This window comes from Schistocerca nitens, chromosome 2 (genome assembly GCF_023898315.1).
Source record: "Schistocerca nitens isolate TAMUIC-IGC-003100 chromosome 2, iqSchNite1.1, whole genome shotgun sequence".
Lineage (NCBI taxonomy): Eukaryota > Metazoa > Arthropoda > Insecta > Orthoptera > Acrididae > Schistocerca > Schistocerca nitens.
Genome location: NC_064615.1, coordinates 1037456071 through 1037600249, shown reverse-complemented (window position 1 = coordinate 1037600249; position 144179 = coordinate 1037456071).

Below are 144179 nucleotides of genomic sequence, written 5' to 3'. Positions count from 1 at the left end.
CAGAAAGTGTTTTCGCAAAGTTTCTCTGAAGTAACGGAACCTCTAGCCCAGCCGCTACTTCACACCCCAGCGGGCGTGTCTCTTGACAATGTCGGCGTCTGAAAAGCATTCACTCGACTGCCTCACACACGTCGGCTTAACTCTCTCCAGTTCCACAGAGCCCGCCTGTCACCGGCCCACCCGGGTGACGAGAGACGCTGTGTGGGAAGTACGCGTGTTAAGGAAAAGCAACCCTCCACCGCATGCAACTAGAGAGGAGAATCGTAAGATAGAAATATGAGAGGGGGCTCATGCCACCTCTCAAGTTTTCGATCAAATAATTCATAAAAAGTGGTACAAATGGAATTTTTAAAAATTTTTGGAATAAATGTTTACATAATACAGATAGCTGGAGCAGAGAAACTGATGTTTATAATTACATCAGTAGTATCTGGTAATAAGACAGAAAAGATACTGTTCCGTGATCGGAAAAATATTAAGTGGATAAATTAACTTAAATTTCGTATTTTTTTCTTAAATTCGCAAGTGTGCTAATGTCAACTATATTTCAACACACTAGGCGGGAGCTTTACTTCAAAGGATCTGCTAATCTCCAGTACTTCTCGATTGTTAGTTTAAGGGCCGTACTGTTTACAAAAGTTAAGATACAACGAAAGTACTTGATTTCCCCAACACTCACGATATAGAGACCTAATACACATTTTTTCCAAAGAAATTCATGACTGCGAGTTGACATGATCTGTTCGATTTGAGGTGAAATCAACCCCTTGCAACATTTGAAAATGGGGCAAAATCGAAACTCCCCTCATAACATTACACGATTCCTGTACGTTACTGTTAAATTTGTTTTTATATGGCCCACGGAACTTATTTTCATTGAATGCAGTTCTCTTCTTATTTCTACTCGTACATTCTACGACATTTATCGAGCTCCTTTAACGTAATGATTAATATGTTGTCCGGTACGATGCATAGTTCCTTTATTTATACATTTCCTACTTTCAACGATACTGTCAAACTGAAAATGTGTGTTAATGAAAAACCTCGTTAAGTAACAAACAAGGTATTACCACCGATTATCAATACGTATGTACATCATTGAAATACGTATATACGTCAGAGCATTAAACATTTCTACAGTGTCTTCCGTAGTAATCCGCTGCATTATAAATCCATATAACTGACATCGACTGCCAGCGGAATTTTTGAAATATATTCTGTGTTTTGACATTACGAAATATGTCGAAGAAAACGATCTATTGATGGATATGAAACACAGACTCAGAAACTATGGTTCTTGTCAGACAAAAACGGCTCTTTACTCACACGAAGCAATGAGTGCTATCGACAGGAGATATCAAGTTGACTCCTTAATTTTAAATTTTCAGAAGGCTTTTGCCGTTGTTCTTCACAAACGGCTTCTAATAAAATTGCGTGGGTATAGAGTATCGCCGGTAGGACTGGATATCTGATATTCTGTCAAAAGGGTCAAAGTTCATATTAACTGACCGGAAGTCACTAACGGAACCGAAGGATTAGTGGACAATACGGGCAGCCATTTTAGTTTGTTTGCAGACGATGCTGCCGTTTACCGTGTACTAAAGTCTTTATCAGATCAAAACGAATTAGAAAATTGTTTAGACAGAATATCTGTAAAAAGTAAGAATTCATGCTAATGGATAGGTTTTCACGGTCTTCCATCGTCTCATTTTCCGGATGATATGTACTTGTTTGTACTCTGTGGTGATAAATGTTATGGGCCGGCCGGAGTGGCCGTGCGGTTCTGGGCGCTACAGTCTGGAGCCGAGCGACCGCTACGGTCGCAGGTTCGAATCCTGCCTCGGGCATGGATGTTTGTGATGTCCTTAGGTTAGTTAGGTTTAATTAGTTCTAAGTTCTAGGCGACTGATGACCTCAGAAGTTAAGTCGCATAGTGCTCAGAACCATTTGAACCATTTTTAAATCTCATGGGACATCGATATTGACCCACACAAATGGTGGTAGAATCGTATACACAAGATATAAAAGGGCAGACAATTGGTGGAGCTGTCATTTCTACTCAGGTGATTCATGTGAAAAGGTTTCCGAAGTGACTATTGCCACACGACGGCCCGAACTGAAAATACCGAAATTTCTGGAATGGTATAATTTTGTGACTCTTGACAGCACCCTACTGCCGAATGCTATTGCTTTCCTAACCATCCTGCCACCCTCTTCATATTTCTGATAGACCTTCCCACCAAGCCACGTCCTTGCCAAGTTTATGATTATTCTGAAATCATGCGACAGATTTGGCGTGTCCTTTCGTGTCAACGATCACAGTCGTGGGGTCGCTAACGTTTTTCACAAACTTTTTTAAAAAATTAATTACACCAAGAAAGCTCGTCAGTTGTTTTGTTTGTGGAAGGGGGTTTAGCAATTGCTTGAGTCTTGTTTGGATCAGGTTCTATTCCTTACACTAAGATGTTGTGTCCCAAAAACTTTAATCGCAGCTACCTAAAATATGACTTGTCTCAATTGGCAGTAACGCCATGACGTTTCAGAATGGTAAAGTTCGTCCTCAGTACCTCATTGCGCTCTCCTCATGAGTTTTCAGCTATCAATATACCATCCCCATAGCCGCTGATACGTCGTACGTTGCTTCAAGATATCATCCAGTATGCTATCCAGACAACGAATAAAAGCAGCTGATGATGTATTTCATCCAAACAGTAGATGTCTGAACTGGTAACATCTACCGAAAGCAAGAAATGCCACATGCAGGATGTCCAAAAATAGCGTCGAATAGTTTGAGAGATGATAGTGCTCCTCGAAACGAGGAAAATAAGTCCAGTAAACATGGGCTCGCAAATGAAAACTTTCTGAGACAAGTTCAATAAAAATGGTTGCGGAAATGCATACTTCCTGCGTTGAAGAAGTGTTTACAGGAGGTGTTCAACGTGGTGTCCATTCACGACAATGCACCCTCTTCCCTCCAGCGTAAGGAATAACGCACACTTTGAAGTAAACCCGGTTCTTGTTATACCTACTGTCACGCATTGAAGACGCGAACTGTAGTCTCCGCACATCGCTGACTGGCGTGGCGTAGGCCAATTCCTTCAAGCGTCCCAATACCCAAAATTCTATGGGATTGAGGTCAGGGAAACGAGCAGTCCAAGATGTGGGGACATCCCTCCAGCCCAGCGGTGCTGAAATGTCTATGTCAGATGCTCACGCACGTGTCGACGAAAGCGTTCTGGTGCGACATCATGCATGAACCACATTTGTATTCGTTACTGCAATGGCACAGCCTCCAGCAATGTAAGCAATAAATTAATGTGAAAGTCCAGATTACGTGCCCCAGTTAACCTTGTGGCTTCCCATATGGCCCTAATGATTTAGCGCCAATTTCCGAACCCATGTTTACAGGACTTATTTTCTTCGTTTCGATGAGCGCTATCATCTCTCAAAGTATTCGACGCTTTTTTTGTACCTCCTGCACATGGCAGTTCTTGCTTTCGGTAGATATTACCAGTTAAAACGTCTACCGCTTGGATTAAATTCATCACCAGCTGCTTTTATTCGTTGTCTGGGTAGTATCATTTTCCTCTTTCCTTTGCTACTCCCACTTTAACATAGTTACAGAATCTACAACATCGGCAGGCCGGAGTAGCCGAGCGGCTCTAGGCGCTACAGTCTGGAACCGTGCGACCGCTACGGTCGCAGGTTCGAATCCTGCCTCGGGCATGGATGTGTGTGATCTCCTTAGGTTAGTTAGGTTTATGTAGTTCTAAGTTCTAGGGGACTGATGACCTCAGAAGTTAAGTCCCAAAGTGCTCAGAGCCATTTTTCTACAACATCGTCCTGGTCTGCTCCGAGTTGCTCTGCAGGTGTTCTAATGACCGAACCCGCTTCTGACATTTGTCATTGTTAATTCTGATTTGCTCCGTGACCTCTGTCGCGAACATCTTGTGCCCTAATCCTCGTGAATTCAGCTTGCTGCACTCTTTCATTAGGTGGTTGCTACGTTGCTATAAATTGGGGACGATTGTTAGTTGGAAATCGTTTCCTGTGCCTCTGTTTAGTGGCAACGTCTAAAACCGCCCCCCCCCCTCTCATGTCTGCTGACCTGTTCCTGTTGTTTCTTCTGTCATTCTCCCACCACAGCGGTTCACGAAAATTATTAGATTGTTCTTTGCTTCCTTCCTTCTTTCCTTCGCCTGAGTCTTATTGTAAACAAATTCCCGTAATGTTTTCCGGTGCTTCTATATCAACGTCAGAACAGCTGGGCAGTATTTGCTGACACCTGCTTTGTAATGTCATACAGCAAAATCGTATGAATTCGCCCGCACTATATGGCGTGTCCAAGTACAGGTTCTTGCGTAAAAGATTGTCAGAGAACTTCACCAGATTCCTTTGTTCTGACGATTCTGTCTTCTTGTATTACAGTTTCGTGCTTGATCCACTCTTGAGTTCAGTTCAACTAATATGTCGCATCTTTAAGCTCCTGATATGAGCTAAATGTTTGTGTGATCTTACTCATTCAGACTCCCGGATCTCGTACTAAATGTCCACACAAGAAATCGAGTTTGTGTTGCAATGGCCATGATGGTGGTAATGACAAATTAAATTCAGGTGCCCCATCCTAGGATGTATAGATTTGCCATGGTTCATACATGTTTGGAATTTCCAAATGTAAAGGAAGTGCTTAAAATCGAATGCTTCTTCCTCCCAAACATGAGTCCCGTCAGCTGGTTGTGTTTCTCTGCGTATCTGCAAAGCGACACAGGTCACTCCATCATTCAAGAAAGGTAGTCGGATGTATTCACTAAACTACAGGCCCGTATCATTAACGTCCATGTTGCTGTTGTGGTCTTCAGTCCAGAGACTGGTTTGATGCAGCTGTCCATGCTACTCTATGCTGTGCAAGCTTTTTTCATCTCCGAGTACCTACTGCAACCTATATGCGGCAGAATCTGCTTAGTGTATTCATCCCTTGGTTTCGCTCTACGATTTGTACTCTCCACGCTTCCCTCCAATACTAAATTGGTGATCCCTCGAGGCCTTAGAACGTGTCCTAGGAACAGATCCCTTCTTCTAATCAAGTTGAGCCACAAATTCCTTTTCTCCCCAGTGCTATTCAGGACCTCTTCATTAGTTACGTGATCTACCCATCTAATCTTCAGCATTCTTCTGCAGCACCACATTTTGAAAGCTTCTATTCTGTTCTTGTCTAAATTACTTATCGTCAGTGTTTCACTTCCATGCATGGCTACACTCCATACAAATACTTTCAGAAATGACTTCCTAACACCTAAATCTATACTCAATGTTAACAGATTTCTCTTTTTCAGAAAAGCTTTCATTGCCAATCTATTTTTACATCTTCTCTACATATGTAGCAGGATTTTGGAACATATATTCTGTTCGAACATATGAGTTACCTCGAAGAGAACGGTCTAGTGACACACAGTCAACACGGATTTAGAAAATATCGTTCTTGTGAAAGACAACTACATCTTTACTCACACGAAGTGCTGAATGCTATTGACAAGGAATTACAATTCACTCCGTATTTCTAGATTTACAGAAGGCTTTTGACACTATACCACACAAGCACCTTGTAGTGAAACTGTGTGCTTATGGAATATCGTCTCAGCCATATCACTTGATTCATGGTTTCCCGTCAGAGATGTCACGGTTCATAGTAACTGACGTAAGAGTCATCGAGTAAAAGAAAAGTGATTTCTGGCGTTCCCCAAGGTAGTGTTATAGGCCCTCTGCTGTTCCTTAGGGATAAACGATCATCATAATAAAATAAGGGAAATCAGAGCTAGCACGGAACGATATAGGTGTTGTTGTTTTTTTTTTTTTTTTTTTTTTTTTTTTTTTACACGCGCTATGAGGTTGGAATAATAGAGAACTATTGTGAAGGTGAACCCTGTGCCAGGCACTTAAGTGTGATTGGTTGAGTAACCATGTAGAGGTAGACGTAGGTGTAGATGTAGATGTATCCGGCTACAGGCCCCCCGGTATGTTCTTGACTCACTGCTTCTATCTTCCCTTACGACAAACTCGTACATGTCCGCTGCATGTGTCCTCATGAGTGGAGTGCAACTACTTCGTGGTTGTCATCCATCTCCAAAGACGCACGATCAGCTCACAAAACCTATTCCCGTTACATATTCTTCTTTCTCGTGGTGTATTTGACTGGACCAATGATTGAGTTTCCTCGTTTTCCCTGGTTGAAGCTACATTTGAATTTCCAGGATGCGCGGGTCCCTTCTGTATTTCCCGCGATTATAACAACACTGCGTCTTCATCTACTTTCGTGTCACTATCAGCATCGATATTGTCCAGTCTTTTTCCTATTCTATCATGCGTGTTTCTTGTTCTTTCTGCCTCCTGCTTACTTTGTACAGTTTCTTTTCCAAGGCTGGAAGTTGCTGTTGCGTACTTATTGGTTCAAATGGCTCTGAGCACTATGGGACTTAACTTCTAAGGTCATCAGTCCCCTAGAACATAGAACTAATTAAACCTAACTAACCTAAGGACATCACACACATCCATACCCGAGGCAGGATTCGAACCTGCGACCTGAGTTGTCGCGCGGTTCCGGACTGTAGTGCCTAGAACCGCTCGGTCACAACGGCCGGCACTTATTCCTACCTGTGCCTTCTCTATGTCTTCTGACAGTTCTTAAGCTGACTGCGCTGCCCTTTTGTCTTCTGTAGTCCTGCCTTTGCTTCTGTCGCTAATCTTTATAGATCTTTCAAATTTTCTCTCAATATATTGCATTTTTTTCTTTATCTCTTTTGTAGTTGCCTTAATTTCACGTAACATTTTATGTTTTTGTGCCTCAGTCTTCTGTTCCATTTTTTGCAAAAATTGCTTCAAAGCAAGTTCTGAGTTACTTTGCTGCTCTCTTCTACTAGGAGTTCGCGTTCCTGAACTCAAATGAGAATTTGACTGCAGTGGTGAAACTGACCTGCTGCTCCCTTCTAACCAGCAATTATTTTTAACCACATCCTGTGACGTGAAGCAACCGTGGTATCCTCTCTCCGATCTCCCTGTCATATCCGATCGCACCCTCTCACTCTCTGTTTGTTCAGTTTGAAGCATGGATGGACTCTCAACTGCCCATTCTGTGGGAAACATTGCCTGCTGTTGCCCCATAGCCGGTAATTACCTATCTCGATCTCGCTGCCGGCCATTGTGGCCGAGCGGTTCTAGGCGCTTCAGTCTGGAACCGCGCTGTTGCAACAGACATTCCTCGGGCATGGATGTGTGTAATGTCCTTAGGTTAGTTTGGTTTAAGTAGTTCTCAATCTAGGGACTGATGACCTCAGATGTTAAGTCTCATAGTGCTGAGATCCATTTGAACCTTTTTTTTTCGATCTCGCTCCATGTTCCAAATTTCCGTTACCTTAAATAACTCCGTAGCAGCTCTACCCTGACTCTGACTCACATATTCAAAACAATAGTCATACAGTTACATAAAATATTGTTAAATTCTTCCAAAATTATTTACACGCAGTACCAGCGCTGATAGATCGATAGGATGTCGAGCAAATTCCACACATACTAGAGAAAGCTGAAATATCACAAACATAATGAGACATCGGACTTAGGGATCGGCAGGGTTCGGTGTGGACGGGGCGTTACTCAGTTACTGTTGGTTACTTAATTTTTTTTTAATCACGTACACTTTATTTGCAACCAACTGCAAAAGAGGTTGACAATAAGGAACAATTATCAAATTTGAGTGTTAAGACACAATGTCTAATAAAAATATCTTAAGTAAGTTGCTCTCACGGCTGAAGGCCTTGTTGTAATAACTCAAAAAACAATTTAACGGCTGAAGGCCTGGATAATAAATTCGTAATAACAGTTAACTTTTCCAAGAGACACTAAAATATTTTTTTAAACAAACACAATCATCACAATCTCATAAAACTAAGAGAAAAGTGGCCTCAGACAGTGTTCCAACGATCGGCCTGGGAAAAGTCGCTCAACTTCGTAACCGACGAGACAGGCAGTCAAGAGTTGTATTCACTTAACCGGATGGCAACTCAAACATGTGACAGTTTAAACGCAGGCCAACACACCTGCAAAATCTACCTAACATCTGGTAACCAACACTACGATGGAATAACCCAGGCAAGGCAGAACCGGCGGACAGCACTGCGTCTTCAGAATCCTGTGTGTAGAACATCCAGAGCAGAAGGAACCACTACAACCAAGGTATCCCAAAAGAACAAAATATCCAAACTACAATCAAGGACGCTGTCGAACTACACGCCTTACAGGACAGCAGCGTCTTTTTGAGGAAAGGTACACTGCCGCTAAAATGCGCTAACCTCCAGGGCAGGTAACTGGGGCGTTAGTGACCACCAGGTAGAAAAATACCGTTGGTTGAACTTCGTGAATAAACACAAGGCATTCAAAGATTAATAATAAGAAATGGAGGGCGGCTAATTAATTTCGCCAACTCCAAACACTCTACTTGTTGCAATTCGTCTCAGTGACCCTGCGAGCAGCAAAGCATGAACAAACGGCGTGATCTCAAAATAGTGGAGGTTTCACTACTGGGTTAATGTTCATTCAACTCAAACCACCTAAGTCGGTTGGACAATGAGTTTGTGGCCCTAGCAAGTGCAGCCCCTCTATGCGGCAGTGCCTGCATGCCGCCAGTAGTCCCGGCATGTCCTTGCGCTGCCTGACCTCCCTGCTGCTCCGTCCCAACCGAACTACCCTGCACACTCCGACCCGGAAAACGCTTCACGCCCTCCCAAAGATAGTATGAGGGTACTAGATATCGATAACCGCTGCTGCTGCCACTCGCAGACAGACAAAGCTAGCAAACGTAGTGGCGCCTCTATCCCTACTACACGATGCCAACCTACCAACGGCACCAATGCGAGCCGCAAAATGGCTCTCATGAATTGTTTAATTCACACCAGCAGAAGTTCTATGACTAATGTGGATTTATGGCTTTAGAAATGAGATTATAAACCAATCTAATTTTAGTTGCCTAAAATTTAGTTCTCTCTTTGATCTATGTGCATTACGTTTGGCAAAATATTTGTAAATATTCCTGAAATTTTAAAAGATAAGTTTTTATTCCTGACTACATCACAAACACTCCCGTCACTGTCATGATCCTGGCACGAGTATGTGAAGATTTTACTACTTCACTGCCTACACCTTTAGATAATTAACCTGTATCGGTATGTAGATGCCCAATCGAGGCTGTAAGTTCTAATTTGTTATGCAATGATTTTTATTAACGCTAAATTATGCCTCTACAGATTTCAAAAGTGTAGTGGAATGGCAACAGTGCAATTTCACTTTGTGACCAGATGAGATACATATATATACACTCCTGGAAATGGAAAAAAGAACACATTAACACCGGTGTGTCAGACCCACCATACTTGCTCCGGACACTGCGAGAGGGCTGTACAAGCAATGATCACACGCACGGCACAGCGGACACACCAGGAACCGCGGTGTTGGCCGTCGAATGGCGCTAGCTGCGCAGCATTTGTGCACCGCCGCCGTCAGTGTCAGCCAGTTTGCCGTGGCATACGGAGCTCCATCGCAGTCTTTAACACTGGTAGCATGCCGCGACAGCGTGGACGTGAACCGTATGTGCAGTTGACGGACTTTGAGCGAGGGCGTATAGCGGGCATGCGGGAGGCCGGGTGGACGTACCGCCGAATTGCTCAACACGTGGGGCGTGAGGTCTCCACAGTACATCGATGTTGTCGCCAGTGGTCGGCGGAAGGTGCACGTGCCCGTCGACCTGGGACCGGACCGCAGCGACGCACGGATGCACGCCAAGACCGTAGGATCCTACACAGTGCCGTAGGGGACCGCACCGCCACTTCCCGGCAAATTAGGGACACTGTTGCTCCTGGGGTATCGGCGAGGACCATTCGCAACCGTCTCCATGAAGCTGGGCTACGGTCCCGCACACCGTTAGGCCGTCTTCCGCTCACGCCCCAACATCGTGCAGCCCGCCTCCAGTGGTGTCGCGACAGGCGTGAATGGAGGGACGAATGGAGACGTGTCGTCTTCAGCGATGAGAGTCGCTTCTGCCTTGGTGCCAATGATGGTCGTATGCGTGTTTGGCGCCGTGCAGGTGAGCGCCACAATCAGGACTGCATACGACCGAGGCACACAGGGCCAACACCCGGCATCATGGTGTGGGGAGCGATCTCCTACACTGGCCGTACACCACTGGTGATCGTCGAGGGGACACTGAATAGTGCACGGTACATCCAAACCGTCATCGAACCCATCGTTCTACCATTCCTAGACCGGCAAGGGAACTTGCTGTTCCAATAGGACAATGCACGTCCGCATGTATCCCGTGCCACCCAACGTGCTCTAGAAGGTGTAAGTCAACTACTCTGGCCAGCAAGATCTCCGGATCTGTCCCCCATTGAGCGTGTTTGGGACTGGATGAAGCGTCGTCTCACGCGGTCTGCACGTCCAGCACGAACGCTGGTCCAACTGAGGCACCAGGTGGAAATGGCATGGCAAGCCGTTCCACAGGACTACATCCAGCATCTCTACGATCGTCTCCATGGGAGAATAGCAGCCTGCATTGCTGCGAAAGGTGGATATACACTGTACTAGTGCCGACATTGTGCATGCTCTGTTGCCTGTGTCTATGTGCCTGTGGTTCTGTCAGTGTGATCATGTGATGTATCTGACCCCAGGAATGTGTCAATAAAGTTTCCCCTTCCTGGGACAATGAATTCACGGTGTTCTTATTTCAATTTCCAGGAGTGTATAATGAAAGTCAAAGTTACCATAAGTTCCATTTTTTATTACAAATCCTCACATAAAATGAGTGAAGTGGTTGCACTGAAACAACAACGTTTGACCAGGCAACGCTGGTCAACTGCTGTTTGTGTATGAGAAATCGGTTGGAAACTTTACTCATGTCAGCACGTTGCAGGTGTCGCCACCGGCGCCAACCTTGTGTGAATGCTAAGAAAAGCTAATCACTTGCATATTACAGCATCTTCTTCCTGTCGGTTAAATTTCGCGTCTGTAGCACGTCATCTTCGTGGTGTAGCAATTTTAATGGCCAATAGTGTACTTGCAGCGCTTCCGCATGTTTAACACACCTCGCCCAGTCATGCTGGATAACTTCGTATGGAGCAGTGGTCGCCAAACTGTTTTGCTCAACAGGCCAGGGCGACACCTCGGGCCGCAGAGAAAGGATGGGGAGGAGGGCTGTATAAACTTGTCTCTCTGAGCGAAAATCAATTTTCACGAGACTATGGTTACTGATGGAAGCTTACCACTTATACAGTTTGAATCTACATATTATTAGATATCACACCAAACAAATTAAAGTGAAAAAACTAATATATTTTAATTACATACATTTTTCTGAAGACTTCCTCAGACCCATTTTCCCTAAGCTGGTACCGTGACGAGTGCCCTCACAACAGAATTTCATGTTTATATTTCTGATTTCTGATTTCTGGATCCACACGTAATTTGGTGCTCTCCGATACACACGATCGAACAGCGGAGGAGTGGTACTCAAGCGTCAACTTTAGGTTACAATATCTCCGGATGTAATTAACATTTTACAATGCAACAAACGGCACTGTTTACGTATTTGTTTATATGTTCCGATGTGCTAACAAAACTAACGGGATTCCATTTAAAAAAACGTAGGTTTGTGTTAAAAAACATACTTCCGTGCATTTTTGTATGGTTTGTATTAACCAATTACACTAGCCCCTCTCCTCACGTTCGGTCTGTGGAATCGATTCGTCAGTATTTGATGTGGTTTACGAAATATATCCAGCGGTAATGTTAGGTGACTCACCCTGTATAAGCTCCTTCTTGAAACTGTCAAATTCTATAGATTTCCGTTCTCTTTTATATTCCTGTCTTAGAGAATAGAAAAAATGTTCACCTGTCGAGGTTCTGCCGATGATACGAACTGGCTAATACGGCCTACAGAAGACACGGAAATACACACGCATTTTCTGTCTGTTTATGAATTTGCGTAAAATTTATATTGCTCCTGGGTTCTTCATTGCTGACCATATCAGTAAAAAACCTCAGTACATTCGATACGACAGTTTTAGATTGTATTCGAAAGTCATTCGCCCTTTAAGCGCACCGCCCGAAACAGCACTACCTGTAGATCTCTGCTCCTACATTTCGCTCACTAACAAACTCACGTCAATGCACATTTCCGAGGAAGACTGAAATACGACATTAACACATGGTATCTCACGGAAACACTGATCATTCAGAGCCGGCCGAAGTGGCCGTGCGGTTAAAGGCGCTGCAGTCTGGAACCGCAAGACCGCTACGGTCGCAGGTTCAAATCCTGCCTCGGGCATGGATGTTTGTGATGTCCTTAGGTTAGTTAGGTTTAACTAGTTCTAAGTTCTAGGGGACTAATGACCTCAGCAGTTGAGTCCCATAGTGCTCAGAGCCATTTGAACCATTTTTTTTGAACTGATCATTCAGCTCCCGCTGACCTGCGATGCTGATAAGAGTGTGCTTGTGGCAACAAAGCTATGAGGCTATCGAGTCACAGCACTACGGCAGACTACAGGAAGTGGGTGTCACCTCGGGATGCCTATTTTCATGATCCCCGCACTTGCGATTACACTCTATAATGCTACCCCTATACCAGAATTTTTAAATTGTTAATTATCGTGTATGTTAAATAAAAGTAATCGGGCTGTAAATTCGTCATTTGAAGTGTTAACTATAGAAACTATCTAATGATATTTGAGCGGGTACCGAACCAACAGTATGTTGTTTGAAACATAAGCGCTGTGGTAACGCAAATAAATAAGATCGCCAGGTTAACTGAGAGGAAGAAATTTCGAGTAAATGTGTAGTAAACAAAGTAAACTAACTGTTGAACTAAATTTCATTCCCAAGACAAAGCTTGTTTGGTAATCAGATACGGAAGCAACAGCACTCTGCAGCCTGTGTTAGTAAAATAACTAGCCATTAATAGAGCTGATATCTGCTGAACTTTAATGGCAACAAACTACGTCACACTAAAGTATTCCATTTGTTTCAGTATGTAAAGGGTAATGATAATTACAGTGCACCCCTCAACAGAGGAAAAGAACTGATGAAGTGGAAATGAAGAAGCCCTAAACCTTCAGTGCTGCATACAAGCTGTTATTTTAACTAACATAAACACTTATAGTTTTCATAGACTGTATATAAACCTTTGCATTAGACAGTACATGTGTGGTACATGGAGACCCTGAATCTGCTACAGTTTACGTAAAATAATACAACTTCTGCTTTTAATACCACAAATAATTCATTAATAATTAATTAAATTTCACATGAACTTTCACTGTGCATTACTGGTTAACTGACTGTAACATGAATGTGGCCCTAAAACTGTTCGGCCAAAACACATTTCCCGATCAACTCTTTCAGTAATAAACTATCGTAACATTGTACATAGAAGGAATATAAACACACAATCACTGTTTAAAAACCTGTTACACCAATATGATTTTTGTAAGGCTTCCAAGTGCTATGGCCTAGAAATTTTCTGTAATCACTGTTCTGTAGTACATTTTATATTCTGAGAAATGATTGTTACGATCTTTGAAAGCTCCACTTCAAAATGAAGCTGTAGTTAAATATGCTTCTAGTATAGATTTAATTTAAGTACTTTGACTACCATGTGAAGCTCTTCACTCAGAAGACTGTTTGTACTACCAAATCCTATTGCTCCACAAAGTTTAACAATTCTTTTAATGATTGTAATCAGGGGTTTAATGGACTTCACATATCCACAAAAGTCAGAACATCTTTGTAACAGTCATGTTAACCTATCAAGCTGAATGACATAGGAAAAAGTGCGGTTTTTGAAACGAAGTTAGTGTTAATCACATATTATTTGAACACTTCAAGAAACACTGGCCCACGCATGCATTTACAAAGTTAATCATTACTCTGCCTGAAGGTCGATGCAGTTGTGATCTTCTTTGGTGGTAGAACACAGTCATACTTTGCAATCAAGGCTTTTGATACAATACGCTTTTAGCGTAGTAAATTGAGAGTTTAGAGCAATCCAATAAATTCCATGACACACCTTCTGGGTGTTGTCCTCATCACTTCGTCATCATCATCATTAGTGACAGTGGCTTGATTCGATTTCTTAAAAAAATTGGACTTCGTAGAGGCGCTGATGACCACGCAGTTGAGCGCCCCACAAACCAAACATCATCCTCACACATCTGAGGCACAATTACGACACTTTTCTAGAAACCTTGGCCTCACTGATCACATGGGATGTTGTCCAGAACTAGCCAGTGACTACATTACCACAAAGATTCCTCACACCTCTTTGTGACAATCCACCTTTTAGATTCCTGCCTAAGAATTTTCATTTCGTAGGGACTTCCTGTGGTATGACGTATCGATACCACCCAACTGTCGCCGTAAAGTTGGCAACGCCGATAGCGGTCATGGGGATCTGGCGGACCCAATGGTGCGCACCCACTGAGTCACACCTCCAGCTGCTCCGTACCACGAGCGCCCTGTGCTGCTGGGATATAGGACGGCTGGAGCCAGCCCCATAGCCCATTCACACTTGGAGCCCCTTCACTATTGCTATGCAGATTCCAACTAGCTGTGGCTCTGACGCCATAGTTAGAGCTATTGTTCAGAGAGCCTCGTGCTTTTTCCTATTGTATAATGAGTATTCGAACAGTTGGAGAAATGCAGGTTAAGTAGCTCTTCTGCGTACTGTGTTTACCCTCTTCCTGTCGAGCTTTACTAAGACGACAGTTGCCACTGTACTCGGCAGCCCACCACTCCTAAACATTGTATAAGAAGTTGTACACAATACTTCCCTTTAGCTTTTTGTCGTATACAGTCCTACATTCCATAAGCACGAACCAGTGCCTTATACGGGCAGATTTTGTGACCGTTGGTACCTTAATATGTGCCCACTTCAGTGAGTTACTTAATTTTTCTATGTGTTTAGCAGTGTTTGCACAACCACGTCATATGATTTATTGCCTGTTTTTCTGCACATTCGCAACTGTACCACTAAGTGGACTACCTCTTTCAGTACAGACTGTTCGTTCTGCTTCCAAGTATTCGCACTTCAACACATGACCTGCTGCTCAGGTGAAAGTAAGCATTATTGATGTGTTCTTGCCACATGCACTTGGAGTTAGTAACCCAAAAACATACTACTCTGCTATAACTATTAGTCGATAAATGAAGTAAATAATTATGTAATATGGTTCAGTACACTGTTTTCAGTTACCAATTAAAACATTTGCACTTATAACGCTAACATAAAAAATGGTTCAAATGGGTCTAAGCACTATGGGACAGCATGTCTAGTCATCAGTCCCCTACTTAAACCTGACTAACCTAAGGACATCACAGACATCCATACCCGAGGCAGGATTCGAGCCTGGGGCCGTAACAGCAGCACGGTTCCGGACTCAAGCGCCAAGAACCGCTCGGCCACAGCGGCCGGTCCCTAACATCCTGTGTATGCTACAATTCGCTATGTAAAATGGCACAGCTCCAGAAAAGTTGTCTAAAACTATATTCGAACTACGTCAAATATTTACGTACATGTCATGTCAAAGAAGTTACTGAATGCAGATGTTACAGTATCGATAATGGACATGAGTGTTAATACCTTTGAGTCTGTGCCTGTATAAGAGTGCAATAACGCAAGTACCGATTGCGAGGTGTCACCATCTGTCGGAACTGATAGACACCTCCCCGCAGGTCTCGACTTAGTTGGCCCTCGAGAGAGGGCGAGATTCTTCCGGAAGAAGTAATCACAGGCGGTGGTGCGGCGGCAGGCCAGGTTTATCGGGATCCGCGCTAAGCCCGGACGAGCGCGCTAAACTCGCCGCAGGATTTAGGGGCGTCCTCGCCCCTTCCTTCCTTCCTTCCCTGCCTACCTCGGCCTTTCTTCTGCGTCTCCGGCCGTCTTTTCGGTCCGCGTGCTGCCGTGGCAGGCGTACGCAGCCCTGCGGTTAGGGGTGCGGGAAGGACTCAGAGTCTGAGGACCCGCGCCCATTTGTTCTAATGGCTGTTCTATTGTTATGTGCCATGCATCACGGCGACGCTGCTTGCGGCTAATTCCAGACCGCCTCTGTGCTTCCGCCGCTAAAACCTCTGCGGGTCCGCTCCGAGCAGAATGCTCCCCGTCCCCACGGCCTCCGGGCGCGTAAATCTCTGAGCGCTCATTTGTTTTAACCTGCTACCGCATCGGCGGCTGCCGCCGAGACTGGCCCCTGTCCTCTCTCGGCGGCGGATCGCTCGGTATCACCCATCCATTCTTCAGCCCCTCGCGTGTTTCCCAAAGTTTCCACAGGAGATATGTGATCGATAATTCAGCTGTCTTTTCATGCCGAGGTGCCAGTCCATGTAAATCACGGTAGTCGCGGGAGAGCAGGACCAGAAGCAAAGAACTGGAGATCCCAGGGAAAAGATTGGCCACTGGCAACGGCTGCGTCTTATGGACGATGCCGAATCTGAAACCCCTATGTCCAGCAACGAATTGGCCACGATTATTCAGCCAACAGACTTTGCAACTACCCTCACACCATGAGTAGGAGGCTGCAATAGATATCATGTTGATGGCTTGATGGGTTTGGGGAAATCCCCGTATTATCCACCCAATACTGAATTTTCTCATTCTGGGAGTGCTGAAGAGAGATCTGTTTCAACTGTCAAAAACGATTCAACAACCAAGATCGCATAAAATCTTTCTTTTTTTTAATACAGCCGGTTTCAACTCACTTTGTTCTCATCTACAGGTCTTAAAACTCTTTTTGTTGTAAAAACGTAAATTTTACTGTGAACCTCACGCACAAGATGTCAAATGGATAAAAATGTGCTGATTTTTAATCCAGTTGACATCTTGTACATGAATTTCAACGTAAAATGAACATGTTCTACAACAAGAAGAGTTTTAATACCAGAAGATGACAACAAAGTCTGTTGAAACCGGTGGTCCTAAATAAAGAAATATTGTATGCCGTCTCGGCTGTTGAACGGTTTTTTAAATTCCCGCTATTTTTCTATTTCTTTTTAATTATAAATAAGCTGTGAACCGGTACTCAGTTGGTCCCACAGATTTACTTCCATCTCGTGGATGCATGGTATCGCTGCCCGCTAGGAGGCGGGCGTGTTGTACCGTCGGTAATTAAAGTCGGAAAGCGTGCCGGCTCTCTGTCGGCCCAATCCCTGACGAAGAGCACACGGAAATTGCCATAGCCCGATCCTCCGGAAACTTCTCTCAATTGGAGTCAAAATAAGCGAAAATGTGTCTCGACTTCTCCTTAGATACTTGGCCGTTTTTGAGAAACGAAGGTCAAAGTTTTCAACATTCCTTAGATTCATTTTAGAGAGCGATCGTATCAGCCGAAATGTTAGCACATTGGGTAGTGTTGCAGCCTTTCACTTTTTCGCCCCATGTTCGAAATCCAATTGTTATTTTTCTTTATTTTATTTTATTTCTATTTTTTAATTTATCTACCCATGTCCCTAGAAGGTTGCAATACGGATGGTTCTTTTAATATTAGGGGATACAAGAGCGTTGCGCACTGAAGCGCTAAAGAAACTGGTGTAGGCATGCGTATTCGAATACAGATATATGTAAATAGGTAGAATACGGCGATGTGGTCGGCAACCCTATATAAGACAACAAGTGCCTGGCGCAGATGTTAGATCGGTTACTGCTGCTAAAATGCCAGATTATCGAGATTTAATTGAGTTTGACATGGAGTTATAGTCGGCGCTCGAGCGATGGGACACAGCATACCCGAGGTAGCGATGAAGTGGGGATCTTCCTGTACGACCATTTCACGAGTGTACCGTGTACATCGGTAATCCTGTAAAACATCACATCTCCAACATCGCTGAAGCCCGAAAAAGGTTTTGCTACAAGGGAACCAACAATGACTAAAGGGAATCGTTCAACGTGACAGAAGTACAATCCTTCCGCATATTGCTGCAGATTTCATTGTTGGGCCATCAGCAAGTGTCAGCATGCGAACCATTCAACAAACCATCACTGACATGGGCTTTGGGAGCCAAAGGCCCGCTCGAGTACCCTTGGTGATTGCACGACACAAAGCTGTACGTCTCACCTGAGCCCGTCAACATCGACATTTGGACTGTTGATGACGGTAAACATGTTGCCTGGTCGGACGAGTCTCGTTTCAAATTGTATCGAAAGGATGGACGTGTACGGGTATGGAGACAACCTCATGAATCCACGGACCCTGCATGGCAGCAGCGTTCTGCACAAGCTAGTAGAAACTCTGTAATAGTGTGGGGTGTGTGCGATTGGAATGATATGGGACCCCTGATTATATCCAGACACGACTCTGACAAGTGACACGTGACACGTCTGATAACCTGCGTCCATTCATGTCCATTATGCATACCGACGAACTTGGGCAATTCCAACAGGACAATGCGACACCGCACACGCCAGAATTGCTACAGTGTTGCTCCAGGAACACTCTTCTGATTTTAAACACTTGCGGTGGCCACCAAACACTCCAGACGTGTACATTATTGACCATATCTGGGATGCCTTGCAACGTGCTATTCAGAAGAGATCTCCACCTTCCCGTACTCTTATGGATTTATAGACAGCCCTGCTCAATTCATGGTATTACTTCCCTGCAGCACTACTTCAGACGATAGTCGAGTCCAAGCACGTCATTTAGCGTCACTTCTGCGTGCGCGCGAGGGGCCTATACGATATGAGGCAGGGTCTTCAGTCTATTAACTGTACAATTACAACTTTGGTAAGAAGGTTAAAACAATCTTTCCTTAAAACAAATTTTTGCTGGTTTTGTTACGAACAACATAATTATATAAGTTGCGGCTACTTAACTTTTATCACTATCCTTAAATGTGTGTCCTCTTATTTGTAGATAGTCTACCGCTACTGATAAAAGACGGTCAAAGTAAGACATTGGTCGTTAGTACTCTTAGCCGGATCGTCTGGTACGAGTACTTGACATATAGTGAAAGTGTATACACCAACATAAATCACGAGATAATTCATCATTTCCTTCATAATCTGTGCATTCTTCATGCAGCCATTGGGAGCAATTATTACACTGAATGCAGTCTTCCATGATAGGCTCCTTGTAGAATTCACCACCGCTTGGGCAATTCGAAACATCAGATCCCTCCTTGGATTTGCACCGGTTTCTTCCCGAATATGATGGTGCTGTTAGGCCCAGCTTAGCCCTACTGATTCTACGTTGTTCGTTACTGGTATTTTGTCTTTTCTTGGTTTTGTCTGGTTTAGCTTGGGCATCTTACAATACATTTTTGTCTGGAAACTGGGCAAAATCTCGGATTATTTTGGAATTTTCTTCTTTCTTGTGGGTCGATCGTCTCTTGGCAGTGGATAAATACTTTAAAGACCTACACCTTTTCGTACATCAGCACTCCGTGTCACGTTCTTCGTTTTTTCCTGGTGATTGTACAGACAAATCATCTGTAACTGATGAGCAGCATCTGGCCGTGGGCTCCTGCTGGACTCCTTTACCTTCTCCAGCTGTTTTAAATTCGGCTCTGTTGGTGATTTCTGATGAAGCAAAATCTTCTGCTGTGAAGACATCTGGACTGAATGGGAATATTCATGTGTTTGGATTTCGGCTACTCTAGAATATGCGGCTAGAAACTTAGCATTCACATCTAATAGGCTTCCAGAATTACTGACCGTTAGAAACAATGAGGGAGGGGGTGGGAGTTAAGAGTACGTGCGTAATCATTCCCGCTTGCCCCTGTTTGTCGTGTAGTGGTAAGTTCCTCGTAGAACGATGATTTTTGTGGCAAATAATTTTAATTTCTACTGCATAGATAGTTCTTATTGTTCACGATATACAACTTAAAGATTAAATAATTTGAAGTAAAAACGTATATTTACCTGCTATAACCAATAAACCTGGAGTAGCTCTTCAAGATTACATGTGATGGTGTCAGTACAGAAGCAACAATTGAATGTAGTCTTTCGCTGTCGGTCAGTGTTGCCAGTGTAGAGAAAATGTCACTGCAAACTCTTGCCAGACGCCTACTATTACCCGACCTTATCCTATGTATGTGCGTGTGTGTGTGTGTGTGTGTGTGTGTGTGTGTGTGTGTGTGTGTGTGTGGCATTTTAGCCGGTAACAATCTTTTTAATTCTTGTTGTTGTTGTGGTCTTCAGTCCTGAGACTGGTTTGATGCAGCTCTCCATGCTACTCTATCCTGTGCAAGCTTCTTCATCTCCCAGTACCTACTGCAACCTACATCCTTCTGAATCTGCTTAGTGTATTCATCTCTTGGTCTCCCCCTACGATTTTTACCCTCCACGCTGCCCTCCAATACTAAATTGGTGATCCCTTGATGCCTCAGAACATGTCCTACCAACCGATCCCTTCTTCTGGTCAAGTTGTGCCACAAACTCCTCCTCTCCCCAATCCTGTTCAGTACCTCCTCATTAGTTATGTGATCTACCCATCTAATCTTCAGCATCCTTCTGTAGCACCACATTTCGAAAGCTTCTATTCTCTTCTTGTCCAAACTAGTTATCGTCCATGTTTCACTTCCATACATGGCTACACTCCATACAAATACTTTCAGAAACGACTTCCTGACACTTAAATCTATACTCGATGTTAACAAATTTCTCTTCTTCATAAACGCTTTCCTTGCCATTGCCAGTCTACATTTTATATCCTCTCTACTTCGACCATCATCAGTTATTTTGCTCCCCAAATAGCAAAACTCCTTTACTACTTTAAGTGTCTCATTTCCTAATCTAATACCCTCAACATCACCCGACTTAATTCGACTACATTCCATTATCCTTGTTTTGCTTTTGTTGATGTTCATCTTATATCCTCCCTTCAAGACACCATCCATTCCATTCAACTGCTCTTCCAAGTCCTTTGCTGTCTCTGACAGAATTACAATGTCATCGGCGAACCTCAAAGTTTTTATTTCTTCTCCATGGATTTTAATACCTACTCCGAATTTTTCTTTTGTTTCCTTTACTGCTTGCTCAATATACAGATTGAATAACATCGGGGAGAGGCTACAACCCTGTCTTACTCCCTTCCCAACCACTGCTTCCCTTTCATATCCCTCGACTCTTATAACTGCCATCTGCTTTCTGTACAAATTGTAAATAGCCTTTCGCTCCCTGTATTTTACCCCTGCCACCTTTAGAATTTGAAAGAGAGTATTCCAGTCAACATTGTCAAAAGCTTTCTCTAAGTCTACAAATGCTAGAAACGTAGGTTTGCCTTTCCTTAATCTTTCTTCTAAGATAAGTCGTAAGGTCAGTATTGCCTCACGTGTTCCAACATTTCTACGGAATCCAAACTGATCTTCCCCGAGGTCGGCTTCTACTAGTTTTTCCAATCGTCTGTAAAGAATTCGTGTTAGTATTTTGCAGCTGTGGCTTATTAAACTGATTGTTCGGTAATTCTCACATCTGTCAACACCTGCTTTCTTTGGGATTGGAATTATTATATTCTTCTTGAAGTCTGAGGGTATTTCGCCTGTTTCATACATCTTGCTCACCAGATGGTAGAGTTTTGTCAGGACTGGCTCTCCCAAGGCCGTCAGTAGTTCCAATGGAATGTTGTCTACTCCGGGGGCCTTGTTTCGACTCAGGTCTTTCAGTGCTCTGTCAAACTCTTCACGCAGTATCGTATCTCCCATTTCATCTTCATCTACATCCTCTTCCATTTCCATAATATTGTCCTCAAGTACATCGCCCTTGTATAGACCCTCTATATACTCCTTCCACCTTTCTGCTTTCCCTTCTTTGCTTAGAACTGGGTTTCCATCTGAGCTCTTGATGTTCATACAAGTGGTTCTCTTATCTCCAAAGGTCTCTTTAATTTTCCTGTAGGCAGTATCTATCTTACCCCTAGTGAGATAAGCCTCTACATCCTTACATTTGTCCTCTAGCCATCCCTGCTTAGCCATTTTGCACTTCCTGTCGATCTCATTTTTGAGGCGTTTGTATTCCTTTTTGCCTGCTTCATTTACTGCATTTTTATATTTTCTCCTTTCATCAATTAAATTCAATATTTCTTCTGTTACCCAAGGATTTCTATTAGCCCTCGTCTTTTTACCTACTTGATCCTCTGCTGCCTTCACTACTTCATCCCTCAAAGCTACCCATTCTTCTTCTACTGTATTTCTTTCCCCCATTCCTGTCAATTGTTCCCTTATGCTCTCCCTGGAAATCTGTACAACCTCTAGTTCTTTCAGTTTATCCAGGTCCCATCTCCTTAAATTCCCACCTTTTTGCAGTTTCTAAAGTTTTAATCTACAGGTCATAACCAATAGATTGTGGTCAGAGTCCACATCTGCCCCTGGAAATGTCTTACAATTTAAAACCTGGTTCCTAAATCTCTGTCTTACCATTATATAATCTATCTGATACCTTTTAGTATCTCCAGGGTTCTTCCATGTATACAACCTTCTATCATGATTCTTAAACCAAGTGTTAGCTATGATTAAATTGTGCTCTGTGCAAAATTCTACCAGGCGGCTTCCTCTTTCATTTCTTAGCCCCAATCCATATTCACCTACTACGTTTCCTTCTCTCCCTTTTCCTACACTCGAATTCCAGTCACCCATGACTATTAAATTTTCGTCTCCCTTCACAATCTGAATAATTTCTTTTATTTCATCATACATTTCTTCAATTTCTTCGTCATCTGCAGAGCTAGTTGGCATATAAACTTGTACTACTGTAGTAGGTGTGGGCTTCGTATCTATCTTGGCCACAATAATGCGTTCACTAAGCTGTTTGTAGTAGCTTACCCGCGTTCCTATTTTCCTATTCATTATTAAACCTACTCCTGCATTACCCCTATTTGACTTTGTGTTTATAACCCTGTAGTCACCTGACCAGAAGTCTTGTTCCTCCTGCCACCGAACTTCACTAATTCCCACTATATCTAACTTTAACCTGTCCATTTCCCTTTTTAAATTTTCTAACCTACCTGCCCGATTAAGGGACCTGACATTCCACGCTCCGATCCGTAGAACGCCAGTTTTCTTTCTCCTGATAACGACATCCTCTTGAGTAGTCCCCGCCCGGAGATCCGAATGGGGGACTATTTTACCTCCGGAATATTTTACCCAAGAGGACGCCATCATCATTTAATCATACAGTAAAGCTGCATGCCCTCGGGAAAAATTACGGCCGTAGTTTCCCCTTGCTTTCAGCCGTTCGCAGTACCAGCACAGCAAGGCCGTTTTGGTTATTGTTACAAGGCCAGATCAGTCAGTCATCCAGACTGTTGCCCTTGCAACTACTGAAAAGGCTGCTGCCCCTCTTCAGGAACCACACGTTTGTCTGGCCTCTCAACAGATACCCCTCCGTTGTGGTTGTACCTACGGTACGGCTATCTGTATCGATGAGGCACGCAAGCCTCCCCACCAACGGCAAGGTCCATGGTTCATGGGGGGTTTTAATTCTTATATTCTTATATTTAGTCCTTATTTTTTATTTATATGTTTATGGTTCATTCCCTTATTTGATATCGATCGTAGAAACCTACGAAACAGAAATTCCGACACCATCGCACGAAGGCAGGTTCGCCAGTGACAATTCTTCTTATGATTCTCGCTCAGGAAGGAAACGTCTTTAAAACTGGTAAGAATTTCACGCGATGGCAATAATTTCGCGGCGGACCACGAATGAAGGATCAATTTGCCGAAAACTGGTGCCTTAAATAGATTATGAATCAAGACACACTACAAGAATTTCACCAAAGACGTTTTCCAACAATTGTCCCATTCCTTTATTGCATTTTTTACTTCATTCACCGGACCAACAATTATCAGAGGAATAAGGACAACGTTGTTTAACTAATCATTGGGAAACGACATGTATAGTAATCTTCTACGGATATGGGTACAAAAATGACAAAAATTATAATAATCGGGTTTCGAACATGGGACGCAAACGTGTGAAACCGCGATGCTAGTCACTGTGCCAGCGATTCGCTTGAACGGTTCACCCGCTAAAAGGCACACAATGTCCGTCGCCAACGTTGACTGTAGTTTTCTCAGAAACGGTCGAGTATCTACGTATAAGCCGAGACACGCGTTCGTTTATTTTGATTCCTTATCCACTGAGCGAGGTTCCTGGTAAATCGGGCTATGATACTTGCCGTGTTCCCCTCTTGAGTTAATGCTGATGTACCCATTCCGATGTGGGGCCTGCACTGGGACACGGTGTGATGGGTACCAAGTGGCTACGCTAAACTTTATAGGGGACTTGCCGGTATAAACGCGTTGTGCAGTGTTATTCATGGTTCAAAGTAAAAGGAGTTTGGTGGGTTGAATTTGGATAACTGTAGGCTGCTACATTCTGTCTTCATCGTTCTAGAGCGCTCGCAGCGGATAGATAACTGGCTCATGAAACTTATTAGTGGATGCCCAATAGCGCAGAATTTTTAAAACGGTGAGCACCGACCAGTTTACTCGTAAATGATTTTTTTGCCTACCCTTGTGAGATAACTGGGTGAAAGTGGTGCTCTCCGTTAACGTCGTCAGTGTCACGCTTTAATTGTAATGAGCTTTGCGGAACTTGCTTCTGTGTAATCTTATGGCACCTTGATGCTTGAGCAGCATTACTCGTTTTGAAAAATGTTATTGTTCTCTTGAAACTGTAAAGCAGCAGCGGCAAGCCGCGTGCAGATTCGTCTGTTATTAATTTAAAGCATATTCTGGCTCATTTAATTCGCAACTGAGCTACTCGCAATTTGTTTGAGGACAGAGCGTCTAACAGGTATTGTAGCTATTTAAAATTTTAGTTCGCAGCCGTTAATTTTAATTGCTGTGCTCACCGAGTTGGCTTGTGGCGTGATTTCTAGTATGGATAGTTTTTTTTAAGCTCGTGGTAATCCCTACACGTTTTCGCAGTCTATTTGTTTTATCATATTTAATTGCGTTAATTATTTATCTATTTGTTGTTTATAAGTCACATGCAGTTCCCAGCTTACGTGACTTTTCTTATAAAGGGCGTTTTATATTAACTCACCGGTTTATTCAAATATTTTGTGCGTGGGTCCTTAGATAGCTGCTTCTGTCCCTGGAATCGTTTGTTGACTGCAGTGTCATAATGATTTAATTTCTTGGATTTCTGTTATAAATTAAGTTTGAAAATGTTTTATAAAATAAAATTCTGAATTTAAACGTTCTTTCCTCTGGGTGGTCTTCGTAAGCACCTTACACCACAGAGTCTGAGCTTTTATTCATGTGTTCCTTTTCTGGTTTATGTGTTTCCATTTACGTGTTTGCTCTTTGCATTAAGTTATTTTGTTGTGCCTGAAATTAATTGAATTAAGTAAGTAATTTGACTAGGGTAACGAAATCTAAGTACAAATTAAGGTGATTCTAAAGCTTAAAGTAAATCTACCACAGTTCAAACTGTACTCACACATTCTAAAAATAATCATCAGTATTTAATGATTACAATGTTATAATCGTCTTCTTCCGAAGATTATATCTTGTCATTCAGTCAACGTTCAGTATTTTCAGCAGCTCTCTCCACTTCTTGACCATTTTGACTGTCACCTACCTCTAGGTTTCTTCCATTCACGGCTCTTGCACATCTTTCTTAGTTTTCTATAGATGATGATGATGAGCGTTTGGCGTCATTGGCCGGGAGGCCCCTCGCGGGGCAGGTCCGGCCGCCATATCGCAGGTCTTATTACATTCGGCGCCACATTGGGCGACCTGCACGCCGGATGGGGATGAAATGATGATGAACACAACACAACACCCAGTCCCTGAGCGGAGAAAATCTCCGACCCAGCCGGGAATCGAACCCGGGCCCAGAGGTCGGCAATCCGACACGCTGACCACTCAGCTACTGGGGCGGACGGTTTTCTATAGAGAAAACATAATAATTAAGATCATATACCAAAATAACCTTTGATGAAATTAAAAGAAAAGGCTAACAAATTTATTTTAACGAGAGGTCAGTTTCTTGGTACCTTCAGTGTAGAATATTTCACGTTACTGTCGGAGCCGAAACCTCAGTTCTGCTTGTACAGCTCATCACTCTCTCTAAGTTTTTGAATCAAATTAAAATTGCCAGGGTTGTATGGAGGATGGTCGATGTCGCTCAGCCCGAGGCGATCAATTGTTGCAGATGTCACTGTGCTCGTGTGTATACTGGCATTGTCGTTCTGAAGGAGGAATGCTCCATATGCGGGCAGACTCTTAGAAATCGAAACTCGATTCGATTAAAGCATGCTGTTTCTCACGCTCCGACATAGTTACATTACACGCTGACGTGTTACACGCCACAATTCGGAGCCCTCTATCGGCAGAGTGCTGTAAATATTTAATAACATCTGTTTTATGTAAAAATCTCTAAGAGTTATCGCATAAAAAATTCGGTTGCGTTACTCTTCAGTACGTCCTTGTAGAATGTGGACTGGAGACAGAACTTAGACAACCCCGAAGATAGCTAAGGCAGATAAAGCGGGAACTACAGCACATCCTGCTTAACAGCTGATGCAGCCGACCTACTGGCAAGAATAATGTGCAGAAGAGTGAAAAAAAAACAATCTGTTGGATGACAAACTATGCTTCAGAAAACGTAAAGGCATTAGACGAAGAATTATGATATTATGCTTGATAACGCAAGACTGAGTAAAAAGTAAGATATTTTCATACTAATTTTTTGACCTAGAAAAAGCGCTAGACAATATTAAATGGCGCAAGATGTTGGAAAGTAATATAGAATATCTACAAGAACCAAGTTGGAAAAATAAGACTGGGCAACTGCGTTGGGACACACACGCCACGATATAATAGACCAGTGCGGTGGGTAGCCGAAGCGTGAACCTGTAGGCGCCACGCCATCATGAACAAACACAAACAGTTTCGGACGATAACAGCAGCACTGGTTTGTCACCATATGCAACTTCCGCAGCAGCCGCCTCTACCAGAGGTGCCTGCTTCGCTAACAGGCAGCGTCCATACGTACTTTTATTTTTATCATACACGCATGATACTGTATACGCTGGCATATGAAAAACAACCATAAATAGTTAATACAGTCACAAAATAACAGCAAACATAAATACGATTCCGAATAAAATATTAATACTATTACACACATGAACTTACTTTACGTACATATTACACATTCTTGTAGCTAGTGCTTCGCAAACTTACTGTATCGCAAGTTGAAAAATTAGTACAAGAAATAATAAACTGTTGGAAATCATACATATTGTAATTATGTCTGATCTTCAAATTCTTTTCTTTATTTTATAACCCAATAATAAAAACTTAAGTCACTTAAGTTTGTCACGAAATGTTACAACAACCAATCCGAATTAAGTATGTGTATGATTGGCTGAAACAAGTAGAAAAACGACGAAATAATGTATGCACGACAAAATTCTATCAACGTTTGAATACTGTACGAAAATTGACGAACGTAAGCTCGGTTTGTCCAAAAATTAATTTTCTACGAGACAGTATATTAGTTTCTGAAGAGAATGCTATAAAACGCTTTCTACTGGCTGAAAATAAAGCTACCTCTCTCCTGACAATTATTTTTTGCGTGATCTTCGTAAAGTTTTAAACGTTTTGATTTGGTACATGCATTGCCTCGCACGTCAGATTTTTCGACCGTTTGGAACCACTGATGAATAAAATCCAACGCATAAACGATGACATGATAATCAACTTTAATAACCCGTTTTTTAAATTATATTCATATGCGTAGCTAAAAATCCAACGCTTTACACGAAATACAGTTTCTTGAGCAATACGGGTGATTCTTCTCAAGTAAAGCCCGAACGATGACAGGTTTTTGCAAACTCTTCTTACAATTACCGTAAGAATATATTCCTCATCATAATATGAATCACTTTAAACCGTCTCATAACATGCGATTCACGTACAGAATGTAAACCGAATGGCAGAAATTTGGAAAACAGTAGTAGGACGAGTAAAAAATTTATTTTTCGCGCGAAAAATCCAAATGAAATCTGATTTTTTAAATCCAGGTCTCACTTTTATCGTAACAAAGCGTTTTTCATTTATTTCGTTCACTTTACACCATTTCCGCACTGATAGTTCAACAAGAACGGATTTTAAGTGCTACATTTAGCTTGAATTTAAGCCATCGCATTTCGACAACAGATAATGATTACTCGACAAAATAGTTTCGTTTTCACTTTATTCATTTATTTATATTCCTGCAAAGTTCGAACCGATTTGCCAAAGTTTAAAATATAGAAGTGACGCGCTTCAAAAATCCCCCATAAAAACGTGTTTTTCCACATAAATTCCAAACGAAGGAAGATATTTCTCGACCAAATTTGAACCATCAGTATCATTCCAGTCGTGTCTTATTTAAGGGTGGCTGTTTTTGCACGTAAAGTCCGAACATTGCACATAGAAGTGGTGGCATTAGTTGATCATTAATTTCAAACCAATTAAAATCTTTTGCAACAGGAGTTAACCGATTCGCATAATCTGAATGGGTGCCAGCTCCAGTTCATCATTCAAGCCTTGCATAATATACTGTAACATACCTACAGTAAGACAGGTGTCCGAAATAGCTATACAAATGGCAGCTGGTACAGGCTATTTCTAGTTAAAATAGGAGTTGAGTACCAAGACCCACCCACAAACCATAATTCTGAGTACAGCATTTTCGTAAATATTGGTTTCAACGCTTCAGTTACGATAACACTTGGCAAACTTTCAACCTCGCCACGCTTTGAAGAAGTGGCTGTAACTGTATAACTGCAGTGTCAGTTAAATATAGTGCTAACATTTGCCGACGTATGATGTGTAACCTATGACCTTCAAAGTCTGCCAGAGTGTGACAAGGTAGTCGAAACTAGCTGCAGCAAAATAGAGTTTAATATAAGCTTATTGGTGTTGTGTATCAGTATACAGGGTGATTATAATTAAAAAATGGTTCAAATGGCTCTGAGCACTATGGGACTTAACTTCTGAGGTCATCAGTCCCCTAGAACTACTTTAACCTAACTAACCTAAGGACATCACGCACATCCATGCCCAAAGCAGGATTCGAACCTACGACCGTAGCGTCGCGTGGTTCCAGACTGTAGCGCCTAGAACCGCTCGACCACTCCGGCCGGCGATTATAATTAAAGTTAAACTTTCAAACCGCTGTATAATAACACCACTGACCAGAATAAAGTCAGATTGCAACAAAGTATAATCGGAGAAGGGGGAAAACGTAAGGCAGAAGAAAAATAAATAGTTACAAAATTTAGCAATAGATGGCACTATAAGTATTATAATTTAATAGTGGTCGATTATAAATGGCAAATTAATCATCCAACAATGCCTAATGTGTACGTTTGACGCTAAGAAAACTGTACTGCACAGTATGTGTGGGTGTACAGGTGTGATAATATTAGTTACGTAAGCACATCCACAACGGCAAGGTCATATCACACCGGATGGCAAAAATCTGTTTTTAATTGTCCTGAGGCCAAAAACCGCATAAAAAGCATCACTCAAGTCGGTTTTTAACTCTCTTGAGGCAAAAAACGGCATAAAAAGCATAAATCAAAATCAAATCGCATTATTAATTTCCATGTGACTCGGTCAAAAGATGTTCAATATGCTGTTCACCGTTTTCTGAAACAAGTTGAAATCGAGAAACAGCATGTTCCGTAACTGATCTAAGAGCTTCCGGGTCACGTTAAGAATGTGTTGCGCAATGCGTGCCTTCAATCCAGCTAAGTTTGCTATAGCAACACTGAACACAACATCTTTCAGATAGCCCCACAGCCAGAAGTCACACGGATTAAAATCAGGCGATTGGGATGGCCAAGCTATAGGGAAATGGCGGCTGATAATTCCAGCATTTCCGAAATGGCACTTCAACAGCTGCTTAACTGGATTTCCAACGTGCGGAGGTTCGACACCTTTCATAAAAATTATCCCAATCACACATCTACGCAGTTGGCGAGCTGGAATGGCGTGGCTGCGCAAAATACACTAATAGCGCTTACCAGTGACGGTACAGGTAACAGGACCGGAGGCATCCGCCTCTTCGAAAAAATATGGCCCAGTGATAAATGGTTCAAGTGGCTCTGAGCACTATGAAACTTAACTGCTGAGGTCATCAGTCCTCTAGAACTTAGAACTACGTAAACCTAACTAACATAAGGACATCACACACATCCATGCCCGTGGCAGGATTCGAACCTGCGAGCGTAGCGGTCGCGCGTTTCCAGACTGTGGCGCCTAGAACCGCTCGGCCACCACGGCCGGCCTGTCATAAATGATGGCGTAAACCCTCACCACACAGTGATCTTTTCAGGATGAAGTGGTACTGGTTGATTTGCGTGTGGATTTTCGATTGCCCATATTCGACAAGTGGGCTCCGTCTGTCCGCAAAATCTTCCACGGCCAGTCATCGTCCATTTCCATGCGAGCAAGTAATTCTAAAGCAAAGGTCTCTTGCTGAAAAGCCAACAGGAAGTAACCCGTGCACATTGATAATTTTGAATGGATTGCAAAGAAGGATGTTTGGTAGGATTTTACGCACCGTGCTCACGGGTATGTCCACTGTTCGGGGAATTCTCCATGCACTACCCGTTTGCGCACCACCACTCGTCTCCTCTAACATTCCTGTGGCCACTGCTTCCACTGACGTCGAATCAATTCGTTTCCTCCTTCTACCAGGTTGCACACCAAAAGAACATGTCTTTTCGAATTTCCGAACCATTTTCTCGAGATCCATGGCAGTCATCGGACCAACGCCCTTTTCCAAACCTTTCAGTGGCCGGAACTTCTGCAGAGCGACGTGTGCACAGTCATCATTCTTGTAATACAGCATTGCAAGCAGAGAGCGATCTTGCATTGAGACAGCCATGGCGTACGTCGCAGACTTGGTAGCAGAAACAGTCCTGTACCCGGCTTGTTTATACCAACTTCAATGGGTCGTGCGCATTTAATTTACGTATTCTGACACAAGTAGTGCCATCTATTGACCAATTTTTGCACTATTTTTTTCTCCTGCCACACCTTTTCCCCCTTATCCGATAATATTCCGTTGCAGTTTGACGTCATTCTGATCAGTGGTGTTATTTCTACAGCGTTTTGAAAGATAAGTTTAATTATAATCACCCTGTATGACTTGAGAAGCTTCTTGACAAAATTTTGTTTCCTTCACTAGTTTATTGGCTGTTGTAGTCTTCTGGAATAGAATGTTCTGTTATTGCGGTTCTTTCTTTCATTTCTTTGCAACATTTATTTGGTTCTGTGACTGTAAACCATAAATCATTTATTTCCACCAATTCTATGCAAGTACTAGTCCCACTGATTTACCTCTGTCATTAATTGATTTCTATTAGTGTTTTATTTATAATTTATTTTTAGCATGTAAATGTCAGTAATAAATTATCATCTTAATAATTATCAACTTTTCTATTTTTAACAATGTTTGAAGAAATAGACATTGGTGACGACCTTGCATCTGTACTTAATGTATGAAATTTATTCGCAATTGCGGAATCTTTCTGACATTAGCTGCATTGTGCAGGGTATTCATGTTAACTGAGGACATCGAAATATCGCGATAACTACTCTTTGGATCCTGTCTCGGAGAGGGACATCCAATGATGGCACACTCGACACGCCCTCCCAACCCGTGTGTGGGTGGCGTGGGGCAACTTTGAATTCTTCAACGGGCAACCACGTTTTTTATTGCTGATTACGATTCTACAGCAAGATCTGAACCATCTTCTTCCATTCGCTGTAGATGACGCTGTAATACGAGGAATAGAAATGGGTACACATTAGTAATTTATAACATGCTAGTCAAAGGTCCTTGAATGTCCAATAACAGGTGGGACCCACTCCCATGCTGCCAGGTTAGGACTGGCCAGTGCTTCATAGCTTCTAATTGGAAACCTCATTCGAAAATTTGTATTCCTCCTACATATCGAACAGGGGATTAATCGACGCCTTTGCTCAAGAGCGAACGCTACTCTACTTTTCCAAATAGAGTAAGTGCTCAAACGTAGTATCGCCAATTTCAATACACTTAGAATCCACATTTCAAATGACCATACACCGGGAAAGAAGTATATCTTCTGGAATGTTAGCACAGGCGTTTCTGATGTGACCGACCTTTTCTTCACATCCTGTTGGTACTTGCTGGTACACCATGTCTTTTAAATATCCTCAACCTGTGGCCACTGGAGGTACTCTAATTTACTTATTTAATGTTTACCATTAGATATCAGTTTAATTTTTTGTCAGAAGTCCAAAATCATGTTCTGAAATAGTGTCTTGTTTCTCCACTAGGCAATGCCACAAGTTCCTCCAAAACACTGTAACACAACACACACGCATATGTCATACTAACTAATGTAAATCCACCCGATGATGGAGGTTTAAACCTTTGAAACGCGTCGTGGAAATAAATAAAACGGTGACTGGTAACAGTAAACTTGTTTCATTTAACTATCCACCTCATATTACGCCCTCAGATTTGCACTTTTCCCCGCTCTCTATAGAACAACTTTCAAGGAACTTCCTTTCCGACTGAAAATGCGCGGCGAATAGGCTCGACGTCGTCTCTAAACCAAGTTATTTCTACAGTCGCGGACTCGAAAAGGTACCCCAGCGTTGACGGTCTGTTGTAAATACTGATGGAGAATATATTATTGATGACTAAAGTCTCTGTTACGTATATCTGTTGTGTCTATTTAACTTAAAAAACGCTATGAAGTTGTACGCCAACCCATTAGAAATTACCAATATCTTTGGCCAGATGATTCACACATGTTGAAGTCTTATTTAACAAGTGACAACGAAGACAAGGCTAATTCTATAAAGTCGACATAATTCTGGTGTTGTATTCTTAAAGAGTAGCTGCTGGTGTCGCGGGAGGTGTTGTTCCCGGCGGCAGGTAGGCACAGTAAATGCTGGAGAAATCTCACCTGGAACTCGCAGGAGCTTCGCCAGCAAATCCCACTTCCGCGGCCACGAAGACGAAAGCTGCGAAACCGCGGGCTGTGCAGTACTTCAGGAGCCTCGCGATTGGGAACAACGACTTTCACCCACGAGGCTCACTTTCTGCAAAAGAAGTTACTACTCGAGAAGTCTTGACATAGCAAGCTTTCTATCTGTTCCACCATTGACTGACCACATAACATATACTACGAGGCCTGTTCAGAAAGTAAGCTCCGATTGATTGCCAAATTGAAACCACAGTGAACATCAGAAATGTTTTACTTGTAACAATTAGCTACACCTTTCAGCTACTTCTCTACGTAGTCGCCGTTCTGACTTAGACTTTTGTCATAGCGTTGTACCAACTTTTCAATAGCCTCATCATAGAAGGCAGCCGCCAGTGCTTTCCGCCAATTCTCCACGCAGGCCTACACCTCGTTGTCTGTGTCAAAATGTTGTCTTCAAAGACAGCGGTTCATGTGACCAGAGATGAAACTCAGGGGGAGACAATTGCGGACTGTATTGTAGGTAATCTCACATTTCCATTTGAAAACGATGCAGGAGCATCTTCATTGCCCCTGCAGAATGCGGCTGATAATTGTCTTGAAGAAGAAACAGCACGACAGTTATGTAATGTTACCTGCATAGCTTCAGGCGAAATTTCTCACCAGGCCCTCGTACTTGGCGGCAGACACTATTTTCTAGACATCTTTACGCACTCACTGCGAGCTCAGAAATGAGAAGAGCGACGTGATGCTAACTGGGGTTATACTAGAGACACTACCCAACACATCTGTGCAAAGCTTTATCGGATTTTCATAGTCGTTTCCATTTCGTGACCGATCGGAGCTTACTTTCTGAACGCCCCTCGTATTATTTGCACTAGAATCAAGTACGGGCTAACTCCTGCCGTCTGTCGGCTTTCGCAAACGCTGTAGTATATTAGACTCATCCATTATGGATTATGTTTGGTGGCTGCGACTGTCAATTTGAGTGGAAACGGCCTATTTATTTTATCCACTGTGCGTTTTGATGGTTATCCGTCATCATCAAGGGGAAGGCACATTCTACACGGCCCCTGTTAGTAAAAAGGACTAGTGGTATTCTTCAGCAGAACGTGAGGCAACCGACAGGTTATGAAGTGATTTGCACTGAGGGAATTTATAACAGGAGTTATACACTGCCCTCCACAAGTTTGTAAGCACCATGCTGCGTATTACAACAGAGCAAGATGGAAGTGATCTATGTGAGTTATTGGTTAGAATACGGAGTAGCAAGCTCAAATAACGGTTAATAATGACACGTACGGTAGTGTACACTTAATTATTGTACATATACATATATACTGGAACGTACTAGTATTGCTTCGTTTTATGTAAACCGACGTTACCTGTTCAAGCAGTTATACTAAGCACGCCATGTGGCTCGAATAGACCGCATGGATATGTAGATGTACGATGTTTACATTGCTGTTCACTTGTAGTTGCGTTTGCATAAAGGTATAACATGCCGCGAAAGTAATTTAAAATGGCCCCAAAGTGCCAGATTTCTTATGAATCAAGGGCAATGATAATCACGTTGCGTCAAAAAGGCAATAGTGTCCAACAAACAGCAAAGGAACTGATGATTTCCATCAGCGGGGTTGTCAAAACCATACACCGGCATCGAGAAACAGGCTCCTATGGAGATCGTCCTCGCTCAGGAGCACCCAGCAAAATATCAGAACGCCAGGAAAAGTATTTGGTACTGCCCAGTAAACGTAACAGATTAAAAACTGTCCGTGAACTAAACGCAACGAGGGATACACCGGTGAGTGAGTCAACAGTGAGACGACGCTTGGCATACAACAACCTCCGAGTTCATGTAGCAATAAGGAAACCACTGTTGCCGGCGGGGTGGCCGTGCGGTTCTAGGCGCTACAGTCTGGAACCGCGCGACAGCTACGGTCGCAGGTTCGAATCCTGCCTCGAGCAAGGATGTGTGTGATGTCCTTAGGTTAGTTAGGTTTAAGTAGTTCTAAGTTCTAGGGGACTGATGACCTCAGAAATTAAGTCCCATAGTGCTCAGAGCCATTTGAACCAAGCCACTGTTCCATCCTGTTAACAAGAACAAAAGGCTTCAGTGGGCTAAGACACACCAACATTGGACATCGGGGGATTGGGAAAGATTCTTATTCACTGATGAATCCGAGTTCGAAATATCTGGAAGTAAACGCCGTCAATTTGTACGCCTTTTACCCAATGAGCGCTTCATTCGTTAGTGGGTCATTCCAACTGTAAAGCACGGATGGGGTTCTGTGATGGTATGGGAATCCTTTGGAGGGAATAAAGTAGGACATTTTGTGAAAATAGATGAAAAACTGAACCAAAAGGATTATCATGCATTCTCAGCGGCAGGCTAAGACATCTGGTTTGCGTCTGATTGGGAAAGGGATTGTCTTGCAGTAAGACAACGACTCGAAACATACGTTTCGCTTGTGTCAGAACTATGTGAAATCTCTAGAGATTCGTAAAATATTGAGAAACATGGAATGGCCACCCCAATCCCCTGATTGTATCCCAATCGCGCTGCTATGGGATGAATTGGACAGGAGGTTCGAAAACGGGAAATCATGAGTGGGTTACAATTGTGGGAGGTCCTGCAGCAAGAATGGAGATTAACTCCAACTGAAACCTTGGCAAAACTGACGCAGCGCATGCCGAGAGCGTAAAAGGCAGTGATGAAAGCAAAGGGTGGCTATTTTGAGGAATCGAAAATTTAATTGTTGCATCTTCCTGTGTATTATTTGAGCTTAATAAACATTTGGAAACAACAAAATGCATTTTTATACTGTATTTCCTTTCCATTGTCTGTAATTGCTAGGTGTCTCCAAACTTATGGAGGGTAGTGTAAATGAAACAGATCACACTGTTTTAAGACATTAAAGTGCATGCAGCTCAAGTGGAGCAGTATTTATGGTCCATTCTGCCACTGAAAATACCAGTTACTTCCTACTGTACATCAGTGGCATAACGTTGCGTTTATTTAGCGAAGAAGATAGATTTTAAGCCAAAGAAACTTAGACCAAAGATTTTATGTAACAGAATTATTGCAACAACAATACTTCATTTCTATTGTGCTACTGCACAGAAGTATACGTGAGCTGAATTGTGCAACTTTCGTAAGTGTTTTAATCAGTTCCTTCTGTTGTTAAGTACATATAAAACTTTATCGTTGTCACTGAGCCACATTAAAGAAATAAATATACATACATGTGTTAAGTAGTCCCCTGTTGCCATGATTCTTTTATGGTAACCGTTGATTTTTTTAATTCCTTGGGCGAGAAATGCAACTATTTTACTACATGACAATATTCTGTTACTGATGAGCAGTCTGAAGTAACTGTAATTTTTAGAGTCGGGATACAAATCAAATACTGCTCCACTATTACCGTAAGTACCGGTACTTTTAATATCTTTAAAACATCGCGCAAGTAACACTTATAAGTTACGTGGATAGTTGGCTCAGTTAACGAAAGTGCATATCACAAAATAACATCTTGGCCGCCTAACACACTGCTGCAAAAAGTTGACAAGGCGTTCAACTGACAAAAACTATGCAGAAGACGTCTTCCATCTGATGATGGTCTATCATCGGAATGCGTTGTGGATAAAATAAAACTTCTTGACTGTCACTATATTAAAAGTTATTTCCTTGATATACTGTATTACTTATGCCTGAAATAACAATTTTATTAGAAAATCGATAAAGGTCTGCTCGACTCTGCAGGTTATACAAAGCCACATATAGATATCGAATTTCTACGTACACTCCTGGAAATGGAAAAAAGAACACATTGACACCGGTGTGTCAGACCCACAATACTTGCTCCGGACACTGCGAGAGGGCTGTACAAGCAATGATCACACGCACGGCACAGCGGACACACCAGGAACCGCGGTGTTGGCCGTCGAATGGCGCTAGCTGCGCAGCATTTGTGCACCGCCGCCGTCAGTGTCAGCCAGTTTGCCGTGGCATACGGAGCTCCATCGCAGTCTTTAACACTGGTAGCATGCCGCGACAGCGTGGACGTGAACCGTATGTGCAGCTGACGGACTTTGAGCGAGGGCGTATAGTGGGCATGCGGGAGGCCGGGTGGACGTACCGCCGAATTGCTCAACACGTGGGGCGTGAGGTCTCCACAGTACATCGATGTTGTCGCCAGTGGTCGGCGGAAGGTGCACGTGCCCGTCGACCTGGGACCGGACCGCAGCGACGCACGGATGCACGCCAAGACCGTAGGATCCTACGCAGTGCCGTAGGGGACCGCACCGCCACTTCCCGGCAAATTAGGGACACTGTTGTTCCTGGGGTATCGGCGAGGACCATTCGCAACCGTCTCCATGAAGCTGGGCTACGGTCCCGCACACCGTTAGGCCGTCTTCCGCTCACGCCCCAACATCGTGCAGCCCGCCTCCAGTGGTGTCGCGACAGGCGTGAATGGAGGGACGAATGGAGACGTGTCGTCTTCAGCGATGAGAGTCGCTTCTGCCTTGGTGCCAATGATGGTCGTATGCGTGTTTGGCGCCGTGCAGGTGAACGCTACAATCAGGACTGCATACGACCGAGGCACACAGGGCCAACACCCGGCATCATGGTGTGGGGAGCGATCTCCTACACTGGCCGTACACCACTGGTGATCGTCGAGGGGACACTGAATAGTGCACGGTACATCCAAACCGTCATCGAACGCATCGTTCTACCATTCCTAGACCGGCTTGCTGTTCCAACAGGACAATGCACGTCCGCATGTATCCCGTGCCACCCAACGTGCTCTAGAAGGTGTAAGTCAACTACCCTGGCCAGCAAGATCTCCGGATCTGTCCCCCATTGAGCATGTTTAGGACTGGATGAAGCGTCGTCTCACGCGGTCTGCACGTCCAGCACGAACGCTGGTCCAACTGAGGCGCCAGGTGGAAATGGCATGGCAAGCCGTTCCACAGGACTACATCCAGCATCTCTACGATCGTCTCCATGGGAGAATAGCAGCCTGCATTGCTGCGAAAGGTGGATATACACTGTACTAGTGCCGACAGTGTGCATGATCTGTTGCCTGTGTCTATGTGCCTGTGGTTCTGTCAGTGTGATCATGTGGTGTATCTGCCCCAGGAATGTGTCAATAAAGTTTCCCCTTCCTGGGACAATGAATTCACGGTGTTCTTATTTCAATTTCCAGGAGTGTATTTCGACTGGCGTTGATAGGTATCTCCACGCATCCTGCGACCATTCCTTCCTCAGGTATTTTTTTGCTTACATATAGTTTCATATTTCCACACTATTGTGTCAAAATGGAATGATCGGAATTTGGAAACCAATAAACGATAAAATACCAATAGTATTGTAGCTACTCTTAGTATACCTTCCAGGGGTCCTACGAAACCATGTGGTGCAGGTACCAGCGAAGCGACGAGGAAGGAAAAGAAGAATAGATGAAACAAGAAAGAGGAGCGGTGCGAATGCATGGTCTGTAAGTGGTATACATTAATGAGGAAGTAGGAGGTGGAGGAGTAGCACCTCGTAAAAAAAAGAAAAAAAAGGACTGGGTCCATCTGGCTCCGGATGGTAGCACCCTGTGAGGGCCCCTGCCTAGGGTTACAGGTGAAGCCCCAGACACGTCTGTGTGGTAGCCACCAGTACTCCTGTCAGCGTCTGTTGGCTCTGTGAGCTCGGCTGTGATTCAATCTTCTGGAAATGAAAACTATAATCGAAATTATGTGAGATCCATCGTGATTTCGCCACCAAAACCTCAACACAAACCAAAAATCATGACAGAACAATGGGAAAGAATCGACTACTCTGGGCCCCAGTCAGTGGGACTGGGTAATAGACCTGATCCTCGGATTCCAGGAGATCTGGCATGTCATGAAGAGAAGAATCGGAGCTTCTCAAACACCCTCAAGGCGAAGATAATGTTTAACGTAGACACACTCAACACAAACACTACTGAAGCCAGGTAAAATTGAAACAATTAACAAACACCATGGATAAATTCAACATCAAAATTAAGGAAATACAGGAAACACGATTCGCAGATGAGAACCACTTTGATCCGAAAAATTACAGAATAAATACGGGAAAACCAGTCATAACCATTCCAGGAAGTAATCTCAAACTCTGCGTAACAGTATTTGTAGTACATAAATCGATACTGGACACGTAATAGATTTCACCTCAAAATCAGAAAAAATTTCAACACCATTCATTGAACCCTCTGCCAGGCTCTTTATTGTGAACAGCAGAGTAATCACGTACATGTAGATGTAGATACGATCTGGTAACAAAGCCTATACACTAATTTATGCACATGCAACACAAATAATTATAACAAGAAGAACCCAGAGATGATAGAGGAATTCTGGGAAGATCTGGAAGAAACTACCGGAAAAATCCTCAAGAATCATGTAAAAGTCTTACTAAGGGATTTAAATGCCCAGTTAGGCAAAGAAAGAAAATTACGAGACACGACAGGGAAACGCACGGCCCACAAGAGAACAAACAAAAATGGAGAGAACTTGATAAATTTCTGCAGGAATTTTGAGCTGAAAATTATGTCAACGCAATTCCAGAAACCACACAGAAAACTAGTAACTAGGAAATTCTCCAACAGTCCCCTAGGAGAATTTCAGATAGACCACATAGCAATATCCATGAAAAACGCTAGGGAAATAATGAACGTAAGAACTAGGTAAGGAGTTTTTGAGTCTGATCATCTTCTCCAAATCAAAGCAAAATTTATACCCAACAGACAAATCAAAAGAACAGACCTTTCAGAAATGATCCAGAGTAATTGCAACTAAACACGAAAGAAAGAATAGAAGAAATTACGAAAATCAACAGTAAGAACTGGACAGAACTCTCTGAATAAAATGAGAGAACTAATAAAACTGGGGCAACCACCGAGAAAAAAGGAACATCGATGGTGCAACATGACACGCGACAGAGACATAGAAGACAGAATTCAAGCCTGTAAAAAATTTAATAGCCATAGAACACAAGATAAATGGGAATAATTTAACAGGATACAGAAAAAAAACACTTCAAAAACGATGCGCATAGAAAAAAAAAGAGATTAGGAAAGCAGCAGGTTAAAGGATATAGAAGAGGACTTCACCACTAACAACACACGGAATTTTTACAATACATGCCGAGAAAATATGACAGGATATCAACCTCCAAATTTATGCTTCAAAAGATAAGATGGAACACCGGAGAAAAATCTGACGAAAAACTGTGAAATATTAGTTCGATACTTTGACACATTACGCAACTGCTATGAACCAAAACGGAGATTACAGTTTACAAAACCAGAAGCTAACCATGACTCCGAACCCGCAACACGTGAAGAAATAGTGAAAATAATAAAATCATTGAAAAATAACAGAGCACCAAGAGAAGATGGACTGATTGCAGAAATATGGAAATTATACCATGGAAACAGTACACCCAAAATACACAGAAGAATCAAAAACATTTGGGAAACATAAAAGGTGCTAGATGAATGGAATTCAGCCCTAATACACCCACTCCACAAGAAAGGAGACAAAACAGACCCTAATAACTATAGAGGAATTTCGTTACTGCCTGTGACATTCAAAATTCTATCCAAAGCTCTGTTAAGTCGCCAATAACCTCAGATTGATCCACATATCGGAGAGTAGCAAGCGGGGTTCAGAAAGGAGACTGTGCAGTGTACAGATCCGTTGTATGAGAACAATATTAACAACGAGAAAGTTCAGAAACATCACAATAACATCTTTTGGTTTCAAGAAGACCTACGATTCCATAGACAGAGAGAGACTTTACAGTACACTGGAAGGAATGAAGGTCGACAAGGCCAGAAAACTAATCCAGGAAACATCAACAAATACAAAATCCAAAGTGAAGTTCTTGGGAGAGATCTCGGAACTTCCGAAATCAAGACAGAAGTGAGACAGGGAGATGGCCTGTCACCCACTTTATTTAACACAGATTTAGAGAAAATAATCAGGGCGTGGGACAAAATAGTCAATGGGGTGAAGGTGGGTAGTCACAAAAATAGAACCATCAACATAAAATGTCTGGCTTTTGCCGATGATATAGTCGTCATAACAAATAACAGAAAAGAAGCCAAAGAAGCCCTAGAGTCACTACATGAAATCGTAGCCAGAACAGGACAACAAATTTAGTATGAAAGAAAAAAGTATATGGACACAAAACCCACAGACAGAAACCCATTGGTAACGAAGTATGGAAAGATAGCACAAGTACAAAGTTTCAAATACCTGGGAGAGATTATACAGAAAACAGGACTAAATTCGACAGCCAATGAAGAAAACGTTGCAAAGTTACAAAAAGCTCACAGACTTACGTGGAACCATTACAACAAAAGAAGTATTTCCGTTAATGCCAAATTAAGACGTTACAAAACAGTTGTCTTACCAGAAGCCTTGTATGCCCCAGAAACGACAGTAATCAGGGGAAGAACGAAAATCAAGGAAATGGAAAAGCAAGAGAGGAAAACTCTGGGAAAGATCTATGGGCCAGTTCAGAGACAGGGGATATGGATAAAAAGACCGACAAAAGAACTGTACAAACAGACAGAGGCAATTACACTCTACATCAGAAAATGAAGGGCTATAATCTATGGGCACATTCATAGAATGAACGAAAATAGGCTGATGAAGAAGGTTTTTAACATAGCGATGAGTAAAACGATGAAAAATAACTGGGCAAAGGAAACCATGGAAGACTTCTAGAAACTAAATATGTCCACAGAAGAAATAACAAACAGAGAAAAAGACCAGCAAACAGAAATTCGAGGGAACACCAAAAGAGACGAAACCAGGACAGAAGACAGGAAGAAGAAACACAGTGAATACATGAGAGATTTTTGGGAAGAGAAAAGAAAGAGACAAAAAAAGTTCCATGAAAATTGATTGTGTTTTAACGCTCCCCTAAAAGTGTGTGTGTGTGTGTGTGTGTGTGTGTGTGTGTATGCAATTAGTTTTGTCCATACAGATTGCCAGTCGGCCATCCATTCTGAACTATTCCCGTCGTTTTGGATAACATTATTGTACCCGTATATATATATATATATATATATATATATATATATATATATATATATATATATATATATATATACGAGGTGCTACAATACAGTAATGAGACTCACGTGAAAAAAATGTTGCTTGCCGTTTTAGTCAAGTTTAGTGTTGTATCCTTCAAAGTAGTTCCCTTCTGATTGAACAACTTTTTCCAGCGCTTCTGCCATTGATGGTAACATTTCCGGAACTCATCTTCTGTAATATCCTCCAAGACCCTTGTCACAGCTTTCTGGACATCTTGTGTTGTTTGAAAATGATGTCCCTTGACCGCCGTTTCGACTCTTGGAAATAGAAAAAAGTCGCACGAAGCGCTATCTGGTGAATAAGGTGGCCGTGGTAGTACTGAAATTAATTGAGAGGTTAAAAATTGCTGTACTGGCAGAGCAGTATGGGATGGCGCATTATCGTGATGCAGAATGCAATTATCACCAGTGTTGGCACGGACACGAAGAATTATTTTATTAAGTCTTCCTAAAATTTCTTTGTGGTAATATTGGTTAACTGTTGGTCCAGGAGGCACCCACTCTTCAAAAACAATTAATCCTCTTGGAACCAAAGAAGCACACAAGCATGCATTTCACTTTTGACTTTGACATGCGACCTTTTTTGGTCTGGGTGATCACTTTGAGCACCATTGCTAACTTTGGCGTTTTGTCTCTGGATCGTAATGAAAAAACCAACTTTCATCACCAGTTATATCAAGGCTTAACAATTCTCGATTGATTTCCATTTGCTCTAACAGATCGGCTGCCACTTTTTTTCGGTGTCTCTCGCTGTTGTGGTGTGAGATTTTTGGGGACCATTTTTGCAGAAATCTTTCTCATAATAAGATGTTCAGTTATTATTAGACGAATCGTTTCTCGATTGATGTTCTGTTCTTCTGCAATCATTTTCACGGATAATCTTCGATCAAATCGTACGAGTTTACGTACCCTGGCCAAGTTGACCTCCGTCCGTAAGGTTTTGGTCGTCCACTGCGGTCTTCACCTTGAACTTTCATTCTGCCTTCACTAAACATTTTATGCCAACGAAAAACTTTATCTCTATACATAACCTCCTCTCCAAAAGCCTTCTGAAGCTTACTGTAAGTTGTCGTCGCGTTTTCACCCAATTTAACGCAAAAAGAAATGGCATACCGTTGAGTAATATTATGCTGTTCCATTTTCGTGACAAGAGACACATGTGTTAACTTATTGCAGCACAACTGACGACTGATCAGTTTCATCGATGCGCCTCTTAGACTAGAAGCCACTTATAGGTTGGGTTGTTGGGGAAAGAGACCAACCAGCGAGGTCATCGGTCTCATTGGATTAGGGAAGGAAGTCGGCCGTGCCCTTTCGAAGGAACCATCCCGGCATTTGCCTAGAGCGATTTAGAGAAATCACGGAAAACCTAAACCAGGATGGCCGGACGCGGGATTGAACCGTCTTCCTCCCAAATGAGAATCCAGTGTGCTAACCACTGCCCCACCTCGCTCGGTAGTAGCTTATAGAACAACGTCAAAGATATTGTGCCTACGCAAGCCTGCAGGGTTGTCACATCTTGCAAAGAAAATCAGTCTCATTACTTTATTGTCGCACCTCGTCTATATTTGTCCATATAGACTGCCAGTTGGCCATCCATTCTGCATTATTCCCATCGACGGGAGTTATGCAGACTGGATGGCCGCTGGCAATCTATATGGACAAAACTAACTCCACACAAACTCCCGATAGTTCCTATAAGAAACCATTGTGCTCAGCGACTCAGCGACTGCGAAATGATTAGAATCAGGGATGAACACAGTAGTCAGACAAGGGTATCAGTATGTATTTTATTGCTGACCTAGCTAGATTTTAGCAACAGTATAGCCATCATCAGTACGTTTAGTAGAGAGTCATATTGACCCAAATAGCTACTTGTCAGCTACTTTTATTAAAACGTCATTGAACTGTCCATAGCCCGTTTCATACACAGTGTGTATATTGATGCAAAAGCATTAGATCAGCTTACCAAGAAGCACAAGTTACATCTTGGTGGTGTATAAAAGAATACAATTATACACACCCACCGGCAATGGAGGGTGAAGCTTTGACAATGCCAGCCACTCGTGCTGGCGAAACGTCAGAAAAATCATTAGATGAACGTCGGCCGAAGAACCCGAGACAGAAGCCAATAGGCAGTTTGTCAACAAGTGGCCACGAAAGCCTCAACAATTTTGTAATACAATTATAGTAGGAGCACCTTATCTGACTCATTCGGACATTACGTTTAAGCATCCACGTTACACACAGTGTGAATTGGGCTATGGAGCTGTGGGCAGTTTAGGTTCATTTTAAAAACTTTTAATTCCACAAGCTTTCTTTTCTATGACTCGCTCGTACGAGATGGCGCAGCGGTTAGCACACTGGACTCGCATTCGGGAGGACGACGGTTCAAACCAGCTTCCGACCATCCTGATTTAGGTTTCCCGTGATTTCCCTAAATCGGTTCAGGCAAATATAGGGATGGTTCCTTGGAAAGAGTACAGCTGACTTTCTTCCCCATTCTTCCCTCATCCGATGGGATCGATTACCTCTTACTTTGATCCCTTCCCCAAATCAACCAACAAACCGTCTATGACTCGCTACTAAAAGCACTGACGATAACTACACTGTAGCTGAAATCTAGCTTCATCAGTGACAAAATACAAATTGATACGTAACCGATTGATGTGTTGATCCCTGCCGGCCTGTGTGGCCGAGCGGTTCTAGGCGCTACAGTCTGGAACCGCGCGATCGCTATGGTCGCAGGTTCGAATCCTGCCTCGGGCATGGATGTGTGTGATGTCCTTAGGTTAGTTAATTTTAAGTAGTTCTAAGTTCTAGGGGACTGATGACCTCAGAAGTTAAGTCCCATAGTGCTCAGAGCCATTTTTTGTTCATCCCTGATTATAATCCCAAACTAATATCAGCCATTACGTTTTGGTATCCCACTGACCAGTTGTACAACCCACAATAGTTATATAAAGCATAAATGTCTGATCACTGTATTCCTGGTGCCAATTGTCTGCCTCCATTGGGCAACAATCGCGTAAACATAACGTTCAGTGTTTACTGTACGTCTTATGAAATACACACGGTTGACATTTCTAGTAAGTGTAACGTGAGCGTTAAGGGTCCATAAATTACAACGGAAATTTAAAAAATAACCAAACTTAGTACACACACAATCGATGTAAAGTGTTAATTTCCCACATCGCTGCAGAGTGTCAACCCAATTCCATTTGTGCACCGTAAGCATGTGAATCAATATTAGCTTGGTTCATATTTCTACTAGATCTTACACTAAACCAACATACTGTGGTGTCACCGCCAGACACCACACTTGCTAGGTGGTAGCTTTTAAATCGACCGCGGTCCATTAGTATACGTCGGACCCGCGTGTCGCCACTGTCAGTAATTGCAGACCGTGCGCCGCCACACGGCAGGTCTAGAGAGACTTACTAGCTCTCGCCCCAGTTGTACAGCCGACGTTGCTAGGAAAGGTTCACTGAGAATTACGCTCTCATTTGCCGAGACGATAGTTAGCATAGCCTTCAGCTAAGTCAATTGCTACGACCTAGCAAGGCGCCATTTATCCTTTGCTATGTATCTAATGAAGCATGTACAGTAACAAGATCAATGTTCACCAATTGTGGATTAAAGTTAAGTATTCCAGCAGCTACGTACTTTTCTTTACAGCATTCATTAAGGATCCTGTTTCAGACCACACGCCAGCCTGCGTGAGTTTATAGCGTGCATTTCGGCTTCGTCAAACAACACGGTGTTGGCACTTCTGCCGACACTTCACATACGATACTCACCACCCCATGTCCACAATACCACACGAAGTGACTCCTCAGCAGTGGATAGCAGACTATGTACACTGTGAACTGATCTGCGTTCCCATTCCCTACCAAAGATCTTGACAGTAGATCTAAGGATCAGCCTACCATCCAGCACAAATAACATATTCTGAGGTGCATAAACGAATAAAATTTTAGTAGGCTTACCTTATCTGACTCGTTCGGATCTTACAAAATGGTTCAAATGGCTCTGAGCACTATGAGACTTAACATCTGACATCATCAGTCCCCTAGAACTTACAACTACTTAAACCTAACCAACCTAAGGACATCACACACATCCATGCCCGAGGCAGGATTCCAACCTGCGACCGTAGCGGTAGCACGGTTCCAGACTGAAGCGCCTAGAAGCGCTCGGCCACAGCGGCCGGCTCGGATCTTACATTCAGCGTCCGTGTTACACGTAATAAAGCATTAATTAACTAAAAATACTGCACTCAGTGATTTAAGATCAAGTCAGGAAATACAGCTGGTAAATGTTCAAATGGTTCAAATGGCTCTGAGCACTATGGAACTTAATAGCTGGGGTCATCAGTCCCCTAGAACTCAGAACTACTTAAACCTAACTAACCTAAGGACATCACACACATCCATGCCCGAGGCAGGATTCGAACCTGCGACCGTAGCAGTCGCGCGGTTCCAGAGTGAAGCGTTAGAACCGTTCGGCCACTCCGGCCGGCTGCTGGTAAATGTCTTATACATTGGAAAAAGCACAGCTTCACAATACCCGCGTCTTTTACCTTCGTGTATCTTCATGTCACTTCAAAAATATTTATAATCGACGAGCTATGTCATTTAAATTGCGTGCTGATAGAAAGTACCTAAGACAAGAATAGAATCCCATTAATATTTTTAATGAAGCTAGCTTGTGCACTATGATAACCAGAAAATATGCAGTTTAAATTAGTTGATCCTGATTTCAACTAATACTGACATCAAATATAAAGTACAAAATATAAAGTAAAAATAATAATTGAAAATAGTAAAGAAGCACCTTAAGCCACACATGCCCGTTGGCTGATGCACACACGTCATGTAGTGCATCCATCTGACGGAAGGAGGTTAGTCATATTTAGTCTATATTCCATCTTACATTAGAATCCAAATACGACATACCGGAATTTGTGATTTAGAATGGAGTAATGAAACAAAATCCTAATAACAAAGTTTTCTGCTCCAAGATACGTACGATAACTGTAACAATTAGTAATCCTTGCATTAACATAAAATAATTAATAGCACATCTGCTGCAATACGATACGATCATTGAAATACCTTTGGAGCAGCAAATGCAAGAGAATTACTAAACTTTTCAATAGCTAGAAAGAGCTCACTAAGACGAAAATTGTCATTTAACGGCAAGATGGTTCCTCTTCCCATTTAATCAATTCTACGAGAGCCTAAGAAAGTTCTGCCGTGATGGAGTAGTGAAAACATCGCCGAAAGTTTGCATCCGATCCCACTGTATGCTCCAGCTTATAGCTACAGCAGAGCCGAAGAACCTTGTGGTAAACTAGAAAGCAACACTACAACATTTCGGTATTTTTGTTATTGGACATATCGTTTATAAGGAGCTATCAAAAAGTTTCCCTTTGGAGGCTGTACAGTGCAGAACCGATATGGTAATCAGCAAACTCGCCGTGAGCGTTGAGGCAATCATCCCGCCGACTTACCAGGACAAAGATACCCGTTTGGTAAAAAAGCCGTGTCCTGCTGCTACACATCCTTATCCGTCAGGAATCGTCGACCTTTCAGTGACATTTTCAAGAGTCCGATACGTGATAATCACATGAAGAGAGATCACGGCTGTACGTCGGGTGCTCGAGTGTCTCTCACTGAAACTGGCGACATTTGCAATATGGAGACGTGCATTATCATGAAGCACCAACATCCTTTGACGTACAACTTGGCGCACTATTCCACAGCGGTGGTTTTCGACAGATCTGCTGTTACATACGCAGTTATCAATCTCCGACGGATGTGTACCTGTGTTTGTACGTCGGCAGGGAAGGAACGAATACCAGCAGGTTGGTCCTCTTTGGACGCATTTGGTAATAATGTTCCCATGGTTCACGTTTCCGCATTTATTGCACGGGTGTTGCAAAGACACGAATGGCACACTAATCTCTTGCCTACATACTTACATATATACCACCATCAGAGTCGTGCTGCGGTGCATACGGTGCAGTAAGCCCTCAAACAGAAAATTTATGATACCCCCTCCCCCCTCACCGTGCATATGAAGGGTATAATAGAACGTGCTAACACCGATTCTTGAGGAGAATATTATGGGAACGGAAGAGAATGTAGATGAAGATGAAACAGGAGATATGATACTGCGTGAAGAGTTTGACAGAGCACTGAAAGACCTAAGTCGAAACAAGGCCCCGGGAGTAGACAACATTTCATTAGAACTACTGACATCCTTGGGAGAGCCAGGCCTAACAAAACTCTACCATCTAGTGAGCAAGATGTATGAGACAGGCGGAATACCCTCAGACTTCAAGAAGAATATAATAATTCCACTCCCAAATAAAACACGTGTTGACAGACGTGAAAATTATCGAACTATCAGTTTAATAATCCACGGCTGCAAAATACTAACACGAATTCTTTACAGACGAATGGAAAAACTGGTAGAAGCCGACCTCGGGGAAGATCAGTTTGGATTCCGTAGAAATGTTGGAACACGTGAGGCAATAATGACCCTACAGCTTACCTTAGAAGAAAGATTAAGGAAAGGCAAACCTACGATTCTAGCATTTGTAGACTTAGAGAAAGCTTTTGACAATGTTGATTGGAATACTCTCTTTCAAATTCTGAAGGTGGCAGGGGTGAAATACAGGCAGCGAAAGGCTATTTACAATTTGTACAGAAAGCAGATGGCAGTTATAAGAGTCGAGGGGTATGAAAGGGAAGCTGTGGTTGGGAAGAGAGTGAGACAGGTTTGTAGCCTATCCCCGATGTTATTCAATCTGTATATTGAGCAAGCAGTAAGGGAAACAAAAGAAAAGTTCGGAGAAGGTATTAAAATCCATGGAGAAGAAATAAAAACATTGTGGTTCGCCGATGACATTGTAATCATCTCACAGACACCAAAGAACTTGGAAGAGCAGCTGAACGGAATGGACAGTGTCTTGAAAGGAGGATATAAGATGAACATCAACAAAAGCGAAACGAAGATAATGGAATGTAGTCGAATTAAATCGGGTGATGCTGATGGAATTAGATTAGGAAAAGAGACGCTTAAAGTAGTAAGGGAGTTTTGCTATTTTGGGAGCCTAGCAACTGATGATGGTCGAAGTAGAGAGGATATAATATGTAGACTGGCAATGGCAAGGAAATCGTTTCTGAAGAAGAGGAACTTGTTAATATCGAGTGCAGATTTAAGTGTCAGGAAGTCGTTTCTGAAAGCGTTTGTATGGAGTGTACCTTTGTATGGAAGTGAAACGTGGATCATGAATAGTTTGGACAACAAGAGAATGGAAGCTTTCGAAATATGGTGCTTCAGAAGAACGATGAAGATTAGATGCGTAAATCACATAACTAATGAGGAGGTATTGAATAGAATTGGAGAGAAGAGAAATTTGTGGTACAACTTGACTAGAAGAACGGATCGGTTGGTAGGGCATATTCTGAGGAATCAAGGGATCACCAATTTAGTACTGGAGGGCAGCGTGGAGGGTAAAAATTATAGAGGGAGACCAAGAGATGAGTACACTAAACAGATTCAGAAGGATGTAGGTTGCAGCAGGTACTGGGAGATGAAGAAGCTTGCACAGGATAGAGTAGCATGGAGAGCTGCATCAAACCAGTCTCTGGACTGAAGACCACAACAACAACAACACCGATTCTGTACTAAATTTTCTTCTCATGGTGATATCACAACAGGTCTTCTCGGACTGCAGTGTTTATACAGGGGGAAGAAAAAATGCCACACTTGGCGATTGGTTAACGAATCGTCATTCCAACTGAAGACAAAAGTGTGTCCGACCAAACCTAGTTTGCAAATTGGTTTAAAAGAAACACGATTTAAAAAACGAGGCTCAGGCAATGCTGTAACTGCGTGCAGCATGCTCAGTAACGGGTACAATGAACTCGGCACAGTAATGAAGCTGTCCCATTAGCTGAGGGAGACGAGGCAATCCAGTGGGGAGCAAATATGCAGACTTCCTGATGTTCGAGCTGCGTTCGCGCCAAACTTTTTTTTCAGCCAAAACATCAAATTGTATCCAATTTACACGTCCACATTGCGGTAACCTGTGTATTCCTTTTTGTTAATGTTATATTTATTTAAAGATTAACGCATAAGGTAAAATTCTTACAGACATAAATGATCACTTTATTTCGTCCATGACAATGAAGCTAGTAGGAAGTAATAGTTGATTCAGTAACATCGTCCGTATCCAGTGCGGTACGAAAAATACAATAGGTAGGATACACTATATTGGACATACACGTACGAGCTACCTTCACTTTAGAGAAAATGTTCATAGCGACCACCTTAACTTACAAACACTTTGCACTCGTTGGATCATACGTACTGGATCGCACGCAACGCACCTGCATCCATCACGGCCGAAATAACATGCGCTTTTTTCTATTAGGTCGTGGACATCCATGAGTAGAGTACTATAAACTTCTTCTTTTAAGTGTCCCCACAAGTAAAAAGCTAGCGAACTGAGGTCGGGGCAACGAGGAGGCCAGAATATTGGACCCCCACGATCAATACATTTCCATGGAAAAGCTTCATTTAAATACACTCCTGGAAATTGAAATAAGAACACCGTGAATTCATTGTCCCAGGAAGGGGAAACTTTATTGACACATTCCTGGGGTCAGATACATCACATGATCACACTGACAGAACCACAGGCACATAGACACAGGCAACAGAGCATGCACAATGTCGGCACTAGTACAGTGTATATCCACCTTTCGCACCAATGCAGGCTGCTATTCTCCCATGGAGACGATCGTAGAGATGCTGGATGTAGTCCTGTGGAACGGCTTGCCATGCCATTTCCACCTGGCGCCTCAGTTGGACCAGCGTTCGTGCCGGACGTGCAGACCGCGTGAGACGACGCTTCATCCAGTCCCAAACATGCTCAATGGGGGACAGATCCGGAGATCTTGCTGGCCAGGGTAGTTGACTTACCCCTTCTAGAGCACGTTGGGTGGCACGGGATACATGCGGACGTGCATTGTCCTGTTGGAACAGCAAGTTCCCTTGCCGGTCTAGGAATGGTAGAACGATGGGTTCGATGACGGTTTGGATGTACCGTGCACTATTCAGAGTCCCCTCGACGATCACCAGTGGTGTACGGCCAGTGTAGGAGATCGCTCCCCACACCATGATGCCGGGTGTTGGCCCTGTGTGCCTCGGTCGTATGCAGTCCTGATTGTGGCGCTCACCTGCACGGCGCCAAACACGCATACGACCATCATTGGCACCAAGGCAGAAGCGACTCTCATCGCTGAAGACGACACGTCTCCATTCGTCCCTCCATTCACGCCTGTCGCGACACCACTGGAGGCGGGCTGCACGATGTTGGGGCGTGAGCGGAAGACGGCCTAACGGTGTGCGGGCCCGTAGCCCAGCTTCATGGAGACGGTTGCGAATGGTCCTCGCCGATACCCCAGGAGCAACAGTGTCCCTAATTTGCTGGGAAGTGGCGGTGGGGTCCCCTACGGCACTGCGTAGGATGCTACGGTCTTGGCGTGCATCCGTGCGTCGCTGCGGTCCGGTCCCAGGTCGACGGGCACGTGCACCTTCCGCCGACCACTGGCGACAACATCGATGTACTGTGGAGACCTCACACCCCACGTGTTGAGCAATTCGGCGGTACGTCCACCCGGCCTCCCGCATGCCCACTATACGCCCTCGCTCAAAGTCCGTCAACTGCACATACGGTTCACGTCCACGCTGTCGCGGCATGCTACCAGTGTTAAAGACTGCGATGGAGCTCCGTATGCCACGGCAAACTGGCTGACACTGACGGCGGCGGTGCACAAATGCTGCGCAGCTAGCGCCATTCGACGGCCAACACCGCGGTTCCTGGTGTGTCCGCTGTGCCGTGCGTGTGATCATTGCTTGTACAGCCCTCTCGCAGTGTCCGGAGCAAGTATGGTGGGTCTGACACACCGGTGTCAATGTGTTCTTTTTTCCATTTCCAGGAGTGTAGTTACGCTCATTCATTCCAAAGTGTGGCGGTGAACAATCATGCTGAAACCATAGCTGTCGCCGAACACCAAGTGGAACGTTTTCTAATGCGTCAAGCAATGTATTGCAAAGGAACATACGATACAGGGGCGCATTAAGCTTGTCCGGCAGTATAAAAGAATCCAAAAGCACTCCTCCCATGATTCCAGGCCACAGGTTTAGGCCAAAGCGTGCCTGAAAGCCACTTTCACGGGTGACATGTGGGTTCTGTTCTGATCATTATAGGCTGTTGTTGTAGTTTAAAATACCTTTACCAGTAAAGCTGGACTCTTCAGTTAGCGTTATTTATAAAATGTTCGTTATCTTCCGGTCGGTGTAAAAGCCATTCACAAAACTGTACTTATCGAATGTGGTCTTCTGGCCGGTGGCGTTACCGAGTAATACACTCCTGGAAATTGAAATAAGAACACCGTGAATTCATTGTCCCAGGAAGGGGAAACTTTATTAACACATTCCTGGGGTCAGATACATCACATGATCACACTGACAGAACCACAGGCACATAGACACAGGCAACAGAGCATGCACAATGTCGGCACTAGTACAGTGTATATCCACCTTTCGCAGCAATGCAGGCTGCTATTCTCCCATGGAGACGATCGTAGAGATGCTGGATGTAGTCCTGTGGAACGGCTTGCCATGCCATTTCCACCTGGCGCCTCAGTTGGACCAGCGTTCGTGCTGGACGTGCAGACCGCGTGAGACGACGCTTCATCCAGTCCCAAACATGCTCAATGGGGGACAGATCCGGAGATCTTGCTGGCCAGGGTAGTTGACTTACACCTTTTAGAGCACGTTGAGTGGCACGGGATACATGCGGACGTGCATTGTCCTGTTGGAACAGCAAGTTCCCTTGCCGGTCTAGGAATGGTAGAACGATGGGTTCGATGACGGTTTGGATGTACCGTGCACTATTCAGTGTCCCCTCGACGATCACCAGTGGTGTACGGCCAGTGTAGGAGATCGCTCCCCACATCATGATGCCGGGTGTTGGCCCTGTGTGCCTCGGTCGTATGCAGTCCTGATTGTGGCGCTCACCTGCACGGCGCCAAACACGCATACGACCATCAATGGCACCAAGGCAGAAGCGACTCTCATCGCTGAAGACGACACGTCTCCATTCGTCCCTCCATTCACGCCTGTCGCGACACCACTGGAGGCGGGCTGAACGATGTTGGGGCGTGAGCGGAAGACGGCCTAACGGTGTGCGGGACCGTAGCCCAGCTTCATGGAGACGGTTGCGAATGGTCCTCGCCGATACCCCAGGAGCAACAGTGTCCCCAATTTGCTGGGAAAAGGCGGTGCGGTCCCCTACGGCACTGCGTAGGATCCTACGGTCTTGGCGTGCATCCGTGCGTCGCTGCGGTCCGGTCCCAGGTCGACGGGCACGTGCACCTTCCGCCGACCACTGGCGACAACATCGATGTACTGTGGAGACCTCACGCCCCACGTGTTGAGCAATTCGGCGGTACGTCCACCCGGCCTCCCGCATGCCCACTATACGCCCTCGCTCAAAGTCCGTCAACTGCACATACGGTTCATGTCCACGCTGTCGCGGCATGCTACCAGTGTTAAAGACTGCGATGGAGCTCCGTATGCCACGGCAAACTGGCTGACACTGACGGCGGCGGTGCACAAATGCTGCGCAGCTAGCGCCATTCGACGGCCAACACCTCGGTTCCTGGTGTGTCCGCTGTGCCGTGCGTGTGATCATTGCTTGTACAGCCCTCTCGCAGTGTCCGGAGCAAGTATGGTGTGTCTGACACACCGGTGTCAATGTGTTCTTTTTTCCATTTCCAGGAGGGTAGTATGAATGCAATTATCCATCATGCAACACTTGAACAACCAGTCTTTGAGACATCTAGAATTGCCTTGCAATGTCACTAGTATTTCGCCGAGGTGATTGTTGAACGGTTTCAAGAACTGTGCCCTCTGTTTGTGGAGTACGTCCAGTCTCTGGACGACCACTGTCCATTCCTTGTGCACGAAAACTACCCGTTTCCCGAAGGCGTTGCTCCAGGCGACGAAAAACGCCTTTGAGCATATCAAGCAGCTTACACACAAGCAACAGCAACTGCTTTGTTATCGGATGCACCCAACACCAAACGCATATCGACGTATTCATCGTACCTTTACTCCATCGGGAAACCATCCTACATGACCGGATTGGTTATGTTTGTGAGTTGCGCGGTTATAAGACATACATGCAGTTTAATGGATCTCACTGTCATGTTATAGGTACCTGTCACGTGACAAAATGATGTCATACTTATACACGACAAGAAACAGGCAACAGATGTAAAAAAAATTACCTGACGAGGATTCGACCTATAGCTTTATGGTGTCCCAACTACGATGGCTGGAACACAAGTGTGTGTCGATAACACACGTTCCTCTGTACATTTGCATGGAATGCATCATGTGACAGTGTTGCCACCTCTTGGTTTTCATACGCACATCAAAAAAAGTTTTCCATCAGCCCAGTTCCCAGAATTCCTGAAGATAAACGTTGACTGTGGATATTGTATAACAGACACAGTCCCTTTGAATGTTCATAAATGTCACTAAACCCGCCCAAAGATGTAAACAACCCTGCATGAGCAGCGTCTATTACACGGAAGAGGTCCGACAACCAATCAGTTCCAGTCATTCCAACAGCAAGAAGGTACACAGCTCGTGTTGTCTGTAGTTCAACCATGCCTAGACGGTCAATACCGCGGTTTTATAGCGTCCACATTGTTCTTTTGTGCCAGGAAGGGCTCTCAACAAGGGAAGTGAATCAAAGCGATGTCGTTCAGAGATGGAGGAGATACAGAAACTGTCGATGACATGCGTCGCTCATTCCGCCCAAGGGCTGATACCGCAGCGGATGACCGCTACTATGGCTCGGAGGAACCATGACAGCAACGCCATTATATTGAATAATGCTTTCGTGCAGCCACAGAGCGTCGTGTTACGACTCAATCGTTGCGCAATATGCTGTATGATGCACAACTGCAATCCCTACGGCCATGCCGAGGTCCATCGTTGCAACCACGACACCCTGCAGCGCGGTACAGATGGGCCCAACAACGTGCCGAATGGACCGCTCAGGATTGGCATCACGTCCTCTTCAGCGATGAGTTTCGCATATGTCTTCAACCAGACACTCATCAGAGATGCGTTTGGAGGCGACGCGCTCTGGCGGAACGCCTTAGACACACTGTCCAGTGCAGCAAGGTGGAGGTTCCCTGCTGCTTTGGGGTGGCATTATGTGGGGCCGACGTACGCCGCTGGTGGTCATGCAAGCCGCCTTATCGGCTGTACGATACGTGAATGCCATCGTCCTACCGATAGTGCAACCATATCGGCAGCGTATTGGCGAGGCATTCGTCTTCATGGATGACAATTCGCGACCCCATCGTGCACATCTTGTGAAAGCTTTCCTTCAGGATAACGACATTTCTTCAGACATCAACCCTATCGAACAAGTCTGGGATGGATTAAAAATGGCTGTTTATGGACGATGTGACCCACCAAACATTCTGAGGAATTTACACCGAATCGCAATTGAGGAGTGGGACACTCTGGACCAACGGTGCCTTGATGCACTTGTGGACAGTATTTCACAACGAATAAACGCATGCATCATTGCAAGAGCACGTGGTACTGAGTATTAGAGGTACCAGTGTACAGCAGTCCTGATCGCCACCTTTGAAGGTCTCGCCGTATTGTGGTACAACATGCAATGTGGTGGTTTTCATGAGCAATACAAGGGGTGGAAATGATGTTTACGTTGATCTCTATTCCAATTTTCAGCACAGGTTCCGAAAGTTTAGGAATCGAGATGATGCAATTTTTTTTAGATGTCTGTAGTTGTGTTTTCAAATCTCTTTGTGCCAGAAGAACCATCACTATTCACAAATGCATTAGATCAAGCAGTCTAATGCATTTGTGACCAGAGATGGTTAAACGAACATGTGTACTTAATGTTGTTTTACAATGTTTGAACCCGTGTGCTCGCACTGTAACAGCGTCAAGATTGTATTTAACAGTATTGACAATGACATACAAATTTGTCAGCTTACATTACGTTGACATGGCTTAAAGTCATAATATCAGCACTTGATAATGGCCTAAGGCCGAAATTGCAGTAGTGTAATAAAAACTTATAGGAGTCACTGGTGTAGAGATGATGTCCTTCAAAATATTTTTTATGACTGTGAATCCCAGCTACAAGTTTGTCCCCTTGATCTCTTTCGTCGAATGGCGGATCTGATATGGAGAGGATGTCGCAGTAGCGTGCTACATTGATGGTCCCTTCTCGGTGGAAGTCAAGTAGAATCACATATTTTACGGTTCAGAACACTATGGCCATAATCTTTCCTGTGGAAGGTGACACTTTGAATTGCCGGCTCATTGGGGAACTGGGATACTTCACCTCACGGAATTTGATCTGGGGTACCCTCAGGGCCTCAGCATTCGTTTCCTGAGTATGTGTTTGGCGTCCCTGGGATTCCTGAGTTGGGGATCGGTAAGTGCCCCAGTTCATTGTCACTCTGGACTTGCTTCAGCCACCACTGAATGGCGCGGCAGTGGAATGGAGATCTTGACTTGACAGCCTGGATCGCTAGGAGGGTAGAAAACTTCTACAATGAACCCTCAACCTCAAGGTGTGCTGCGTGCAGATGAGATGCACAGCTGTTGAGTTGGGACAGTCGTTACTGGGCAACCTCTGGGGAACCTGCTGCACCCCCATTATATAGGCATATCTAGGCACGTGAGGTTCTGTGTAGGTGGTCTTTTATTTCCCTAACTCGTGGTACCAGAACGTATCTTTCGAAATATTCCCTTCCTCCTTCCAGCAGACAGAGTGGGCCGCTGGAAGGCACTAACACCCAATCAAACAAGAGGGCTCGGTTAGCCAGTCGTCCAGTTACTAGTAATAGAATGCATGCTTGTTGTCAGAGTTTGTTGATCAAAGATAACAGGAAATAGGGCGGCTTTGAAAGGGTTTCGCCCTTCTATATACAGAAAGGTGTAGAGGGCATTATGGGATCACTGAAGTCGATTAAACGCTAGAAGAAACTTCTAGCTCCCATCGAACCACGAATCTCCAGAAAGTTTAATGCCTCAGAGAGTGCGCAATTGAAACCTTGAAGTACAGCAAAGGTGTTGTGACTTGAAATAATCTAGTTGACATTACCCAAGAAGAACTGAAAGCTTAATAGTCCTGAGAAGGCATTGTGGATCATCAAAACATTATGGAACGGGTGGATGACGAAACTGTCAAGTCAGACTCTTTTATTCTTACCTTTTAAAGCACCAGACATCCAGAATATGTGAAGGCAGGTGTCCTTTGCCTAAGCGTACAGTCCTCTTTCCCAAATCCGATTCGCTATCTTAAATGCCGTCACCTTGGACAACTACTCTTGGAAGTATGGGAGAAGCCAATTTGGCAAATGTGGTGAAGCCAACCACGTCAGAGTTGGGTTTTCCTCTCTTCCGAATTGTGTCAATGACTCTGGAGATCACTCCATATGGAGTAGAGACTGCAGTGTCTTTCTTGAAGAATGGAAGATCCAGGAGATAAAAACAACAAAGCATATTCCATATCGTGAAGCCAAAAAGATATGCCACTACAAAAACGGAGGTTTCCAGTGTCAGCACTAGTACCTGCGTTTGTCAATGTACTTATGCTACGGCAGTTACTTTGAAGCCTACCTCTCACCACAGAACCTCAGAAAAGGTCATGGTTGCTGACACCATGGAACTTCCAGCCCCTCCAAAGGTCAAGTCTTGTCCGCTGTCCAGCGCTGCTGATACCACTTCCGCAGCTGTGACTCCCAAGCTGCCTCAAACAAAAAAATCCATAGACTGATGGAGACAGGAAGTACACAGTCTGACAATGTGGATGCCATCCAGCCAGATGCCTCTCTCGAATCTTCTTCAGAGTCGATGGACCTTGATGTCTGGTGAGCAATCAACTCGCCTCAAGACTGAGCCTCCACCCATTGTGAGCTCCCCTCCCTGGCAGAATGTCAGAATGGAAGTGCTAACGCTGTGATGCATGGATCCTATCCTACAGTGGAACATTAATGGGTTCAGGAACCATGGGGGGAACTGAAAATCCTAGCACAAGAACGTCGCCTGTACTTGTGTTTGCAGGAAATGATTTTCAAAGCATCTCATTCGAAAGGATGACCCGACCAGGGGAAGGTGCTAGAGAGGAGCCACTACTTTTGTCAATAATGCACACCACTCCTCAGCTCTCCCCCTGGCTTCTGACCTGTAAGCAGTTACCATTGAAATTCATATGTTTCCAGGATCACTGTTTGCTCCCTCTATCTACATCTGCATTGTGCAATAGACTCCGACACTCCCACAGGTCTTATGGAACAACTCCCCTATTTCCCCTACTGGGAGACTTTTTTGCCCATTTGGCTTATGAGACTCTGCCGCTGTTTTCTCTTGGGGTATGGTTTTGGAGAGCCTCGTGATGTCTCACAAGCTGTGCCTCCTCAACCCCAGTAACCCCTCCCCCCCTATTTCTGTGTTGTTTCTAGGTCATTCTCAGCCACTGACCTTTCTTCCTGCTCTCCAGACCTCGTAGACTCAGTTTAGTGGGAAGTCATTGACGACCTTCATTCCACTTCCCACTCTGTGTTCATCTACTTGATGAAGCATTACATGAACAGAATCCACCAAAATTGATGGTCATCAGAGCTAACTGGACGCTGTTCAGCCAGCTGGCTGTGTTTGAACACTGTGACAGCTCCCAAGAACGGATGAACCACATAACACGGATGAACCACATGACACAAGTGATCCATCTTGCCACGGAACTGCCGATCCCAAAGTCTTCAGGGGGACCTGTATCTTGGTTGACAGATGAGTACCGTTCAGCAATCCACGTCAGGTGTGCGGCTCTTCGACGGTTTAGAAGCCCCCTGACAACAGACAACCTCACAGGTTTTCGAGTCGTGAGAGCCACGGCTTGACAGGTAATAAAGGAGAGCAAGAAAAGGTTATGGCGAGCGTTCCTAGACTCTCTCAATCGTTCCAAAAGTTTTACAAACGTATGGGAAGCCATCTGTAGGATTTCCGGTAAACACAGTCGTTTATCAATAGCAGCACCGCTGAAACAGTGGTATCACCAAACAACGTCTGGAAACAAAGTCCAGACACTGGCAGACCATTTTACGAACACTACTGCCAACGCCAACCAAGCTCTGGCTTTTCGCCGCTACAGTACCACTGTAGAAAGGGGAAAGCTAGACTTCAGATCCCACAAATCTGAATCTTACAACTGCCATTTCTCAGTGTGGGAACCGCAGTCGGTTCTGTCTGAGACTCGTGATACAGCATCAGGTCACTATCAAATCCGGCGCTGCATGCTTCGACATTTGCCAACAGTCATAGGAAATCCTCCTAGATAGTTATAATGATATGGCAGTTACGTCACTTCCCCAACTAGTCGAGAGAGGCCATATTGATATCCCTCCTCAAACCAGGAAAGGACCACACATGCCCCAGTATGTACCAGATCATCGCCTTAACGAGCAGTGTGGGAAGAACCCTTGAGTGAATGGTTAGCCGTTGTCTGGTCTGGTTGTTAGAGACCAAGCAACTCCGTAACTGCTCTCAGTGTGGATTCTGTAGACTACAGTCCATTGTCGACAACCTGACGCTGCCAGAGGCTGCTGTTCCGCAGGCTTTCCTACGTAAACATTGCTGTACCAGGACATTTTTCGATATCAGTGAGGCGTACGATATTACTTGAAGACACAGTTTCTCACACAACTGTATGAACGGGGCTTTCGTGGTAGTATCGCCATCTTCATATTGTCTTTCCTGTCTCAGCGGCTTTTTAGGACCCTAATTGGTGACACTGTGTCAGATCGTTTTGATCGGGCTAATGGTGTCCCTTAGGGCAGTGTTTTAAGACTCATCCTCTTTTCCACAGCCATGAACAGTACTATGTCTATGGTACGAAGTCCTGTACAGCGCTCCTTATTTGAGGACTATTTTGCTGTCTTCAGTTCCTCTTGCAGTGTTGCAATAGCGAATCATCAGTTGCAACTTACATTGTGGAGTTTATAGGAGTGAAATGCAAAGATAAGTGTGTGTTTGTGTTCATTTTAATCTTTCTCGTCGTATTTTTAATTTACCTGCCTTCCTTATGAGTGACACCACTCTGCATTTTAGAGACTCGGTGAGGTTTCTGGGCCTCATTTTTGACTCCAAACTGTCGTGGTTGCCACATTTGTGAGACCTGAAAGCCATACTCCTGAAGGCAAAGAACATCACTGCCTCACCTTAGGTCTTGGGGAGCGGACAGGGCGCGTCTGCTACAGTTTTATGTGGCTTTCGTGTATTCATGGCAAAACTACTGGTACACAGTATACGGATCAGCGAGGCCTTCTTATTTGAAGGTCATTGACGCTGTTCACCATCAGGAAATTAGGTAGGCGACAGGTGCTTATAGGACCAGGCCAATACCCAGTCTCTGTGCTGAGGTTGGTGAACCGCCACTCCTCATGGTGCAACCGGCATGTACTTTCCTTGCAATTCTAAATTCACCCACATACAATACTATTGCTCATACCCTTTTGGAACGCCTTTTCTCCCTTTGTCCACGAGCAAAAAAACACTTGGGATGTGTGTGGGGCATGGGTTGGAGTCACTTGGAAAGGAGCACGTCCAACCTGAAATCCAGGGTTTTAACCTTCAATCATGCTGAGGCGCAGAGTCATTTTAGATTAGTGCAGTGGAGGAGAGATTCCGCTCCTGCTTATGTATTCAATACGATATTTCTGACGTTTTATATGAGCGCCTCAACTATCTAGCTAGCTTTACAGATGGGGCTAGCCAGGAGGATCTATTGGTTGCTCTGTTATTTTCTGGGATAGTATCCTCAAGGTCCAACTGCCTCAAGACTTTACTGTTTTCGGTGCAGCATTATATGCGATCTTGGCGGCACTGAACCGGAGGTGAGACGTTTTCTGATGCTAAATTTCTTATCTGTTCCGATTCTCTAAGTACCTTCACTTTCTACAACGTTTGTAACCAGAAGCCATATGACACATGACTTCTTGATCTGGCAAGAAGACCCCCCCCCACCCCCCCAACGTGTGGTGCCTGTGTCGTACAGCCTCTGTGCGCCATATTTTATTGGACTGTGTTTTATTTTCCGACCAGAGGCCACGGTGGATATGCTATTTTAAGCAACGTTCAAACACCTGTGGTTCGAGTTTTAAAGTTTTGTGAATTGTCCAGTATTTTTCTCAGCAATTGAGGGAGACGGTTTCATTATGTTAGTGGGGTCACTGGCTCACCCGTGTTTTTTGACGAAATTCAGGCAGTGTCATCTTCCTGTACCTTTCTTTTAGCTCCTTTATCGTTTTACTTGTGTTTTAATCTCATGTGTAGCTACTATTACTCTTTCTCCGATGCTTTAGCGAATGTGAGGTAGTGATTGCGTGGTCAATTCGGGTGAGGTGGGAAGGAATGCATGAGTGTGCAACAATTATGGAGCTTTTGTTCACATTCGTTTGCTTTAATGAGTGACAGTGCTTATAAACTCCTCGCCGCTGAGCGCCCATAAGCTCTAAACAAACACACATACACACGCGATTCTGGGGAAATGTGGTGCACCTGTCTCTCATCGCCTGTGATGTTCGCGCAGAGCAACACTTTCCCATTCACATGAACCACATCAAGCGATCGAGACTGATCCCCTTTCTGGCACTCTTGTGATCCTGTTTCCACTTTCTCAGCACCCATCTTGCAGACACCTGCTGGTAACCCAAACGTAATGGAGCATGCAGTAGGCTTGAGCACAGCCAATGTGTAGTGTGGACTCTACGTGTGACGTGTTGGCAAACACCATGCCTTGTAGTCTAGCAATGTTGTTTTCATTCGTGGATGTGAAGGAACGTCCACTTCGGCATTCATCCTCACACTCAGCTTTTCCTCCCTGAATATACAACACCAGCGACCATCCATTTAACGATGCATGGATTGTAGGCATTCATTGATGACGAGCACACTACGCCCAGGTGTCCATTCATACTGGATAACGCCGACTAAGTTGTCAGTAGACATACCACTGCCATCGTGATATGTACTCGAATTAACTGGGTCTCTCTCCGCATACGTCATTCCTCCTCCGTTGACCCCTTTCTGTCACTGTACCGGCAACGGGTGTTAATTCGTATGGCCTTTACTTTTCGCACCTGGTGTACCATCTTCTCTTTCAAATACAATGACAGAACTTGCTTTCAGAACGTCTTCGTACATCAAGTCTTTCTCTGCTAAAATCAGTGGTTATGTTGTACTATAAAGGTACATTTACGTACCGATGTTCCTGTGACGACATAAAACAGGGCGGAGGCATGCAAAATTTGCTTCTCTGACGTCGTAGTGATGCACCTTTATGGTATGTTGCGTGCACGCGAGTGACATCTTCACTGACGTAAACATGAACCTTTGATCCCTATATGGAAACGATTTGCGCGTTTTGATTTTCTGGCTGATGCTGAACATGCGCTTGCCTCGAACATGCGAAACCACGCTCCCGCCGAGGAGGTCATTAATAATGCATGTATGCGGGCAAGATGCTAGGAGAGCTACGACGGCCTGTCAGTAACCTCTCATGGTGGGCTAAGGAGGAGGGGGGGGAGGGAGGGAGGGAAGGAGGGAAGCAAATCTGGGAGCGCGCCGCCGCGGCTCGTTGCTGACCTTCACGGCCAGTCGCAGGGCGGACTCGACTCCCAGGGAGTCGAAAATGCGGAGGCGGGCGATCTACAAATTGAAATTCCTTGGCCGTTCCGAACCAGACACGGCTGACTAGCGATCGTCCCCCCTACCCCCGCCTATCATCCTCCCACCCTTTGCAAGCCATCCTCCGCTGGGATCGGGCTGTGATTTCGGTGTGGGAACCGCTCGCAGCTGCGCTGAAGAGATTTCTGCATTACTTAATATTGAAATAAGGCCGTCCCGAGCGAGTTTTTATATTACGTTTTGGGACGGACAGCGCCGCCATTATTAAATGGCGCCGTTCCGCTCTCAGGGGTCGTTATCTGCTGTAGTCGATCTCTCTCTCCATTTCCCTTCTCTGGCTCGGTATCAATTCGCAAGACGAAGGATTTCCTTGCAAACTGAAAGTGCAGTACATCAACCAGACGTTGGATATAAGACGACACTCTTTCTCCCACACATGTACACACAAGAATAAAATCATGCAGAACAAACAGGAACGCATATATAGGAACACTGATTTCTGTTAAAATGTTCAAAACGAAGACAAGACTGAAGATTTAACAACCGGTACATGTAATTTTCGGTCATCTTCTGCAGGCTACCACTCCTGGTGCATACTGGGTAAAGTATCGTGAATGTATTGAGCGATGGATGATCTAGTTGACCACCTAGTTGGTAACGATGTTATGACATGGAGAATTTGTAAGTCTCTCTCACTATATGATGACATGATCTGTAATTAACTGACAAGTTCTACCCTATTTCATTGTGTTCAGAGTCCAAAGCCTGAAATTTTTATGTGACGTGATGAGGCTGTTAGAGCATTTATTATTATATCGGAAGATCGTAATATACTTCCGAAACTGCTAATCTGATTATTGTAGTAAATAGATGCACTTGATTCACAAGCTGCGACATCGTCGCGAAAAAACACAGTGACCCGTATATGCAATAAGTTTCTTTAATTTACGTCTGTGGTCACAATATTTTTTGTTTAATTTGCCGGTTTCGGTCTTTAATAACCATCATCAGATATGTTTCATGAAAACAAAGTCCTAATGTACTGCAGCCACTATGCCACTATGGCTGCAGTACGTTAGGACTTTGTTTTTATGAAACAGATCTGATGATGGTCATTAAAGACCGAAACCGGTAATCTGTTAAACAAAAAAGATTGTGACCATAGACGTAAATTAAAGAAACTTATTAGACGCACTTGACGTAATGATTTATTATATATACGTATAGCGGAGGTTTGATATCGAATCCAACTCACAGAAAGAGCGAGAGTTTTAGATCAGTCGTTAATGTGTGTACTCTCGAAGTTCATTCGCATATGTACTTTTTGAGAACATTTCTCGTGCTGAAAATCAGCGGCCTAGCTAAAATACGTTAAAACGGATTAAAAACTTTTTCGACAGCCATAAATATTTATCTGGAATGACAATGAGTTTCGGTCAGACTGTGATCATCTTCAGGCCACTTATACAATGATGGTAGGCGGTGGCTGTGAATGAAGCATGTATCGCGGCTCCGCTAAAGTCAACTGCTGAGTCAGCATTTAATGCGCTGAATTTATGAGGTTCGTACTTCAAGTGCTGTGTCTGCTAAGTAAATTCGAAAAATTGTTCGTACAGTTCACTGTGTTCCACCTTTATTTACTCCATACTAGTTGCAAATAACTAGATGATTGCTCGGCCGCAAATGTCGGAAATAAAATAAGAAGATGACGGTTGGGCTGTGAGGTACGAGTACTGCGAAACACTGTCCCGTATGAATTTTCCGATTTGGGTCTCAATTCTTATCTGTTGTGCCTACAGACATGTTGACTAAATCGTTTTGTTATGGATGAGCTGGATAAAACTTTTACGTCCCCTGCACAATGAGGTAAGGAAAGGCAACTACGTGTGGGTTACAACTGGGAATGAATCAGTTTCGCTACCTCTACTACAGAAACACTAAGAAAATTTTAAAAATCCGCACTTAAATTTCTGCGAGCCATCTTGCGCTGAATTTATCAGGTTGACTAAGTTGTTTTGTTATGGATGAGCTGGATAAAGCTTTTACGTCCCCTGCACAGTGAGGTAAGGAAAGGCAACAAAGTGTGGATTACAACTGGGAATGAATCAGTTTCGCTACCTCTACTATAGAAACACTAAGAAAATTTTAAAAATCCGCACTTAAATTTCTGCGAGCCATCTTGCGGTGTTCGTAGAGCTATATCTCTCAGCACCCCCACCCTTTTTTTTACCAGTCCCATTCGCTAATGGTGGGTGCGAAAGTTGGTGTTGGTAAAGCTCCTTAATACAGATAATTTTGCAAATTTTCTCTTTGTGATCCTTTCACGAGACATGTAAAATGTTGTAGAATTCTTATTGGAAAGTATGTTCTCAAAAATTCTGCAGTAAACCTCTCCATGATACACAAGGCCTTTTTTACAGCTTCTGCCACTGGAGTTTGTTGAGCATATCCGGAGCGATAACATAACCGTTGAGATCCCTAAATCCATAAACACACACATACACACACACACACACACACACACACACACACACACACACACACACACACACACACACACGTACTTTATCTTGCAATACTCTCCAGCCAAGTAAACGACCCCGCGATGAAACGCTCCATTCGTCGTTGGATCTTCTCTATCTCTTCTGTCACTCGTAACCAGTAATGGTCCCAGACTGATAAACAGTACTCAAGAATCAGGGGTTTGTAAGCTATTTTCCCAAAGAATCTTAATCTGGCGTCAGCTTTTACTACTACTTATTTTGTGTAGTCAATTCGTCGCTTCTAATGGTTACCCCTAGATACATTAAGGGTACAGTGATTTGTCGTCTATAGCGTAGTCGAACGTTAGCGGAACTCTTAACCTACTTATGTGCAACATGCTACATTAACGTAAGTTCAGAATCAATTGTCCGCTATCCATTACTCATGTTACCATCCAGTATACGCGTCCGGTTTCTTCCTTTAGTTTTCCAAGTGAGTTACTTTTTCCAACATACGAAGACAAAAGTCTCTTGCTGGGGAAGTAAGGTGGTGGGTCTTCCATCTTAAGGTTTATTTACGAACCTCCAAGAGTTAATGTCTGCCTTGTATTTCTATGGAGATTTGCTCCTTTGACCGAAAAGTGCCGTTTAAGGCGACGGGACCTCGCCTGTCACCCTCTCCCGTTTTTTGCACTCATAATGAGAGGAGAAATATGGATTTCGTCAGGCAGGTCCTGAGAAGACGCCACATTTGTTTTGAAACAACTGATGGAAAACGGAAGAGAGTTCAACAAGCAACTACTCCTGCTCTTCCTAAGCTATGAGAAGGCCATGGAAAAGCGAAAAAAGTGGTCCAACTAAAACATTAATATTTCTTTACGTGCTATACGAATATGTAATAAAAAATGAGGGTTCCTATTTTAAAAAACGCAGTTGATATCCGTTTGACCTATGGCAACGCCATCTAGCTGGCCAACCGTAGCGCAATCTGATTTCTCCCTTCAACCTAGACAAGTTACGTTGTTTGTAGTTTTTTCGTTTGACACTTATTTCGTGAGATATTTGGCCCGGTTACGGTCAATGGACCACCCTATATATACCAAGAGCTGAAGCAGCGAAGATGCGTTTCCTGAGGTCAGTTCAGCTAATGATAAGCGTTAGAGTGTGGAGTGAAGATGTAAATAACTAGATGAAACAACAAAGACTGAAGACGTTAGACATTACCAAAGAAAGTTATGGTCTCATCGGAGAGAGAGAGAGAGCTGAATTCTAAAAGCAGTAAGAAACTGGACCCAGGTAGGAACAAGTCTATTGATTCTGTCTAAGTTGTGGACGACCAAGTTCTCCTAACAGACAATGAGATCGTTTTACAAGGACATGTTTTTAAATAACGTTTTACAAACTTCAACTGGCTATACCTGTAAATAAAACAAAAGTGCTGGTAACGGAAGGGAAAAATGTAAGATGAGCGTAAATACTGATAGACAACAATTTAACGGAACATATAGTTTCTTTTAATATCTCAGGACAGAAATATCAATAAACGAAACAAACTGAGATGTGGTTCAGAATATACAGAAATATAATGCTGTAAATGGTAGTATAAGGACGTACCTTGGAAGAACTACGAGGAAAGAGGTAACATTAAGTCCAAACAACATGGCTAAGCCTGCTCTTATGTGTCTTAGTGAAAACTATATCCTAAGAAAAGATACGAACGAAGAGTTGAAGCAGCTAAGTTGCGTTTCCTGAGGTCACTTTAGCTAATGATAAGCGTTAGAGTGTAGAGTGAAGATATAAGACAATAACTAGATGTAAAAACAACAACGACTGAAGACATTAGACATTACCACAAAAATTTTATGGCAACATCAAAATGCTGTCGCTTGTGCGCCTGCCATCGCAACCATTACATTTCGGATAAACTGGAGCACCGGTTATAGACAAGTAATGAAGGAAATGGAGACAACAATTTGGTTAATTTCATTGAAATGGAAGAAGAAGAAGAAGAAGAAGAAGAAGAAGAAGAAGAAGAAGAAAAAGGGAATATCCACTGCCAGTCTCAGCCCAGTCGTCGACCCTCTGCAGGCAGTATTCTGGCGTTGCAACCTTCCTATAGACAGAAACGTCGTCCGTGAACGGCTTCCGTCGTGATCCACTAGATCGTTAATATAAGCAGATAATATCGGCGACCTTATAACACTCCCCAGGGGTAGTCACAACACTACCTTCCTACTTGTGGATATCGTTCCGCTAATAACGTCTGCAAGGAATTTCTGTAACCAATCAATCTGATCCGATACTCGGTAAGTCCCCATTTTATTTTCTAAACTACGGTGCGAAACAACGCTTTCTGGAAATCAGGGAACATAGCATTAGCCCGAGCGCCTTTGGCTACGGTACCCCGGATTTCAAGGAGAAAAAGAGCGAGCTGAGTTTCGCAAGATCCCTGTTTGCAGAATCCGTGTTGATTTATATAGAGGAGCTTTTCGTTCGGTAATTTCGGTTTGACAGTCACTACTTAGACGGGAAAGCTAGTTTCGTTGATCAAAAGGCAGAATAAGGCATACGAAACGTGCTGCGTTTTACTCTGTCACAAACTTCACAATAGCAGTAAGGCTGTAAGGTATGATAACACGATCATCATCAAGATTCTCAAGCGAAATGTTGTTAACTACAACAAGATATCTATGCCTGATGCTTATAATGACAGGCTGAATGATAGAGTATTTACTTGGTCTACACAATAAAAGCAGATACGTGCAGGAGCAAGATCAAATTGGAAGTGGCAACAAGAAACAGAAAGAACACGATATTAAAAGATTAAAAGGTTAGTAATACACTTCAGCATTTTTTCGCATGTTTAAATGTATAGGATAATTACAAACCTACATGTTGAGACACCATTAAAACGTCTCGCCTCATCCAATTTGCCTAGAACTCAAACTATAGTTGAAAGACGTCCTCAAACTATCCAATTACAGATAGGTGCAGAGAACATTCATTCTTGTTTCCTGTAGGATACGTCTATCAAACTTACGAGGAATTTAAATAAAGATAGTTTCCTTTGTGCTGGACCCTATTAGGATTTATCTTCTTGACTACCAGAGTTATGGAGAATTCAGCTCAACGTAGTTTCTTCCGTGCCTTCAGAGTAACAATATTAGCACTCTTCTTGATTACCAAACCTATGGCGAGTTCAGTTGACGGTAGTTTCGTTCGTTATTCGAGGTATGACCCTATTACGACTCATTTTGATTAACAAATATACGGAGAATTCAGATTAAGATAATTTAAATGGCGTCCCAACGCTTCACCATATTAGGAGTTACTGTGATTTTCAGTTACGAAGAATCCAAATCAAGGTAGTTTGCTTGGTTGCCCGAGGCCTGAAGCACTTATATCTTGATTATTAAACTTATGATGAAGTATAATCTGTGTAGTTCCCGATGTGCCTCGAAGCCTGACACTTTTAGACCTCATTTTCACTGCCGAACTTACGGTGCATTGAAATAAAGGTAGTGGTTGGATGGTTTATTTTGTGTTTTGAGGATGTGGACCGGCCACTGTATTGAGGTAACGGATTCTTTCCCTCTGGAAACTTATTCAAAAGTAGGAGATGCTTACTTTGCGCAACGAGATGAAATGTGGGACTTTATAAACGTGTGAAAGGATTTAAAATCACAATTTTCTTAGCCGGACTAGATGAGCGTGTAATATGTCTTCCTTATAGGTAGACCAAGTCCTATGAGAACGAGAGCCCTCACAAGAATGTAAAATATCACATAGAACGTAATCTGGTGGACACCAAGTAGCCTCGGGCTCACAGCACCACAGCTCACCTTCTGAGCTGTAAAAGCTTTAAAAGACTTCTGCTAATTACGGTTTGACTTCATACTGATCAGCGTTTCTGCTGAAGGCACCTTTCTCAGTGTAATTCATACTAAAGTTAAGGTTCGAGAGTGAAACCGAGAAAGGCAGTGGTTAGCACACGGACTCGCATTTGACAGCACGACGGTTCATATCCGACCATCTAGATTAGATCCACGTATTTCATGATTTCCTTACATCGCGCCAAGCAAATTCCAGGATGGTTCCTTGAAGAGGCACGGCTGATTTCCTTCCCCATCCTTAACACATTTCAAATGCATGCTCCATCTCTAACGATAGTGAAGAAACCAAACACGTATGTAAGTAAATTTTAACATGGATTTCATTAAGTGACTAGAACGGAAGACACAGCGTAGATATTTTAGTTAAATTACTGATGTCCACTTCAAAAGTAATAACTAATGAAGCTTTACACTTCTCTCATGGGAATGGACCATGCAGTGTCACAAGGCCAAAATATATGAATAACTGAACATAGGGACTTTTTAGAAACATCATAAAATCCGGAATACATTTAAATTTACGGAAGTGTGATGTTGTCTGTATTGTACGGATGGACGAGAGGAAAATCGATACTGTACACGTGCGTCAACAGCTGCAGTAACGGAATTTTGAACACAAGTGAAGGCACATTTAAAGACCTGAAAATACGGCAGACAAGTAATACGTCAAGCTACAAAATGCCTGCCCAAATTCGCCATACTCGATTTAGTTTGTTACATGAGATTAACCATCAGAAATTGGCCGCAGAGCAAGTTTCACATCAGTCGTCCGTAGCAGGAACGTGGAAGCGGTAAGACGACCCAGCAGCCAAACATTCCATGTGAAACACGGTCACCAATTAGAACTTCCTGCCGAAAAAAGATCAGAAGCTCTTCCCTCGATCAGTATGGCTCACAGTACGCTACACGTCCTGCATAGGCCAGTCTTTGGCTCGTATACGCTGTCTCCAACGTATGTCCTGGCTGACATGCCTGCATTAAACCATTCAGAGAATGTAGTAATTCAAAATGGTTCAAATGGCTCTGAGCACTATGGGACTTAACTTCTGAGGTCATCAGTCCCCTAGAACTTAGAACTACTAAAACCTAACTAACCTAAGGACATCACACACACCCATGACCTAGACAGGATTCGAATCTGCGACGGTAGCGGTCGCGCGGTTCCAGACTGTAACGCCTAGAACCGCTCGGCTACCACCGCCGACTGAGAATGTAGTACACCGACCAATCGATCACCTGCGTCTTTATAACGTACACGCGACTCAGGACTCGGGGAAGAAAGAAATCACTTTCAAGTAATGACAAATGAGACTCCCTCTACGCCTCATCTAACTTTCGTTTCTTGAATCATTCCATCATCTCTGAATTGTGATTCGTCAGCCTCATAACAAACATAATGTAAATTATTCTGTTCAGGTCAAACAATTGCAATAAATTTTCACTAATAACAGAGAGCTGAAGCTAGTCAAAATATTCCAGTAATACAGTTTTTCACAAACGAAAATGTAATACAAATTCAGTGAGAAGTATGAAGTCATCCGCACGAGTATTAAAATGAATCCGCTAAATTTCTGTTACACGATAAAACCAAAACTTAAAATATTGCAAAATTCAATTAAAAATAATTGGCTTCTTTTTCATTATGAAGGTGATTGATTATACCAGTCTATTTTAATGCAATCCAAGTCTCTCTTACGGATTGCAATTACGAGTAACTTAAATTGGAGCGATCACATAGATAATATTGTGAGGAAAGCAAACCGAAAACTGTCGTTTATTGGCAAAACACTTGGCAAATGCAGCATGTCTACTAAAGAGACTGCTTACACTTTGCTTGTCCGTCCACTTTTGGAGTATTGCTGTGCAGTGTGCGATCAGCATCAGATGGGGTTGATGGAGAATAACAATAAAGTTCAAAGGACAGCAGCTTGTTCTGCATCATCGCGAAACGGGGGATACAGCGTCACGGACATTAGGGTGACAGTCATAAAACCAAAGGCATTTTTTGTCAAGGCAAGATCTTCTGATGAATTTCAATCACCAGCTTCCTCCTGAGAGTGTGAAAATATTTTGTTGGCGCCCAACTACATAGGGAAAAATTATCACTATAATAAAAGAAGAGAAATCAAATATCGTAATCAGATCCCAGATTTAATATTCGTTCCCTCTCGCGAGATGTTCGAGAGTGGTACGGTAGAATAATAGCTTGAAGCCACTTCGATGGTTCCTTTGCCAGTTACTTTGTTGTGAATTGAAAAGTAAACGTGTAGATGTACATGTAGATGCAGATCTAGACGAATGTGTTCAGTTCATCTGGTGCTGACTTGTCTAAACCTAATGATACGAAGGACGTTCAATAAGTAATGGCACACTGGTTTTTCTCTGACAGTTGCGGTTGAAAGAGTGCGGAATGTTGTGGGACATAGTGGAATAATGCCGCCTCAGCCCTGTAGTTTCATGAAGTTCCGATAGGTGGCTGCGCTATACATTGTCTTCAGAATGGCGTCTGTAACGGAGGTTCATTGCAAGCTGAGAATCGTTATTCAGTTTCTTTTGGCGGGAAACCAGATCAGTGCAGATATTCATAGGCGTTTCCAGTATGTCTATGGAAGACTGGCACTGAGCAAAAGAAACACGGTGGTTCGTTGGCTGAGAGTTGTGTCATTATTGCAACAAGGTGGCTGAAACGTGTTCGATATCCCTCGTGCCGGCCGGCCGCACACAGATGTGACTCCTGCAATGTTGGTCCGTGCGGACACTCTCATTCAAACATATCGATTCTCCACTGAGCGTCTGTGTTGGTGGTGCTGGCACACTCGATCATCAGTTAGGACTCTCAAAGGGTTTCTCGCCTCCTTAAAGAAGACCAGAAAGAACAACGAAGGACCATCTGTGCGGAACTGTTTGTGCGTCACGAAGCAGATTGTGAAACTTTTATTGATGTGGCAAGACGTTTGCTCCGACGTGTACAAGTAGGGCATACCATGCAGACATGTTGGCCCGATAAGGTGTCTTAGGGCCGTCGCTTTGCAAGAAAGCTATGTTAAAAAATAGAGTTTTGTGGCCAAAAGAGTGGAAAGTAATGTGATGTGTTGGAATCGTGAATAAAACAACCTGCTTTCAGAAAATTACTTAGTGAAAGATCATCGTATATCTAATGATAAGGCCCGCATCTCGTGGTCGTGCGGTAGCGATCTCGCTTCCCACGCCCGGGTTCCCGGGTTCGATTCCCGGCGGGGTCAGGGATTTTCTCTGCCTCGTGATGGCTGGGTGTTGTGTGCTGTCCTTAGGTTAGTTAGGTTTAAGTAGTTCTAAGTTCTAGGGGACTGATGACCATAGATGTTACGTCCCATAGTGCTCAGAGCCAGCCATCTAATGATAAGTCGCTAATATTTCTAAACCTAATGATGTTATTTGTAAGGCCTGAAACAGAATGCTCAGTCTTCATAATTATTTTGCGCTTACACAATTCATTGTCAGAGGCGAAAGAGACGATAAACGGCAAGGAAAAAGCCAGTATCGATTTAGGATGAACCTCTAACCTTTAGACTACCTAGCATTTATCCACTTATCAACGTTACGTGAAGTACGTTGCTCTAAGATTTTACGAAAGATGTAGTATGTCTACTGATCCTTCCCAGACTAGACGCTAGAAACGACACGTGTTCGAATACAACGTAGGACCATCGGAAGGTACAAATGAAACGTGTCGAGCAATTAAGCGCGCTCGGCATGCCACGGTGGCGTGATTGTATTTGTTGCGCACAATATCGTGTTATGGGCCGAAACAATTTGATCGGCATGCTTTTAACGGCCACACACGCACAGATTGTTGCAATGATAGCGGCCCGGGGGGTGCGCGGGTGACCGGTTATCGCATTCCGCTGAACGTGCAATAAACTAGATATAACTTCAGCCGCCCCTGCGCGCCTAGCTGTTTGCAGATAATATCGATTATCAATACAGCACAGAATAGGCCTCCGGCGTCAGCAACACGAATACCACGCGACTAAATAGTAGTAAAGAGCTTTTTTAGAACAACACATTTGGGTAAAATTATGCGCTCCGGCAGTCTTGGAAACCTCAGGGGCAGTCACATACCAATTATACTCTGTGTAGCTGTCCAATGCATATCGGAGTGATATAAGAGCTTTGTGATCAGTGAACTGAAATCTACGAGCGTGAGTCAAATGAAAACCTTAAATTTGTATTAACAAATTGAAATTTCGGGCATTTATCCTGTAAGTTGGTAAGCAGGCTACAAACAGCGTGCAGAATGGCCTGTAGGTGGCAGCATAGTGCAGATGCACACATACCGTCGCAGTGTCAGTATAAAGATGGCCGCCCCACTTGCGACTCGTACCAGGGAAGAACAGCGTTCTGTTATTTGGCTTCTGCGTGGTGCAGGTGTCAAACCTATTGAAATTCAACGACGAATGAAGGTTCAGTACGGTGATGCATGTTTATCACAGCAGCAAGTCTACGAATGGAGTACGAAGTTCGCAAATGGTGTGACTTCAGTGCAAGATGCTCCCCGTCAAGGTCAGGCACAACGAGTTGTGACTCCACAGAACATTGCAGCCATGGTGAAGGAAAACTGCCGAGTAATACTGAATGACATTGCTGCATGTTTACAGATTAGTCATGGGTCAGCACACCACATTGTGCATGATGTGCTCCAGTTTCACAGAGTATCTGCAAGATGGGTGCCACTGCAGCTGACTCCTGAAATGAGAGAACGACTTGTTGAAGCTTGTGAAGAACTTCTTCGGCACTTTGAACGAGTGTGATGGCTTCCTTGCAAGAATCGTTACTGGTAACGAAACCTGGGTTCACTTCAACCAACTGGAAACGAAGAGAGCTAGCAAGGAATGGCGCCATTCCTCAACACCAAAACCAAAGAAATTTCTATCAGAACCATTAGCAGGGAAGGTTATGCTGACTCTCCTTTGGGACGAAAAATGCGTCATTTTGGAGCATTACATGCCTAGAGGGACCACGGTCAACAGTGCATCATACACAGATCTCCTAAAAAATCATCTGCGGCCTGGAATCAAATCAAAGCGACGTGGATTGCTGTCAGCAGGTGTCCTTTTGCAACATGACAATGCAAGGCCTCACACCACCATACTCACCAGACCTTGCCGCAAGTGATTTCCATATGTTTGGACCACTCAGAGACGCAATGGGCGGAAAGAAGTTCCGTTCTGATGAAGAGGTGCGACACGCGGTGCATGAGTGGTTGCGCGGACTACCAAAAGAATTTTTTCCAAAGGAATTTATGCACTTCGTAAACGGTGGAGGACTTGCATTGAGCGTGGGTGAGATTATGTTCAAACGTGATGCAGCTTTGTACCACTTCTGCATAAGAAATAATATTTTAAAATATATTTAAGGTTTTCATTTGACTCACCCTCGTATTAACAGTGGAGCATGGTATGCAACAACAGAAAAAGAAGATTAAATTCATAAATAACTGAGTACGTTGCAACCTTATGCATTCCAAGGAGGCATTCTTTCACTTTTTTCTCTTTTTCTGTTTATCAGAATAAAGAACAAGTTTTTTGTAAATCGATTTTACATTTTGTTAATCGTCGTAATCTTCTGAGTTTCTTTTTAATGTACGTCTGCAAATCAGAGATTTCACTGTGAAATGTACAATATTTGGTTTTAGCCAATTTTTTGGGTAATTTTTGGTGTTTGAATTTAGAATTTACTTATATCCATCGTAAATGATGACACGTTCCACATCATAACGGTTTCCGTGAGATTGATCAATGGAAAACGTAAATAACTAACTAACCAATTAACTGTCAAGTCTACAGCTACATAAATGTAGATTCAAAACAACGACCTCGATTACTTTTGAACTAGCCCAGCGTAGACTTTTTTTCTGTTTCCTTTTTCAGGTCCTGTCACAACTTTAACTTTTGTAGCGCAATGTTTCGGTCTATGAGAGCAAAACTTTTTGGAATGTTTTTCTTCCTTAAAGTGTTGCTTACTGGAGGACCCATATATTTTCTTTAATGTTTCTAAATAGCGAGTTTCCTGAACATATGTTTTTTTTTCTATAATAGAGTCTCTGTAGAATAATAACTGTATTTTGTGACACCGCAGCGGAGATTTATAGAATGATCAGCAATAACGAAATGACCTGTTGCCGAAACAGTACAGACTAGAGAGAAATGATCTCTTCTTTTTTGCTTAAGTACGCGACTCACTCTCCCTTACGTTGTCATTTTCTCGTGGTCTGTCTTAGCAACCGGACGTGCTGTCTAGGATGTACGGAAATCATTTTTGTTTGCTTGTATTAGAGTAATTTAATGTGATATCTGTTGAGAAATTTTTGTAATTGTTTCATATTTTATCTCCTTCCAATTGGATAACTCATTATTTTTTTACCATAGGATCCAGCGGAGTCGGCAGATCATTGTTAAGGGACGCAATTATCGTACTTGTAATGGGAGCGGTTATTACTCTGCACTTGCGCATAGCAATCAGCGACCCAGACGGCAGAGGCCGGTCGTTTTAATGTGCCTTGCAATCATTCCCGACAAGAGACTTTAGTAATTATTTGCTCGCTCGGCTCCAAAGAATGATGCTGTCATAAACCGGCGCTATGTTTTAGCATTTAGATGTTCACCCATCTGACAGTGGTATGTTGAACTCCCTGAGAAGTTTCGGTGGGTCTCTTTCATGTTCTCCGACGATGATAAGATTTTGTGACCCCAAAATCTTACACTATGGTTGTTTACTTTACCCCATACATGAAACAGCGATTCGTCTGAAAAGATTCGTCGTTCGAAATATAGATGCACGTGGCCAAGCAGCGCTCTTCCCCTTGCATATACAACCAACTTTCAAGAATATTTTAAGCAAGTCATAAATGTGATTACGCAGAGGCGGCCTCTTGCTGAATTGACGGCGTAAAAGAAGTTACAGTTGAACAACGGCTTGACGATACGAAGAATTCCAAAGCATAAAACGATTTCTCATGTTGTGTAGTCGCCCTGTTCCTACAAACAAACGTTAGTGCAGCTGTATCAAACCCTTGAACCTTCCTCTACCCAGTGACACGAGCCATGTGTTTCTGTATTTTACAGTTTCTCTGTAATAAATGACTGAAATCTGTTCTTTCTTTTAGAATCACTCGGTACACGGTCTACCATGTAGGTTACATTTTACTGGCGATCGGTGGTGGGTGGTAAGATCCAGATAGTGAGAAAGTGATTGCTTCATCACTTTTTCAAACTTAACCCTCGCAATACCAAGCCATAAGCCATTTGCAGTAAAGTGTATTACCAAGGAGCGAAGGGGGGAAGAGAGGGGGAGGTGTACTTTGTGGGCACCATAAAAATTTTTTAAAACAAATAAAATTCGTTAATTGTTCCTGAATTACATTAATAACATTCTCTTTAAAGATCTATTGATGCATAATCAGGATCCAAAACCTGAATTCTTCTTTTAAAAATGTTTAAAAAATGAATTTTATATCTTTCACTTACTTCGTCATTTAAGTTTTCAAAGTCTAATTATCTTGAGAAAAATTAGTAGTAAAAGTTGTTATAGTACCATTGAAGAACACTTTACTTTAATTAAAAAATATTAGAAAAACTTGAGGTAATATATAAATAGCTTAGGTTCATAACATAGTTCTGTAAGAACAATTATTCACCACTTTCCTCGGAATCTTCTTCACACTTAGAATATACAGCAGTTTCTTTTTTTGCTGTGTTTACCACACGTGCATCTCTTACAGTTGTGGCATATTATTGCTGTTTTGTTCACTTTGTTGTACTTTTCACCTTTTGAATGTCCTTCACTAACACACAAAAGACATCTAACTTTATCTCCATGAGTTTCCTATGCACCGAAGTTCTGCTTGATTTTTCGTCCGAGAATACCGACCATACTTGAAACTACAGTCTTTGGCAGTCGTGCAGTATTTGTAGCCCTTTCCTCAATGTATGGTTTCATGAGCTGCAGTCCCAGTTCTTGAAGAAAAACTCATCGCTTATTAGGTTTTTCTTATTCCAGTCTAGGAAGTTGAACAAAAACAGTGCTAACTATTTAGTGCTGCTATGTCCACAAGTGTATAGAAAACAGACAACGGCCATCTCTTTGTGGCCCTCTTGATTGAATATTTCCTCACCATTCGATCTAGCGTGTCAACGCCACCTAAAGTGGCATTATAATTAAAATTTATAAATGTTTTCTTCTTAGTGTCAGTAGGTGAACCAACTGCAGCATCGTGATGTTGAGATAGAAACAACAAATTTCTGTTTTTTTTTTTTTTTTTTTCACGGGGGATATAAGTAACAATTGTGATTCGAATATTTCCAGTACTAGCATCACCGAAAGGAAATTTAATAGCCTACAATTCTGGTCTTGAGATATCTTTCAGTTCTTGAGGTATACGTTACCTGTTAACTTTTAATGTTCTCTGTAGAGTTAGCTTCTGATTCCTCCGAAAATCTTCGGTCAAATCAATTGAAGTGGAATATCTATCTGTGGTGACATTTCGCCCTGAATTACGCCTAAGAACCACCACGCGTTTGACCACAAAGGCAGCGGAATTTAATTGTTGTGTAGCATCATTTCTTTTCCCAGCATTAGGTTCCGTGCTGATAACATACGTATCTGGTTTTAGCGTTTGTGAGCATGCGCATAAGTATACCGTGTTTACCAGGTTTTGCCTTTATGAAGACCTTGAAGGAATACCTGCCACAGAACAATGACAACGTTTCATCACAACAGTGTGCATCCCAACTGGCAGTAATTCATTCATATTATCCAAAACTCCTCGTACTGCAGCAGACTTATCACGTTTCCTGTGATATCTTCGTGACTCTCTTTCATCAAATCTTCCTGTTTTAGTAAGCTGCTGGAATCTGGTTTGGCTCATGGTAGCAGTATAAACAAATCTTCCTGAAGTGTAGGACCTTAAATCTGTAACAGATGACTTACTGTCGTTTTCCTTCCCCATAATAATAAGTAGCCCTATATATACTATGCATTCAAGTCTGTTTGTCTTGGGAATTTTTTGCCTCAATGCCTCTTCATTGATATTCTTTACTATGATGTTGACAATTTATGGAGAAAAAACTTTTGAAATGATTCTCTTGTTGTTCCTACTTTCCCTTTGTCTCTTATGACTTCTGTTTCTGTCACTATGTTTTGTGCTACTTGTCTTCTAATGTAAGGATGTTGGACTTATAATTTTTTTCAGTGCTTATAATATATTCGTCACTAACCTCGCAAGCTGCGTCGTAATCAATTTCAGGTGCCCAGAGTTCATCTTCTGCGTCTGTTGGTACTCTATCTCTGTCCACATCCTCGCGCGCAACACATTCCTCTTCAAATTCACTCACAACATCGTCAGTTTCATCAAATTCAATTTGAGAATCTGTAGATCCTTCCAAAATCTGTGATATTTCTCTGTCAGTAAGTGATTGTCTACACATTTTCAATCACAGTTGCATCTAACACTGGACTAAGTGCCACTGGATAGGAAAAAATAAAGAACCAAAGGGAAATGAATCATTGTGTCAGTACTGCTGGTGTTAACCCAGAGAAACGTAATGTCTATGTGTTCTAAGGTCACGTAATACTATTATTTGTGGAGTAAGACGACCGTTGTGGGAAGTCGCACATACTACGTGGGAAGGGGGAGGGGAGGGGGAGACTTTATGACCACCTCTCTTAAATTTAAATTTTCCTATTACGCTTAAACGCAAAACGTAAAACAATGGCAGAATCTGGAAGAAGACTTCATTAAAGAGAATAAATATTAGTTTTAAAAATTTTAAAAATAAAGTGCCTCGTTAGATTTCAATATTTTCAAAAGGTGGGGATAAGTATCCTCCCTCCCCCCCTCCTCTTGGTATGGGTGGGTTAACAATAGATACCAGCAGCCGACGCCGTTATTTAATAAACTGTGGTTGTTACAGGTATTCTGGTCACTTTCTGTTGCTCCATGCCGCCACAACAAATATACCCAGTACGATGGGAGGCGGAAATGCAGATTACCAAAAATTACGTAAAATCATATCAAATTAAGCAACACGGTCGTAATCTCAGGATATTTAAGGTTAAAAAGTAGATAAAATAATCAATTATTTTACAACGGTACGTATGCAAACAGCAGCAGATTTAGCTGGTACAAAAAAAGAAAAAGAACAGAATATTTCATACTCGAGGACACAGTCATTAAAGAGAATAAAATAATCTGTAATATGAACATGAAATAAAGTGCTGGATTTAACAACGCTACTCGTATACATTGCTCACCCATAACATAATGATCACGGACCTAATAGTGATATAAACCTGTCCATGTGACAGCAGCGTCACTTGGCGACAAATGAGTGCTAGTCAGACAGACGCAATGCATGTAGTATTAGTGACCGTGCGCATGGTCTATCTGAGTTTGACCGAAGGCACATTGTGGTGGCACTGAGGCTCGCCACGAGCATTTCGGAAACTGCACGACTTTTTGGGTGTACGAGGAGTGGTGCTGTGAGTGTGTTCAACTCGTGGCGAAACCAAGATGAAGCCACGTCCAGACACTGTGGTGCGAGCGGCCACCACTCTTTACAGATGTCAGACGCAGTACGAGGTGTGGCTAGAAAAAAACGGACTAGTACTGGTGAAACAATAAAACGAATGCAATAAGGCTGAAAGTCGCGTGGCCTGTCACGTGACTCTCGCTCCGCCTACTGCTCGAGTTTCATCTGCCTCCTGCACTCAGTCTGTCCGTGGCGTCTGTTTTAAGTAGTTGACGTTTTGTCTGTGCGTCGGAAAATGTTGAGTGTACAGAAAGAACAGCGTGTTAACATCAAATTTTGTTTCAAACTAGGAAAATCTGCAAGTGAAACGTTTGTAATGTTACAACAAGTGTACGGCGATGATTGTTTATCGCGAACACAAGTGTTTGAGTGGTTTAAACGATTTAAAGATGGCCGCGAAGACACCAGTGATGACACTCGCACTGGCAGACCATTGTCAGCAAAAGCTGATGCAAACATTGAAAAAATCGGTAAACTTGTTCGACACTTTCCTTGTCAACTCCTGTTAACTCAGACACTGCTCTGATTGTTAAACGGCGATCTTGTCGAACAAGTTTACCGATTTTTTCAATGTTTGCATCAGTTTTTGCTGACAATGGTCTGCCAGTGCGAGTGTCATCACTGGTGTCTTCGCGGCCATCTTTAAATCGTTTAAACCACTCAAACACTTGTGTTCGCGATAAACCATCATCGCCGTACACTTGTTGTAACATTACATTTTCCGACGCACAGACAAAACGTCAACTACTTAAAACAGACGCCACGGACAGACTGAGTGCAGGAGGCAGATGAAACTCGAGCAGTAGGCGGAGCGAGAGTCACGTGACAGGCCACGCTACTTTCAGCCTTATTGCAGTCGTTTTATTGTTTCACCAGTACTAGTCCGGTTTTTTTCTAGCCACACCTCGTATGCTGCGCAGACCGGTAAAACAGGAGAGGCGGCGAACGTTGGTGGCCCGAACATCAGACTTTAATGCTGGGGAGATTACAAGTATGCCTGAACACACTGTGCACCGAAAACTCCTAACAATGGGTCTTCGCAGCCATGCATGTGCCAATGTTAACACCACGACATCGGCACCTACGAGTGAAAAGGGCGTGTGACCATAGGCACTGGACGTTGGCGTAGTGACAGAGCGCTGCATGGTCTGATGAATCCCGATGCCTTCTTCATCATGCCGATTGGAGGGCGCGATTCAGTCGTCTTCCAAAGTAAAAGCTCCTTTACACCTCCAAGACAGAGACAAGCTGGTGTCGGCTACGTTATGCTGTCGGGAACATCCACGTGGGGATCCATGGGCCAGTGGAGCTCGTGCAAGAGACCATGAAGGCCAAGTAGTAACGTACACTGGTTGCAGACCACGTACAGCCCTTCATGACGATCATGTTTCCCAACGGTAGTGACATTTTTCAGCAAGATAATGTCTCGTGTCACTAGGCCGGCAGCGTGAAGCAGAGGTTCGTGGAAAACAGGGGTGAGTTCCAATTGATGTGCTGGCCCGTCAATGAGCCAGATCTGAACCCGATCGAACACATCTGGGAGGTGACTGAACCTGGCATCAGAGCTCATCGCTCTCCTGCCCGGATGTTTTCGGGAATTAAATAACTTTTGTGATTGAAAATGTGGTGACAACTCCCTCCAGCGCCTTATCGGTGCCTTATTAGTTCCATGCCGCTTCGCCGCTGTTATCCGTGCCAACAATGGACATACCAACTATTAGGTACGTGCTCATAATGTTCTGGTTGATCAATGTATAGTGTCCAGGAACATGGGAGAAGATGCAGTTAAGATCTGTATAGAGAAAATTGCGAACGCAATACAAATGGTACGGAAAACAGAACAGAATCTGATACAGGACGGACAACACATTTCATTGCATATGATGGATGATGGTGTAAGAATGAACGGTAGACAAAACCGTGGAAGGAATGCCATATGTGATGTATAGACCTATTCGAGGTATGAAGAAAGTAGAAACGCAGGAGCATATCAACTATCAATGGAAATGGTTTCTAGTGGGAGGTGAAGTGACGTATGAGAAACTCCTGAATTGTTTACAGACTGACGTCCGAGCAAAAGTGTTTCCTAATTCAAAACGAGTACTATAATTATTTTCCTTCACAGACAGAGGACAGAGAAAAAATTAGCAAAGGAATTGTAGATCTGTCGGCCTCCAGTTCTGTAACGTACTAGCCATTAAGTGAAACTAATACTCATCGTATAGGAATTTAAATACTGCATTTTAATCAGGCTAAGGCACAAACCGGCTTCTGCTGTGGATTTAGTGCAACAAGCTTCCACAAGTTGTGAAGCAAGTATAAAACGGAGCAATAGCTAGGAATTACTAGATTTTAATTCATAGATTTTCAGAAAGTTTTAGCGTAAGAAAATATATCTTGTCAGTAATTGCGTAATAAAGCAGTGATCCGCTACAAGTGAGTATACTTAGGAATAACACATATCTGCCTCAGCTTCCATTGGACCACGTCTGGATACAAGAAGCACAGAAATGAATGAGAAGCGGGAATGATATTTCATATCATTCAGTTCCGTAAACTTGAAAACCGAATAAGGAATACATGTTAATGAACTGAGCTAAACTGGCCGGACAAAACATTTGTGAGTCATTTAAAAGACCATACTGGCGGCTTTGCAGCACTGTACATGGTATACTGTAGCGAAATGTTTGCGCCTGTCGGTTGTATGGAATTAGCGCAGTGTGTACGTGACACATAAGCATAAAGGAGTTATCGTGTTTGGACTTGCCCATGACTGCAGTGTGAATGAAATTATCCGATTTGTTCGTGTATCAACGCGGACCGTCCAAGATGCCTGCAAGGAACAGAGTACCACTCGCAGCCGTTAAATAAGGCGCAAGAGCGGTGGCCACAAAAATATCGGCACCGACAGAGACCCAGTGTCATTCCTTGCCAATGATAATGGGTTTCACGTCCGACAGGTTATGCCGCTGTCAACGAATGCAGTTCCCGAGCGAACACAGGGATGCGAACTGTGTGCAATGGACATTTGGTGTCGATACTACTTAAAACCCCTCTGCTCATAGCGGCAGATTAGGCTGCACTTCTTCAATGGGCGACACAACACTTCAAATGGGAGTACCTCGCAGGAGGCATGCAATGTGGTGCGACACATTGAGATTTTGTTTCTTTTCAAATCCATGCATCAAAAGCCCAGTGATGCATTTAAACCGCAGTCTGCCGTTCTGCATCTACATCTACATCTACACCTGCATACACTGTTCAGGCAGAACATTATGACGACATCCCTAATAGCCGATATATCCACATTTGACACGGATAACATCCGAGACGTGTCGTGGCATGGAAGCAATGAGGCCTTGGTACGTTGCTGGAGCAGTTCTCCCCACATCTGCATACACAAGTTACCTAATTCCTGCGAATTCCGGAGAGGAGAGCGATGGGTTCTGACGCCATGTTGTCATATCCCAGTAATGTGTCGACTGGTTAAGATCTGTCGAGTTGGGGGAGGGGGGGGGGGGGCAGCACATCAACTGGAACTCGCCACTGTGTTCCTTGAACCACTCCATCACAGTCCTGCCCTTGTGAAATGGCGCATTATCCTGATGAAAAATGCCGACGGGAAAAATGATAGTTTTGGCGGAGTACACCTGGTCAGCAACCTGGGTACGATATTCCATGGCCTTGATGGTCCTTGCACGAGTATCACTGGACTCATGGATGTCCACGTGACTCTTTCCCAGAGCATAGTGAATCCGACGCCAGCTTATCTCTGTCCCGCAGTACAGGTGTCAAGGAGCTGAACCCCTGGGAGACAACGCATTCGCGCTCTCCCATCGGCATGATGACGAAGGTATAGAGATTCATCAGACCATGCAACGCTACGCCGCTGTACCAACGTGCAGCACCGATGGTCACTTACCCATTTCAGTCGTAGTTGCCGAAGTCGTGATGTAAACATTGGTGCATGCATGTTCGTAGGCTGTGGAGGCCCATGGGTATGAGTGTTAGATGCACCTTTTGTTTAGACACGTCTGTAATAAAGGGTAGCCGCCCAACCCGACGACGTCTGGGCGTGGTTTCACCGTGGTTTCGTCACATGTTTGAAAGATGATTATTGTTAATGAAGTAAAAGATCCACGCAGTGGACAACAAATGAAAAAGCTACTCCTTATGTTTCTGATCTACACTGCCATAAAAAAAATGTGAAGGAACTGTTAATCGGAACTCAGGGAGAAGTTGTAGTCTAATTCACACTCTATTTATTGATCTTAAACTAGACAACAAAATTATTAAAGAAACATCATACAAAAAATATTTATTTAACAAAAGCCTTACTAAAATGGGATCTATGGTGGACAAAGTCATCTGCAGGGGATCGACACACGACACTAACCAGAACACTACTCGCGCTATCTCACTTCATACACGTGAATCCAGATTATGGCTTCAAAGTACGCCACCACCAAGCATCTATATTCTATCATACAAAAAAAGGAGAAATATGGTTCGAAAGAACAGAGTGCTGAGAAATAGATATTATAGCCCTACGTCGCAGCAGCGAATCCTTTGCCATCCTACTGGCCAAGGCGGCACACTACGATGCCTTCGGTGACTGAAATCATGGACGGCGGCAATCTGTTATTAAATACGCGTTCCCGAAAAATGCAAGTACGCGGTCTCGCTTTCGGTTAATTCAGAATGAGCCTCTGAAACCCCGACGGATTCCAGTGTGCAGGTGGACCCGTCTGCTGGTCTGCCAAATCAATTTGACTGTGCCACGACTGTGCGTGTCAGAATACGTCAAATGTTTAGACGGCCGACTCAAGACAAATAAGTACACCCACGCATCACTCATTGTGACCATGATGATATAAGCAGTACCTCTGAAGGTTCAGAAGGTGACTGGCACAGGCTCTAAGTCGCACCCTAGCAAAGGACACAAGTCTCACTGTTTAGGTAGAGACCTGCAGTTCTTTACTAGCGAAGCGCCAGTACAAGAGACTTGTACAAGAGAGCTGATCTCCCTTTCTCACCGTTTCCACAGCAGCTCGGTTCCAAAAGCACATTTCTCTTTTTTTGACTTCCCCATTTTCACACAAGCCAATCACGAGCTGGAGCCCTGCATTCTAGGCTCGGTGAATGGTCTTTTGCACTGCAAACTGATTTGGCCAATCAGAGACTTAAAGTTAATTGGCAGAAAACAGAAAAAAATTCAGCTTCGCGGCCTCTTTCCCACACGTTTGCCGTGTCTTTTGCTAACACAATACAGGGTGGAAGCACAGCCCTCCATAAACAGCTTGTTATCTCCCCTGTTGTGTCCATTTCAAAGATTGCAAAGAATGGCCATATACTCGCATTGACAAAACATGTTTTGAAACATAGTCTGGATGTCTGGGCCCCAGTTTCCCTGTCCCACGGACATTTGCAGAACGTTTACATTTCTTTTGGCGGCTTGCTCGCTAACAAGGCCTACAATGCGCTGTCAGCGACTTTTCCGTGCTAGGTCGTATACCTGGACGTCTGGTGCCAAAGCTAATGTCTTTTGCACAATGCGACTGCTGCACAAGGCTTTCTGGAAATGTCTCTTCAACGTTCACCTAAAAAAACGCGCTTAGTCGTCCCACCAACGCCGTGCTTTTACTGCAGTCGTTTAAGTCGGCAACCTGTTCCTTTGAACACAGGTAATGCTTACCATATTTCTTTCCCTAGAGCACGCAAACAAGACCATAAACTGCTGAGCAGCATTTCATCACAATGTATGAAGTCAAATTGCAATATATCGTATTCCCTACACCGAATCAGAATTGAGGGTGCTCTGCAATCTCTCATGTTTAAGACACCACAGGACCCCTCGAACAACCAGCAAGTCGTGCAGTTTCCAAAACGCTCTTTCCCAGCCTCCAGGCCATCGCAATTTGCCCTCTTTAAAGCTCAGACTGATCGCGCGTCTTCCTCATGCTACGTTCACTGATACTACATGCTCTGTGCATGTGCCTGATTAGCAGTCACTCTGAGTAGCAGACATTCCTCGTAAGGTGGCGCTGCCATAGCCTGGACGGGTTTATATCGATAGTAAGTTCTGGCTGATCAGTGTACATTCTCCACAAGCCACAATATGATGCGTAGCAACGCTAACATCTACGGTAAATAATCATTTCCTTTCTTGTTCTACTCCCAAACAGAGCTAGGGTGAAACGACTGTCCGTATACCTCCGTACGAGCCCTAATTTCTCTTATGCTCGCGGGTCTTACGGAAAATGTAAGTTCGTGGCAGTTGAATCTTTCTGCTGTCAGCTTCAAATGCCGGTTCCCTGAATTTACTCACAGTGCGCCTCGAAAAGGAAGTCTCCTTTCCTCCAGAGAGTGTCGTTTGAGTTCCTGAAGCATCTCCATAATATATGTGTGTCGATCGAATTTACCTGTAACACATTTAGCAATTCAGGACAGAAGTGGTTCTCTGATGTTTTTGTGATTATTTATTCGTGTTGCTGTGCAGATGAACAAGGATAATTCATTAAGTTTGGTGACCAAATGTTTCTCCTTCCTTTTACTTCTTTATGATGTATGTGCTCCGTACACTCTCATCATCAAAGATGAAGACATCCGTCTTCACAGGATTGCTCGCTTAATTCACAATGAAGTGCCTGGCAAAGGGTTCATCGAATCACTTTTAAGCTACTTCTCTATCGTTCCATTCGCGAAAAGCGCTGTGGGAAACCGAACGCTTAAACATTTCCGTACCAGCTCTTGTCCCTTTCGTTTTGTTACGGTGATCATTTCTCCGCGTGTAGGTGGGCAGGTGGGCACCAAAAAAAATATTTTCACACTTTGAGGAGAAATTTCGTGACTGAAATTTCGTGACTGAAATTTCGTGAGAATCTCCTGCACGGCAAGAAACTCCTCTATTTTAATCGTTGCCACCCGAATTCGCGTACCATACCAACGGCAAACTCTCCCTTATTTCACGATAGAACAGAACGAGTTGTCCTTCTTTGAACTTTTCCAAAGTCGTCCGTGAATCCTATACGATGCGGATCCCACACCGTACAGCGATACTCCGGAAGAGGGCGGACAAACGTAGTGTAAGCAGTCTCTTTAGTAGACTTGGTACTTTTTCTTTCTGACCATAAATCGCAGGCTTCCTTTTACTTTTCTCACAAAGTTATGCATGTCATGGTTCCTTAAATCTTTAGTTAAATTTGCAGCCTTTGGATTTCTGTGATTTATCTCTTAACTGAAATTTAACTGATTCTTGTTAGTGCTCTTGTAGATGACTTCACACATTTCATTCATTAGGGTCATTTGCCCCCTTTTGCTTCTTAAAGATATCTTGTCCAAAGCGTTTTGCAAATCGTTTTGATCGTCTGATGACTTTCGATGGCGATAAATGACAGCGTCATCTGCAAACAAATACGGGTGCTCACTGCTCAGTTTATCTCCTAACTCGTGTATGTAGACACAAGAACAACAGAGGGGCTATAACACTTCCTTTGGGAACGCCAGGTATTGATTTTGTTTCATTCGTCAGCTGTTATGAGCTATGACCTTAAAAGACCGATTGCCACTTACCTTAAAGAAGACATGTTAAGTTGCAGACATGCACAATTAAAGGCCACTTACCTAATGCTTTCAGTTACAGCCTTCAACAGTGACCTTTTTTCAGGCAAAAAATGAATCCAGTCACACAACGGTGACAATACTCTACATTTATCGAACACTCAGACATCCTGCTGAATCTAGATAGATTCGCTAAAACACCCGAACTTAGACTCACAGAAAATGTATGGGACTCCTTGTCACACTACGTGAAACATAACAATGAATATCTTCGCGATTTATTAGGTTCTGTAGATCAAGGAGTGGATTCGGCTTGTTGTTGCAAACGAACGGAGTAGATAAGTAAGTAGACGGGTAGTTCAGTAACAGGTTCTGTGAGAACGGTAGATGTCGGCATGTAGGCGAATCCCAACAGAAACCGGTTCGCCTTGTAAAAAGAGCGGGAATACATCGCAGCGAAATTCCATCGACAGGCTGGTGGCAGGATCCTTATGCTGACATAAAAAAAGGTCCTTACTGGCTTTCGCTCCTAGAACAATGGCGACTGCCAGACTCGAAATCAACGAATCGCAGATCCACATCTAAATTGTATGTATCCTCTTTGCTATAAAGAAGACAGGTCTGGCTTCCATCAAGTTACCTGTGGATGTTAAATACTTTTCCAAACGCCATTTCAATAAAATTATTTTGAAAACTGAAGCGGCTGTTGGAGCCAGTATGGAGTCGATGTCACTTGAAAACAACACTTGTTGCTGAGCCCATGTGATCGCCAAACGCGCAAGATTTCGTTATCGACATTCGCAAAAAGGTTTGTGTATAATGATGGACAGCATTGTTGAGAAGTTGCTTAACAACGACCATCTAGCACTATTGCAGTGGTTTCCCCTATCCAGAATTAGTTCGTGGTCTAATTGTTTTAATAGGTAATCAGAAAATCCCAATTCTTTAAAGAACCGAAAAAAGCTCCCATCTTCTCGTTAGATACGAGCTACTCTGTTAAATATCCAACGTTAGTTAGTAAAAGGGAAAAAGTGTAGAAAACATTTCAAATTATTTTCAAAGTATCTTAGAAGTCCCTAAGTACTGTAATAATCAATCACTACATGAGTGTATTCCTTTTTAAGCAAAAGCGCGTGGAAACGCATCTCAATGTTTACGACGTCATGTCTCCTGAAGCATGTGTCGTACAATGATATAATATTGTTGGTTCACTCAGTGCTGTATGTGGACACTGTCTGCAAAACGTTTTGCGAATAGAATTATAAATAAAGAAGAAATACATTAATGTGTAACACCAGATGCGGCAGCTCCTCTTCATGAACAGCGAAACTGTATTTAGCGATGAACATTTTCCATTTCATCATTTTGTGTGTGGTATCAACGAGAGAAAGTTTCGCAGAGTTATGAAACTGTGTGTCACAAAGCGCTCTCATTCCTAAACACTGGACAGATGTACCCATGGTATTTACATCTGTAAGTTCCGCTGGCTCAAGACATATACTCAATTTATTATTATAATACTTGTATTTTTTAGTTGAACTGTTCACATAACATTATGTCTGTTGACGATTGGATAGCTTCAGCATTTCCAATTCTTCAGTTCCATCACTGTTTATATGAAATAATGATAGTCAATTATTGTTGCCCCTGGAAGCCGGTAGATATGCAACCTGCTACTACATTTTGGTTCCGTGCCCCGAGATAGTCACTTAGTTACACAACTGGCCATTAAAATTGCTACACCACGAAGATGACGTGCTACAGACGCGAAATTTAACCTACAGGAAGAAGATACTGTGATATGCAAATGATTAGATTTTCAGAGCATTCACACAAGGTTGGCGCCGGTGGCGACACCTACAACGTGCTGACATGTTTAAAGTTTCCAACAGATTTCTCATACACAAACAGCAGTTGACCAGCGTTGCCTGGTGAAATGTTGTTGTGATGACTCGTGTAAGGAGGAGAAATGCCTACCATCACGGTTCCGACTTCGATAAAGCTCGGATTGTAGCCTATCGCTATTGCGGTTTATCGTATTGCGACAATGCTGCTCGCGTTGGTCAATATCCAATGACTGTTAGCAGAATATGGAATCGGTGGGTTCAGGAGCGTAATACGGAACGCCGTGCTGGATCCCAACAGTCTCGTGTCACTAGCAGTCGAGATGACAGGCATCTTATCCGCATGGCTGTAACGGATCGTGCAGCCACGTCTCGATTCCTGAGTCAACAGATGGGGACTTTTGCAAGACAACAACCAACTGCAGGAACAGTTCGACGACGTTTGCAGCAGCATGGACTATCAGCTCGAAGACCATGGCTGCGGTTACCCTTGACGCTGTATCACAGACAGTGCAGCCTGGGATGGTGTACTCAACGATGAACCTGGGTGCACCAATGGCAAAACGTCATTTTTTCGGATGAATCCAGGTTCTGTTTACAGCATCATGGTGGTCACATCCGTTTTTGGCGACATCGTGGTGAACACACATTGAAAGCGTGTATTCGTCATCGCCATACTGGCGTATCACCCTGCTTGATAGTATAGGGTGCCATTGGTTACACGCCTCGGTCACCTCTTGTCCGCATTGACGGCACTTTGAACAGTGGACGTTACATTTCAGATGTGTTTCGACCAGTAGCTCTATCCTTCATTCGATCTCTGCAAAACCCTACATTTCGGCAGGATAATGCACGACCGCATGGTGCAGGTCCTGTACGTGCCTTTCTGGATACAGAAAATGTTCGACTGCTGCCCTGTGCAGCACGTCCTCCAGATCTCTCACCAATTTAAAACGTCTGGTCAATGGTGGCCTAGCAACTGGCTCGTCACAATACGCCATTCACTACTCTTGATGAACTGCAGTATCGTGTTGAAGCTCCATGGGCAGCTGTACCTGTACACGCCATCCAAGTTCTGTTTGACTCAATGCCCAGGCGTATCAAGGCCGTTATTACGGCCAGAGGTGGTTGTTCTCGGTACTGGTTTCTCAGGATCTATGCACCCACATTGCGTGAAAATGTAATCACATGTCATTTCTAGAATAATATATTTGTCCAATGAATACCCGTTTACCATCTACATTTCTTCTTTATGTAGCAATTTTAATGGCCAGTAGTGTAGTATTACCCTGTCCAGTCACATTTATGAGATCACCTGTCGAAAGCCCGAATAGCCATATTTTGCAGCTCGGGACGAGCAGGAAGAGAGTAGTGAGGCTCTGGAAGGTACCGAGAGGGCTGTGGAGCCATCCCGACTCCAGTGGCATGGCCAGATGCCCTAGGGCCCTCTGTTGAGGAACCATGGCGCCAACAGCCCGATCGAGGTGGTCCCACAGATTCTCGATTCCATTTAAGTCTGGGGTGTCTGGTCACCAGGGGGTAGGGCCTACGATGCTGGTGCTCTTCGAATCACGCACGTACTCTGCGACTTGTTGACTCGTTGCATTGCCCTGCTGGTAGAGGTCACTGTCGAGGAAATCTAAACTTCATGTAGCGGTGGACGTGTGCCCCATGGGTAGGTGCATGCTTTTGTAGATACATTGATCCCTCCAGAATGGCAAGATCACCCAGCGAATGACACAAGAACATTTCACAGACGGTAACGCTCCCTCCTGAATACACGTTGTTTGCTTTCATTGGTTTGGCGCTGTCGACGCCAAAGACCATGTGTCCAAGGGAACATAAAACTTGTGTCATCTGAAAAGGCCACCTGTAACCATTCAGCAGACGTGAAGTTGCGATACTGGTGTGCAAATACCAGGCATCGTCGCAGATTAGCAGCAGTCAGCATTCGTGCATGAAGCAGGCGCCTACTGTGCAGCAATGTGCAGCAATGTTCGCTGAACGGTCAATAAAGAGAGCTGTTGAAGCCCCTTGGTTGATCTGGGAGGTGCCCGCATCTCGTGGTCGTGCGGTAGCGTTCTCGCTTCCCACGCCCGGGTTCCCGGGTTCGATTCCCGGCGGGGTGAGGGATTTTCTCTGCCTCGTGATGGCTGGGTGTTGTGTGCTGTCCTTAGGTTAGTTAGGTTTAAGTAGTTCTAAGTTCTAGGGGACTTATGACCACAGCAGTTGAGGCCCATAGTGCTCAGAGCCAATTTGAACCAATTTTTTGATCTGGGAGGTCAGTTGCCGAAACGTTACAAGTCTGTTAACCTATACAGATCTCTGCAGCTGTCGTTCACCCGTGCCGTCTCTCGCTCGTTGTGCACCACAGTGGCATGCACATTATACTTTAACCAGGGCATCACACGAGAAGTTTTCAAACTTAGCCATTTTGGAAATGTTCCCACCATTGGCCCGAAAGCCAATGATAATGCACTTTTGGAAGTCACATAAATCGCTCCGTTTCCGCATTACAGCAACGACTGCACTGTTTAGCGACTCCTCCCCGACACACTTTATACTACCTCCACTGCCAGTGCTGCCAATCTATGAGTGGTTATTGCGCGTTAACGTCTAACATAGGCCGTGGTGACATTTTGTAAATAGACTGCGCATATACATTAGCGTAAGAATGTTATATGTGTCTTCGTAAAATCAAGTCCCTGTGATGGAGTGATCAGAGAAGACAGCTACAATGCAAAGGATCGATATCGATTCGCAGTAGTACCCGAGATTTTTCCTTAGTGAGGGAACTGTAACCAGTTTCACTCTGTCTCACGATGGCAACTTAGGAGCTACTTGACCGAGTAATAGGGGCTGCAGGTGTACCAACCCGTCAACGGCCGGGAGGGCGGTGTGCTGAGACCACGGCCGTCGATATTGCACCAAAGTGAGACCACTGGCTGATTAATGACATGGCGGTCAGTTCGTCTCAATTGGCTCTTCTGTAGCCAGAAGACAGGAGCTTTCCCTAAAACCGAAACTCTAGTATTCTGTGTAAATGTCGCAAGCCCATTGTAATAAAATAGAGGCTTTATTTATTTCGGGTTAGGATACGGTGGCTGAGCTGGTTTCTTATCAGTTTTTCCTGATGTTGCACCTTCTGTATGCAGAATGCTGGGTGCATCCGTTGGGCGATAGTGGCTCGAAGTGAATAAAATAGGTTGGTCGCGTTGTGAGTTGCAAAGGAGATTCACGCTAAAAAGTTCCCTATTCCATCGTGGCGCGCTATTGAAGCAACCGGTTTAAAAGTGTTTCAGAACAAAAATAGTCTCGGCTGCGAAATTATTTAATGTCAATGACGCGTTTCACCCTTTTTCGGCATCATCAGATTCTATAAAAGTAGCTGTATATGTGTGTCAGTCATAAAACCACATATGACGGGTATATCCGCTTACCTTAGTGTCTATTTTACATTATATGTGGTTTTATGACTGATGGGTCACGTATCCAGCTACTTTTATTGGATCTGATGATGTCCCAAAAGGGTGAAACGCGTCATTGACATTAAGGGGAGGTTTACTATCTTTTCGTTCAAAAAATCGATTTTTAATTGCATTTTTGGATCCATAAAAGTGTTTAAAATCCACCCCTGAAACGGTTTTTCCGAATACGGAACGGAAATGTTTGTTATTCACGGTTGAGCAAAAAATGCACCTGCCTGAAGTCGGCCTTTTTAACGCAGCAGTTCTTTTTTGTTTCGGAGGACGAGTTATTGTACCGGTGATTGGGAGGAAACACACAAAACTCAAATGACAGTTGGAACGCGTGTATTTGGAAGTTAGCTCCCAAGCATTTGCATTCCGGTGCGAAGACTGTGGAGATTGCGACTTTCCTGGCAGTGAGCAGCTTCAACAAAGGGTATTCAGAAATTCTGAAGACTATGACAACGATGAACGTCGCCCTGGGACTCTATTCGACGCAGTTCGCCAAGCATTCGGACGATTCAGACGGCAGAAAACCGCTTGTCACTGGCCGTAGGAGCGGTTGTGGAGCAACGCAGGATGGCCCAGATCGAGCAGAACGCGCTCTATGAGGAACAGGAAGGACTAGTTTATGGACCCGGAATAGCATATTGAACGTAAGTTGCATACTATTGCATTTATATGTAGTCAAAACTCCAAAAGCGTTTTTCTAGGAATGACTTTTTTATCGCGCGGTATGGTAACTTCAAATCTACCGAACCGATTGGCATGATTCTTTGTTCCCGAGGAAGCTAACTAAATTGTCTAGAAGATGTACCACTTTTATTCCAATCCATCAACTATAAATATTTTTACTTGGCCGACAAAGTCGAAAAATCGATGAAAAAAAACCTATTTTTTGTCAAATGGCCGCCATTTTCTTTCCTATGGTCCAAATAACTTAAGCGAGGTACAACTCCTAAAGAATCTTATATACTTCGCTAACGTCAACTCAATTTTGATTTCAGACGAGCTGGCTGACCTGTGACATACCGCGTGTGGAGATATACATCGAAATTTTGTTTCGTTCCGACGGCACTTCCGCCTTTGCTCTTCGACATTTCCGGTCGAAAAAATTCCAGTTTGTGGAGGAAATATCAATAAACATTTAAAGCATTGCTCTCTATAACACATCCCGAGAAAAAAATTCTCAAAGAACACGCTTTTTTCGGGGCCCTTAAATAAATTCGCAACCGAGACTTTTTTGTTCTGAAACAGATTTAGGTTAGCTGGACTGCGCAGGTGCAACTGAGCTGAACCAAGACTGTGGACGATTGTCACTGAAAATAGTGCGGAACATCCATTACAATTTCTGGAAGGTCTTTAACGTTTCGCTTCACAGGAGAAGGACGGAACCTTGATGGGGGAAATTTCGCGTGTGAATACTCTCAAAAGGGTCTTCCTCTTGTACGTATGCATACCTGTGTGCACGACTCGCCCGTCCCAGACGTCGGCCAACTTCAGAGGCGGCCGGCTCGCCTCCTCGCCCCTCTCCGCGCTGCAGCGGCGGCAGAAGCGAGCTCTTGGCCCGTGGCGCGACTCAGTCGCCGGGAAGAGTAATTAACTCTTTTGACGGGCCGCCTTCCGCAGTAACGGTAATTATAGCGGGGCAGGCCCGCAATGAGCGTATCTGCACACGTAATAAGCCTGCAGCAGGGCGGCACGGGCTCTGCCCAGGCGTCGGCGTCGGTGGCGGCGTCGGCGGCGGCGTCGCGACGGCGCAGCGCGGCTAACGAGGCCTTGATTACCGCGACGCTGCATTTGCATATCACATCTGGCGCCACACTCTTTCGCTTGTCGGCCGCCCCCGCCCCCGCCCCCGCCGCCTCCTCCGCCCCCAAGCCGCCGCCAGATGCGCTGATTTAGTGTCGCCGCGAATTACTGGATGCGCCTCGCCAGAGGCGTAGGGCGGAGGCGTCGTCTGGCGCTGGAGCAGTTTCTGTGCTAAACCACGTACTTAGCTTATAAAATGTACGTAACACGAATAAAAGCACACCGTAAACAGTTACTAAATTTTGTGTTTCTTTTATTTATGACGCGTTCCCGAGGCTTTCCTCCACTAGTTGGTGGCTTCTTCGGTGGTTAGCTCAAGTGCATTGCTCCCGGAAAACAAGTTATATCGAAATATCTGGAGCCCTATGCGTCTTCCCTCTATACTCCCCTGGAGAGTACTGCCTGTGAGTTTACAACAGTCAACTCCTGGTTTGGGTCCGCAGCTCGTGGTCGTGCGGTAATGTATCGCTTCCCACGCCCGGGTTCCCGGGTTCGATTCCCGGCGGGGTCAGGGATTTTCTCTGCCTCGTGATGACTGGGTGTTGTGTGATGTCCTTAGGTTAGTTAGGCTTAAGTAGTTCTAAGTTCTAGGGGTCTGATGACCATAGATGTTAAGTCCCATAGTGCTCAGAGCCATTTGAACCATTTTTCCTGGTTTGGACAACGCTGCAGCTCTGCAACTACGTATTGTACTGATCAATCCCCGCACCAGTAGCTCTAATCCAAGACCGGTTTGGGCTTTTATTTTGAAGCCAGCTTCTACAGGGTCTGAAATTTACATTGTAATACGATTGAGACGCCGTGCTAAACCTGCAGGACAGGACAGGTAGTGGAAAGGGGCCAAAATAACCGGCTGTCAGTTACACTCGAACATACATCCTTCTATTTGATCAAACATTACAAGAGCGAAGAAAATTAAAAAAAAAATCACAGCTTTTGTTTTGAAACTTAATTAGCGGCTGAATGCGCTGTATAATCTCATGCCTTAAGGGCAATACCACTTTAATTTAAAAACGGCTGAAAGCCAATAACTTAAAGCTCAACCAAAATCAGAAATTTAAAAGGCAAAGCCTTGTCTTAAGCCGGCCGCGGTGGCCGTGCGGTTCTAGGCGCTACAGTTCGGAACCGCGGGACTGCTACGGTCGCAGGTTCGAATCCTGCCTCGGGCATGGATGTGTGTGGTGTCCTTAGGTTAGTTAGGTTTAAGTAGTTCTAAGTTCTAGGAGACTGATGACCTAAGATGTTAGTCCCATAGTGCTCAGAGCCATTTGAACCTTGTCTTAAAACAGTTCCTTAATTAGGCTGAAAGGCCAAAGAAACGTAAATTCAAACTCGGCTGAAGCCCCCCACACTTGAGACTCAATAACATAAATTTTAAAAGTGCCAAAGACTGTATGTAAAACAGTTCTTAGGCAGAAGGCCCAAACCACCTGACTCCTTAAGGGAGAAACAACCTTGACCTAAAAATCGGCTACAAGCCATACAAGTACAAACAACAAGAAAAGGCAGTACACCCAAGGGCGCTCAGAAGTTCCGAAGGTCGACCTGGAATTCAAACACTAACGCTCGCTTAGGTGAGACAGGCAGTCGGCCCAAGCCCTGTCGATCCGACGACAACCCAACCGACAGACAGTCAACGGATCCACCGGCAAGCTAATCTCCGCTTCACTCGACCAGCACACAACAAGGAGTTCAGTGGAACAACGCAGAAGGTATTGGCGCCCACAACCAATTATACAGGGTGATTCAAAAAGAATACCACAACTTTAGGAATTTAAAACTCTGCAACGACAAAAGGCAGAGCTAAGCACTATCTGTCGGCGAATTAAGGGAGCTATAAAGTTTCTTTTAGTTGTACATTTGTTCGCTTGAGGCGCTGTTGACTAGGCGTCAGCGTCAGTTGATGCTAAGATGGCGCCCGCTCAACAGAAAGCTTTTTGTGTTATTGAGTACGGCAGAAGTGAATCGACGACAGTTGTTCAGCGTGCATTTCGAACGAAGTATGGTGTTAAACCTCCTGATAGGTGGTGTATTAAACGTTGGTATAAACAGTTTACAGAGAATGGGTGTTTGTGCAAAGGGAAAAGTTCTGGACGGCCGAGAACGAGTGATGAAAATGTAGCACGCTTCCCGCAAGCATTTGTTCGCAGCCCAGGAAAATCGACTTGCAGAGCTAGCAGAGAGCTGCAAATTCCACAATCAACTATATGGAGAGTCCTACGAAAAAGGTTAGTAATGAAACCTTATCGTCTGAAATTGGTTCAAGCACTGCCTGCAGCTGATAAGATTAAAAGAATCGATTTCTGAGATTTTATCCTTGCTCAAATGGAAACAGATGAATCTTTCGTTTCAAAGATTGTGTTTAGTGATGAAGCAACTTTCCACACTAACTGGAAAGTCAACCGTCACAATGTCTGTATATGGGGCACTGAGAATCCGTGGGAAACAACTCAGTATGAACGTGACTCGCCTAAGGTGAACGTTTTCTGTGCCATTTCAGCCAATAAAGTTTTTGGTCCCTTTTTCTTCGAAGGTGCTACTGTAACTGGACTACAGTATCTGGAGATGAGTATTGGCTGTTCCCTCAGCTCGAACAAGAAGCACAACAATTCATATTTCAGCAGGATGGAGCGCCACCACATTGGCACTTATCTGTCCGTAACTACCTGAACGTCAACTACCCGAGGCGATGGATCGGCCGCCAGGCAGCCCGTGACAGAGCACTTCATCACTGGCCTCCAAGAAGCCCTGATCTTACCCCCTGCGATTTTTTCTTATGGGGGTATGTTAAGGATATGGTGTTTCGGCCACCTCTCCCAGCCACCATTGATGATTTGAAACGAGAAATAACAGCAGCTGTCCAAACTGTTACGCCTGATATGCTACAGAGAGTGTGGAACGAATTGGGGTATCGGGTTGATATTGCTCGAGTGTCTGGAGGGGGCCATATTGAACATCTCTGAACTTGTTTTTGAGTGAAAAAAAAACCTTTTTAAATACTCTTTGTAATGATGTATAATAGAAGGTTATATTATGTTTCTTTCATTAAATACACATTTTTAAAGTTGTGGTATTCTTTTTGAATCACCCTGTACATTGAGCTGTCAAACTGCACACCATACAGGACAGCGACAAGACGACAATGAAAATACACTGCCTGAATTTACGTCAATAGCCAGGGCAGGTAACCGGAACGTTAACGGCCACAAGGCAGAAGATTCCGCTGGTGCACTTCCATTCAAATAACCAAGTACATTTCACTGGAGAGTGGCTAAAACTTGCCAACTTCAAAACACACTTTGTTGCTCGCAGGAATATCCCAACAGCCGACAACGAATTCCAAACGACACAGTGTGAACAGTCGTGAATTGCTTGTAGATTAAGTCAAAACTCAACTTTCATGTCCAGGATCAGTGAGCCACGAACCTCGTAGCAATGGGGACAGCACCACACACTCCGACACTGCGTAGAGGCCGTCAGTGGGCCTGGCCAAACTACGCGCATCGGAGATTTTTTCGCTGCTCCACGCCAACCAACCAACCGCTCAGGCCCGGAAACGGTGAAAGGACCAAGTATACGTCGGCCGATGAGACGACCAACCAACGGTCGTCCCGCTCCAATCTTCCTCAGTCGGACAGTTCATGTGTGTCGCCAGCGGTCGGCGAGCACTGGCTGTCGGCGCCTCACCGGCGCTCCGTCCCCGACTTCACGGCTGCTGCGTCCCGACTGCACTGCTGGTCCGTCCGGAAATAGTATCGGCCGCTCCAGAGACGGTAGGACAGTACACTTATCGATACGCGCTGCTGCTGCCGCTCAACGGCAAGTAAGGCAGGAAGTTAGTGACGCCAGTAAATGGAATAAGAAAACGAGGCGGCAGTACCGTAACAGAAGATGACAAACAATAAATGAGATAAACGCGAATTGTGCACAGCTCATCGATGATATAATAAATATATTTATTTTATTTTTTATTTTCCACGTCTACTTCCATAGGAGCAAATCTCCAAGATCATGGAACGTGTCAGTAAGTGAAATTACAACATAAAAGTAATAAAATATAATGTTAATGAACCCAAAATGGACAAGCCGTAAGTTCATATAATCGCTGTCAGCAATATAACGTAGGCACTGAGGTGTCACCGCTAGACACCACACTTGCTAGGTGGTAGCTTTAAATCGGCCGCGGTCCATTAGTACATGTCGGACCCGCGTGTCGCCACTGTGCGATCGCAGACCGAGCGCCACCACACGGCAGGTCTAGAGAGACGTACGAGCACTCGCCCCAGTTGTACGGACGACATTGCTAGCGACTACACGTACGAAGTCTTTCTCTCATTTGCCGAGAGACAGTTAGAATAGCCTTCAGCTAAGTCCATGGCTACGACCTAGCAAGGCGCCATTAACCATATCTGGAGAGAGTCTCACTTGTATTATCAAGAGAAATGTACCACAATGAATTAAAGTTAAGTATACGAGAAGCTCCGTTCTTTTCTTTATAGCTTTCATCACGTATCCTGTTTCAGACTTCACGCCAGTCGGCGTGTGTGTACGCGTGCCTTTCGGTTACTCGTCACTGTGGACTGGCTGCCTTGTCAGTCCACTACAGGCACCAGCTTAATTTTTCAAGGAACTCCTCGACAGAATACAAGGAGTGACCCAAGAGAAAACTTTTGTTTTTCAATTTGAAAGCGCGTGAATTATTGAAAAGATTTTTGAATTATTATGGTAGCTTATCGAAAATGGATGCAGCAGTGTACTTCACACTTTCTGTACGTGAGTCACGGAAGCGCGATTCAAATGCAGATTCGATTTCTGCCTGGTATTAACTGAGTTAATCAGACTACTTTTCGTGTCGATTTATCACGTACTTGAGATACCGTTCGAATAGTACAAATGGCAGCATTAAGTCTTTGAACAAGATCCTGAACGGGGGCTTTCCACGACAGTTCACTATCTATTCGAACCTCTAGAAATTTGAACTGCTCAATTTCACTTATCACTCGCCAATTACGTGAAATTTAAACGTCGGGGTTTGTTGAATTGTGTGTTAGAAGATGTAAGAAACTTAGTCTTATTGTGATTTAGCGTTAGTTTATTTTCTGCAAGCCAAGAACTTACGTCATGAACTGCACTATTTGAAACAGTGCCAATGTTGCACACAACGTCCTTTACTACCAACCTAGTGTTATCAGCAAACAGAACCACTTAAGAACTCATTGCAAAATAGCCAACTAATCTGTATCGTGATAAAGGAAGCCTCAGAATTGTCAAATTGTTTCAGTGGTGCTCTATATACTAATAACGTCGGCGTCAGTTTCTATAAGTAGTTCACTAAATCCAAGTTTACACATGTACAGTCGTGTGACTAGGGCCTCTGACTAGGGCCTCCCATCGAGTAGACCGTTCGTCGGGTGCAAGTCTTTCGATCCTTCAATTTGACGCCACTTCGGTAACTCGCGCGTCGATGAGAATGAAATGATGATTAGGACAACACAACACCCAGTCACTGAGCGGAAAAAATCTCCAACCCAGTCGGGAATCGAACCCATGCCCTTAGGATTGACATTCTGTCACGCTGACCACTTTTTGCTTTCTGTTTTTTCGTTGTTGATCGTGTTTGGTCGCTGCGTACGCCACACGATATCCGTTCGTTTGTTGATCTCTCCACGCAGTGTTTTATTATAGAGGCCAACCGGCTCTCTGACCGAACACGCTGAGCTACCGTGCCGGCATCATTCAGCTACCACATGTACAGTGCAAGTGTAGATATGGAAAGAGAAAATAAGAAATCTGCCTTTGATTATTATCTATAAAATCTCCTCGAAGTGACTTGTAAACCGAGATTTTATTGAAGCATGCCACCGCGAATGATTCGGAGGACGGATGAGTCTGACAATACGACCCCCCCGAACAGCCTAGAGTACTAACACACACGCTTCAGTGACTCTGGCAGACGAGCCAGCCACGGATCGAAACCGTTTAGCAAATTAACGACGAGGGTTCGAACTTCTTCCACACCCCGACACGTAGAACGTTAATCTTTCGTTGGCTGTTCAGTATTTTTCTTATGGTGACCTGCTCTTCACAGACCCCTACTAGGGATCTGAATCGGGGACTATCCGGAATCTCTTGCCCAAGGAGAGGTCACTACGACACTGTTTTAATTATAAGCCACGTGTGCTGACGATACACATTACGTGTCTTTAATGCAGTAATTTCCATTGCCTTCTGCATTATTATGTGGTTGATCATTGCCTACTCTTCCGCATATAGGGGAAGTTTGCCACCCCAACGGCGAGATGGTGTCCTAAACCTCTGTCCGCTCCTCTGCCCTCTTTGTCAAGGCTCTTGACAGAATGAGGGTGACCTCTTATGTCGGAATTCTTCGGGCGCCAAAGTTGATGATTTTTGAAACTTCCTGGCAGATTAAAACTGTGTGCCCGACCGAGACTCGAACTCGGGACCTTTGCCTTTCGCGGGCAAGTGCTCTGCCAACTGAGCTACCGAAGCACGACTCACGGCCGGTACTCACAGCTTGACTTCTGCCAGTACCTCGTCTCCTACCTTCCAAACTTTACAGAAGCTCTCCTGCAAACCTAGCAGAACTAGCACTCCTGAAAGAAAGGATATTGCGGAGACATGGCTTAGCCACAGCCTGGGGGATGTTTCCAGAATGACATTTTCACTCTGCAGTGGAGTGTGCGCTGATATGAAACTTCCTGGCAGATTAAAACTGTGTGCCCGACCGAGACTCGAACTCGGGACCTTTGCCTTTCGCGGGCAAGTGCTCTACTAACTGAGCTACCGAAGCACGACTCACGGGTCTGCAAGGTTCACAGGAGAGCTTCTGTAAAGTTTGGAAGGTAGGAGACGAGGTACAGGCAGAAGTAAAGCTGTGAGCACCGGTCGTGAGTCGTGCTTCGGTAGCTCAGTTGGTAGAGCACTTACCCGCGAAAGGCAAAGGTCCCGAGTTCGAGTCTCGGTCGGGCACACAGTTTTAATCTGCCAGGAAGTTTCATATCAGCGCACACTCCACTGCAGAGTGAAAATCTCATTCTGGAAACATCGCTCAGGCTGTGGCTAAGCCATGTCTCCGCAATATCCTTTCTTTCAGGAGTGCTAGTTCTGAAAGGTTCGCAGGAGAGCTTCTGTAAAGTTTGGAAGGTAGGAGACGAGGTACTGGCAGAAGTAAAGCTGTGAGTACCGGCCGTAAGTCGTGCTTCGGTAGCTCAGTTGGTAGAGCACTTGCCCGCGAAAGGCAAAGGTCCCGAGTTCGAGTCTCGGTCGGGCACACAGTTTTAATCTGCCAGGAAGTTTCATATCAGCGCACACTCCGCTGCAGAGTGAAAATCTCATTCTTGATGATTTTTATTCAGAATTTAGGCGATGACGGGTTTGAAACCTGGGACCGAGGACGTTTTGATTACTAAACAAAGACGCTACCCCTAGACAATCTAAACGTGATTTATTACTATATTTTCGCCCGGTTTCACCGATAGTAAAAAATGCAATGTTTCTGATAATTGCTGTATTTTCAGAGGGCATTGCCTATCAGCCTTATCATACCAAATATCTTGTACGTCACACTGGTTGAGAAAACTTACTTTATTCTCAAGCAGGGGACTCCAACAATGGAATTATATTTTCCTAAAGCCATGTGCGTCTCAACTCAAGCTGAAGTGTTGAATTAGAATTTGTGCTACAACGTGAAAATAATCCAAGGCTCCTACTTACTACGCATATGCGCTAAACACTATACTAGTGTACCACTGTGGCTGCAACCGCTGCATAGAATACTATATTCTAATGCCCTACCGAAAAGTAACTTCACGTCTTCAGCCCACTTCCCTCTTACATCGTCAATATTTTCCTAGTACGTACAAAGCTGGGGTGCCATTCCAATGTCGGAGAGCCTAGGCAATACTGACTGTTTAGGAAGGGAAAAACGGACTGAATGTATGAACTGAAGTGTGTGTTAGAGAGGGCATTGGACCTCAGTGCCGGTTTCAGCAGTGTTACCCACAGTGATACTGAGTTGTAGTGATAATAGCATCCGCTTACAGGGCATCAGACCTGGATTCTAGCTCCACTTGTTGCATAAATTTTCATTCATTGCCTCGGATTCTACACTAATCCAAATTTTGGTCAATACTTTTGTGACATAGCGCGAATTGTATGCTCAAATACTACCGTGATAACCGACAATCCGACTGCGAAGGAGTTCACTGTTTCGCTGCAGCATGTACTCCATAACATGACAATTTACCAAAAACAACTGAGATAAGATTTGGCTCTGAGCACTATGGGGTTTAACATCTTAGGTCATCAGTTCCCGTAGAACTCAGAACTACTTAAACCTAACTAACCTAAGGACATCACACACATCCATGCCCGAGGCAGGATTCGAACCTGCGACCGTAGCAGTCCCGCGGTTCCGGACTGCAGCGCCTAGAACCGCGCGGCCACCGCGGCCGGCTGAGATAAGATTTGTCCAAGTCTGAGAGCATGAACTAAATGGTCAGTGTTATTAAGACTAGATTCCTCTGTAAAACCTAGGCATTGTTGGCAGCCACCATTGTATTGCATGTTCGCTTCATGTAACTCACAAGGGAACCTCCCCATCGCACCCCCCTAAGATTTAGTTATAAGTTGGCACAGTGGATAGGCCTTGAAAAACTGAACACAGATCAATCGGGAAAAAAGGAAGAAGTCGTGTGGAACTATGAAAAAAATAAGCAAAATATGCAAACTGAGTAGTCCATGCGCAAGATAGGCAACATCAAGGATAGCGTAAGCTGAGGAGCGCCGTGGTCTCGTGGTTAGCGTGAGCAGCTGCGGAACGAGAGGTCATTTGTCCAAGTCTTGCCTCGAGTGAAAATTGTATTTTCGCCAAGTTATGATCTGTCCGTTCGTTCATTCACGTCTCTGTTCACTGTAATAAGTTTAGTGCCTGGTTTTGCGACCGCACCGCAAAACCGTGCGATTAGTAGACGAAAGGACGTGCCTCTCCAATGGGAATCGAAAACATTTGATCGCACGGTCATAGGTCAAGCGATTCCTCCACAGAAAAACACGTCTGATATATTCTATACGACACTGGTGACGGCATGTGCATCACATTACAGAAATACACTCCTGGAAATTGAAATAAGAACACCGTGAATTCATTGTCCCAGGAAGGGGAAACTTTATTGACACATTCCTGGGGTCAGATACATCACATGATCACACTGACAGAACCACAGGCACATAGACACAGGCAACAGAGCATGCACAATGTCGGCACTAGTACAGTGTATATCCACCTTTCGCAGCAATGCAGGCTGCTATTCTCCCATGGAGACGATCGTAGAGAGGCTGGATGTAGTCCTGTGGAACGACTTGCCATGCCATTTCCACCTGGCGCCTCAGTTGGACCAGCGTTCGTGCTGGACGTGCAGACCGCGTGAGACGACGCTTCATCCAGTCCCAAACATGCTCAATGGGGGACAGATCCGGAGATCTTGCTGGCCAGGGTAGTTGACTTACACCTTCTAGAGCACGTTGGGTGGCACGGGATACATGCGGACGTGCATTGTCCTGTTGGAACAGCAAGTTCCCTTGCCGGTCTAGGAATGGTAGAACGATGGGTTCGGTGACGGTTTGGATGTACCGTGCACTATTCAGTGTCCCCTCGACGATCACCAGTGGTGTACGGCCAGTGTAGGAGATCGCTCCCCACACCATGATGCCGGGTGTTGGCCCTGTGTGCCTCGGTCGTATGCAGTCCTGATTGTGGCGCTCACCTGCACGGCGCCAAACACGCATACGACCATCATTGGCACCAAGGCAGAAGCGACTCTCATCGCTGAAGACGACACGTCTCCATTCGTCCCTCCATTCACGCCTGTCGCGACACCACTGGAGGCGGGCTGCACGATGTTGGGGCGTGAGCGGAAGACGGCCTAACGGTGTGCGGGACCGTAGCCCAGCTTCATGGAGACGGTTGCGAATGGTCCTCGCCGATACCCCAGGAACAACAGTGTCCCTAATTTGCTGGGAAGTGGCGGTGCGGTCCCCTACGGCACTGCGTAGGATCCTACGGTCTTGGCGTGCATCCGTGCGTCGCTGCGGTCCGGTCCCAGGTCGACGGGCACGTGCACCTTCCGCCGACCACTGGCGACAACATCGATGTACTGTGGAGACCTCACGCCCCACGTGTTGAGCAATTCGGCGGTACGTCCACCTGGCCTCTCGCATGCCCACTATACGCCCTCGCTCAAAGTCCGTCAACTGCACATACGGTTCACGTCCACGCTGTCGCGGCATGCTACCAGTGTTAAAGACTGCGATGGAGCTCCGTATGCCACGGCAAACTGGCTGACACTGACGGCAGCGGTGCACAAATGCTACGCAGCTAGCGCCATTCGACGGCCAACACCGCGGTTCCTGGTGTGTCCGCTGTGCCGTGCGTGTGATCATTGCTTGTACAGCCCTCTCGCAGTGTCTGGAGCAAGTATGGTGGGTCTGACACACCGGTGTCAATGTGTTCTTTTTTCCATTTCCAGGAGTGTATGTTGTCGACCTACCTAACTTGTACACTTGGGGAATAGGTAAAAAGATTCTTCTACCTTGCCCGATTTAGGTTTTCTTGTGGATGTGATAATCACTCCCAAAAAAGTGATGAAAACATAAGAGTTTGTCACTTAAACAGAAAATAAAAGATCAAACATCTCACTCGGGGGAGACTTGAACCAAGGACCTCTCGTTCCGCAGCTGACACGCTAACCACGAGACCACGGCGCTCCTTAGCTTACGCTGTCCTTGATGTTGCCTATCTTGCGCATGGACTACTCAGTTTGCATATTTTGCTTATTTTTTTTCATAATTCCACACAACTTCTTCCTCTTTTCTCGATTGATCTGTGTTCAGTTTTTCAAGGCCTATCCACTGTGCCAACTTATAACTAAATCTGAGGGGGGTGCGATGGGGAGGTTCCCTTGTCAGTATTGCTTCTTCAAGAACATTCATTGTTAATTATGCCAAAAGATACGTTGGAGTTCTCATTTTGGGTATCGAACTATATATATCTCTTTCGTCTCGGCGATTCACAGATGGTGCGGCTCAGTGAAGAATGGATGGATAACGGGAACCTAGACACAGAAATACTTTTATCTCTACTAATTTCTTTTTTAGAACGGAACGACAACTATGATCCACTTTCAACTGGCAGTGCCGTATTAGGGTAGGAACATACTCCAGTTCATGAAGGTGAAATTAATTGTTTTATGACTATTCTGGGACCAGAAGACTAATAACTTCTGAACGAGGTTGCACAAACGTAGCCGACTAAACTACGAAACTTCGTCAAAAAGGTCAATTGTAAATCCAGTGAGCATAAAGTATTATTTCTGCTGATTTTCCTTTTTAAGGAAGAGCATTAAACCAAAGAACAACTTTAATTTTCAGAATCCTATAAGTCCCTGAAGTGTGCAGTCATTAATGCGTCGCTATATTTTTCAGTTCAAGGATATCAATTATTCAGCCTGTTAACAATATTTGGCTTCGGATTAGAGGTATTATTGTGGCTAACTCATCTAAGTGCAAAACCGAGATATTTAAGTTTCACCCTGGTCACAGGACTTTATTGTATTATATATTGTAAAGATAGTGATTTGGCGGAAATGCTTGTTTCAAGTGCACAAGAAGTCGGTGGCCTATGCCAAAAAAATAAACAATCAAAGAAATTCAGTGCCAAAACTGAAACCCTTTTACAACAGAGGAGAGGAATGAAAATCCAAACCGATCGTGACATGGTAGCGTATTCCGAACTATGTAAGGCAGTGCGAAGAGAAATGAAAAATGACATATAGAAATTCACTGAAGACACCTTACGAGCAAGCTTGGAGAACAAGACATGTTTAAAGACAGACAAACGCAAACTCACAATCGGCAAAAAGCAGATTATCGCACTCGATGGAAATGACAGTCGAATCACTCAAAAGCAGGAGGTTTTGAAGTTCATCAGAGACTTTTATAGCAATTTGTATAGCAATCCAAGGGAAAATTTGAGTGTATCTAAATTAAATGATGTACCTAGTGTTCCAGATATACTCCCATCGGAAGTCAAGTGTGCTCTAGATAGCGTGAAGAAGGGAACAGTGCCGGGTGATGATGAGTTCAGTGTTGACATCCTCAAACTCGCAGGATACGTAACAATAAATCTCTTGGCAAAAATATTTACTTCCTGCCTGCACTATGCTTCAATCCCAGTATCTTGGAACAAGGCTAAGATTATTTTGATACACAAGAAAGGAAGTATTCACAACTACCGTCCTATCAGCTTGCTCTCAATTTTGTACAAAATTTTCACAAAGATCTTGTTAAACCGAATTAGTTTCACCCTAGACTCAGCCCAGCCTATAGAACAGGCAGGATTCCGAAGCAATTTTAGCACTATTGACCACATTCTGACCGTTAGTGAAGTGATAAGGAGGGCGAACGAATACCAACTGCTTCTCTGCATTGTTGACTTTGAAAAGGCATTTGACTCCGTTAGCCATGTAGCTGTCCTCCAAGCTTTGAGTGAGCAAGGAGTGGGAGCAGCATACATTGAAGTGCTCAGGAAAATCTACGAGAATTCTTCAGCTTATGTTAACATCGGCGAATCAACTCAAGAATTCTGCATCATGAGGGGTGTCAAGCAAGGCGATCCCATCTCCCCAAAACTGTTCTCTGCTGTATTGGAAATGGCTATGTCAAAGCTGAGCTTGGAAGGTACGGGAAGTAGAATTAATGGAAGAAGGCTTACCAACTTGAGATTTGCTGATGATATTGCCTTACTGGCCAAAGACTTCGCTGAGCTCCAAAACTTAGTTACAGATCTTGCATCGGAATGTCAGCTGATTCGCTTGAACATGAACCTTTCCAAAACAAAAGTAATGTCTAACAAATGGGTCCCAGATAAGGCCAGAAATATATCGACGCATCAAGCTTGGCTGGCAAGCATTTGGGAAGAATTCAACAGTATTCAGATCAAAAATGTCAGTAAATCTGAAGAAAGCAGTATTTGATCAATGCATTCTTCCTGTGATGTATGGCTGCGAGACATGGACACTGAACTCATTTACAAAAGGGAAACCTAGGACAGCACAGAGAGCCATGGAGAGATCAATGCTGGGCTATACAAGAAAGCATAGGAACAGGGCAGATGACATCCGGCCTGTGACGAAGGTTAATGACATCTTAGTAGGTTCCTTGAAATGACAGTGGGTTGGCCACTTCGCAAGAAGAAAAGACGACAGATGGACAAAGTTAGTACTGGAGTGGAGTCCGAGAGAGCACCGGAGGCCTAGAGTAAGACCACCAGACAGACGGGACAAAGACATCAAGAAGATCGCTGGTAACACCTGGCAGAGAACTGCCCAAGACCGTCCCACTTGGAGAAGACTGCTGAAATCGTACCTGAATCCACGACTCGAAGAGGCCACATCATTTAATGATTGAATTCGCTGATGATGATATTGTATTGAAATGTATTATAATCCATGCACTGTGTTTTATTTCACGTATGGTCTTTGGTGGAGTCAGGTCGTCGGTAGCAGAGCAGCCCAGATACATCAGATATAAATATTGTGTTGTTGCAGCAGAGCGAGGAGGCAAGCGCGCTTCAGAAGCGTCATGACTTGCTCACCTGTGGCACTTCTATAAGCTTTATTTTGGATAAGTGTACATTATAGTCTACATATTCTGTTCTCTTAGATGCACAGCGCTTTCCGTTCCTAATTCTCTTCTGTGTATTCTCTTCACAAGTAGTGATAGGGTTTAATGTACTGTATGTGCATCCTTTCCAGAGACTTTTCTATTGTATTGTCTTTAGAATAAGTGGAATATTATTTGTACGAGTGTGTCCTCATTAGGAAGGAATAGTTGTATATCAAGTGAACCTTTCTGTTATGGCGAGGGATCGGCCTAATTCATAATGGAACACGAATATCAGATTAATCGTTCAACCAGTTCAGGAATTTGAGGAAATGGGACAGCTGAATAGCGTATGGCTGAAATGTAATCCCCACACGAGTTACAAAAAGTTATCCAGGAAGTACAGGAAATGCGAACAACACAAGGCACAATTGAGAAAGTCCTAGGGCCATTAGTCGAAACTGTAACGAGTTTGTCCACTGGTAGCGAGTAGCTGATTAAACAAAAGTTCAAGGAGTGTAAAACACGGTTTTAAATCTGATGAGACGCGTGGAAACTGTAACGAGTTTGTCCACTGGTAGCGAGTAGCTAATTAAACAGAAGTTCAAGGAGTGTAAAACACGGTTTTAAATCTGATGAGACGCGTGGGCTAAGGCTAAGGAACAACAAGTGGTTCAGTGCGTCTAACTATGCATTCATGTCGCAATGGCAAATCAATCTCGTCGTAATTTGTCAGCAGAAATTCACCTTGAACGATATGTGCAACATGGCGATGCATACGCATATTAGCTGCTCAGCAACAATACAAGCCGCGCTGGGTAACCGCGCTGTCTGGGCGCATTTGCCAAGGTTCGCGCGGCAGCCCCCGTCGGAGGTTCGATTCCTCCCTTGGGCATGGGTATGTGTGTGTTGTCCTTAGCGTAAGTTAGTTTAAGTTAGATTACGTAGTGCGTAAGTCTAGGGACCGATGACCTCAGCAGTTTAGTCCCATAGAAACTTACAATAAATTAAAAAACAAAATACAAATTCCATTGACGGGGAGCTTCCACCAATGAATGTTTACACTACGATGTTGGTGAAGGAAAAGCTTCTAAAGTATCAGCAATTCCAGAAGTTTACACCGGATAAGGAAACAGTATTTATAGTTTTTATTCATGGCTTTTGAGGAGTTCTACCAAGATCATAGGGAAATTTTATTTGTTCTGCCTTCTTTGTGGCATGTAAACACCATCTTATTCGGAGCGGTCGCCTAACCTAAAAACAGAAAACCTAATACTACCAACTAACGAGCAGTGAAGGCCTTTGCCGTGTGTTACACTGTGCTCCTATATGGGAAAAAAACGCAAACAGAGAGTATCCCAGCTCGTGTGAAGTTCAGTACATCGTCCGGAAACTCCAATGAAGCTCTTGTCCTTCAGGGTTGCTCTGCTTCGACATTCTTGTGCTTTAGTAGTTCTGTCGGTTTCCTTTGTGTTTTCATTTCTCTTTTCAGTTACTGTCACGTCATTGATTGTCTCTCGAGCTAATTGAAAGTTCCGTTTCATCCACCCCAATCCCGCGAATTCGAAAATCTTAGTCGTCAATTATGAATCTTATCTTCCTTTTTCCCCCATTTTTAAACTTTTTTACACCGTTGACCCAAAATTCAAAATCAGGACAAGCAGAAATTGGAAAGGTAAATAGTGAGAAATTACCCACAAGCAGAAACTGTGCCCGCAAAGTATTTATTTCCCAACTGTAGTGCATAGGTAACCTGAGAAGTGGATTGGATACAACCTGTTTACACACATCTGTCTTGTCGGTGGAATAGAACACTTTCGAAAATACATACAGTGTAGTAACTGACGAAAGCTTTCCAGACACACTATTAAGAGATCGAAGGCAAACGTAAACACCGCTGTAGGGGCTGACGATTTAGAAAAGAGTGAGTAACAACATGCCGTTCATGAACCGTATTTATGCATAAAATGGAACACCTGTAGTGGCGTCTCGACATGAACAAGTGGTACACAGAACTGTTGTCAAAATAATGAAGGGCACGGTGACAACAACGCCAAAACCTTATTGTAAACGAGGTAAGCCTGGTAGGCAGCGGACCGAGATGAACAGAACAGATAGGCCCAAGCACACATCAATTTAAATGGGAATATAGTGCTTAGGAAATATTTTCTGTACTTAGTATTTTTCATTTCCGGACAATCTTCGTACATTTCTACGAACATTTGAAAAATTACCTGGAATTCACATTTTCCTCAGCAAACAGTCAGTATTTAAGGATGTGTCATCCAGGAGCAATGGCATGTGCATATAACTTGATCCATGGGTAGTATCATCAATAATTAATCAAAAATTTATCCGGTCCCGGCTTCGAATCTCGCCACCAACAAAACTTTGAAAAAAACATTATCTTCAATAGCGGCCGATGAAATCTTCCTTAGAAGTCACCTTCATTCAGCCATCGGCCTTGTAAAGAAAACGGAGGAACGGACAGACTTTCATGGCACTCGCTTGCTCTTGAGGTGGTAAACTGCCCCTAAAGACGGAAGAATTAACAATAATCAACGGCATGAGCATGTACAAATCCACGGAAGCCACTCCATTAAAGACAAATAACGAGTATCCACAGGACATACAGCCTGGCCGGCCACGGCGGTCTCGCGGTTCTAGGCGCGCAGTCCGACTGCTACGGTCGCAGGTTCGAATCCTGCCTCGGGCATGGATGTGTGTGATGTCCTTAGGTTACTTAGGTTTAAGTAGTTCTAAGTTCTAGGGGACTAATGACCACAGCAGTTGAGTCCAATAGTGCTCAGAGCCACATACAGCCTGTAATTGAAAGAGTGTTGTGATGGCGTCTCCGTTGGCAAAAGATTCCGGACTAGACCTCCATTCGGATCTCTGGGAGGGGACTGCTAAGCGGGGTGACCATGACAAACAGATTCAACACCCACCGAATGGATAACTTTCTATGAGTCGGGGCGTGGAAGGTCAGAAGTTTAATCGTGGTAGGAAACATAGAAAATCTGAAATGGGAAATGGTAACGCTCAATCTAGATACAGTAGCGGCCAGTGAAGTGAAATGGACAGAAGACAAGGATTTCTGGTCAGATGAGTACAGGTTAATATGAACAGCAGCAGAAAACGATATATAACCGGAGCAGGACTCGATTATAAATAGGGAGCTAGGCCACAGAAAGTGTTACTGTGAACAGTTCAGTGACAGGGTAGGGTTGCTTTCATCAGGATCGGCAGCAACCATCACGACAACGGTAATTCACCTATACATGTCGACGCCACAAGCCGAAGATTTAGACGGAGAGTGTATTGAACGGGTAAATCAGTACGTAAAGGGAAATGAAAATCTAATAATCTTTGGGGACTGGAATGCGATTGTAGGGGAAGGAGAAGAAGGAAGAGCTACAGGAGAATTTGGGATTAGTACTAGGAATGCGAGAGGAGAAAGACTAATTGAGTTCTGTAATAAATTTTTGCTGGTAATAGCGAATACTTTGTTCAAGAATCATAAGAGAAGAACGTATACATGGAAAAAAAGCCTTTAGATACAGGAAGATTTCCTTTCCATTAATCATGGTCAGACAGAGATTCCGAAGCCAGGTACTGGATTGTAAGGTTTACCCAGGGGCAGATGTAAACTCAGATCACAACTTAGTAATGAAGAGAAAGCTGGAGATTAAGAGACTAGTCAGGAAGAATCAATGCGCAAGAAGTACGATACGGAAGAACTAAGGAATGAAGAGATCCGCTAAATTTTCTTTGAGGCTAAAGATACTGCGGTAAGGATTAGCTCAGTAGGCGGTACTGTTGAGGAGGAATGTACTTCTCTAAAACGAGCACTCACAGAAACTGGAAAGAAAGACATAGGTACAAAAAAAGTAACAGCGAATAAACCATCGATAACAGAAGATGTATTTCCGTTGATCGCTGAGAGAAGGTATTACAAAAATGTTCAGGGAAATTCAGGAATACAGAAATACAAGCCACTTAAGAATGAAGTTAACAGAAAGCGCTGGGAAACTAAGGTGAAATGACTGCATGAAAAATGTGAAGTAATAAAAAAAGAAATGACTTTCGTACGGAATGACTCGGCATACGGCATACAGAAGAGTCAACACTACCTTTACTGAAATTAAAAGTAAGGGAGGTAACATTCAGCACTCTACGATGTCGAGAAGGGGGGGGGGGGGTAGACTTGTCTGGCGACGTGACACATGACAGAAGAAGGAACAGGAATCGATATAGAAGACATAGGGGATCCAGTATTAGAATCATAATTTAAAAGAATTAAATCTGGAAGATAGCATTTCATCAAAATTTTTATAATCATTGGGGGAATTGGAAACGTAACGACTTTTCACGTTCATGTGTAGAATGTGTTACACTGCAAGAGCCGATAAGTGCGAGAATTATCTCGCACAATCAGCTTCACAGTTAATGCATTCAAGCTGCTGACAAGAATAGTATACAGAAGAATGGAAAAGAAAATTGTGGACGTGTTAGATAGCGATCAGTTGGCTATAAGAGAGGTAAAGTCTTCATTCCGACGTTGCAAGACTGAAGGAAAATCAAGGCATGCTCATAGAATTTTTTTACCTGATAGAAGCATTCGACAGTGTCAAATGTTGCAAGATGCTTGAAATTCTAAGAAAAACAGGGGTAAGCTGCAGGGATAGACGGGTAATATACAATATGTACAAGAGCCAAGAATGGAATGAACAGTCCACTCAGTACAGAAAGACTAAAGTAATGAGAAGAAGCAGAAATGAGAACGGCGAGAAACTTATTGAGATGAAGTTACGAAGTTCTTCTATCTAGCCAGTAAAATAACTCATGACGGACGGAGCAAGGAGGACATCAAAAGCAGACGAGCACTGAAGAAGAAGGCATTTCTGGCTAAGAGAAGACTACTAGAATCAAACATAAGCCTTAATTTGAGGAAGAAATTTCTGAGAATGTACGTTTGTAGCACAGTATTGTACGGTAGTGAATCATGGACTGTGGGTAACAGGAAAAGAAGCGTATGAGGAGTGGTTCTACAGAAGAAAGTTGAATGTAAGGTAAGGAACTAGGACGTACTCCGTAGAAACAGGTAGGAAAGGTGTATATGAAGAACACTGAAAGGAATACATGTAAAATAACGACAGGAAGAAGAGACATGAGAGTAGGTCGTGTGTTAAGACATCAGGGAAAGACTGCTATTCTGAGATGAGAGAGAAATTCGTTGCCTTCCGCATCAATCCAGTGAGATGACTAAAAAAAAAGAAGTATTTGTTTGGTAGTGTGGGAAGTGAATATATTTGAGATGACTCAAAAAAAAAAAAAAAGAAATATTTGTTTGGTAGTGTGGGCAGTGAATATATTATGCGGTTGAGGAGGTACTGTAGGATCGTTTTCAGAATTAATTGGGCAGAATTTCTAAGACAGTTACAAATTACATATAGTAAGGACGCAGGGATTGTGTATGGTTTTAACTTGCAGACCTACTACTTTGATGCTTTTTATTTTCAAGCATTCTACGTTTCCGTACTACTGTCACATCAGTAGATTTTAAAACATTGTTTTCAGGGTCAGAGCCGGCCGGGGTGGCCAAGCGGTTAAAGGCGCTACAGTCTGGAACCGCGCGACCGCTACGATCGCAGGTTCGAATCCTGCCTCGGGCATGGATGTGTGTGATGTCCTTAGGTTAGTTAGGTTTAAGTAGTTCTAAGTTCTAGGGGACTGATGACCTTAGAAGTTAAGTCCCATAGTGCTCAGAGCCGTTTGAACCATTTTTTTTCAGGGTCAGAATAAAATTTCACTCTGTGGCTGAGTGGAAATTTCGTTGTTTTTAGCGTTTATTTGTAGCCGACTGCTTCTTAGTCCGACTTCCACTCCGTCTGATGGTTCCCTCTCTTAGGCGCGTTCGTCCTTTCAGCTTAAATAGCGCCTACCGCCTCATCAGTGTGCCTGTAACACTCCAACTGCGAAAAGGACCTCTGTTGTGTGGAACTCCCTGGGAGTTTAAAACGGTGTGTCACACCGGAGCGGGAAGCAGAGACTTTCAATTTTTGCGGGCAGTAGTTTACCTACCGACAACCCATGCTCGACTCACGACCCGCCCTCGAAAGTGTACTTCCTCCCGTACCTCTCCTCCTGCTTTCCAGACTCGACGGGGGTTTTCCTGAATACGAATTCCCGCAGCACTAGTACCAAAAGGTATTCGTAAGAGCTTTTGTGAAGTTTGGATGGTGGGAAAAGAGATAATGATGGACCTGGGACTGTGAGAGGGAGTCGTAAGCACCTGCCGTGAAAGACAAAGGAGTCTTGATCTAATGCCGGTTAGGAGCGCAGTTTTAACCTGCCAGAAAGTTTCAAATCAGCGCACAGTCACCCGCTAGTGAAACTTCATTTATATCAGTATATGTTTTACTTGTGTTGAGGTCCATAAATATTTTACTTATGAATAGTAGTTTTGTTACATTATTTACAATTACCCTGTGTTCGAGTGCGAGATAGGTTGTTTGTCTTTGAGAACTCTCGAGAATGGTTCAAATGGTTCAAATGGCTCTGAGCACTATGGGACTTAACATCTATGGTCATCAGTCCCCTAGAACTTAGAACTACTTAAACCTAACTAACCTAAGGACATCACACACAACACCCAGCCATCACGAGGCAGAGAAAATCCCTGACCCCGCCGGGAATCGAACCCAGGAACCCGGGCGTGGGAAGCGAGAACGCTACCGCACGACCACGAGATGCGGGCTCTCGAGAATGGCGTAAAGGCTGAAACCAATTGTGTAAAATATTTTGATGAAACTGAACTTTCCATTCAGTGGTAGACATAGCCATTCAGTAATAGTTCCAAGGGAAAACACTTCGTTCTTATTGGACAATGTAACATTAGGTACTTTTCTCGGTTCTTCGTTGACTCTCTTATATCACAATCAGTAACCCTGCTCCCGATTCTTTAAAGAATCTAATTCTCATGTATAAAACAGTTTTAAACGTTTCATTACTTGTTCATTATCGAACACTTCACAAGCTCAGTGGGGTAATGTGTGCTCCGTTTTAAGAAGAATTAATTTTTCAGGCATTTCAACTTCTATGAGGTAGTAACTCCTGAACTACTTGTTGTACAATGATAAAATTTTGCAGGTGTAGACAGTGATATATGCGGCTACTGTCTGCAGCATGAGTTGCAAATATAGTTAGTAGTAAGGAAAAAATAAATTAAAACGTCATGTCAAAAACTGACGTTTTACCGCATGAACAGGGAAGAACGTTTCTCCTTTCACTATTTTGTGTGGCGTAGGGGCGAGAAAAAGTTTCTTAAAGGGTTGAAATTATGCGTAAAGTTTGTGGGAAGTCGCCATGTGCTCTCAGTCTCAAAAAATGGATCAATGTAGTCTGATTATTTTATGCCTCGTAAGTTACACTACGTCACGGCATGTAACTTTAATATTTGATTTATTGTGTTAAGCGTTTAACATTACACTTATAATACGTAAATGATAACAGCATTTCAACTTCCTACGTTCGGTCAATAATTGTATGCAACACCGAAAATTAAATTGTTGTTACTCGTGGACACCGTTAGATAAGCTACTTGCAAACTGATAAACTGATTTGGGAGACACCTGGTAACCGTTTTATCCCTCACAATACTGAGGGAGAGGTCGGTGGCGTAGGGGGAAGGAGGAGGTTGAAGCATTGCTTGAGGAATTTCATTTCTTTACTTTTTACATGCGCCTTTCAATAGATCAAATGTTTTAAGTTGTTAATAAAAATTGTAATGAAACGTATATAACGAAATACTGTACGAACTGCATACTCAGAACATTGACATCAGGTAAATCAATCTATGGCTGAAACGAAGCGCAGAATTTGTAATTGTAATGTTTAAGAAAAAGCGAGGAGTGAAACTCTTCTCAGAAAACTAGGCCATCTTCTCTTGTCTTGATCGATCTGAGCAGGTGTATTCTGTGTAACTCTTTAGTAGCTTTTGGATTTCTTTTCCAGTTAAATATGTAAAACTTTTCTTAGATTCTTCTTATCATCTATAGCTACAGGTTCTCGCTGTAATTATTAAGGTGTGCGTGTATTTTAATTCTGCGATATTTGTTTCAGAAAAGTTAGCTGGAATTGCGAGCCCAGTGGTTCACAGCAAAGAAACGCAATGGCCGAATGCATCCGTTAATTTTGTTCTGCTAAAAGCAAAACATGTCCACGAGATTATTTTCCGACCATTTAATAGCGTCTTGCGATTATTTTGAGCAAGGACAAATTACATATCATCTGGCCATTGTCTCGGAACTGTGAATCATCTGTTATCGCGTTTTTCAAGTACAGTTCCCACAAAATTGATTATGGTGTAAAATTGCTACAACTCGCAAATGATGATAACATCATGAGCCTATTTTATTCTGTAGCTATTACATTATTTTTAGATGTGTGTGTGATGCAGCAGAGAGACTGCAAGCCACCATTCACAATGACCGTTGTTCCGTTGCTCAATGCAAAAGGAACTAAATTCATTTACCTAGTTGATTTTTGCAAAATTTGGTGTTTTATTGAAATATCGGAGCAAGTGCGGTAAGGTACTCTATGCTCACCTTTGGAAAACATTGTAATCTAGCCATGTACTTAATATTTTAAAATTTTGAAGAAGATATTTCTTGTTTAAGGGAGACGTTGATGAAAAACACATTATTTCAAAAATGCACCAAATCCACAGTTTTGAAGATATGGCAATGAAATTTTGTATCACTCTTCACATGAAAGTAACACATTTACATATAAAATCCTTTAATTATATATATTCAAAATTTTTTAATAAAATTTGAAGTTTTATTTTCAAAAAATAATGTATGTTCCTTTAATTCAGAACGTATTCAAGAGATTTCTACTAACAGTTCTCTGTTTCATCTCTTTATATGTTGTAAGCTTCTCTCAAGAGGTTTTTGGAATAGGTCAAATGGGAGAATTTTCATAGTTTCTTAATTATAATTCAACAAGTGCAATTTTAAATTCATGGCAAATTATAAGCACTTTGTCCCATATCTCTGCTTTAAATCAGAATTTCAAAATTTGCTCTTGAGACAACGTGTATTAGGTTTGCAGAAATATGTGTACAAAATTTCATAATTCTAGCATACATAGAATCTGAGGAAAAGGTACATAAACTTTAAAAAACAAGCTTTTCAGGAAACGCAGTTTAAAGTTCAACCTAACATTTTTCCTTGTGTCACTTCTCCAGAAGGCACCACATCTGTACTCTGGGTCGTCTTTCTCTTCAAGGCTTCTCTTATGGTTTCTTGTTGTCTGTCTTCTTTCCTTTACCTGTTCTTCAACTGACTTGCCGCGCGGAATTAACCGAGCGGTCTCAGGCACTACAGTCATGGACTGTGAGGCTGGTACCGGCGGATGTTCGAGTCCTCCCTCGGGCATGGGTGTGTGTGTTTGTCCTTAGGATAATTAAGGTTAAGTAGTGTGTAAGCTTAGGGACTGATGACCTTAGCAGTTACGTCCATAAGATTTAACACACATTTGAACATTTGAAATCAACTGACTTTTCAGCTGCAGAGACACACTGTAATTCTATTTTTCTCAGGATGTCTTGAGGAAAATTTCCTATCTTGAAGCCCATTCTTTGCAATACCTTCTTCCTCCCGGCGTTCCCATCATTAAATTCAATAGCTGCATCATAAGCTGCAATTCTGACAACTGTATCAGATGCAAATGTGTTTTTAGGATATCGTTTCCATATGAGTGAATTTAGAGACTGATTTTGATTTTGGGTTATGCCATGAAAATACATTTTGAGAAGTGCAGGACTGGCCAAAGATGATATGTAAAACCAAAGAGTATGTATCACGGCCTTTTAGATGTACGAGTATCACGCACACGCTTGGTTGAAAGTAATACACAGAATCGTTGTTCACTGAGCTGGTATTTAAATGCTGCTTCAAAACGTGGGTGTGGTAGGGAGGCCGCGTCACACTTTTAATTAATTTCCAGGCACTTTGGATGCGATTTCTACAATAGAAGTTTGGGAACTTATTGCCCATGAATTGTAGTAGCAAATAAAAAATAAATCCAAAATTAATGTTTTTGGTCAATTTCATCATGTCCCCCTTAAATGATTTCTTATGAAAGATTCCGTAACTGTTTTAAATTTTTCATAAGTAGTTCACCCAATAATTTAAGTCTTTACAGTGAAAGTGACCTCTCGCAACAAATGTTGTATTCATATTTTCGGGTGCCTTACTCTTCTTGCACATCTATAAATCTTTAAAATGATTGTTGTTAATAAAAGTAATCAACAATTAAGGAAATTTATATTTTTAATTTTTTATTGTGGTCTTAAAGTACCTCTCCTATCTGCATACACATTACAGAAAATGAGTTGGTACTGTTAATACTGTGCTAAAAGGTATCTTGAGGTGATGGACCGTCCTTATACATCAGTACCTCTTGAAAAAGTACGTTGTTCAAAGAAGATAATAACAATTAATGAAATTCTCTGTTTTTGTGGTGGGCCTGAAGTACACCGCGGTGGTCTAGCGGTTCTAGACGCTCAGTCCGGAGCCGAGCGACTGCTACGGTCGCAGGTTCGAATCCTGCCTCGGGCATGGATGTGTGTGATGTCCTTAGGTTAGTTAGGTTTAAGTAGTTCTAAGTTCTAGGGGACTTATGACCTCAGCAGTTGAGTCCCATAGTGCTCAGAGCCATTTGAACCATTTGAAGTACACCGCCCCGCACTGTCACCCCTTCCGCCGTGCTGATAGCACGCGACATACAAAGTGCGTTGGTTTGCTAGGGCCAATATGTTTATTATCGCTACAATGGTAACAAAAATGGTTCAAAAGGCTCTGAGCACTATGGGACTTAACAACTGAGGTCATCAGTCCCCTAGAACTTAGAACTACTTAAACCTAACCAACCAAAGGACATCACACACATCCATGCACGAGGCAGGATTTGAACCTGCGACCGTAACGGTCGCGTGGTTCCAGACGGAAGCGCCTAGAACCGCTCGGCCTCAACGGCCGGCTACAATGGTAACGGGGGAGGGGGGGGGGGTTCTACATTGTTACTAAATCACTGTAAATTTTACTACTCTATACTAGTTACTTGCAAGGTCCCCAGTGGTGTGTTTGATACAAAAGAGGTACAAAATGCCCTGCTGTTTTACACCCTATATTGGCAATACCAGATTAGCGGGAACCGCGAACTGGTACCAACTGCATTCGTAAATTTTACGAGTGTTTACTAATCTAAGGTTCATACAGAAGTTTCCAATCGTAGCAGCCTTTTAAGCCCAACAGCGTAACTGCACGTCATGTTAGCGAGCTTCCTTGTTTTGTTAAGCAGACTGCTTTGCGCTGCGCTGAACTAGACGTATAGGAACAACTCTGGGACGTTAGCGGAAGTTGGCCGCAACTCCCGACTGCGGTGCGTCGGTCCGACGTAATCCCGGAGAGTTGAGGGCGCTCTGCTGTGCTGTGGGGCAGGTGGAGGTGGATGTGGATGTGGCCGTGGATGCGGCCAGCCAGCTGTCCCGCCAGATTAGGCGGCTCCACAGTAATGCCGGCCGCAATCTGGCTGGCCGGCTCAGCGCCGCGAATTATGGCGGTTGCGGCGATGGCGCCCCTGCCGGCGAAAGCGCACACCACATGCCTGTCTCCAGGCGCCCCTCCACTGCGAGGAGCGGGGATTCCCCGAAAGCGAAAGCATTTACGCTTTTGCTCTCAAGTCTTCAGTTTGCTGTATGTTCCAGTTAAAGAATACGAGCAGCGAGAAATCTTTACCTGCGCATCAACAATCTTTCCATAGGTCTCCTGTCACCCACAATCCATCTACATCTATAAGATTACTCTGCAGTGCACCCACTTAACTATTTCGCTTAATGAATGCAGAATCTCTTTCAAAGTGTGTTTCCACCATTACTCTGTCGAACAGCACATGGGAAAAATGAACACATAAATCTTTTTGTGCGAATACTGGTCTTTCTTGTTTTACGATGGTAATTTCACCCAATAAAGGTGGAACTCAACAAAATAGTATCGCATTCGGAGATAAAAGTAGGTGACTGAAATTTCGTGAAAAGTTACCACCGCAACAGACTTTTTTTGTTTTGTTTTTTGTTTTAATGATTGCCACCACAAATCGTTTAACATATTCGTACCTTACTGTATCTTATTTCACAATAATACAATACTAGCAGCCTTCTTATATCATTTTCAGTGTTCTCCGTCAATCCTCTGTGTTAAAGATCACGTAATGCGCAGAAATAGTGCAGAAGGTGCTTGACAAAAGTAGCGTAGGCTGCCTCTTTAGTAGATTCGCAATATCTTCCAATCATTCTTCCAGATAAATATAGTACTTGTTTAGCTATCCCCACAACATTTCCCATGTGATGATTCCAATGTACGTTTTCGTAATTGTAATAATTAAATTGACTACCTTCACCATTTGTCGTGCATCCTTAACTTAAGGCAATTTTTTAAATTGTCCCGTAGACAGGGTTATAGATCCTCAGCTGTTCTTTACTTAAACGTTTAAGAAGACACTCTGAACAGTCCTCTTGGTTTGTTTAGGCGGTACTGCAATCTGTTCCTCGTGAAAAGTGTGTAACATTAGAGTTCATACCACCTGGAACCACTGGACAAATTCAGCCTCTGGATGCTTCTTTCCTGCTTGCCTACAAAACGTATTATCTGTAGCTGTGCCTTAGATGACAGCCACTTTCACGATAAGCTCCACGATACACTGTTTCGCATTTAGTTGCATGCCATTACATTCCATCAATTCTCATCGACCCCTGAGAACAATATAATTCCTTATTCATTCCTTAGGAGTGGTGAAAAGCGTCAAAGCTTTTCATGTTTATAATTAAAGGAGATAATTTCTATTAAAATCAGTCATTAGTTTACTTCAATATATGAAGTGTGATAGAGGTGAATTATTGTGTCATTAAGCGTCGGTAAAGGGCTATGACTCTTCTCTTTGCAAACTAGGTAGACTTTGTGCATGAAAGGAATTCTTCTGATGCGTTGCTAGCTGGGAAGCCCGGCGGCCTCGTGGACATAGGTAGTGCGCCCAAGGGCGAGCGGCGGTCGCGCGCCTATGTCGGCACGCTACACAGAGGGCAGGCCCCCAAAGGATTAGCGACAGGCGAAGACGCTGCATACATCAACCCGCTGCTAAGGGAAGCTGTCACCTCTATGAAAGGAAATCACGAGTCCAGTTGCAAACCGACAAGAAACGCATTGAGTACGATGTCGCAAGTTCGATCTTTAGCAGCACTCATTTGAAGGTACTGTCGTAATAGTTATGACAGGAAATGTATTAACCATCAATGACCCACCGTTCGCATAAAGAGGGCAACAGGAAATGAATATCTGGAAGGTGCATACATCCCATAGAAGGTAAATTTCTGCAGTCGACCTAATTTTTAAAATACTTCTGTAGTTTCACACTTATACGGTCGAATCTCTTCTTTCCCGTTTCCGCGCAGTCTGTGATTCACTTCCACACAATGCTATCTTCCCAACGTATATTCTTCGAACTTTTTCCTCAAACTTTTCATACTAATAGATGTTTTGGCGAGCAACGTCCTCTTTGTCGGTGGTAGTGTATTTTTATGGCCTCTTTTCTGTGCCTATCAGGCGTTATTTTGCTTCCAAGGTAGGAGAGTTCCTTCACTATGTCCACCTCGCTGTCTCCGATTTTGATATGAAGTTTATCGCTTATCTCATCTCTGCTAGTGATCATCACTTTTGTCTTTCTTTTGTTTGCTCTCAACCCACGCTTATCATTGATATCCTCTCACCCTGAATTTTAATCTCACTTTTGAACATTTCTTTTATTTTTGCCATTCCTTCGTCGGGGTACATACTGAAAAGTATGGGCGAATGACTACATCCGTGTCTTTTGCTCTTCTGAAAAGGAGCAATTCGTTCTTGGTCTTCCATTCTTATTTTCACTTCTTGGTTCTTGTGCATATAATGGAACACCCGTCTTCCAGTACAGCTTCCTGAGAATTTCGTACATCTTGCACGATTTTACGTTATCTTATGCTTTTTCTATGTCGACAAATACTATGAATGCGACTTGATTTTACTTAAGTCTAGCGACCATAATTAAGAGCAACGTCATAGCTACCTCTGTGGTATCTTTGCCTTTCCTAAAGCTGAACCCATCGCCATCTAACACAATCCCTTGCGTATAAAAGAACCTTAATAAGAACCGGTTACAAGGCCTCTGATACTGGAGTTACGTCCAGTCGACAACCAAGCCAGTGGAAGTGAAGCACAAGCTCGGCACGGATGAGGTTACGGAAGGAAATCGGTCGTGTCCTCTTCTGAATAGCTGTCATAATAGTAACTCCGAAATATCCTCCATCAGGTGGGAATTAAAACCCTGGTATTCCCGCTTGTGAGACGGGGCTGTAATACAGTCTATGATTTTAAAAAAATGGGAGGAAGACATACCACGACGGAATTATAGGAGTGGGACGAAAATCTATAAGCGTGAGAGAAAGAGCTTCACAAATTGAGCAAGTCAATAATGCGTAAAATACTTCCTGTTCTTATGCAAGCAGTTATTCAAGTTGTCACTGATTGATAGATTTGCTATAAACCGAAGACAAGCAGTGGAAACTCTCGTCCTATGCGGACTTTCTGAAATGTGAGCACAGGATGACTTTCCATGAAGGGTAAAAAAAAACGGGGTTTAGGATGTCTTCGACGTACTGCTGTGCTGTAAGAATGCCGCGGAATACAGCCAAAGGGGTGCTACTAAGAAATGGCACCCCCAGATCCTTACTCCTGGTTGTCGGGCAATACGGCTGGCTGCATTTAGGTCGACAACCCACCGCTGTTTTAGACGTCCCCAGACACGTCTTCAGTGTGGAATCTCAATGACTTTAATAGTACTTCTTCGAAATAAGCCCCAATAACCGGCGATACTGGATTTACTGCCAGGGAGGTAGCTGTTAGGGAAGGAAATCGGTCGCGTGTTCTTCAGAGCAGCTATCATGGCAGTAATTCCGAAAAATCCTCCGGCTGACGAGAATTTAAATTCCGATATTCCCGCTTTCGAATCTTGGGCAATCACAGTTACTTTGACTTCTTTCCTACTGAAGAATTTCAACTTTACGTTTCCAGAGCTTTCCGTGGAATGTTGCTTTTAGCGTTTCAAAATTTCTAAGATTCTTGGGATAATGAGATGAACGTGATATATCTCCAGGTATTTCATCAACCCGTTAGGCGCGCCTGTCGTCTCCATGGGGAGGCCTGGGTGCGGTATGCTCGCAACACAGCACGCGATGTGGGAGACTCAGACCAGGAAATTCCAGTGGGGTGGTTTCGGGAGCGGCTCTGTGCTTACTCGCCGTTGTACGGTCGATATCACGCGCCCAGAGCCGGCAGCAAATCTGTGGTCGCTCCTCCACGCCCCCTGCTTCCAGTCTGATTAACGTAATAGAAATCTGAAGAGCAGTGCGGAGAACTAATTACAACAAGGCGTTTCGCTTGTAGGGTGCTGGGTGGGCGGTCGCTGCAAAGAAGGAATAGGTTGCTCATGACACGTTGCTAAGAGATACGCATGATCTGAGATAAATGTTGTTGGTGTCCACCCTCGGCTACGCTACAAAAAAATACAGGTGAGAGCAAACAAAAACAGCAGTTGTGACCAACAGTTAATTCCTCTGCTCTCCGGCCGCCATAAAAGAATGTCTACACCTATTTCCTTTTTATTAATATGTGAAGCAATTCTTCGTTGACACTTCATTTTTTTTCATTACCACGTTTGTCATATATAGGGTGTCCCAACAAAAGCAACAAGGTTTAGGGATGGGTTTCTTGCACCAAGACAAGAAAAAAAGACAAGTAAGCATTGGCTCTAAAATGCATACCTTAATAATTATGAGCATTTTCTTGGTCTGGTCCGTACTATCTCCTCCCAAAATATGGAAAGTCTTGCAGTAGAAGACATCTGTTTCACAGTATCTGAAGCATGCTTTTTAGAACCAACCTTCACTTTACTTTTTTGTTATTTTGATGTAAGGAACCTGTGCGTAAAGCTTGTCGGTGTTTTTTTGGGATATTTATATTGGCTGATTTCAATGCTAAATAATTATCAAACGGTACAACGTATAAAACATTTTTCTAAATAATTATCTCTCAGCACAACCGGAGGGGTTGTGCTGAGAAATATTTATTAAGAAAAATTTTTTGTATGTTGTACCATTTCCGAGTCATTTACCATTAAAATGAGCCAATCAGATCGCCGCGCGAGCAAGTTCAAGCACTTTCAAGTGCCAAAAGTAGGTAATGCACAGAAATCGGGGGGTCAGTGAGTTAACACTTGTTCAGATGCTCATTATCTTTTCCGTAGTGACAAAAATAAATTATTGAAACCAAATGAAGAAGTGTTGACGACTCCGTCCCTGGCAGGTTGGCAGGTTGCTTGAATTTGCGCGAGAATCAACTTGACTGGTTAACTTTAATGTTAATTAAATCACGCAGCTTACCCTGAAACACCCTTACAAGTTTTTCGGGCTGTTTGTGACCACGCTGTATAAAACTCTCTCTCTCTCTCTCTCTCTCGCTCTCTCTCTCTCTCTCTCTCTCTCTGTGTGTGTGTGTGTGTGTGTGTGTGAGAGAGAGAGAGAGTTAGAGAGAGAGAGAGAGAGAGAGAGAGAGAGAGAGAGAGAGAGAGACTTAATGCAAGAACAAGCAGTGACAATTTTTCATTAATTTGAGATACGTTGCGTAGTGGACTAAGAAATTTCCAAACATGTAAGAATAACCAAACTTCGAAAGGGCAGACGGTTCATGACTTCCGGAAAACCAATGTCAGCAGTAACACAAGCAGCAGTACCCAATGCATACAGTGGTGAAGGCTCTTCCATTTTCAGTGTATTAACGGCCACTGTCAATAATGAGAAGAAATGAGAAACTAAAACACAAGAAGAAAAGAATGTTCCTTTAAATTTAGAAGAATCTAGATATGAGCAGAAGGCAAAGAGAAAAGTTGGTAATGTGTCTGCCAACACCCGTTTTATACACTGGGATACTTTTCTATAAACGATTGCTATGGGCTCTCAATTAAACTCTGTACTCTGTAACCAACAAGCGCAACTCCGATCAGAGTTATATATGAGATGGCCGTAGAGGAAATGAAACAGCTTACTGTATCCGCAAAGATATGCCTGCATGTACCTGAAGAAGTCGCTATGGTCAATATCTGCAGTGCCCTAAACAGAAAAACTAATTTCTGAATCATGCTCATGAATATATTTTCAACAAAGAAAAACACGGTAGCCGTAAACTGAAGGTTATTAATCTTAAGTTCCTTCAACTCACATGGAGATTAATTCCAGTCACACAGACGTAAAGAAAAAAAAGTCGTACAACACCTAGGGATTTGGCTACTTTCATCAGATTAATTTCTAGGGAACCATCGATAATTGTACATGCCTTGAGCAGAACTATATTCTCAACTTCGTTGAACTTATTCCATGCTCATAGAAAACAAACGTTTTTGGAAGAGTCAGTTCCTTGCCTACAGTGAAAATGGCTGCAATATACTGTAGGTCCAATTCGTCTTAGAAAGTGTACTATAAAAGGTGTCTAGGATGATAAAACTGAAAAGAAGAGGCCAACATCCGGTGAATCATGACTTGCAAACAATTCAAACGACATCTATACAATTATCTGCCAAACTGAGAAAAATCTACAGTTGTTAACGCCCTTTATACAATCACAGAGTACGGCATTTCAAAATAACCTGTTATCTAGCCGTTGAGGACACTGTGTAGAGTATTTACCAGATGAATATGATGATAAATAATGTTAAACAGTTGTTCAGTTTTCTCTTAAAGGGTTCATTCGCACAATGAGTATTCCGTATGGAGTACCTTCAAATACTGTTAACATAAGCATTATCTAATGTTTCTCTTTCTATCAGCTTATGGGGATAAGAGCTGAATGTACAATACGCAAAAATTTTAAAACCACAAGTACCTGATTTTATTGTATATCCACAAAAAGTAAAAATAGACATAATTCGTAATTAATGAATTTCATAAAAGCAACCAATGCCTAAAAGTTACTAAAACTAATTCAGTAAAAAATAACCGAATGCCAGAAGAATTAATAAAAGTGATAGATACTTGTTAAATATCACAAATAATAGCATTTATAATCGCTTATTGGGTGTCAAATATGAAACTGGAGGATAAAGTTAACAGGTTTAATGCCATTGAAAGTTTTCTCTATAAATCAACACTCGATACCTAGAAACCACTGATGATGCCTACTATGAATAGGGGCAACATACTTGGTTAGAAATTAAGGATATATTAAAATTATTTTTATTCACTTGGCAGCGAGAGGACACATGCAAGTCTATAGGAGCATGTATAATTGGAGGAAAGAAAGATACCATTTATAGGAAAAGTTAAAGGGCTTCGGAGAAAAGGAGAAAAACTGTATAACTATCATTAGCACATGTGAAAAACCAGAACTACGCAAACAAGGGAAAGTTGAAAGGTTGAAGGAATGTAGAAGGCATATGTAGAGAAGAGCACAAGAGAAACAAGTAGTATTACAGAAAAGGAAAATTAAGTAGGTGAAGATGAGATGACAAACCTCACACTGCTAGAAGAATTTGACAAAACATTGAATAAGTCGAAATAAAGACCCAAGAGTAGACGGAATTCGCTCAGAACAAATGACAACTTTGCGAGAGCCAACAATGACCTAACTATTCCACCTGTTGGGCGAGGATGTATGAGACAGAGAAATCATCCTCAGACTTAAATGTTGTTGTTGTTGTTGTTGTGGTCTTCAGTTCTGAGACTGGTTTGATGCAGCTCTCCATGCTATGCTACTCTATCCTGTGCAAGCTTCTTCATCTCCCAGTACCTACTACAGCCTACATCCTTCTGAATCTGCTTAGTGTATTCATCTCTTGGCCTCCCTCTACGATTTTTACCCTCCACGCTGCCCTCCAATAGTAAATTGGTGATCCCTCGATGTCTCAGAACATGTCCTACCTACCGATCCCTTCTTCTAGTCAAACTGTTCCACAAACTCCTCTTTTCCCCAATTCTGTTCAATACCTCCTCATTAGTTATGTGACCTATCCATCTAATCTTCAGCATTCTTCTGTAGCACCACATTTCGAAATCTTCTATTCTCTTCTTGTCTTAACTATTTATCGTCCACCTTTCACTTCCACACATGGCTACACTCCATACGAATACTTTCAGAAACGACTTCCTGACACTTAAATCTATACTCGATGTTAATAAATTTTTCTTCTTCAGAAACGCTTTCCTTGCAATTGCCAGTCTACATTTTATATCCTCTCTGTTTCGACCATCATCAGTTATTTTGCCTCCCAAATAGCAAAACTCGTTTACTACTTTAAGTGTCTCATTTCCTAAACTAATTCCCTCAGCATCACCCGACTTAATTCGACTACATTCCATTATCCTCGTTTTGGATTTGTTGATGTTCATCTTATATCCTCCTTTCAAGACACTGTCCATTCCGTTCAGCTGCTCTTCCAAGTTCTTTGGTGTCTCTGACAGAATTACAATGTCATCGGCGAACCACAATGTTTTTATTTCTTCTCCATGAATTTTAATACCTACTCCGAACTTTTCTTTTGTTTCCCTTACTGATTGCTCAATACACAGATTGAATAACATCGGGGATAGACTACAAACCTGTCTCACTCCCTTCCCAACCACTGCTTCCCTTTCATACCACTCGACTCTTATAACTGCCATCTGCTTTCGTACAAATTCTAAATAGCCTTTCGCTCCCTGTATTTTACCCCTGCCACCTTCAGAATTTGAAAGAGAGTATTCCAATCAACATCGTCAAAAGCTTTCTCTAAGTCTAAAAATGCTAGAGGCGTAGGTTTGCCTTTCCTTAATCTTTCTTCTGAGGTAAGCCGTAGGGCCATTATTGCCTCACGTGTTCCAACATTTCTACGGAATCCAAACTGATCTTCCCCGAGGTCGGCTTCTATCAGTTTTTCCATTCGTCTGCAAAAAATTCGCGTTAGTATTTTGCAGCTGTGACTTATTGAACTGATAGTTCAACACCTGCTTTCTTTGTGATTGAAATTATTATATTCTTCTTGAAGTCTGAGGGTATTTCGCCTGTTTCTTACATCTTGGTCACCCGATGGTAGAGTTTTGTGAAGGCTGGCTCTCCCAGGGCTGTCAGTAGTTCTAATGGAATATTGTCTACTCCGGGGGCCTTGTTTCGACTCAGGTCTTTCAGTGCTCTGTCAAACTCTTCACGCAGTATCACATCTCCCATTTCATCTTCATCCACCTCCTCTTCCATTTCCATAATATTGTCCTCAATAATATCGCCCCTGTATAGACCCTCTATATACTCCTTCCACCTTTCTGCTTTCCCTTCTTTGCTTAGAACTGGGTTTCCATCAAAGCTCTTGATATTCATGCAAGTGGTTCTCCTTTCTCCAAAGGTCTCTTTAATTTTCCTGTAGGCAGTATTTATCTTACCCTAGGGAGATAAGCCTCTACATCCTTACATTTGTCCTCTAGCCATCCCTGTTTATCCATTTTGCACTTCCCGTCGATATCATTTTTGAGACGTTTGTATTCCTTTTTGCCTGCTTCATTTACTGCATTTTTATATTTTCTCCTTTCATCAATTAAATTCAATATTTCTTCTGTTACCCAAGGGTTTCTACTAGCCCTCGTCTTTTTACCTATTTGATCCTCTGCTGCCTTCACTGTTTCATCCCTCAAAGCTACCCATTATTCTTCTGCTGTATTTCTTTCCCCCATTCCTGTCAATTGTTCCCTTATGCTCTCCCTGAAACTCTCTACAACCTCTGGTTCTTTCAGTTTATCCAGGTCCCATCTCCTTAAATTCCCACCTTTTTGCAGTTTGTTCAGTTTTAATCTATAGTTCATAACCAATAGATTGTGGTCAGAGTCCACATCTGCCCCTGGAAATGTCTTACAATTTAAAACCTGGTTCCTAAATCTCTGTCTTACTATTATATAATATATCTGATACCTTTTAGTATCTCCAGGGTTCTTCCATGTATACAGCCTTCTTTCATGATTCTTGAACCAAGTGTTAGCTATGATTACGGTATGCTCGGCACAAAATTCTACCAGGCGGCTTCCTCTTTCATTTCTTAGCCCCAATCCATATTCCCTTTAATGAAATAAAAAAAAATTATTTATTTATTATGTAAAACAATGAAAATAATGAAATGAATTGGAAATGGATTTGCAAATGTGGGGATGAAAATGTTGCTTTATATTTTTTATTATGTTTTCTTTCAGTACGAACTTTGTTGTAGAACCCCTTATTTACGTGTGGTAATAAAAATTCATTTAGACGGAATTAAACAGATTTAAAATTACGTGAACCTTCAACCCTCTCATGCTGATAAAGTCATACTAACTGATTAAGAACATTTAGTTGAAAACTGTATAAATTAAATTTTTTTTACGTATTTCGGCCTTGGCACACATTTTCTAAATGCAGTGGTTTTTTTTTTTTTAATATTTACTGAATTCTTTCCCGGTGTTAACTATGGAACACAAGACTGTCTCTGCTAGCATAAAATGGTTAAATATTGGCAAGCCGACCTGAACGTTTAATTATCATTGACAAAACACACTTCACTATACGTTTAAGTTATTTGCTTTAGAAATTGAAAGAACCAACAGATTGTTAAACTTCAACGTTAACTATCCGCTTATGAATGCACAAATGTGAAACCAGTAATAAATTCCGTCAGTCTCAGGATCGCTGTAAAAGAAAAATATTTTCGTAATTCACTGCTAATTTTATCTGCTCCCGATTTACGGGGTGGGTTAATTTTTCTTAGCGGAACAATTTTTTAAATGTGCCGCCGCTGCAAATCGTTCGGTCGCGGCACAGCCCGGCAACACCAACGATAATAGCTAAAAATGCTGAACATTCTTTAAAGAAATATTATAGATGACATGGGCAAGCTAATTTACATTAGTAATACACAATTTGATAAATTATAATGTATTTAGACCACCACAATAATTCAACTTACATTACTTTGTAATTTTTTGCTCTAATGGCGGCTAAAGATAGATACAGACAAAAGAAGTCTATTCATTCATAAAATGCTACGTCACAGGTTTCTCTCTCTCTCAGCTCTCGAGGAAGACGACAAAGAATGCACATTATGTATTCCTATTTATACCACTGCCGACTGTTAATGTTTCTTTGCAATCTTACAACATTACTCCCCTCTGTGGATGTATTTTACATTTTTCTTATCGCAGATATTAACATATTTCGTAATTACATTATGAGTATAGAAATATTACAATCATAAATACATCGAGAATATTATTACAGAAAATATTACAATAATAACGAATGTCCTTTATACAAAATTAAATAATATTTTTTGTTAAACAATTACAGTACATACGAATTGCTTCATAGCGTACATAGTACAATTAAATGTCATTTCATTTTATTAATAGTGTGTGTGCTGCCACGGAACGTTACATCCCCTGCTATGTTTCCTTCTCTCCCTTTTCCTACTCTCGAATTCCAGTCACCCATGATAATTAAATTTGCGTCTCCCTTCACTACCTGAATAATTTCTTTTATCTCATCACACATTTCGTCAATTTCTTCCTCATCTGCAGAGCTAGTTGGCATATAAACTTGTACTACAGTAGTAGGCGTGAGCTTCGTGTCTATCTTGGCCACAATAATGCGTTCACTATGCTGTTTGTAGTAGCTTACCCGTACTCCTATTTTTTTATTCATTATTAAACCTACACCTGCATTACCCCTATTTGATTTTGTATTTATAACCCTGTATTCACCTGACCAAAAGTCTTGTTCCTCCTGCCACCGAATTTCACTAATTCCCACTATATCTAACTTTAAACTATCCATTTCCCTTTTTAAATTTTCTAACCTACCTGCCGATTAAGTGATCTGACATTCCAAGCTCCGATCCGTAAAACGCCAGTTTTCTTTCTCCTGATAACGGCGTCCTCCAGAGTAGTCCCTACCCGGAGATCCGAATGGGGGACTATTTTACCTCCAGAATATTTTACGCAAGAGGGCGCCATCATGATTTAATCATATAGTAAAGCTGTATGCCCTCGGGAAAAATTACGGCTGTAGTTTCCCCTTGCTTTCAGCCGTTCGCAGTACCAGAACAGCAAGGCCATTTTGGTTAGTGTTACAAGGCCAGATCAGTCAATCATCCAGACTGCTGCCCCTGCAACTACTGATAAGGCTGCTGCCCCTCTTCAGGAACCACACGTTTGTGGACTTTAATAATAGTGTGGATTTTAATAATAGTGTAATAATTCCAGTTCCAAAGGGAACAAATACTGATAGGTAGCAGTATTAGCGAACTGACACGTTAATAAGTAATATTTGCAAAATACTGACTTAGGTTATTTACAGGAGATTAAGAAAACTAATACAAACCGACCTCAGGGAAAATCCGTTGGGGTTCCGCAGAAATGTAGGAATAGGCGAAGTGATACGCACCCTTCATTTTATGTTAAAATATAGGTTACAGTAAGGTGATTCAAGATTTATAGTATTTGCAGATACAGGGAAATCTTTTGACAGTTTCAGATTCTCAGATACAGGGTGTGAGAGATTGTATACGACTTGTACAAAAACGAGGTGCGGATTATAAGGGTCGAACGACGTGAAAGGGAAGCTGAGGTTGAGAGGGAAATGAGACAGGGGGGGGGGGGTAGCCGGTCACTTTTGTTACTCAATCTGTACGTTGAGAAAACAGTAAAGTAAAGGAGACGAAAGAAAAATTTGAGGAAGGTCACAAAGTTTAGGGAGAATAAATAAAAATTTTGAATTATCCTCATCACATTGCAATTCCGCGAGAGAAAGTAAAGGGCTTCGAAAATCTGTTGAATGGAGTGGACAGTACCTTCCGAAGAAGATAAAAGACAAACATTAACAAAAGGAAAATACGGGTAATTCAATGCTGTCAACTTAAAGCAGACGTTTATGAGGGAATTATACTCGCAAATGGGACACTAAAGGTTATAGATTTATTTTGCTCCAACTGATAATAAACGAAGTAGAGGCGATATAGATCATGAACTGGCAACAGTAAAAAGGCATTTATATGAAGTGTATCCTTGTACAGAAGTGAAACGTGTTGTATAAGTCTGTGTAGTTCTGACAAGACAACAATAGAATTGGTGTTGTTGAAATGTGATGCTACAGATGAATATTGAAGATTAGATAGGTAGAAAGTGTAACTAATGAGGAAGCACTAAATATAAAACTTTCCTGGCAGATTAAAACTGTCTGCCAGACCGAGACTTGAACTCGGGACCTTTGCCTTTCGCGGGCAAGTGCTCTACCAACTGAGCTACCCAAGCACGACTCACTCCCCGTGCTCACAGCTTTACATCCGCCAGAACTAAATATAATTGGCGTGAAAAGAAATTTGTGATATAAATAGACTAAAAGAAGAAGTCGATTGATAGGACACATTCTGAGACGTCAAGGAGTTATGAGTTTAACACTGTGGGGATGTGTGTGTGATGGGCGGGTGGGAGGGTGGAAGTTAAAAATTGTAGGCGGAGACCATGAGAGGAATACAGTAAGCAGGTTCAAACGGATGTAATCTGCAGTATTTATTGGGAGGCGAAGAGGCTTGCCAGGGATAGAGTAGCGTGGAGCGATGCATCAAATCATTCTTTAGACTGAAGACCACAAAAGAAGCAGCATTATTATATACATCATTATTTACTTTTTCTTGTTTTACTCATATTTAACCTGCCCTCCACCACACCAAAACTCAGCCAAAATCAACGTGCAAGAATAACATTGGAACACGAGCGTTAATAAAACAGTTTACTGTGTCAGTCACTTGTTTTTTTGGCACTATTTGTGGGAAAATAAACAAGTGACTGACGCAGTAAACAGTTTCATTTATGTTTGTCAACAGCCGCAAAATGCCGTCGTTTACGACTGAAATGCTCATTTCAAAATGAAATTTTTGTTTGTGTTTATGAATTCTACATCTCCTTGACACGAGGCCTCCCGTAGCATACGTCTACAGAATGTTCTATAATTCGCGCTATATACTTCTAAAGGCTATAAAAGGGACTTTGCAGGTAATGTTTTACATAGGAATATTGTGATAGCAGAAGTTACTAGGAAACAAAAACTACTGCCTTGTGCTAATGTTTATGTTTCTTGCACAGGTAACTGAATAGTCTGTTCGACATATTTCCTGCGTTCGCTAGCTTTACACGTTATCACACTTGAAAATTTTACCATAATTACGTTAGTAATTGGGGAATTTCATCCTTGCTGTTCATTACCAAGGTAACATCGCCTAGAACAGGTTTATATGTAGTTCCAGAAGTGCACAGTTTTTATATATCTGTTCGGCCGGCTCTAACGATTACTTCGTATTGACCAGCTGTATAAAAAAAATCTGCACTTGTTCTGCATTATGTGTGAATATTTACTGCGATGAGTGTTTGAAAATTAGAAATGAGGTAGAAATAACCATGTGACTTGTGTAATGGTTTAGTTTTCTCGAGGACGATGGTTTAGATCCCCCTCCTCAAGTACTTGCGTTTCCCTTATGTTGCGTTAATCCGAACTTGTGTTCCTCCCCTATCAACCGTCTCATCAGTAAGACGTTATTTACCGATCTACGTTTTTACCTCTCCCCGAATATAGCGTCAAGATGATCTCAGACTGGAGTTGAAAATGTTCTGGAACGGCGATTTGTCGAGGTCAGATTTTCATAGCTTGATGTAGCTTGCTAGTCCGAGAGATACGCCAAACAAAGACTACATCCAAGAGGCGGATTATTAATCGTTGGTCTGTCACGATAGCCTGCCTGTGGTATTTATGCTGTTTTTCCCGTTTGTTAGGGCAAATGCTGCGCTGCTCCACAATCACCACAGAAAAAAAAAATACGATACATAAATAGCTAAAATGCGATGATACATAGAACAGAGTTTACATTATTTACAGTCAGACGTCTTAGGTTAACGGCTGTGGCTACAGGACCACAAAGTAAAAATGAAATAGAAGTTGTCAAATAATGAAAACAGCGGACTCAATACAACTACATAAAGAAATAAGGAGAGAGAAAGATCGTTTGTTGACATCTATCAATGTAGTTCCCTTACGACAGAGAAAAACTATGCGAGAAACAAATATTAGTGCCGTAGACGAAAACGTTAAACAAGCGCATTTGTAAGACAGTATATGACCGTTTAAGGGCACAGCTTCCTGCCTAAAATATTTTGTACTTTGCCTCTTCTTGGGCTATTTAAAAATGCAATCAAGGAACACACTGCAATAAAGATATTATCTACCAAAAATTCCCTCTTATACCTCAAACGTATTGCAAATTTTGCTTTCTTAATCCTCTCATTTATTTTCTTTCTCAATTGTGACCTGACTGTGTCTTCTGCAATGATTCGAATGGCTACAGATTCACTCAAGCTACATTTACATGTGTCTCAAACACTGAACAGTGTCATTATAAAGTACAGTCGCCACAAATATGTTGCAATTTTATTTGCTATGAGAGCTATTTTCTACAGAGTGGCATCGTTTTGCAGGCTGTCGAAACTACTTTTAGAACAACAAAATTCTAGCAGCTTTATTGTGGTTACATTTGAAAATGGCTTCTATAGCCACTGAGCAGCATAACTTACAGAAAACGTAATAGCACAGAAACTGTAATACGATATCTAGTTTTCTGACAACTACTCTGCCTCACTTATCAAATCCGGTGAAGAATTTACAATGGCTCATCGATTTTTTAAAATTCGTTGTTTTCAGTATTCACAGCCTGAACAACATAATTTTTCGCCCAACCCTTAGCGTATTACTAAACATCAGACGAAATTTAAAAAGTATAGGTGGTGTATCTGTGGCTATTCTGGCGCACTTTGCATTTAAATGAGGTGTTCAAGTATATGATAGCACTGACGTAACCATTCAAGATGGCGCGCTCTTCACTTTAAAATGTGGGCTGTCTAAACGTCAGGTACAATTACATCATCAGGATACTGAACATATGATGCCAACCAAGACGACAGATGGAACAAGGCCTTCTTGTCAAGATGGGGCTGGTCGGAAATCTACAAATATGCTAAATAATAGTAGGTAGATATTTAAAGAGTGTTGAATAGCACTTGCAGTAAATCTTAAATTCTTTCACCATCCATTAAGAAATGAAAGAGCCTATCGCAGCACTTAAAAATGCTGGATGGCAATAGTGGAATACGGTAGAAAAACTTTTAGCTTCCATTACTATGAAGCATCAAATCACAGTGCAGTATTTTTATCAGATATTCAAATATAAGCCTCTGACGGGAGGATTAAAAAAAATGGCATCCATTAAAAATGAAACAGGGAGCAAAGTTCAGTAGTTTCTTAGCTAGGACGAAACAGACAATGTGTATGTAGCCCAACTTATTCAAAAGCATCCAGTTATATTATAGTATTTCCATACCAAAATATTACATACACTTCACCTGAATTGATGCCATACACAAAATCAAAACATAGATACACTTCCTCATATGGACATGCATCTGCTTGTGCAACTACCTGTGCACTTTTTCTATGTGCACCCACAGTTGCACCTGCACATATGCATATCTGCACACCCACCCATGCACGTGCACACTTGTGCACCCACTTGTGCACCCAGGCCCCATGCACACCCACAACCACATCCACATCTGCACCCCCATGCACACCCAATTGGCATCCACATCCATATGCAGCGCCACATTCTCACACATATGAACGTTTTATACTGTATCCTCATCTCTCAAGGAGAATCTTTAAATATCTAATATAATTTCACACAGGTTACTTAAAGTGTTTCAGAATTATCAACATTACAATGTGTCAGCTTAGTGGTCAACCTGCTATTGAACCAAAGGCAGTTTCAGACGAAACAAGTAAACCTGAGCTTTTATACTTTTTTCAATTTTTTATTGAACGAATTAGTTAAAAATCACATTTAATATTCTCTGGCTTTCACAAAAGTCACCCTTAACTTTCTGTTTCAGTACAAATCATATTTTTCATTAACTTACAAACACAATAGTATCAGTCATCATTATCATCAGTTTTCATATGGTAGTGATCCCAACCTAAACAATTCACATTATCTCGAAGTGCAGAATTTCATAATCTTGTGCTGGAAAACCTAGTCTTTCTTGTTTTATTATTTAAACAACATAGAAATTGGATTGAATAACACACATCCACACACATTGTGTCAGAAAGTGGTTTAATGTGATGAGAAAAAACGTTACACAGCACAATCTGTGTGTTGCAACATGAGTATGGTAACCATTCCCCCACGGAAATTGAGACACCTTATTGAAAGGATCCCAGCGGAATTCAAGCCACCATAACTGCAAAATATGGATACATTCTCTAGTAATGCCCACTGCGAAGTGCCTGGAGACTTTCGATCATGGAGTATAGGACAATTTCTTACAATTTTGCTTCAACATGGGACAATATGCAACGCAATTTCGCTGTAAGATAGCCATTTTTTTATGTAAAAGTGACGACACATGTTGCCAATTTCTTATATTTTGTTAAAGCTGTTGCAGCATTATGACCTCCCCAGTGTTATGTACAGTTACTTATTTTGTATTTTCATTGTGGAGGCAAAACTGTATAACATATTTTATTTCAACTCATTTTTACGCAATTTCCATATCTTTGGCTGCCAATCGAGTTAGATGTGAGAGACGTTTGCATGTGTAATTCAAACATCACTGTAGTCACCTTCACTATATTTGGTGGCTATTACAAAATATAATAGGAATAGCCATCGTTTTATGAGTATCAGAGATGTGTTAAACATGTATGTGAAAGCTCACCTCTGCAACAGATTTTGCTTATGCCTAGCATCAGCATTAAACATTACTGAATTCATCAGATAATCTATATTTTGAGAATTATGTCAAGCCAAAAGTTTACTTTGTCGTTGCCACATAACTATGCAGAATGCTTTTTAAGAGGTCATACGTTTACAGTGAAGAAAGCCATAGATAATCGCTATTAACTACATGTGTAAATCACGTACCTATGTGGATCATTGCATTATTTAAGAGAGAAAAAAGGATTGAAAGGTAAAGAAGATTTCTCAGCTAAATATCATGTTACTATTTCATGAACTTAAGTGGAATGCTAGAATTCTGTAATTGGTATTCATATTCCTTTTTTATAATGGATGATATATAAATCTGCTACACGGGTCAAATATAACTCTTCATGTTATTCAGATTACATCCTTCATTAATTTAAAATCTTTTTGAATGCCAGTTGACACCATAAAAGTCAAGTGTCACAGTCATAATGAATATCAGCACTCAGAAACTAAACACTGTTTTTGCTACTTCTGTGGTAGTCGAAAGTTTATAATAGTGCCTGGAAAGCGGTATTATAATGAGAAATTACAAAAAGAACATGAGAAGAAGAAAATTGGCAGAAGAACATATAAAATGTGGGAAAAGCAGTGACTGAAAAGAAGAAAAAGTTCTTCACTGAGTAATTCTGCCAATAAATACGATATAGAATGAATTTCATGAAGCTGCAGTGATTCTGCAAAAAATGAAAATGTGTTCTTCAGTTAATAATACTTATAGATGCACATAATTCCATACTTTATTTAGCTAAGGAAACACGATTTTATATAAATTAAATGTGTAAAAATTTTAATGTAAATTAATTTCCAATTTTTTTCTTACCATACACAACAAATACAATAAATCAATGTTTAAAATAAAGATTGTAAAGTATCTTCAAGTCACTGAATGTAGCTATTAATGAGACACTGTATTATTCTCAATTTAAGACCCTAATACAGCTGTGACTAATGTTGTGTACAAAAATGTGCCAGGTTACGTCAGAGGAGATGTGACGCAGGAAGTATGCAATTTAGTTTGCCATCAGACCTGTTTGTCAACCACTACAGGGAGTGTTCCATGAAGAGCCACGATTGTCAAAGAAGAAGAAGAAGGAAGAGCAGAGTGAGAGAGACTGACATAAGGAAGATGAAGTTGTTAACGCCAACGAAGACAGTGTGTTTACAAAATAAAAGATGGAGATTTAGGAAGAGAATAAGAGGAGGACAATTATAGTGTAGACGACTTTATGTAGAAGATATGATGACGAGGGGGAGGAGGAGGAAGAGGAGGAGGATGATGATTATGATTAACAAGCTGTTGACTGTGATAACCATGATGGTGAAGAAGCAGAAGAGGATGATAATGATGGGTAAGATAATGTTCATGACTGTAAGGTGATTGTCAAAAACCTGGTAGCACAAATCGATCATGTCCAATAGAATAACCCAAATGAATTCGTAGAGTGACTATCTGACTTGTTAACTTTTAAAGTAGAAAGGAATAATTCATAAGATAGTGAAATAATATCTATGGAACTGGAACTTTGAGAAGAATCAATTATTTCTTAAATTTTACGATGGCCACCGAAAATAATGAAGAGAGGACTCAATTACAGAATGACACACTATGTATGAGAAAATGCCTTCAGCAGAAAGACATCCATAAAAGGTACAATTCACAAATTCAAAAGATTCATAAACAAATCGCATGATAATGACATGGTATCTTGCACATAGGGCAACATGCTTTCGACCTTGGGAACAGATTGCAAGATAGCATGTTCGAATTCTGAGAAGAACAAAACATACTGGTAGAATTGTAGTGCCAATATTACAAACTGGTCATTATAGAAGGTGAGAGCTTAGCAGATGCTTTGTGTTAATGTAACAACCTATTGTTTATAACAGAAAATTTAAAAATATGAGCAAGAAAGTGTAGTAACTTCATATGTTTCCACTGTGACAGCGTAAGATGCGAAAGTATTTCTGCTGTAAGACAAATGTAAGTGCATTTTTAACTCCTGTAAGGAAGTGTAAAAACATTAAATGAGATTTATTATGTGAAAATGCAAAAAGAACTTACAACAAACTTTACATATAGAGCATTTTGTCCTTTCATTCCCTCTGTAAGATGTTACAATGTTGATGCCTCATTCAAGTAAAGGCACTTATGCATTTTTGTTGTTCGAAATTCTCCATTGTTACTGATGTTAGTGATGAATAGAGTTTTACATACTTACGTATTTTTGTTAAATAACACAGCTGTGTATGAGAGTAAATTGTGGATGCTAGGTAAATATTCGTGATAAACACTTTTTAGTGATGTATTAAACTAAAAAATACGAAAGTTACTGCTCAGGTAGAATCATAGCCTTAACTATTTTTCCTTGATGTTGACAATACTGTAAGGGAGATTACTGTTGAACACAGCCCAAAATTCAGGTGTATTGGATACTTAGGATATAGTTGGCTACGTGGTTGTTGGCTGTTTCGTTTTAGGTGAAAAAGAAAGTAATGGTCTTTCATTTTCAATGGATTCTATTTTTTTTTAATTCCCCTCAAAAGCCCTCTTTATTTTATTTTAATGTGTGGTAAATTCACTGCACTGTGACTGGTTGTTTCGTGCTAACGGATACTAAAAGATATTTTTTTTAAATTTGCCTACCACTGCCATCCTGCATTTTTAATCACTGTGATGACCAGTTTGACATTTAATACATCCTAAGAAAATTTAAATTGTCCAGAGTGCAATTTTGCCTTTTTAAGTGCTGTAATTGGCTGTTTCTTTGTTAATGGATGATAAAAATTATTTAATTTCCTTCTAGTTCCATCTTTCTTTTTAAATTCCCCACCTACCATCTTGTTACATTTTTTAATGTTTCCATCAATGGCCATATTATGTGTTTTTTTTTAATTTCTTGCTATCCACCATTTTCATGATGGCATGTGTTCACGAGCATTGATGATATCATTGTCCCTGGCATCTAGGCAACCTGCAGTAACATTTGCACTTTTCAAGATAAAGTGGCTGCCACCTTGGATTGTGATGCCAGTCGTAACACACACTTCTGTATTGCATTTAAGTTCAAAGTGTGCAAAATGCACATTGAGTTACTGAGTTACTACAGTTATCAGAATGTCTGCACAAAGGCTTAGTCAAATGAGCTATCTCGTTTGCTGGGTTTATTTTCCATTTGACAGCTATCGAAGATACAACTCCTACTGCTTCACCCAGGCAAAGTCTAATGAAGGCATTTCAGCCCGTTTGTCTCTTCGGATCCACTCTCTATGTTCTAGATAACGGAGACTTTTGTCTTGTGACTAAAATGTTTATAAATAGCTTATCTGCTGAAGCGTTCTGCATACTTCAGCCACAATACACTGTTTCCTTATGGCTCTTGGACAGCGCAGACGTACAGTGAAGTGCACCATGTGTTACTTCCTGGAAGTGAACATTCAGTACACTTTTCTCAGTTAGTATATTCTGCATTAGCTGGTAGTTGTGGTGCATGTCAATCAATGTATCTCCTTAGCCAAAAAACTTCAACTTCCACAGAGAATGTATGGTGGCCAGCACAGCGAGAGAGGCGGCCAATCACTGAGCTATGCGGAGAGAAAAACTGGGCAGCACAGTTGTCACGAATTACAGAAGCAGTAACTGAGGCTGGAAGTAGGCTTTATGACATCTTAGTAGATGCTGGGATGATCTATAATTCACAGAGTGTTTAAACAATCACGAATAAGAACTGACCTAGCGTGTAGTAAGGAGGTGACGTTGCAGATGAATCCTTGGCAGTGGAAACGAAAGTGGCGAAACAGAAGATACAGCATGATAAGATAATAGTGCAAGTAGGTCACAAAGTAGTAGATTATAGTAGCAGACTGATTTCCTCTGGACACAGTAGTACAATTAGAACGAAAACGGTCGGAAACAGACAATATTCATCTCTTGACAGTAGAAAATTTGTTACATACAGAAATACTCGAGTTACTTGGTCGGATTGCTAACTTCAAACGAAACCAGTACAGTGATAGCAACTAACAGAACAGTAATGTCAAATGTGGTGAGGAAAAGAAACCTCGAAGCGCACAATAACAATCATTTGGTCCACAGACAGGATGCCACTCATCCAGCGGACACTGGTGTATCAAGAGCAAATTTTACCTGCGATAAAACGCATCGGTGCGTAAGGACTTCCGAAACCAATATTCTACTACAATGTTGGATTAAATCGGAAGAATACATTACATATAACCTTTAAAGGACAGCAACTTCCACAGTATGCCTGCACTTATGTGCAAACCTTAAGCACAAAAGTAACTATCGCTTAATGGCACTGTCAGGTAACACATCTCTATGAAACTACGACCATACACAAAAAAAACTGCTGCGGTATAGTACGGATGTAAACTGAAAGAAAATTATGAAACGCTCGCTAAACCCGCTGGGCTGAACAGGTAATTAGTACTGTGGAAAAGGCCAAATAAGGTTGGGGTCAGTTTCACCTGCTAATTGTAATTTATTGTAATTTAATAACACATTTACAGCCAAAGCGGCACATAGCCGAACCTTTACCAAATGCAGCTCTTTCACGGCTGAAGGCCTCCAAACAAGAAATCTTAAAAATCAACGAGATATAAATGCAGTTAAAATAGCAAAAGATAATTAAAGAACATATATCACAGCTAGGTGGAAAGTCTCAAGGCAAAGTAGACAGAACAGACATATGCCATATGCAAGGTGCAATACAAATAGCTGAAGGCAACAATTAAATTTCAAAATTTTAAAATATATTAGTATAATCTCTTAAAGGCAGAATGCCGCAATGTTTAAGCTTGAAAGATAATTTTAAGAATAAAGTTGCAAGGCTGAAAGCCCACAATTAATTTTCCAAAATTAAAAAAAAAAAACACCATAAGCCTTAAATTTTTCATAGCTGAAAACAGCTAAGTAAACACTGGTGGCAAATGGGTCAAATGGCTCCGAGCACTATGGGACTCAACTGCTGTGGTTATCAGTCCCCTAGAACTTAGAACTACTTAAACCTAACTAACCTAAGGACATCACACACATCCATGCCCGAGGCAGGATTCGAACCTGCGACCGTAGCAGTCGCACGGCTCCGGACTGCGCGCCTAGAACCGCGAGACTAAACACTGGTGGGAAAGACAATAAAGACAGCGGCACTCAGAAGCCTCCAGGAAGGTCGGTCTGCCCTCTTTCACTTAGGTGAGACAGGTGGTGAGCCCAAATACACTTGATCCATTGGAACCCAACCAGGGGACAACCACGGACTGACCGACACAGTGACTTGCTTGCCATCAATCAGTACATTACAACTCAAACACAAAAGGTTACGAACGTGATAATCCATATGAAGTATGTATTATCTGTCAAAATTAAACACCATGTTGGAGAGCGATAACAAGCGAGGAAGGACGCTGCCTGAAATTACGTTAGTGGCCAGTGCAGGTAACCAGAACACTAACGGCCACAAGGCAGAAAATTCCGCTGGTGCACTCGAATTCTAGTCAACCAATATAGTAACTGCACCGCATGGCAGCTAAATTTCAGCAAAAGAACACTCGGTGTTGCTCACAAGAAAACCTCCCCAGCAGCAAACCACCGAAACAAACCACCACAACATGAATGGACGTGGCTTGGGTAGTTGAAACCACTAGTCCTTTGACGTCATGGTTCGGTGAACGACAAAGCTTGTAGCGATGGGTCAGCTCCACACACACTCCGACACTGCACGGGGACCGCCAGCTTACCCAGCCGACGGCACCGCGCGAAAATGACTTCCTGGTCTGCAGCAACCGACTGACTCACTGCAGACCGCCTAGCCGGAAACTATATGCACAAAACCAAAGATGTTACATGGCGCTAATATCGATACACATCACTGTTGCCACACGTAGAAGGAAGAAGAACCATAACGTAACCGCAACAAGGGCGGGAAACCAAACACAGATAGACAGCGAAGTTCACGAAAACGCGTAGCTGGGAGTGAGCACGGCTCAAATTGTAGTGAAACGAACAGCAATGACACATTTTCTAAGACAATAATTACACTGAAATCACACTCATTTATGATTGATGGTCCACTGAACATTAAAATAGTGTGTGTGACCAGTGATCAACACAGATTGCAATGTATGCCCTGCAACATGCTCTCATGATGCCCAAAAGGTTGGTAAAGAGTTCCTTTGGTAGAGCGTTCATTCCTCCACCAGTGGGGCAGACAACTGCTAGATAGTCTTTGGTTCATGTATATGTGTAGAAGTCACCGCCATTCATGATGGTCCCCTTAAAGAAATATACAGTGAGACAAACAGAAAGGACACTTTTTTTCGGTGACAGTATTTACATTGAATTCACCACGATAAATTATGGTCCGCTAGACACGGTTCTTAGCAGCGTGTGCGATCACCACTGACATCAGTGCTCTGCAACGTGGTCCATCCTGGCTACAAGATCGATAACGAGGTTATGTGGTAGGGCGTTCCATTCCACCACCAGTACGGATGGTAACAAATGTTCAAAGGTGTGTGAATTCCTAAGGGACCCGACTGCTGAAGTCATCGGTCCCTAGACTTATACACTACTTCAATTAACCAACGCTAAGAACAACACACACACCCATGCCCAAGTAAGGATTCGAACCTCCGGCGGGAGGGACCGTGCAATCAGTGATACGGCGCCTCTAACTGGTAACAAATGGATGATAGCTGTTGCACGTGGACGTGTTGTGTTACGTCCCCCACCTCGTCTCCTCAGTATTAAGACTGGTAGCCCAGTCAATTCACCGATTATCCCTCCGTTCCAAGAGCTCACCTGCCCCAGTCCGATGCTGGCGCGCATTCTCATCCATAAAAATAAAGTCAGGTACTAATGCATCCCTA